Genomic DNA, 144,179 nt, shown 5'->3' with positions numbered 1-144,179 from the left:
AAATAAATAAATAAAACTTTAAGACAAAAAAAAAAGTGTCCAGGGATGCCTGGGTGGCTCAGTCAGTTAAGCATCTGACTTCAGCTCAGGTCATGATCTCAGGGTCCTGGGACTGTGCCTGTGCTCAGCCAGGAGTATGCTGGTCCCTCCCCCTCTCCCTCTGCCCATCCCTGCCTCATGCTCTCCCTGTCTCTCGCAAATAAATATGTAAAATCTTAAAAAAAAAAAAAAAAAAAAAAAAAGAGAGAGAGAGTCCAAAACACAAGGCTAATTTTCCTGAGGCATTTGCTAAGTTCTGGGACAGGGCTGGGGGTGGTGGGGGATGGGTGGATCCAAAAGGCTGGGACTGGGCTAGAAAGGCAGAGAGAAATATTCTGCAGTCTTGTAGGTGCTTAGGAAACAGTCCCATTGAGTGGAAAGACCTGCCAGACATGTGATCCGTCTTTCCCTCAAGATATTTGCCAAATTTTAATGTGCTTGGAGTGGCTGCTTAGCTCAAGCCTCCAAAAGGCAGGACTTCCAGGGCAAACCAGAGGCAGAATGCATCTTACTGAACTGGAATCTAGCCCCAACTCAGCTCAGTCTCTGATCAGACTACAGCAATCTGCTTTTCACCTCATTCACCTATGAGAAGGAAAAGGCAACTCTCACTGGTGAAGATACCATCTGCAGCCTCTATGCTTCTAAAATAAATGATAAATGTGTTAAAGGAAATAATGGAATCCATGAAGACAATCAGGTGGGCATTCTACAAATGAAATATAGCTGAAATTAAGAACTTGGTTTTAAAAGAAGGCTGTCTACAGCAGAAGACAGGACTGGTAAACTGAAAAATAGATCAACACAGAAATCCAATATAAAGCACAGAGAGAATAGAGCACAATTGATACATGAGACATAGTCTAAAGGTCTAATGTGTGTATAATTGGAGTCAAGAGAGGAAAGAAACCAGGACAGAAGCAAAGTTTGAAGAGACAATGGCCACGAATTTTATAATATTGATGAAAGATGTCAACTCATTGATCCAGAGTCTCAGTGAATCCCACGGAAGATAAATAAAGAGGAAAATGCATCTAGACATATCTGAGTAAAGCAATGAAGATCAATGACAAAGAGAAAATCTTAAAGGCATCCAGAAAAAAAAAAATGCACATGACTTTCAATGAAGCAACAGTAAAACTGATGATTGGCTTTTTCAACAGAAATTGTGAAAGCCCACAAGACAATGAATGGAATGATAAATTTAAAGCACTGAAAGAAAAAAAAAATATCAAAGTAGCATTCTATAACCAGCAAAAGTCCTTCAGATAAAGGCAAAATCAAAATTTTTCAGGCATCAAATAAACAAACAAACCTGGAAATAATTCATCCCCTGTGGAAAAGCACTACTTGAAATACTAAAGGACATTTCTTTTTGAGTAAAGGAAAAATGTTCCCAGATGGAAGCACAGAACTTCAGAAAGGAACAAAGAACAATGGAAACAATAAATACATGGGGAAAGAGAAAAGAATATTTTCTGATTTGAAACCAGAATAATAAAAAGAATGTCTTGTGAGCTTTACAACATATGTAGAACGTAAAATTATACAACAATACCCCTAAGTGTGGGATGGAGCAAATGGGCTTAAACTGTTGTAAGATTATTGCATTATTAATTAAGAGATAAAAGTGCCAATTTAGGGGCGCCTGGGTGGCTCAGTGGGTTAAGCCGCTGCCTTCGGCTCAGGTCATGATCTCAGGGTCCTGGGATCGAGTCCCGCATCGGGCTCTCTGCTCAGCGGCGAGCCTGCTTCCCTCTCTCTCTCTCTGGCTGCCTCTCTGTCTGTTTGTGATCTCTCTCTGTCAAATAAATAAATAAAATCTTAAAAAAAAAAAAAGTGCCAATTTAGGGCCCTTGAGTGGCTCAGTCTCTTAAGCGTCTGACTCTCAATTTTGGCTCAGGTCATGACCTCAGGGTCATGAGATGGAGCCCCACATAGGGCTCCATGCTGGGCCCCTCTTTGTTCCTCCTTCTGCCCATACCTCCCTCTCATAAAAAAAGTATCAATTTAAGGTCAAAGATAATAAGTCAGAGATGCATAATGAAATCTTTAGGGTAATCACCCCCCTCAAAGAAGTATAATTAAAAAGCTAATGGACCATGGGGTGCCTGGCTGGCTCGGTTGGAAGAGCATGTGTCTCTTGATCTCAGGGGCTGTGAGCTGAAGCTTCACATTGGGCATAGAGATTATATAAGTGAATAAATAAAAACATAAATTTAAAAAAGCTAATGGATGCAAAAATAGATTAGAAAAATATATGATTAATTCTCAGCTCTGGTTGTTGATTTATTTCTTTAATTCTGTTCATTTCTATTTTGAAATCGTGTTATCAAGAACATACAAAGTTCAGATTCTTGGGTTTTCTTGTTGAATTGACCCTTTTATCATAAGGAAACACTTCTTTTACACTCTAGGAATACTTCTTGCCTTAAAGTACAGTTAGTCTGTCATTAAGTCAGCCAAATTTCCTTTTGCTAGTACTCTGTCATATAACTTCGTCACCCTCTACTTTCATCCTTAACCTGGCCCTTATATTTGATTTGTGCTCACCGTAAACAGTCTATGCCTGGGTCTCAACTTTAAATTTAGTCGGACTGCTTTATTCTTCTATTTGGAAAGTTTTACATTTACATTTCAACTAATTACCAATATAGTTGCATGACATCCTACCATGTTGCTATTTGTTTTATATTTGTTCCATCTGTTCTGTTCCTTTGTTCCTCATTTTTTGCCTTTTTTGAGGATTAATCATGTATTTTTCTATTCCATTAGCTTTTCATACCTTCATGTGCAGATTCTTATGCAAATATTGCTTACATACAAATATTCCCACACACATAAGCACATGCATAAACTCATTTACTTATATACCTAAGTTTTGTGCACTTAACAAAATGTTAACCAATATACTACCAAACAGGGTTTATCAGCAAGTGAAGATAATAATGCACACCAGGACCAAACGTGGCTTATTCAAGAGTGAAAAGATGATTCAGTATTAGGAAATCCACTTAATTCTAAGGAGAAAATTAGATAGTCACCTTCATACATGTTCAAATAGAATTTGACAAAATTTGACAATTCATTCTTTATTTTTCATAGGCAACAACATGGGAATAAATAGATACCTTTTAAGTATATATCTGAACCTCAAAACCAAAAACATACTCAATCAAGAAATATTAGAAGCTTTTCCCTTTAAGTCAGGAATAAGATAAGTGTTTGCTCACTATCACACTATTATTTAATTTTGTACTAGAGGTACTAGCCAACACAACTAGAAAAAGAACACAATTGAAAGTATACAAATCATGCCAAAAGAGGTAAAACTACCACTATTTGCAGGGGATTTGTTTTATTCCTTGAAATCCTAAGAGAAATGAATGGAAACCACTACAATCAATAAGAGAATATGGTAGGATGGGAGGGTATGTAAAATTAATCTACAGAAATCAATAGTTTTTGTTTATACAAGCAAATCAGTTAGGTAATACAATGTAAGAAAATACATCATTTACGATAAAAAAGATAAAATAACTAAAAGTAAGCTTAACAAGATACTGTTAAGCAAGGCCTACATAATTTTTTAAACGTTCGTAAGTGAACAAAAAAAAAAAAAAGGAGAGAGAGAGAGAGGAAGAGATTGGGGTGCCTGGGTGGCTGAGTTGGTTAAGCATCTGCCTTCGGCTCAGGTCATGATCCCAGTGTCGTGGGATCATGTCCCACCTCGAGCTCCTTGCTCAGCAGGGAGCCTGCTTCTCCCTCTGCCTGCTACTCCCTTGCTTCTGTTCTCTCTCCCTCTGACAAATAAATAAACAAAATCTTTAAAAAAAGAGAGAGGGAGAGAAAGTACAAGACTTGAGTAGATTTAAAGACATACCATGTCCTTAGACAGGGAGACTTTGCCTCATGTCAATATCCCTCAACTTACAAGTGTTAATTTATAAATATTATTGCAATAAAATTATAAAAAGAAATTTTTATCTATTCAAGGTGATTTTAACTTCCACATGGACAAATAAACAAGAATAACCCAAGTAATTTTGAAAAAGAAAATAAATGAGGAATAGCTACATCATGTATTTAAATGCACTTAAAATCTTCAATAATTAAAACATTGTAATCGTAGAATATGACTAATCAGACTGACATATGGCACAGAATTGAAAAGCCTGAAAAATATCCAAATACATACAGAAATTTTAAGACAAAGGTAACATCTCAAATCCATAGGGGAAAGATGGACTAGCCAATAAGTGGTTTTGCTAACAAATATTTTGAATTTTTTATTCATCTGAGAGAGAGAGAGAGAGAATGAGTGGGGTTGGGGGGGGCACAGAAGGAGAGTGAGGGGGACAAGCAGACTCCCCGCTATCAGGGAGCCTGACGTGGGGCTCAAATCCAGGAGTCTAAGATCATGACCCAAGCTTAAGTCAGACACTCAACCAACTGAGCCACCCAGGTGTCCTGATTACAAATATTTTGTATATAGACTTTGCATCTATGATAGAATAAATTCCATCTGCATAAACCTTAAATATGAAAATTTAAAACATAAAAAAATAGGAGATGAAGAAAGTCTTGCTAACTATGACTCAAAATCCAAAAGCCACAAAACAAATGGTTGACAATCTCAACCACATGAAAATCAACACCTTCCGTGTGAAAGAAAGCAAACAAATTTTGAAAACCGCCCAAAGCAGGGGCACCCAGGTGGCTCAGTCGTTTAGGCGCCCGGCTCTTGTTCTTTGCTCAGGTCTTGGTCTCCAGGTCTTGAGTTCAAGCCCCGCGTTGGGCTCCACGCTGTGGCACCTTCTAAAACAGAGCAAAACAAAACAAACAAAAAACCATCCTAAGCAAAGTCAATAAGCAAATGACAAAGTGAGAAATACACGTCACTCATACCACAGGGCCTTTGCTTCCCCCACAGAGCTGCTGCACATGCATAAGTCAAAGACCAACAAACCAATAGGAAATGGACATGGATATGAACAGTTTGCAGGAAATACACTTGGTTCCTAAACATATGAAAATGGGCTCAACATCAATCATAATAAGAACTCTACATCCTAAAACCATACTGATTTAAAAATAACTTATCAGAAATGGCAAAAATCCAAAAGCTTGAAAACAAACTTGGTTGGAGAGCTCTCTCCTCGGGTGGTTACCAGACGGACTTTGGCATAGGCCCTGCAGAGGGCAATTTGGCAACATCTGTCCACATTAGAGATTCATTTACCTTTGACTCAGCCATTTTACTTCTAGGAATTTACCTTCTGCATAAACATAATCACACACTACATGAGTTGCAAAGTTATCCATGGCAGCTGTGTTTGAAAGCAAAAGATTGCGAGCAACTTAAATATCTTTATACAGGAGACTGTTTAGGCAACTTTTGCATAGTAAGTAAGCATCAGTGAAGGAGGAAAATGACATGCTTTATGTACCATGATGGAAAGATCTCCAAGACACAGTTAACTGAAAAGAACAAGGTACAGAACAGCAAGTGGGAGTTGGAAGTGGGAGAAGAATATATAGTCAATTTTCTTGTATGTGCAATAAAGAAAGGGAGGAGGGAGGTAGGGAGGAGGGGAAGAAGGGGGAGAGAGAAGGAGAGAGAGAGAAGGAAGGAAGAAAGAGGAAGGAAGGAAGGAAGGAAGGAAGGAAGGAAGGAAGGAAGGAAGATTTATCTAGACATAAATTAATAACAGTGGCTACTTTTTGGGGTGAGGGTTGAGAAATGAGCTGATGAGAAAAGGTGTTTTCCACTATGTAATGTTTTATAACAGTTGGTTTTTTGAATCCTATGCTATAGTACTTACTCAACACGTGAAATCAATAACTGTTTGGCTATGAGAAGGAAGCACAGGACAATGCCCCCTCTCCCTCCCTCCCTTGTCCCCAGAGCAACCTGGCGCCCACGGGGCTGAGCTGAGGGACAAGCACGTGGCAATTGTGGTTTCACAGAGCCAGGATGGGTATAGCTGAAGCCCGGAAGGGTTTAGGACGTGCTCAGGCCTGTCCAGGGAGGTCAAGGGTGCTTCTCGAGCTGGAAGCCTGGGGCTGGGAGACTGTGGTGAAGAGTCCCAAGATTTCAGAATGGAGACCCCCCCCCATGTGACGAGGAGGTGCCTGGGGGCTTCTAAGGGTCGACCACTGCTGCGTTCTAGCGCTAAGAAATAAGAGCCAGCCCTGGGCCAGCCGGCCAACTCTGCAAAAGGCTCTGAGTGGCACGGCATTGTGCCGTTTCTGAACCAGCTTCAGCCAACTTCTCCATCCCTGATCACCCTCCTTGCCTGGAGAGATGCCTCAGACAGGATTACAAAAGCAAAGAAGGGTCAGAAACGTGGAGAGGAGGCTGGCCTGTTAGAGGAAGCCACTTCTCCGCCGGCGCTGACCCCAGGACCCTGGTGGACTGGCCCAGTGAGGAAGTGAGGCTGAGGCCCAGACACCTGACTGCTTATGCGACTTCTCCAGGGGAAACATTCCATCCAGCAACTGGCATGGTCATTTCCTTCTTCATGAGGCCCTTTATCACCGTGTGGCTGGAGGGCCACCCGCAGTAGCCCCAGCGGTGGTCTGGCAAGGCCGGCCTGCGTGCCTGGGTGTGGCTGCCTGCAGCTGCCGGCCACCCCAACCCAAGAGGAGACAGGTGAGCCGCAGAGCTCTCCTTGCTTCTCAATGTCAGGCACGCCCTGGGTTCACAAGCACCTGCTATGACCCCCCACAGTCCTGGGGTACCTCTGGGGTTCCTTCCCAAAGCCCCTGGTCTCTTCGCCCCTTCAGGGCCCATCTGCACAATTCAGCAAGTGTTAGAAACTGCTTTGTGTCAGTCACGAATTGCTTTTGCAGCTCAAGACCGTGGCCCCTATCAGAGCAAGGGTCTGTGTTATCCTTCCTCTGTTCTCTGGAGCCGCCCTCTCCCCCACAGGCTCGAACACACAGGGAGGCTTCCAGTGAATGCTCGCTGGTTGCCCGCCAGTCTCCAAGCTAGGGATGGAGTTAGAGTACAGTCAGTGAAGCCCCAAGGGGGACTCGTCGGCACCGCTGTCCACTGGCTGTCCCAAGGTTCACCTCGTCCCCATCGCCCACTCCCCCTCCAGGGACAGCACCTGCCTTCGGTTTCCTCCAGCTGGGAGGGCCACGTCCCACCTCAGGTCCATTGCACTGACCGGCTCCCCCCCAACCCCCACCCCTGGAAGGTTCTTCCCCCAGAAATCCATAGGGCTCAGCCCCTCACCTCTTAGTCAGGTCTCTGCTCAAAGATGGTCTTTTCAATGAGCCCTTCCTACTCACCCTATTCACTAATCCCTCCTTGGGGTGCCTGGGTGGCTCAGTGGGTTAAGCATCTGACTCTGGATTTTGGGTCGGGTCATGATCCCGGGGTCACGAGAGCCCAGCCATGGAACTCTGAGCTCAGCGGGCGAGTCTGCTTAAGATTATCTCTCCCTCTCCCTCTCCCCAGCCCTCCCCGCAATATGCGTGGGCACACAGGCACTCTTTCTCAAAAAAATAAAATAAAATAAAATAAAATAAAATAAAATAAAATCATCCCCCTACCTTCCAAGTCCCTACCCCGCTTTCCTGCTAGCCACTGATGGTCACCTCGAATATTCTATAGCTCTATCTGTTTTATGCCCTGTGTTTCCCATGACAATATGGGCTTCCCAAGAGCAGAGATTGCTGTTTTTGTTCACTGCTGTCTCGTCAGGCATACAAGAATGTCTGGAACATATTAGGTGCTCAGTTAATATGTGCTGAAAACATTAATATATGCACAATCTATTAATTCAGCCATGGCTCTTTGTCAAAGTTAATTCAACTGAGAAGATGCAGTTTATATATTGTTTGCATATGCAAGTAAAAATCCTTCCATATATTTCCTTACGAGCAGTTTCATAGATACCCTTTCATTTCATTTTAGTTTCAGGAACTGTTATAATCCTGATTTTGCAGAGGTGAAAACTAAGACACAGAAAAGTTAGATTTTCCAGGACCTTTAGCTGGTCCCTAGCAAAACTGGGGCATCCAGCTTTTCTGTCTCCCCGTGCTTGGCTTGGTTCAGCCACTTCAGGCTTTTGGAATGGGGATGGCCCCTTCTTTCTGTATCATGGTGCTTCCCGAAGATCCATCCTCTCTTTAAGAAGAAAAACCTATATTTTCCCTTTTCCTTCTCCTTTCTTCCTCCCAGATAGCTCGTGGCCCATTGTCCCCCTCCTCCCTTCCACGTCAAAAAGAAGCCATTGTGGTTGCCTGCTGGCAGAACCAGCTCTTGGGCAAGATTGCATTCTCATTTTCGGACTCTCTTCCCTAGGATCTTTCACATTGCAAGGAGCAGACACAGGCCCGGATCCCCCTGAATAACGTGGATTTATTGCAATAATTCACGTGGAGTTAAGAAAGATAGGAATCTCTAACACAGCCCAGCTTCATGGAAATGCAGCCGCCTCACTCCAGGGCTGGAACACAGGCTCCCCCTCGCCTCCCCCTTCTCTGTCTGGCTAGCTCCTCTCCTTGTATCTGGGATCTGCATCCCCTCCTCCTCCGCACTGGCCGACTGAGCAAGATGTCCCTTCTTTGTGGCCCTGGAAATTTCTGTGCTGTCTCTGGATTATGGCACTGATCCATTGCACGGGGTTTGGTCTGCTCTCCATCTCCCTCCTTACCTTCCTAGTAAATCTACCTTTGCTAACTCCCAATCTTTTGCTCTCTCGAGGACCCACCGGCCACTTCTAAAAGGTCTCCGCAGTCCTCGGATGGATAAATCTCGAAAGATGCCCGATTCATTCATTCTCCCTACACGTACTGAGATGCAAAGCCCAACGGAGGAACTTGGGGGACAATTCCAGACTGGACTTACAGCTTGCTTGGGCAAGAGGGGGGCTGAGGACTGTGCTTTCTGTGTGTGTGTGTGTGTGTGTGTGTGTGTGTGTGTGTGTGTGTGTCTCTCTCTCTCTCTCTCTCTCTCTCTCACACACACACACACACACACACACACACAAGCGCGGGTGCCCGCGCGCGCTCGCGCGGGACCTTAGTTACATCTCCGCCTCCCCCCCACCCCCACCATGATACAGGCATCGCCAGCTTTTCTTGCATAAAACAACAACAACAACAACAACAAAACCAGCTTCTCGCACGGCGACTCGGGAAAAGCGCCTGGAAGCCGAGCGCACCGGCTTGGGGACCGGCCAGGGGACCCGCTAGAGGGTGGGCTCGGGGACCGGCTCGGGGACCGGCTCGGGGACCGCGGCGGAATGCGGAGCGCGCGACGCCGCCAGGGGCCGCCGCGGCCGCCGGCGCATGGAATTTTCCACCGGCCGGCCGAGCTTGCACAATCGCGTCTCATTGGCCGAGCGGGGGTGTGCGTCCCGCGTGGGGACGGAGATTAGATTAGCCAGGGAGCCCTCCTCAGTGGGCTTGGCAGGGTTCTGATTAATCAGGCCATTGGGGCCAGGGACGGGAGGCCAGGGAGGGTGGGAGCCTGGAGGAGCCCAAGCCTGTTATCAAAGCCAGCTCGGCTGAAGCCTTTGAATGTCACCTTTCTGCACAGAAAATGCGCCAGTGAGCCGGAAACAGTCAGGGGGAGACCTGAGGATTTGCCTCTTTATAGTAAAATTCCCCTGGAAACCGCAGGAAAATAAGATTCCCAATGCTAAAACCTGCTGCTTTCCCCATCCTCTCTGCCCCCCTCCTCAGGCCCATTTAAAGTCTTTCTCCCAGACCCTGGTATTTAACCCTTTGAGCATGCAATGGCCCATCCCCGGGGTCAATCAAGAAATGCAGACAGTGAAAGACAATTAGAAACAGAGAGGGCAGGACCTGTTGGGTCTGTCGGAGAATCAGCATGAACTCCCTACGCAGGAATTAAAATATGCAGCAAGACGTGTGAGAGAACATCACTGTGCTCAAATAGATTGTTGGCTTAATGGAATTTATGTGTGAGCCGGTCATGTTGATTTATGATTAAAAATACTATGCTTGTTTTGTTTGCTCCTGAAGTTTCTGGCATTAGGAAGCTCCTTTCTGGAACTTACTGTTAAATCTGCCACAAAGCCGAGCTCAGGCTCCGGAGGAATGTTTGGTGAGTGAGTGAATGATGTCCCCTGCAGTCTTCAGGTCCCTCCTCAGAATGACAACAGAGTGAGCTCCTGGGTCCTAGTGCTGGTTCTGTCATTTCTACTCACAGGACCTTGGGCAACTCCTTTCTCTCAATCTCTGATTCTTCACATTTTTAAAATGGTATGGATTTGGGATGCCTCCGTGGCTCAGTCGGTTAAGCATCTGCCTTCAGCTCAAGTCATGATCCCAGAGGTGTGGGATCAAGTCCCACGTGGGGTTCCCTGCTCAGGGAAACTGCTTCTCCTTCTTCTGCGTGCTGCTCCCCTGGCTTGTGTTCTTGCTCAATCTCTCTGATAAATAAAATATTTTTTTAAAAATGCCACGGATAGTTTCCTCAAGAAGTTAAGTAACAAAATTACCGTGTGATCCTGCTTTCCCCACTCCCACGTACACATGGAAGAGAACTGAAAACAGGTACTCAAAACAGATACTCCTACACAACTGTCCACAGCAGCACTATTCACAAGAGCCCAATGGCACAGCCCAGGCGTCCATCAGCAGATGAACCCACATAAACAAAAGGTGGGTAGGTGTACCACGGACTGCTGCTCAGCTATAAAAAGGAAGACATACCAACACACCCTGCAGCACGGGTGAACCCCGAAAACGTGAGGCTAAGGGAAAGAAGACACAGAAGGCCACATGCCTTAGGACTGCATTTATGGGACGCGTCCAGTAGAGGTGACTCTAGAGAGACAGGAAGTAGCTGGTGGTTGCCCAGGGCTGGGGTATCTCTTGCTTCAATGAGCCTGTGCTTTCTTTTAGGGGTGATGAAAATGTTTCGGAAAGGAGGAGAGAGGGTGGTTACATAACACCAGACGTACTGAGACGTTCTCTCCCAAATGGCTAATTTTACGTCGTATGAGTTTCGCTCCAATTAAAAAAATGTAATGGGACTAATAATAAAGTTACCCGACTGAGGATTAAATGCGACATCGATGCGGAAATGTCTGAGCAAGTGAAACATCTTATTCTTTGATTCTGTGTTATTCCTCGGGCCACGTACTGGTGAGAACTGGGGCTTCATGAAGTTGACCCAAAGCCCAGCACATGGGAGCTCCTTAGTGGTCTGTCCCAAAGGCAGAAGGGCCTTGAGGGATGGCGAAAACTACCCGAAATGCTGAATGGTAGGATTGGAATTTTTAAAAAATTTTGATGCAGGTTCCTCAGAGGACCCACGCCCAGCACCGGCACTGGGACTTGCCACACAAACCGGGGAGGCAGGAGGTCTGGGCTGCTGGCAACTCTGCCTTCCTTCCACCTGGGACCTCAGGCTTAAGGCTCTTGCCAGGAGTCATTGATCTCAGCAGCTGGGTTTATGAAGCACCTACTGCACTGGGCTACTCTCAGAATTAAGCAAAGTCACGCATGCGCTAGAAACCAAGTCCAAGCTCAACAAATTTTAGCCGGTGTCATTAAGCCAAAGGTAAATGACGAATGACAAACACTGGTTGGGGGCACCTGGGTGGCTCCGTGGAGCCTCTGCCTTCGGCTCAGGGCATGATCTTGGGGTCCTGGGATCGAGCCCCCACGGGGCTCCCTGCTCAGCAGGGAGTCTGCCTCTCCCTCTCCTTCTGTGTGTGCACTCTCTCTCTCCCAAGCAAAATATATAAAGTCTTTAGAAAACAACCCTGGGTGGTTTGGGCTCTGCTGGGGGCAGGCAAGGTGAGGAAGACAAGGGGCCGGTTTGAACATTGAAAACAAAAAGGGAGTCACCTTGAAGTGTTCTTGCCTTGGCTTTAAGCAAGGTGCATTACTGCAGGGTTGGGGATGGGGGAAGCTGGGAGACAGATAACAAGGAGGAGAAGGGACAGAACTTCAAAGGGGATGTTCTGAAAATAAAGGAAAGCAAATGTGTCAGGTAGCAGGAGTGGCTCAGATGGGAAATGACACAAATTTGGGAGTCTCCACAGGGCATGGGATAAGCCTTCTTTTGTTGTTGCAGTGAAAGGCGAACTGAAATTTTGTCCCCTGCAACAGGGCACTTGGAAAGTCCAGCTCTCAAAGCAGAATCCACTGCGCCTGGGGACTCCCTCAGAGGAAAACCGCTAATGAACTAAAGTCAGTGGAGAACCACCGCGCAGGCGCCCTTGAACCCCTCGTCTTGTTCCCACCTGAGTTGAAAGTCCCATCATAAGAGGAAGCTTTCTGCAAATCATCCTGGAGCCAACAGTCTTTAGCAGCAAAAGGGAGGGCTACACCGTGCCGCATTTAATGGGAACAAGGATGGTTTATGGTTTCCTATGGCGACTTGACTCACCTTCTGTAATAACCAGCTTTAGCAATGGTCCCCCTTTCCATGCTGTAACTGGAGCCCCCCATTCCCTAGCCACATGCCAGTGTTAATGCTGGGTTACCCCCAAGTGAAGCGCAGGCCTCTGAAACACTCCCTGTATTGTCAGCCTGTGTCCCCAAAGCCTTGCTCCCACCGGCTGCAGGGCACGGAGCCCAGTGAATGGGCATTCTAGAAAGAGCAGGTCACACCCCCCAGAAGTGTGGGATGTTTGGGCTTTGTTGGAAAGCAGGGTCTTCAGATCTACATAATCAAAGATAGAGATGGAGATAACAAGGGTATCAGATCAATACCTTGTACATGCTAAACTTACGCAGTGTTATATGTGAATTAAATCCCCCCAAAGCTGCAAAAAGACACAGACACACAGTGTTAACTATTATTAACTGTATATAGATATTGAGATTTTATGAAAAATTGAATATAAAAAGGGAGAAGTGTCTTCTACTAGAAATAACCTGAAACCACAGTTCTACGTGATTTTTATGCTTATGGTCTATCTCCCTTTCCCACTACCTGCCTCCCCTGCCTCCCCCCCCCTTCTAAAACTGACACAGGGAAAATACTTTGCCTTGGATGGCAAGAAATTCACAAAAAACATACTAAGCAATTATGTTAAGTGTATTCAGTGACTAGCATCATAACTGATTTCAAGAGGTTCTTTACTTTTTAAATACAAGTAACCCATGTTTCTTGTAGATATTTTAAAAACACAAGAAAAATATTAGAAAACTCAGGCACCCCAATCTTGCCATTCAGAATGACTATAGAAATTTTTAATTCTGGGGCGCCTGGGTGGCTCAGTCGTTAAGTGTCGTTAAGTGTCATTAAGTGTCTGTCTTCGGCCCAGGTCCTGCCATGGAGCCTCAAGCAGGGCTCAGCGGTGAGTCACCTTGCCCTCTCCCTCTGCCCCTCCCACACTCATGTTCCCTGGCACTCTCTCTCTCAAATGAATAAAATCTTTAAAAAAAAATTTTTTTTTAATTTTCTTTATTTATTTGACAGACAGAGATCACAAGTAGGCAGAGAGGCAGGCAGGAGGGGCGGGAAGCAGGCTCCCCGCCGAGCAGAGAGCCTGATGCGGGGCTCGATCCCAGAACCCTGGGATCACGACCTGAGCCAAAGGCAGAGGCTTTAACCCACTGAGCCACCCAAGTGCCCCTAAAAAATTTTTTTTAATTCCGATTTACATTGCTTTAACAATACCCATGTGTACAGATGTATACACACACATGCACACACATGGACCTGGCTCAAGCTGATGAGCATGGGGGGCCCCAGTGAGCTCATGTGTGGGGGGCAGAGAGAACTGGGAAGTCAGTGATAAATGCATGGAGGCATAGAGGCAGGCAGAAGATGAGGAGGTCCGCATGACTGCTGACATGGCCTCTGGTTCCCTGCCTGCCCCTGAGCCAAGGCTCAGCCCCCTGGAACAGCCCAGGTTCATCTTCTTCATCCTTTGCAGAAAACAGCATGGGACCAAGACAGATGTCTGCAGCAAAGTGGGTGTGGTGGACATCTGGGGCAGACGTCCCCAGGGCACTAGCAGCAAAAGCAGGGCTGGGACTGTGCCCACACACCTCTACAGGTGATGGAAACCAGGGGGCCAGAAGGAGACTATGGGCTGATTATGGTCCTAAAAGGAGGGCTTGGAGGCTCCTTGGAGATAGCTGGGGGGGCTGTGGGGGCAGGTGCTACCTCCTGGAGACTGAGGACCACCAGCTAGGGGAATTTGAGTAATTATGATTAAAGTGACTTTCATTTTTCCCCAAAACCAGTGAAGCCTTGGAAAATGAGTGATCGCTATATATTTATATTTTATCTTAATATAAAATTGGATCATACCATAATTTGATTAGTAAACGGTTTTCTTTGCTAAACAAGATCTCATGAGTATATTTTTCATGTGGGTAAAAAGATAACTACAATCAGTTTCAAACTGTGCTCTAGAGTTTTATCAAATTCTAGAGACCACAGAGGATGCTTCAATATCCCCCCAGCGGGGAGAGGGGGTGGAAGCTGGAAGTTCCCACATTCAGCAAACTGACGATGGTCTACTTTTAACAGTTCTTTTTTTTTTTTTTAAAGATTTTATTTACTTATTTGACAGTGAGAGGGAGATCTCAAGTAGGCAGAAAGGCAGGCAGAGAGAGGGGGGAAGCAGGCTCCCCACTGAGCAGAGAGCCCGAGGCAGGGCTCCAACCCAGGACCCGGAGATCATGACCTGAGCTGAAGGCAGAGGCTTAACCCACTGAGCCACCCAGGCACCCCTACTTTTAACAGTTCTATGTGCTAAGGTTCTATGAAAGGCTGAGGATTAATAAGGGGAGGTGCCCACCACTAGAACTAATTTGGAACCACAGTTCTACACAATTTTTTTAAAAGCTTTTTTTCTGTGTTCATTGGAAAGAGTGCGAGTGAGAACGTAAGGCGGGGGAGGGTCAGAGAGAGAGGGAAAAGCAGATTCCCCACCGAGCAGGGTGCCCAACGTGGAGTTCAATCCCAGGACCCCAGGATCACGACCTAAGCTTGAGCAGAAGGCAGATGTTCAACCAGCTGCAAGGTGCCCCTTTATGCAATTTTTAAAATGTCTTTTAGCATTTCATCTTGGGGGGAGATGATAACATATTGATCAAGCTTCTAGTTTTGGACATTTAGATGCACAGAAGTGGGGAGTTGTGTTCAAATACAAATATCACCCTCCTGAGAGACAGTGATTGCAATTAGGATTTTGTTTTTCTTATAAAATGAAAAGTCTGGAAGGAGGCAGAGCTGACATCGGGTTAGTAAATAATGGATCGCCAACACCCCATCTGAGTTCCAGGCAGAATAAAGGGGAGAGAGGAACAGGTTCATAGGTCAGAAGGGGCTGGTAACTGAGTGGATTCACTTCATAAACATTTCACCTGGAGATGTCGCCCAACAACAAATCCGCCCCTCTGAGCAAACAGTCCAGAAAATGTGTTCGGCTGAATTGCTCCCCTCTGTCCCTGCCCCCCCCCCACAAAACTGGGGTTCTGTTAATAAGAAAGACGCTTCAAAAAACTTAGCCATCGTCTTAAATTCCTTTCACCCTCTTTGAAGCTACAGCACCACCTAAATTTTAACTTGAGGTCGAGTCATAGCAATGAAAATTATTCCTTCAAGACCTGTACCACTTCACTAATTCCCACAGCAGTACCCAACAAAAAAGTATCCCTTTAACAAAATTATTACCAGAATCTCTTTTTATTTTAACTCTGCTACTTTAATCAGAAAATTTTTTCATGATTGTTTTTTCCTGTTTGAAAATATCTTTAAAATATGGAAGTCTTATTTTGATTTGTATCAGTGTGACATGAATGCTCTGAGCGGGGTTTCTGAAATTTTAATACCTGCATAAATAACCTGGGATCTTATGAAAATGCGGATTCTGATGCCACAGTCCTGGAGTCAGCTGAGAATCTGCATTTCTTTTTGTTTTTTATTTTTTAATTTCTTTTTTAAAAGATTTTATTTATTTATTTGACAGGCATAGATCACAAGCGGGCGGGGGGCGGGAAGCAGGCTCCCGCTGAGCAGAGAGCCCGATGCAGGGCTCTATCCCAGGACCCTGAGACCATGACCTGAGTGGAAGGCAGAGGCTTTAACCCACTGAGCCTTCCAGGCGCCCCTATTTTTTATTTTTTTTAAAAGATTTTTATTTATTTATTTGACAGACAGAGATCATAAGTAGGCAGAGAGGCAAACAGAGAGAGAGGGAAGCAGGCTCCCCGCCGAGCAGAGAGCCCGATGCAGGGCTCAATCCCAGGACCCTGGGATCAGGACCTGAGCCAAAGGCAGAGGCTTAACCCACTGAGCCACCTACGTGCCCCTATTTTTTAATTTTTAATTTTATTCGTTTTACCTTTTTTTTTTTTTTTGAGAGAGAGAATCTGCATTTCTAAGAAGCTCTCCAAATGATGCAGGTGCTTGTGTCCACAGACCTCCTTTGATCGTGAGTTTGCCCAGCGCCCTACCAGAGCAATTTCTTGTAAGACAGAATATGTGGGGTGCCTGGGTGGCTCAGTCGGTTAAGTGTCTGCCTTTAGCTCAGGCCATGATCCCAAGGTCCTGGGATCAAGACTCGCATCAGGCTCCCTGCTCAGTGGGGAGCCTGCTTTTCCCTCTCCCTCTGCCTCCCTCTCCCTCTGCCTGCCACTCCCCCTGCTTGTGCTCTCTTGCTCTGTCAAATAAAATCTTTAAAAACAACAACAACAAAAAGACAGAACACGCCTGGATCAGTGAGTGAGAACAGCTCTCTCTTCCCGAAGAGGACCTCTGCACAGAGAGCAGGGTCAGACCAGCAACCACCCCGAGCGAGGATTTGGTCCAGAAGATAAATCTCCCATCCACATGCCCTTGGCTGGGGGAATAACTTCGTTCTGCTCAATTCAACCAGGGCTTTTGAGGGAGCCAAGCGGCTCCTGCAAAAAAAATGAGAGCAGCTTTACCCAGGTTGAAGTCGGGGGGTCAGGAAGGGAAAAGATAGGAAAGTCAAGCACGTCTGTAGCTCTTGTCCAAACAAGAGACCAAGAGCCTGGGGAGGCCCGTGAGCCCCTGGGAGAGGTGGCAGGTATTTGGGCAGGATCAGTGGCTGAAGTATTAATTCGTCTTTGGCTCCCTTATTCCCCACCCACACCAATTTCCATCCAGCAGCCAAGTTTCACACTTCCTTGCCTTAGGGATCTGAGCCAGCTGTAAGGATTCCTGCTTTTGTAAATGCTAAATCCCTGTATGAGATTATGCCAAGGACCTGGAAGATGGGAGAAGAAGGGAAAAGAAAGGGAGGCAGTGAGAGCCCAGAGAAGTACCCAGAGAAGGGCCTCCAGGCACCCCTACCCAGTTCCCCATTCCCTCGGAGGCAGAGTCTGAGGGCTGGGCGCCCAGACAGTGGGAGTTGGGGAGAAGGGGGACTGCCTTCTGGGGTTGGGGGAGTACCTCTGTTGATACTCCTTATCTTAAAGCCGACTTTTTCTGATCTTAAGGTCACCACACCAGCTTTTTAGGCTTTGACGTGGCACAGTCCATCTTCTCCCAACCTTTTCCTTTTCCTTTTCTGACTACGCCCTTATATTTAAAGTCTGTCTCCTGAAAGCCTTTTTGTCATCATTGGAGAGGGCTGGGGGAACTTACCAACAACTAGGGGGTGCAGGCTTTATGGGGTTTAGAAAGTCTCCACGGGTCATAAGAAGGAAAGGTTTCTAACGCTACTAGTAGAAATTAAGCACCTTTTTAAACAATGGGAAACCAGAATGCGGGCGAGCGCAGTTCTGCAGACGAGAAGTGGAGAAGTTGAGGTCATGGGACAGCAGCTCCCGTGGTTACTGGATCTCCCCCCCCCCCCCCCCGCCACCCCGCACACCCAGCCCTGTGACCAGGATGAGGGCCTCTCCATCTGGGAAGAGGGCTTGAGAGCACACGTGTGTGTGTGTGTGTGTGTGTGTGTGTGTGTGTGTGTCCTCCTGCCCAGTGCACTTGGCCTGTGCGGCGTCTGTTTCCCTATCAACAGGGCTCACAACAGTGAAACCGTCCCCCTCCAGGAGCATGAGCACGCTCGGCTGCCCTTAGCTCATACCTATGAACCGCGCAGCACCGGCCACAGAGCCGGACAACCCAGAAACCCCAGAAACACGGCCAAGAGACAGCTTTCCTTCCTTTAGTTCAGGAGATTCAGCCTCGGCTTTCCCTAGAATGACCCGCCTGAGATTTCTGTGAAATGTTGGCCATGCCCAGGCTCCAACCCCGTGTGATTCTACAACCTTGACCTGGGGTCGGGCGAGGCATCTGTTATTATTATTATTATTATTATTATTATTATCATTATTACTATTATTATTTTGGAGTGGGGAGATTTCAACTTGAATCAATATTTGTAAAGGCTACCTTAAGTAAATCTAACAGGCAATCAGATCCTTGGGCAGGCTAGAAGTACTTTGGGGGGGGCGGGGGTAGAACCCACCAGCCAGGTAGAAAGCCAGCAGCATCATACGGGCAGGTCTGTGTTACTCTGTGGCTTCACCAATGACACTGGGCTGGCTGGCCGCTAAGGATGGCTCTGTCGAGATGGAATGTGACCAGGCAGTGCCAGGACCCATCAAACGCACCCGGCCCACGGGGGAGCAGCATCTGATACGGGGGCTCCCCGCGGGGGGAGGACGACGGCTACAAAACGTGGAACAGGAGCCCTGCCTGCTCCTCAGCAAATAATTAGGCCTGAACTGTAGCATTACTTGATATCTATGTCCAAGATCAGTGCGAATGAATGGATCTCTTTGCCTGGTTTCGTCCCTCAAAGCAAATGTTTCAACCATCTCGCTTTTCCTCCTCAATTCAGAGTACGGTGTCCAGCACCTCTGAGCCGCTCTGAAAACAAGCCTGTGTGGGTATAATGGAAATAAAGCCATTTCCATAAGAAATGGCTTTTCTCGTCTAACCCCTACTCGCAAGAGTAATCGCAAGAGCTTACTCAACCGGAGAGGAAAAAAAAGCAGTGCTTTTCAAAGTATGAAAAACTACCCATTATCCATCAGAGAGAAGCCAGTGGAAATCAGGAGCTTTTGGCTTCAGGAAGAATAAGTGAATTTGAGGCTCATTTTCTTAAATGGAAAACTTTTTTTTTTTTTCTTTGCCTGCTCACAGCAACTCGTGCACAGCGTGAAGCCCAAACCAGATCTTTTGAAAATCATATTGTTCTAGGGCTGGGGGGTTGAGAGAGACAGAGAAGGTTTTCAGCTAAAGAAGGAGAATGTTTTCCCCGCCTTGGCCAGACTGAATCCCATCCACTTACCCCAGTCCAAGGATCCCATGCCTGTCCCCACTGTCCCCAGGTGGCAACTGGCTAGATTTCATTAATTAAAACCAAAGCTCCCTGCCAGCAAGCACCAGGTCCCACCTGCTGCCCCATCTTCGCAGGATCAGTCCCGACCTTTCAGTCTCACCATCCTTCTCTGCCCCTGGCTTCTCAGCTCCTGCAGAAACAGAGGGAGGTGTGTGCACATGCAGGCGTGGGGTGGGGTGCGTGCCCCAAGGGGTCCCGTGGTTGCTGACACCAGCACAGGACTCCCCTCTGCTGCTTGGACAGAGCAGTAGAAGGCCACAGCCACCTCTGCCTGAGCTTCTGACCACTTGGCAAGAGCAAGCGAAGATGCAAGTGGATAGAAGCGTTCCCTCACCAACCCCCTTGGCTTTCAGGAGACAGTCAGGACAGCGGTTCCTGGCTCCGCGGTTGCCCTGGACTGCCACCGGTGGATACCCTCAAAGCAAGAGGCAGGGGGTAGGGTAGGAGTAGAGAACGGGATTTCTTCTTAACCCCGAGGCTGGGGTGGCTTGAGCCAGGAGAAAGCCTTGCAAAGTGAACACCCAGGATAGGTGTCAGTAGTCTCGACCCACGGAATGGCCTTGGCGTTTCCATGAGCTAACAAAGATCATCCGAGTTTTGCCCTTGCTTGCTCACAAATTCCACCAGCCAGCTATTCCTGTGGCGTGCTCAGCACCCAATTGTTCAGAGGTAATTCTACCCTCGAGAATCGGATATTCCCTGTTTCCAGGTGGGAACTTGTAAGGCTGATTCCTTCCTCACCGCATGGTTTTCTGTAGCCGGCATTTACAAGGCGGAATTTGAAAAACAAACAAAACAGCAGCGGGCCTCTCTGTCACCTGATCCGCAGGCAGATTTGCCTGCAAGAAGGTCTGGAGATGAATGACTCTGGAAGTAACCTAACGAGGCCATCTGTGGCTGCTTTACCGAAGACTTGGGGAAGAGGACAGAGTGAGGAATGGGTGCCCCTGGATTCTGCTCTTAGTCCTGATGTCAGGGGTCTATGCGGGTCCAGGTGAGTGGAGAAAATGAGCATGTTCTAGGTTTTTCCTCCTCTGGCAAGCAGCGATGCTCCTTCACCTTCGCAGGACTGCCTAGCAGATTAAGTAAGAAGTGGTTGTATCAGGGCTCTCCAGGGAAGCAGAACCCATAGGATAAATGGAGATAGAGACAGACAGACAGACAGAGACGGGGCATTATAAGGAACTTGCTCATGCCATTGCGTAAGCTGGCGAGTCCCAAGATCTTCAGGGTAAGGAGGCCAGAGAGACCCTCAAGGGAGCCAGGGGTATATTTCCAGTCCAGTCCCGAGGTCCAGGACAGCCAGTCATGAAGTTCTAACCCAAGGCCAGGAGGCTCCACACCCCAGAAGAGCTGACATTTCGGCTCAAGCCCAAGCAGGGGAAAGCCAGTGTCCCAGCTCAATGGGACAGGCAAGAGAAGTATCCCTTACTCAAGGGAGAATCAGTCTTTTTGTTCTATCCAGGCCTTCAACTGATGGGATGAGGTCCCTACACACTGCAAGAAGGGGGGACCTGCTTTACCCAGTCTACTCATGTAAGTATTATTCTCCTCCCCAAACACTCTCCCCGAAAACACTCGGAATAACGTTGGACCAAATATCTGGGCAGACAAGTTGATACATAAAATGAACCATCATGGCGGGGTAGGAGGCAGCAGCATGTACTGGAAAGAACACCGTTTCTGGATCTCAGCAGCCCAAGGTCAAGGCGCGGCTGTCACTGACTAGTTGTGTGATGTGTAGGTTACTCTGTCTCTGGGGCTGCCTCAGTGGCCTCTTCGGGAAGATGAGGAGAACAAGAGTCAGCATGTGTACATATGTGACATACAGGCACCAAAGCCTTAGTTGTTTCAAGTGCGAGAAGTACTTTTTAAAGGTTCAGTGTGTCCTTTGCATTAAGGGTACATTGTTATTTAAGGTAAAAGAGATACCAGACATGGAAAATAGAGGCATGAATATCCAGAAAGAAAAACAATGGACCAGGGAACGACACCGACCCATCGGCACATCCTTACTCTTCAATTAGAGTAGACCAGGAGCTCAGGGGTTTGGAGAGGCATAATGACTACCCGCCGGTGGGGTTCCTCTCCTTTAAGGAAACCTCTTCTCTATTTCCCCAGGAGGTCTGTGGGCCCGTATTTACCTTGGAACCTAATGGTGCAGTGGCTGTGGTCTTTGCAGAGTATGGACCTGTTTCACATTATATGCATGAGAGTTGGATGGTCGTGAAACCTAATATATTTGGGGCCTGATACCATCATCTCCCATAAAAGCCAAATATTTTCCCATCTAGAAGTCAAGTTGGAAAAAGCTCTCTCGCAGTGGGTTGGGGTTTTAAAGACACGGTTATGGCTGCAAAGATGGTCTGCTTGTCCAGATAAGACCAGAGCCAACCTGACACCTCATTGCAGCCTGGCCCTCTTCCAAGGCTCTGTTATGCATGTGGGTGGTGTTAACAGCGTCCTTCTGGCAGCTGAGTGGACCAAGAGAACAGCCTAATGGTTAGAGTAAACCTAGCGGGGACAGCAAGAAATGTGGTGGCTGGACTGGCCAGATAAGACTGCGGGGGGCCGGCAGGATGGTGCTTACTGAGTGTGAGATATTTGGGGTTTGGCAAACCCAAAGAAGCTGGTTGCCAAGCCCCATTGCCCCTCGTTCCCCTGGTGTATTTCAAAGAAAATTAAATCCACATGTTTCTGATTTGCTGACACTTACAGCTCATCCAAAGGTGGTTTTGCAAGAGTGGTTTGGACACAAGAAGGCTAGAGAAACTTTAATTATTATTGTTATTTTTCATTTTGAAATGCAGACCTGTACGCTTACATAATGAATGCCATGCCTAAAAAACCAGAGCCCAATTTTGCCTGACCAAAACTTTTTGTGCTGGGCCCCCCAGAGACAGATAATTAAAGTCAACTCAAGAAGACAAACATCCAACCTAGAAATTCATCTCGCAAATGGCACTGTTAACGGCCCTTCTGATTGGATAGCACCTAAGAACCCCCAAACCTAGAGTTCAAAGCCCTCTCCACAGTATGGATTGAGTCTACCAATTTCCTATTTCCCCCAGACTCTGGCCAAAGAGATAGAAACCTAAATCCAAGATGGCGTCATCTTGGTAGGTCCCAAGAACCAAGACCCGAGGATGTGGGGCATTGGCACCTCCAAGGCAAGAGGGCATCACAAAGGTTTTCTGTAGAATGTTCTGAAATGTCTTGCCAGGTCCCTAAATGAAACCTAGACAAGGAGAAAACCCAAATTCTGCTTTAGGGAAATAAAATCACATTAGACACTTAGAAAGAATCAGTGCTTCTGGACAGAGCACGTGCTCTCTCCGAGGCTAGTCACATGAAAACTATTGGCCAGAAAGCTCAGGGACCAATGGGTCCCCTTCTTCTGAACCAAGGATAAACACTTTCGGTTTCTCCTATCCCCTCTATAGCCACTACATATAGCTTTTCCTCAAGACTCACCTCAGAGGAATTCTCCAGACAGAAGAGGTGGATTTGTTCCCTCTGGCTGTTCCCACCTGTTTTCCCAGTGCTGGGCCATCAACTGCTTGATTGGCCGCTTGCTTGTTAGTCTCCACCACTTGTGTCCCCCAGCCCCTAGCACAGGGTCTGGGACATGATGTGTCTTTAAACCTCTCACCAGTGAGGTGATGAGGGCTGAGATGAAGACCTGCGACTTCACCTGGAACTCGGCCCTCTCCAGTTTCTCTCTCTGCTCCTGCAGTTTCTCTGGGTTTCTCTGGGTATGCAGCATACACTTCCGGCTCCCTCTTGCCCTAGACACTCCACACATCCTTCTTATTTCTTTTTTCATTTCCACAAATCCCTTATTTCTTTTCATCCAGGTAACCCTTTGCTTATCAGGTCAGCTTAGAAGTCCCTTTCTCTAGGACATGTTTTCTTTCCAGCCTGGGATGTGCTTCCCTCCCTCCTCTGCATAGTTGATACACATTCATATCTAACTAATTAAATATAAGGTCATATGCACTGCCTCCCTTCCCACCAAACTGCTGCTCCTGGACACTAGGAACCATGTCTGTCTCCCTCATCCCATCCCCAGCACTGGCACTGAGAAATCGGTGTCGGTTCACTGACTGATGACTTCTCACACCAGCCTTGTACTGGTCTTTGCCACCAACAGAGCTCATTTCTGTGAACTGCACAAACTAAGAGCAATGAGAATGTTTTCAGACACTTGGAAACCAGCACCCATTTGAATGAGTTTGCTAGGGGGACCATAACAAACGTCACCAATGGGCGGCTTCAAGAACAGAAACGTTCTGGTTCGAAGTTCTAGAAGTGGGAGACTTGAGATCAAGGAGTTCACAGGTTTGGCTCCTTCTGAGGGCTGTGAGGAGGGGTCAACTCTGGGGCTCTCTTTTAGCATTTCCTGGTTTTCTGGCAATCTTTGGCACCCCTGGGCTTGGGGAAGCGCCCTGTCCATCTCTGCCCACATCGTCACATGGCATTCTCCCTCTGTACACGTGTGCCACTATGTCCAAATATCCCAAGATCCCTTTTTATAAGCACATCAGTCATATTGGATCAGAGGTCCCTCTAATAACCTCATCTTAATCATCTGCAAACACCCAAATTTCCAAATAAGTTCACTTTCATAGGTATTGAGGGTTAGGACTTTGATATCTTTTGGGGGAAACAGTTCAACCTATAATACCACTCTTCTGGCAAAGAAAAAAAAAGTAGCTTAAAATTGGCATTAAAATACTGTAACCATTTGATTTATTGTCCATGCAGGGACATTTTATTTTGAGAATGAACGGGAGCCCTATTAATGATTTTTCAGGGACAACGGGCGTAAACCAGTCCCATCCCAGGCAGACAGTCTCTGATGTGTGGCCTCCCTCGGGGGCTAGGCTCACTGCCCAGGCTTTCCCATGCAAGTATGCATCGTACCTGCACTTCAAATCCCTCTGTGTTTGTGTTCCCAGCAAGTTCAGTCTGTTTTATACACAGTCGCGGTGAGACCGAGGGATTAGCTGTATTCCGGTGATAGTTAATTCACTGTTTCCAGTTACCAAATGCAAGCCCAATCTCTGCAATTAATTTGACCAGATCAAATCAGGCCCTCTTACACCTGTTCCCCTGTTTTAATTAGGCTCTAATCTCCCCGGGGGAGTTGGAGGCACCAAGCACCATTACCTAAGCCTTAGATTAGGAAGGTAATGTCAGATACCCCATGTCGCCATAAAGCACAGGCACCGTCCCTGAAACGGGTCCCGCCCTTCGGTCTCAAAATTTGCCTTGACAACCGTGATTCCCCCAGCATGGCTGGGGGAACGATCCCTTTTTTTTGTTACAGACTTCCTTTCATCTCCTCCCAAGGGAAGGCAATGTTCCCAGTGGTGCTTCTTTCTGAGGTAATTGTTGGACAGGAGTCAGCCAGTTAAGACCGCCCATCTAATTAACAGAGTCTGTTATGATTTATCAGGATAATGAGATGGGGAACAAAGACATCGATTTTTTTTTCCCCTTCCTGATATTTTGGCCTCTTTTCTTCCTTTTGGAAAATGACCCAACGTTAATGAGAAAGGAGTTGCTTATTGTTGGGGTGCAAATAGAGAGATAAATGACATCGGTAATTAAGTCTCAAGCCCTCTTTGGTATACAGAGTCATTTGTCAGGCAATATTATTCAATTAATTAATTCCATTAGGGCTACCACATTTCTCTAACTCCAGCCATTCAACTATCAGTGATAATAATTCATATGATACAAAAATAGAATGGTTAGTAAATGCATCCTGAGTCCAGGAAGAAAGGATTTTAGCCACCCCAGGAAGCCTAGCTAGAAGCATTTGATTTGAAAACATGTAAAATGATCATAGTTAGCCATGTACTTCTTCCCAACGCATACCAAACGAATGCTCTGGGCATTCCCTACTTCGAATGCCTGGGAGGAGGAAGGGGGACGTCAACATGGTCCAGATCACCTTCTCACACCAAATCAGTGGACAATGTCAAGGCCTCTGGTCAGCTGCCCATCTGTTGTCAGAGAAGGGACAAGGAACAGGAAATGTGATTGTCTCAAGGCAATACAATGAGAGAGAAGGTTCTCGAACCATGTGGTCCAGTGTTTTTTTCATGTAAAACTAATCATTCATAGATATTTATCAAAATGAAAATTGGTTTACCAACAGTGCGGTCAGTTTTTGTCTGCTTCCTGTCCTCTTTTGTCAGGGGGAGAATCCTGACCCATCCCTCTCTCACTGCTCACTCCTCAAGGTAATTCTGTCTTTGTTGATGATCGAGTTAACAGAAAACACACCACATTCTCTTTAATCCCCTTACTCTTTCCACTCTCCTTCTTGCCGACTTTCTCAGAATTCTTTACACCCTCCTAGTGTGAAACTTGCCTTCAAAAAAAGCCGGGGGGAAAGGAACAGTCCAGAATCACATTTAAGAAATTAGAACTAAAGGAATTAGTATCATGACATTCTAAAGAGAAAGGCCAGCAACTCCTTCAGTCTTGACAAATCCCCTTTTATACCTTGTCGTCTGCCTCCAAATCCACCTTTCCTTAACCCCCCAATGTGAGCCAAAATAAAATACTATCTCTGTGTTTCATTTATCACTTTCTTCTGCGTTGAGTGGTTGCTAATACTACGGGAGCATTGTGATCTGCTCTTTTTCATTGTGACACAGCAGTATTTCAGCTAGATTCAGGATTAAATATGCCCTGTGTGCTGGCGTGGGAACCTTTCTACCATTCCTAGGAAAACAGCTCACATTCCAAACAGCTGACTTCCAAAGTCCAGAATATGATCTGCTTATAAGCTGGGTAGCTGCCTACACAGTTCTAGCCTCTTTTCTCCTCCTGACTAATCAAGGCGTCTTTTGTTTCCTGAGCTCATTCTTTGGGAAGGAGTGTGAAGGCCCCTAAAGCCCACAAGCCCCAGTGAGAAGGAAAAAGCCCAGGGAGGTGGTTCTCAAACTTAAGCAAGCATCAGAGTCACCTGGAAGTCTCTCAGAACAACTGTGGGAGATCTGGGGAGGGACCCAGAATTGGCATTTCTACCCCCATCCCCCACCCTACCCCTAGTGGAAAATTTGCCTTCAGAAAAAGATGGTCTCGTCCAGAGATCACATTTTGAGAACCACTGGCCTAGACACTATAGGTACAAAAAGGCTACGGGGCTGGGGGATAAGTAGATTTCAGAATCCAGAGCATCTAGCCAATAACCTGGCTGAGGCAAAGGCCACCCTTCCCTGGGAGGCATCAGGACAAAAGCCCTCCCTGGGTCTCCTCCACCTTTCCCTGTAGGCAGAGACCATGCCCTAAAGTCAGGCCACCAATTTCCTTGGAAGAAGCCAGAATCACTTGCAGTTTCAGAATTAGATCCAGAAATAGTGCAGAAGACTCCCAAGATTGGGGGATCTCTGAAAGTTGGTGAAAACATTGTTTCATTTTGTTCTCTGTTTCCCTTGGATGTCATACATACTCACAGGTGTTGAACAGGCTTGACAAGGCTTGGGGATCTTCTACTGTTCTTCGTGGTAGACTCAGATACCCACAAGCCTGTTAGAGCAGAAGGGGACCTAACAATTCTCATTTGACATGCTGTGAGTCCAGCAGACACCTGGTCCAGTGTTTCCCAAGCTTCTCTTTGAATGCCATTCATAGAGATATACAACCCAACCAATGCCTGAGCAATCCATGATCATATCTTAATTCTAGCACATTATTCTAGTGTCTAGCCCAGATTCCTCACAGAAAGCAGAGCTGGGGACAAGGGCTTTTGTACAGGAAGCTTATTTTGGAGAGTGATCCCAGCAAACAGGAGTCAAGACAGGAGGGAGGGAAGCAAAGAAGGAAGGAGAGAAGGTGGCCATGTGGTCCATCTCGTCTCCTGTGAGGACCCTTCTAAGAAGCTGTGTAGAAGGCACATTGGAATTTTCAGCCTGAGGGAAGAAAAAGGAAAGCATTATCCCATGGACTTCCATTCCCTTTTGGAAGGTGGTCTTATGGGGCATCGACCCCCTTACAACTTCTACATTGTACAGGCATGTTCAGGAGACCAGGAGACAGTCCCTGAAGAGCCCAAGGCTAAAAGGGAGACATATGGTGCAGCTGAAACAAGGCACAGTCTGGGTCCACCTGCCAGCAATGGCTGGCATCAAAGGTGGGCCAGGAGGTGAGAGACACACACAGATGTCCAATACAGTGTATTATGAAAAGAAGAGATTGGGAGTAAAAGATATTTTCTATTTTCTCCACATACATTGTAAATTTCATGTTGGTATAATCTTTAATATTCAACATATTTTAAAATTTAATTGAATGTGAGGATGAACACAGAATTTCTGGAGTGTGTGTATAAAACCCATAAACTTTACAAGGTGCCCTAATGCCCTATTTCTAGAAAATTCTACCACTTTTTTTTTTTTTTAAGATTCTATTTATTCATTTGGCAGAGAAAGAGAGAGAGGGCACACAAGCAGCGGGAGCGGCAAGCAGAGGGAGAAGCAGGCTCTTCTGAGCAAGGAGCCCAATGCAGGACCCAACCCCAGAACTCCGGGATTATGACCTGAGCCAAGGCAGATGCTTAACCAACTGAGCCACATAGGCATCCCAAATTCTACCATTTCTGAGCCCAAAAGTCACTAGGAAACAGTGACAAGACAATAAATTTCATGATACCAATTGCAAGGCCACCAGATACGAGAAGGAAGTCAATAAAACAATTATTTTGTATTAGCTGTTTGGTGCTTATATTAAAACACAGGTTGAAATTAATTAGGAAAATCACCTTCATGACCTCATGTCTGAAATTCCTATATTTTGTGCTTAGAAAATCAGCTTGCTGCTAGTTGTAATCACTTCTATGCAATCGTTGGTTCTTTATCAATGAAAACCAAAAGTAGACATAATTGTCACTGTCTTTTCTTTCTGTAATATTTAGTTTCTGAAGTCCAAGGGCATCTTCAGAGGGATAGATTTTGATGAGAAAAAGATCATTTTCAGATAAAGAAGATTAGCATCAGGTGATTTACTGCATCAACAACATGAATTTCAGCATCTGTGTTGCTAACGCTTCTAGTCTCTAACAAAGGATCCACTCAAGATATGAACCAAAGAACATATGGCTAAGAATAAGGGCCATTTGAAACTGTACCACAGGTTAGAACCTTTGGGGGTTCACCTCAGTTAAACTGACTGAGGCCAACTCTACGAGCATGCTCAGTTAAGCCACCATCCCTACCATGCATGGGAACACGATACCCACTAAGGGGTTCTGGGATCATTCTGGGATGCGAGATAGAAATATTTAAATACTTTCTAAAAAAACTTCCTATCATTAAAATGTTGAAAAACATGCTAAAGTACAGAAACAAGAATGATGAGCCTTTAAACACTTCTCCAACTGTTATCATGGCCAAACTTAAATTCGTTTAAAAAAAATTTTTTTTTAATCTAAACACGCATCATTTTTGCTCTTAAAGGCAAGAAACCTGGAAAGATTTTCATGACCCCCTGAGGTTTGTGACCTGTTGGTTCTTTGGTTCACTGACCTTGTTCAATCCTCTCTTTATACAAGGGAATGCTATGCTTCTCCCATTCTCTCTGGCTCTCTCTCAGGCTTGCAGCAAATTAAGTGAACTCTGTCTATCATTTCAGCAACGGTGACATACAATCCCAGTGCTAAAGGATGGAATTTTCCAATGTAAGAAACAGCAGAAAGCGAACAGAGGAAACGTTGCCATGAGCAAAGGCTCCTCAACACAGTATCTCCAACTGTGCTACAAAGCAGTCCAGCGTTTGGATGAAAAGTGGGGAAAAAAAAATCTGACAATGGAATGATTGTTCTCCCTCCACAAGCAATGCTACTATTTCTAACCCCTCGATGGGCTGTGCTGGCACCAGACACACAGCGTCTAGGTCTTCCTCCCACTGGAGGGCAAGCCTAAACGCAAAGGGGAAAGGTCCCGTTGTTTTCCAAGAGACCAAGAGCCACACGCTAGGGCTGCAGCCACCAGAACCTTTCCTCATGGAGCAAGGGCAGGAAGATCAGAGCAGTCACTCACCTTGTCTCATTTGTTCATGAAGAACCCAAAGCCAGCAGCGTGGATCGGCTCCTTGCTTTTTGTCCAACTACTTGCCTATTACTCTAGAAAAACAACCAAGGTTTGCCAAGAATCTGCAATCTCCTAAATCTTAAAATAATGACTAGCCTATCCAGAGTTTCCATCCAAGGCATTGTTGGTTCCTATACAAGAAAACCCTCTGGGGTGAGAGTCGGGAGGCCAAGAAAGGCATGTGGTTATTTTTGCCACACTTTGGAAAGAATGGGAAGTCTATTTTTGACATCAGCTCTTCAGCTTTCAAATAACTTCGACCCGTAAAACATACCTCATTTAAAAATTGATTACCAATCTCACTTAACTTTAAGTCTTTTCGGTTTTGTACACTTTCAGATGCGTGCACACACGCGCACATGAGCGTGCCCGACCACACACGTTCTCATACCTACATTCTATTTCCTGGCCATGTGTGAGCTAAATAAAGTTTTGACATAGGTTAAAGAGTCAAGGCCCCCATTTTCATATGACAACTTCCATCTTTAAAAATAATAGTAATAATAAACAACAGTGATCAGGTGGAGAGTTGGCGGCTTGGTTCAGATGGTTCTTAGTGCTTCCAAGACTGACCACAGCATTCAGTGCAATGAGCCATTAAAGAAGGAACTAATTGTTTAAGAGATAGAGGAGGGATATGGAATGGAGAGGGACAAGGGGCAAGAAAAGGAATCACACAGTAGTTGTTGACTGTTGCCGCAGTCGGGCGGGTCATTACTGGTCAACCTTGAGCTGTTCCCTGAGGGCTCGTGAACCCTAATAAGGACGGCAATGTCACTGAGCACCAACCACTGCATTTGCTCACAGAAGTGGAAATGGCTTCTCCACGGGGGGCCCCTTTCTTGAAGGAAAAGCCAAGAATACGCGTTCCATTGGTTTGAAGAGAAAAAAGTATGTATTTCATATAGTCATGAAAGCATTTGCAGTCCAGAGTTCAGCCAGTCTTTTAGTTACAAAACAGAGAGCCACACCGTGTTACCAAAATGATTCCTAACATGAAAGCATGACGTTGTTTTTGCTCTTACCTCATTTCAAAGGCAAAGAAAATTGCTGTTCTTTGAAGCCTGTGGTTCGTATTGTGCATCTAAAGTGAAAGAAAATTACAAACAGAAGGCAGCTTCCCCTGCCTTCCTCACCTCTGCATCATCAGACGCCCACCTCCTGGCAACTCCTGGAGTACTTGGTGGACAGTCCCTGTCTTCCTCCAGCCTCTGAGACAGGTGCCCCTCCCCCTCGTGACCACCCCACCCCACCACTACAGCCCCCCCCATCAAGGATGTGACGTAGGAGCTTAATCAGTGCTGCTCACCAACTGAATGCATTTGGGGATTATAAGATTTTACTCCTATCTATCAAATTAACCTCTTTTTATGAAAATAGAAGAGATGGAAGTGGAAGAAAATAAGTCACAGTTTTAAGTTTAGCATCAAACTTCACTCCATATGGCAAGAGTAATGCAAATATTAAACCAAAAGGAAACTGAGCTGGAACGCTGCAGGGAGACCAATTGTGCCAGTGTGGCTAGGACTGCCCGTCTCTGGATTGCCATTCCCACATCCCAGGAAACCCCTCCGTCCTGGGCAACCCTTGGCAGGCGATCACCCTGCAGGCCCTCAGTGACTCTCAGAGACTGAAATCGAAATGTCCACTCAGTTGGAAATCAGCAAGATTGGAGAGGACTTAGCATAAATGTTTGACACACTCTGGACCCTCCTCTCTGTGAGGCTCTATCCCCGCCCCATTGGCTTCTTTCACTGCACTCAAAACAACGTGATTACTTCTCTGGTTATTCATTTATCCCATGTTTTCCCTACTCAGTGTGAGTGAGCTCCACGTGGTCAAGGAAATCATCGAGCTGGCTTCCCACCGTGGGCCCAGAACATTCCCCAGCAAACAGAGGACGTTCGAGAAACACATCTTAGGTGCAGAACTCTCTCCCAGATCATGGAATCTGACAGAACCATTATATTCTACTGTTCCAAGATGCAGTTTTTCACAATCTAACACTCTAGAATCCAGATGCATCCCAGTCAGCCGTGCCTTAGCTGTTGTTCTAAGTGGTGGGGGTCATGACATCACTGCCTTTGCCTCTGTTTGTGTATCCACTTGGCTCCTCACACAGTCCTCACTTCGGTTGTGAGCCATGTGCATCTGTTAGTTCAACCCGAGAGCTTAACTGCCATTTAGAAATGTTCTCAAAAAAAAAAAAAAAAAAAAAAAATTCCACCGTGATTCAGCATTGAAATGACAAGCTATTTTGTACTCAGAAAGGCACAGAAGCCAAACAGTAGGATGTAAATGTGGTATTAGTAACGAATATTTGTCACAGAGGAATGATCATTAAGTCCATGTTTTCTTGCAAAGGAACAACCAAGTGCCTCAGAAACCTCAGAAAGGGAGAGACCAACAAGGACAGATAAGCTGTGTTACTTTCTGTCATTGAGGTATCTGTTTCATTGCTAAAATTTCTCAGAAGACATGAAGATTAACTTCAAAAACTCTGCTGTGATTGATTCCTAGGTCAGTCAGGATGGTTGTTAAAGGCCCCCCCTCAGTCTACTGACAGTGTTTTTCCCTTCTTATATAAAATAATGGTGGATCTTACATCCAAAGGTATCTTTGACTTGACTTAATGAAATAAGGTAATAGCCTTTTCCAATCTTTTATTCAGGTCTGGAAAGCCCTGCCAGGGACCATCAAGGAGACTGCCAGTACATGACAGGGTCAGGAAAGTGTAGCCACTCATTAGGCTTGTGCAACTCTTCCAGAACCTTCTGGTGATTGTTCTCACTGGCCCTTACTACTGGCTGGGCATGTGGAGGGCTCTCTGGTTCTAACACCAGGTTTAGTTTTCGGGTACCCATCAATGTCCCAAGGGTGCCCTCTCATGCAGAGTGCCCTCCTGTGCTTGCCCACTTCTGCTTCTCACCCCGGACTCCTTGCTAAGCTTGAATAATGTCCATTGACAGAATCTCGTTATAGCCTCAGCATTGCACCTACCAAGTCCTGTCCTGCAGGGCCTGAGAAATCTCAAACACTAATTGCAATGTGTACCTTGAGGACAGTTATTGACCATCTTTGGTGACAGCAAGCTGAATAATTCTGAGAAAGGACTTGTGTTCCCTCTATGGGATGGAAACAAGAGATGCTCAGGAACAGTGCAGGTACCACACCAGACAAAACTTGGTAAGTGGCCCAACCAGAAAAGTACAGTTAGAGGAGTTATCAGAGACAGTCCAATTCATAATTATGAACAGTGATCATACGTTGGGTTAAACATTTTTCTAAAAGTCTCTAGAGTCTCCCAATATATTGTTATATGTTCGTCCTTAAGTAGTTTGTTCATTCATTTATTCTCTTTTATTAAAGACTTTATTTGAGAGATGGAGGGAGAGCACAGACGGAGAGTGAGAGGAAGAAGCTGACTCCCTGCTGAGCAGAGAACCCGAAGTAGGGCTCGATCCCAGGACCCTGAAATCATGACCTGAGCCAAAGGCAGATGCTTAACTGACTGAGCCACCCAGGTGCCCTCATTTATTCTTCTATTAACCAGACAAGTGAGTGCCTGCCATATGTCGGTCCACTCCTCTAGGCACAGGACATAGAAGAAAAAAAAAAAGATAATTTCTATATAATGTATAGCATAGGATGGGTTTTTAACCTGAGGTCCACAGACCCTCTCCCCAGGTGGTGTGTGAACTTGGGTGAGGAAAAAAACAAAACATTGACTCCACTAACCTCTCACCCCTGGAAAAGACTGATTTGTCTGTCATTATAGTTTCATTTTTTCAAAAAGTTCATATAAATGGAATTATGCAGTATACAGAATTTCCAAGATTGATGTGTCTCACACAGCATAACCCTTTAAGATCCTTCCAAGTTATGTGTGTCAATAGTTCATCCCTTTTATTGCTAAACAGCTGTATTCCACTGTAGGGATGCACCCCTGTTTATTTACACATTCTGCTACTGAAAGACATTTGGATTGTTTCTAGATATTGATGAGTATCAACAGAGCTGTTCTAAACATTCAGGTAGATTTTTGTGGAACCTAAGTTTTCAGTTCACTTGGGAAAATACCCAGGAGTAGGACTGCTGGATCATAGGCAAGTCTTTGTTTGGCTTTAGAAGAAACCACCAAGTGGTTTTCCAGAGGGACTGCCATTTGGCATTCCCACTGGGAATGTATGAATTCCAATTGCTCTGCATTGTCATGAGTGCTCAGTACGATCAGTATTTTTTAATTTTCAGTATCCTATTTTGCCATTCTGGGATGTAGTTATATCTCATCAGGGTTTAACTTGTATTGCTTTTAATGGTCATTGATATTGAACAGTTCTTCATGTGCTTATGTATGCAAGATATCTGCCAATATTTTGTTGAGAATTTTTGCAACTGTGTTCCTGGAGGGTACTGTTCTGTACTCTGCTTTTGTTGTACCATCTTTGTTTGGCTTCAGTATCAGGCTAATGCTGGCCTTATTATTTGAGAAGTGTTCCTCTTACATGAGAAGTGTTACCTCTCCTTCTATGTTCTGGAAAAGACTGTGTAGAATTTGTTGTATTTTTTCTTTAACTATTTGGTAGAATTTGCTAGTGTGAACCATCACTAGCAGTATTTTGTAGAACCTGCTAGAATGATCTGAGCCTGGAGGTTTCAGAAAATAGGTTTCTAACTACAAATTCCTTTTTAAAAACAGTTATAGGGCTACTCAACTTACCTATATTTCATCTCAGGGGAATTTGGGTAGTTTGTGTTTTTTGCAGAATTCATCCATTTTATCTCAATTGTTGAATTTATGAACAGAGTTTGTAGTGGTAACACATTTCTTATCCTTCATATTGGTTATTTGTGTTCTCTCTTTTCCTAGAATTCTCATTTGAGATTTATCAATTTCATTAATCTTCTCAAAGAACCAAGTTTTGGTTTCACTGCTTTTCTCTGTTGATTTTGAAATTGTTTTCAATTTGATTAATTTATGTTCTTATTTCTATTATTCCTTTTCTTTTGCTTGTTTTGGGTTTATTTTGCTCTTCTTTTTCTAATTTCTTAAGATAGCATCTGGGATTATTGGTTTGATAGCTTTCTCATTCCAAATATGAGCATTTTAATTGTGTAAATTTCCTTTAAGCTCTGCTTTACCTGCATCCCATAAGTTTTGATATATATTTTCATAATCATTCAATTCAAAATATTTTCTAATTTCCCTGGGAATTCCTTTTTGACTCATGGATCATTTAGGTATTGTTTAATTTCCAAGGGTCTGGAATTTTTCCTGTTATCATCCTGTTATGGACTTCCAGTCTAATTCCATTATAGTCAGAGAACATACTTTACATGATTCCAATTCTCTAAATTTGTTAAAAAAATTTTATTATGACACAGGATATGATTTATCTGGTGACAGTTCCATGTATACCTGAGAAGAAAATGTACTGTGCTGTTTGGGGGTGTAGTATTCTATAAGTGTCAATTAATACCAGTAATTTATAGTACATGACCTTTTTAGCTTTCTATCCCCTGGTTCTACTTATGACCAAGAGAGGACTATTGAGGCATGTAGCTATTATTGTGGATTTGTCTATCTCTTCTTTTGGTTTTAGTTTTTGCTTCATGTATTTTCAAGCTCTTATTTAGTAAACAAATTTAGGATTATGCATCTTGATAAATTGCTCCTTTTATCATTATGTATTGCCTTTTTATTCTTTGTTCTAAAGTCTTTGTCTGATACTACTGCAGCCACTACAGCTTTCTTTTGATTAATGACATGTACTTTCCATCTTTTATGTTTATACTACACAGATCATTATATTTGAAGTGAGTTTTTCTTATAGACAATATAATTGAGTCATTTTAAAAATCTGTTCTGACAACCTGTGCTTTAATTAGTGTGTTTAGTCCATTTACATTTAATGTAATTACTTACATCTTTGGACTTAAGTCTATCATTTCATTATTTGTTTTCTGCTTGTCTATTTTTAGTTTCTAGCTTTCCCCTTTCCTTGTAGTTTCTTTTCTCTTTTAAACATTTTTTTTAAGTTTCTATTTTATCTATTGCATCTTTACTGTGTATCTCTTTGTGTAATGTTTAAGTTGTTCTATGGATTATAATAGACATATTTAACTTTTCATAGTCTATATAGAATTGGTATCTACCACTTCAAGTGATATAGTAACACTACATACATTCCCTTACGCTCCCTCCCTCTTGGGTTACCACATTTGTCACATCAACATACACTGAAAATCCCACTAAACAATGTTATAATTTTTGTTTTTAACCAAACTATATCTTTAAAAACTTAAAAGATGAAGAGTATTACATTTACCCAGGTATTCACCATTTCCGTTGTTTTTTCTTAATTCTTCTGGTCTCAGCTTGCCTTCTGGTGTCATTTACCATCTGTCTGAAGAAATTCCTTTAGTAATACAGCTGATGATACCAAAGTCTCTTAGTTTCCCTTCACCTGAGAATGTCTTTATTTCATCTTCATTCCTGAAGGGAATTTCTATGGGATACAGAATTATGGGTTGACAGTTCTTTTAAAATGTTCTTCAAAAACATTTCATTTCTTTCTGGAGAAATCTGTGGCTATTTAAATTACACTCCCCTGTAACTTAATGTGTAATTTTTCTCTGGCTGCTTTAAAGAGGGTGCCTGGGTGGTTCAGTCAGTTAAGCGGCTGCCTTTGGCTCAAGTCATGAACCTGGGTCCTGGGTTCAAGTCCCACATCAGGCTCCCAGCTCAGTGGAGAGTCTGCCTCTCCCTCTACATTTCCCTCCCAACTCATGCTCGCTCTCTCTCACAAAAATAAAGAAATAAATAAAAATCTTCAAATATATTTTTTCTTTAGTTTTCAGCAGTTTGTGTCTGGGCATGGATTTCTTTGGTTTATCTTGTTTGGAGCTTCCTAGACTTCTTGAGTCTGTGGGTTTATGTCTTTCTCCAAATTTGGCAAGTTTTCAGCCATTGTTTCTTCAAACATTTTCTGTACACACATCTTTTATTTCTAGGACTCCGATGAAAAGAGACATTTTGGTGTTTTCTACTAATGAGCCTATCCAGTGAGAGTTTTATTTTAGTTATAGTGTTTTTCCATTCTAAAGTCTCCTTTCAGCTCTTCTTTATATCTTACATTTCTTTTTTGAGACTTTTTGTCTTTATTCATTTTACATGTTATAGTATTTTAGAACAGCTGCTTTAAATTCTGTGTCATCTAAGCATTGGCTTCTGTTGACTATCTTTTCCCATGCAAACTGAGATTCCTCCCAATTCTTCATATGTGCTGAGTAATTTTTTAACTGTATCCTGGATATTTGATGATTATGTTACAAGACTACAGGACTCTAGACTGTGACAAAATCCTATGGAGAATGTTGATTTTTTTTTTTTTTTAACAAAGAATCTTCGAGGTTCAATTCAGGTCACAAGTTCCAACCAGTCTTCTATGGGTTGTAGTTCTAATATACGTTCTGTTTTCCATGACTTCAGATCTGTCCCTGGGTACATTATTAGGTGGCAGTCCAAAATCTGGGCAATGATCTTATTTGTAGTTCAGTTCTCAAAAGCCATGGTATACTATTTAGGATCAGTCTATTCTTGTGAATCTCAAGGGTGAACCCAGAAATTCATTAACAACTTCATGAGGTTGCTTTCTCTAGCTCTTCCCTCTCTCTGGTACTTTCCAGTTTCCAGGGGCTCAACTTTTTGGTCCTCTGGCCAGAGATCTGGGGCTTTACTTAGCCTGTTCTTTTACACACTTCCCCTAACTGTATCTGCACCCAGGACAAATGGTGGGAAGACACAGAAAAAAAAAAGCTCTGGAGGTTTACTCCCCGTGCTCTTGGGGCCACAGCTCCTCTGATCAGAGGGAAGACTTTCCTCCTTCAGTTTTAGCCTTCTGAGAGCTCTCATGCTCCTGAGTCCACAGGATTGCTTGGAAGGCTGAGTCACAAGAGAATAGAGAAGAACAAACAAAACTATACAGGGGATTTCTTCACTCCTTCTAAATATTAGGAGACCTCCTTTCTGCTCACTGTAGTGCTTCCCCTGGGGTTTTCTCTATTGGCGCCAGTGCCTACTTTGGGGATTTGGGCTTTACTGAATCCCAGCTAGATGGTTTTAGAAAGGGAAAATGATATCTCACAGCTAGTTCAGGGGTACTTCAGATTCTGTCTTCACCACGCTACCAACTCCTAGAGCAGCATTTGCCTGGAGACAGAGTGGGATGTGCTTATTCCATCTCACCCTGAGGCAGAACTCAATGTGTTTTATTTTATACATTTAAAAAATGATTCTAAGATACGATTCATAGGCTTCATTAGCGTCCAAAGACATCCATGGCACAGAAAGGAACTTTAGACAAGAAGGAGGGACAGACATATCAACAGTCACTTGCAAATCAGCATATATATGCTCAGGAGGAACAGCTAGGATCTACGGAAGCCCTGAGAGAACACCTAAGCTAGTTTGAGATCAGCGGTGGCTTCCCAGTGGTCAAGAGAGGAAGAGTATTCTCAGCAGATGGAAAGTCATGCTCATGAGCAAGAAAAGAACCAGTGTGGAAAGTGTAGGTCACAGCAAATAGTTCAGAGTGGCCAAGACATGAACTTCTCTTGGCTCTTTAGACCATGCACAGAAGAGAATCAATTGCTTTATTGATAGCATTGATGGATTGCTAAATTCAATGAAATCCTAAGTCCACTGGAAGCTGTCATCCTGATGATATCCATTGTGGAATCCAATTCCAGATCTCGATCTCAGTTCTATACATAGACTCTGTATGTAGGCATTTAACATTTGAATAAGGAACCCATTCATTTTGTATGCTTGGCAACAAACTCTGTTGTGGATACATATACCATTGGATAGCTATTTTAAATTGCTATTTTGGAGATCAAAAATTCAATAAGAGACTGAAAGCAAAATATAAAAATGAAGACAGCAAAAGAGTAAAATAGCCAAATGAAAAAAATTTTAATTCCAGCTTTTCATTATTATAAACCAGAAAGACCACAAATAACAGACATAATCAGTACAATGCATATCTCTGTGTTTTTTGAAAAATTCAAATTTGTCAGAGCTTGGGGCAGAGTGTGGAAATAAATATGATGAAACAGAGAAAGTGTGCTAAGAAAGAAAAAAAAAACTGAATTCCCAAGGCAGGTAAATCCAGAACACAGTAACAGATTCAAATCCCCACAAACACACGTAGGCCAATTGCAAGAAATCCAGTGGCTCTGACACAGAGATTGTGAATTGAATCTGCCCTAAGGCACTGAACTCATTTCCTTACCAAGCAATAGAAGAATATTTTGGAGGGGGGAAAAAAGAAGGACCATGTATTTACACTACTGAAGAGTTACTTACACAAAATATTCTGGCTAAGGATAAGAAAAAAATAAAAAGACAATAAAGAGCTAGTTAGTTCACTTATTTATCTTAAAAGAACATATGGTACCATCCCATTTAACATAACTTGCTTGAAAGTCAAAATGACTGAAGAACAAATTAGGGGACTTCCATTCAGCCTCTCAACTAACCTTTCTACCAACAACAAAGCCTGCACCAAGGTAGTGCGTTACAGACTAAACTGTGTTCCCCAAATTCATAGGTTGAACCCTTAATCTTTGGTACCTCAGAATGTGACTAAATTTGAAGATAAGACCTTAAAAAGTTAACTGAGGTTAAATGAGGTCATTAGGGTGGGCCCTGATCCAGTCTGATGGGTGTCCTTAGAAGAAGAGAAAATTTGGACATACAGAAAGACGCCAGGAATGTGCACACACAAAGGAAAGACCACGTGGGAACACAGCAAAGAGATGGCTACCTGCAAGTCAAGGAGAGAGGCCTCAAAAGATACCAAACCTAGTGACACCTTGATCTTAGACTTCCAGTTTCCAGAATGGAGACATAAATTTCTGTTGTTAAAGCTCCCCAGCATGTGGTCCTCTATTATAGCAGCCTGAGCTGACTGAGGGAGGAAGGTAAATGGAACTCACAGGCTCGTGAGGAAGCTGACCCAGGGACAAATGATAACAATACCCAGGACCCACATCAGGGTGATGAAAGCAAGCGGGTGGGCCCATAAACAGGGCACAAAGGGAAAAAAGAAGTGATTCCAGTAAATACCCAATTGGGTCAAAGAATAAACTCAACTTCAAAAACTATCAGCACTGGTACTTCCTCTAGAAGCTGGAATCATCCCGGGATCTGGCAGACTGAAATGCCATCTGGGATCAGCCTGGAAACCTGAAACTGCCTCCTGACTGAGGTAGTCTCTCCATCAAGAGGTTTGGAATCCTATTACTTTAAAGGTGTAAACCAGCCCCAAGCAAACCAGCATAAAAAGTTTAGCGTGCTAACAGTATACATCCATTCCTCCCTCCTGAACTTTCTTATGATGGTGCACAGGTTTATCTGAATGACCAATGACTGGACTGATCTCAGAGCATAGCTCAAAAACTCAGTGAAATGAAAATCATAAAGAAAACAGAAGAGATAGGGAGTACATATTCAAGAATACTGCATACTGGGCAAATATTGGCTACTGAATATTGAGAAAAATGACATGGAGATAAAAACTTGAAAAACAAGCAGAATACTCCTTACTCCTTAAAGAATAATTTGGGACCAGAAATAAACTCAAATACCAAGCAGGATTAATAACAATTTGAAAAGCAAAAAAATAATCATGCCTAGACGTAATCTGGTAAATTCCCAAATGCCAGCTACCAGGGAATGAAAACAAATTATTTACACAGGGAAGAGAATTCGAATGTCACCAGATTCCTCACTGGGAGCACCTGGAACACTGAGGCAGTAGAGCCAGGCTTAAGAGGTAAGGTCTCTGATCCAAGATCCCCCTGACTGGTCAATATCATGCATTTAAAAAAAAAAAAATGAAAAAGAAAAAAGAAGACCAAAGACATCAGACATCTCAATAAATAGGACTTGATTAAATTCGTCCACTAAACGACACACAATCTGAAATAGAGTTTTAAAGAACTATTTGTTCCATGCTATTTATGAAAAACAGCCAAGTGAAATGACAAAGAAAGCTTGGAAAGAAAGAGATGGAAAAATATATCAGGCAAGAATAAACAAAATGAGAGTGGGGGCAGGGCCGAGATCAGACAAAGTGGAATTTAAGACCAGTAGCTTTAAATAGCATGAAGATTAGGAGAAGGCTCCACCCTAATGAACCCCACCCCAAACGCCACCTCCAAAGCCCCACCTCCTCACATCACCACCTTGGGGATGAGGCTTCCACATCTGCATTTGGGTGGCAGGGAGAGGGGAAGCAAACATTCAGTCCATAACAATTAGGCCACAAAAGAAACAGTAAAAATATAGACATCCTGGTCAACATGGAAGACTGAGACGATGAGGAAGGATGTCCTGCTCCGAACAAATGGAAATGTTGAATAAAATACAACAACAGAAATTTGTTGAACAGCTGAGCTCAAAAGCCAACAGACCAGGGGAAAAAAAGGTGGCACAGAGCACTTGGGTTATTGCTAAAGTGTCAATACCAGTGCAAAGTCTGGTTGTTTCTATGTTTTGACTAATAGGAATAGTGCTACCACCAAGCCACAGATGGGAAAATAGTGCTACAACGGACCTTCACGTGTCAGTGTTGTGTAGACAAACATTCTCCAGTTTTCCTGGGTTTACATAGATATATAGGAGTGGGAATCCTGGGTCCCATATAACTCTATGTCTAACTTTTTTGAGGAATGGCCAGATTGTTTTCCAAAACAGACGCACCATTTCACATCCCCACCAGCAGTATGTGAAGGTTCTGATTTCTCTATCAGTAGGATGATTTTCAGAGCAACTGAAGGGCCACTAAAAACAGAAAATTGGGATATTCAGCATCACCGCCTCTTTCTTGGAGAGCATCACACATTGTTAAAAATTCACTTCCCTTTCATTGGTCCAAACTGAGACAGAACAATAGGGTTTGATCAGTCTTTCTCCTGATTTGTGGGGATTTCCAGCACAGCAAACACCTCCCCCTCTGATTCCATGTTCTCTCCGGGAACGAAACGACAGAGGCAGAAGCATCTCATTCAAGTACCTACTCGGTCCAACATGCTAGAAAACACAGTCGGAGAACCTGGTCAAAAATGGGAAGAAAAAAAAAAATGGGAAGAAATGTGGATTCAAACCTATGACTTTAGAACATGTGAAAAGCTTCATGTGAAATACAACCGTAGCTTTCACAGGCCTATTTGAGCAATTAAGAAACCTCCTTAGTTCCAAAGAGAGAGATTTCCCTTGTCCTTTTTCCAGGCTGAAGAGAGCAGAGACCAGAGTGACAAAGAAATAAGCCAAGGGGCCACGGTGAGTATAACCAAATGCTGTCTCCAAATGCCTGGAGTTCAGTGATCTTTTCAAATGATCTGAACAGAAAAATAGAAGGAAAAATAAATACCATGCTCAAACTTCTCGCCAGAAGCCCAAACCATCGTGCTCTGCAGCAGTGGCATTCCTGGAGAGAACCATCCCCCACGGCCGAAATGGACTTTGGGTATGATGTGTGGGGTTGGCCATACTTTGACTCTTAGTCTTAACTCTTACTCCATATAGGTTGAATAGAAGGGATCATTCGGAGAGTTCCTTCAAGTGTCAAATGTAATTTTGTTGGTCACAGGCAAAAAAAATCATCATGGTACAGAATGACTAAGAGGATGCTACATCCTTTTTTCCACAATCAACTACACGAGGGGGGGGGAAACCAATGGAATATTCTTTTATGTGTTGCTTCCCCTATGTAATTCCAAAGCACAAGGCAGTAGGGTAATAAAATTTAATATGCTATAATGGAAAAAAACAGTTCCACTATAAATAAGCTTTATGACTCCCTCTGAGAAAGAAAACAGGGAGCTGGATTGTGTGCGACTCTTCCCTTTCAAAACCAAACCACAATCAAAAGCAAAACAGGTTCAAAAACACAAGAGAGATCTATCTGGGATTTGCAGCTGTGATAGAGACCCACAGAGTGAGACCACGCCACACGAGTGTACCCCAGGGTGGTGCCGGGTTTTATTTGGGAGATGCCTCGAGGGGCTCCTGAGTGGGGGGACACCCCCGAGCTGGGATCAGCAGCATGAGGTGGCATTTGAGCCTTGAACAGAGGCAGAAGAGCAGCCCTGGGGTCGGGGGTGGGGAGTGAGTTTAAGAATCTGCAGACTGTCGTCCCAGAGTGACACAGCCCTGCACGTCCAAAGGCTCCGGGGCTCGGTATTGCTTTCTATGGCTTGGGAAGGTGTCCTTAGCCTTCCCCATCAGTGGATCCTTTTGAGACAGAAGGGGATACTTTCTGAGAAAGGCCTTGGACACGATGTCAACCCAGATAGGCTGGCATCCGAGGTTTACCTCTGTGTCTAAGGTCAGGGTAGGCACCCACCTCAGGTTGACACTATGCCCATGTGTCACCCAATTAATTTTTATGAGATTGGACCTCCAATGACTGACCTCCCCATTTGTGCTTCTTACTCCCAAAATGGTCTAAACTTTTGGATCCTCTGGTCATTGCTGGGCATCACTGGGCATCGCTGGGCAGGTAGCGCCGCTGCCAGCACCAGAGTCTGTCACCACGGGAAAGGGGTTCCATGTTCCCACAGGTGACTCCTTTGGCTCCCAGCCACTGCCTTTACTCTTATGCTCTGGGGAGTTTCAGCCACCTTCTCCCATGACGGTGTCAGGGCCTGGGCTTCCCCTGAATCCCTCTGCCTCTGAACTCTTGCTCTCCAGTGCGACAGGTGCATCCATCAGAGTCCTAAACGTTCTGTCACTCAGAATCCCTTCCCTTCTATTCTGGCCACACTGGCTTCACCCACAGCTCTCAGCAAAACCAAAACCAAAACCAAACAAACAAAAACTAAAAAACCACAAACAAAACAAAACAAAACAAAAAAAAACCCAACACCTCCTTAAGGTTAGGAAAAAATTCAATTACCTTTTGCTCACCAAGGGGCTGGTTAATCATGGACTAATCATGGTTAATCATGGATTGCATGAGAATTAATGAAGGCTTCTCTTTCAAAGAATGACCATATAAACCTCTATCCAGATGAGAATCAATGTCATGCTCTTTCAAGCTGTTGTCATGTTAACTCATCTCTTTCCCGTCACAATTTCCAATAAATCAAACTCATGACTCACATACAAATATATACCTGTGTCCAAAATGTATTTCACTTATTAATGAGCAAACCAGTACGATAGCAAAGATGGTTCCAAGAGCATTTGCAGAACCTACGACCTTTGAACACAAAACAGAATGGTAGAATCACTGCTTAGTGAGGTACAAAACTGGTTAACGCTTTACATGGGAATAAAACCATAACCCTTGTGGTTATTTTTCCAAGGGACAGAAATCAACAAGTTAACATGTAACTCTACTGTGTTTGGGGTTATCAACCAGTAAACAGTGAAGTCAAACATAAGTATATTCTCCTCAAGAATTAAATAATCCTTGGGTGAGAGTGTCAAACAGTGCCTCAGTATGACATCGAGAGGACGTGCCCCTTTGCCTTATTTCTAAGTTTTGGATAATTTTTCTTAACAATCCCTAAAGAGAGAACATTCTAAACTAGTTATCTCAAAATCTCCACACGTATTCCCTCCTGAACTTAAGAAAGAAAAAAAGAAAACCATAAGGGCATCACTCACACTCCATTGGGCCCTTGATGACCAAAGAATGATTGTCACCTGGTAGGATCTCAGACAGCATGACTCAGCGATAGGAACGGTATTTTGGCAGGTGGCCCTCCCATCACACAGATGGCTACCAGTTCTTCCAAGACCAGTCCTGGCCAAGAATACAGACACTTCGAGTTCCAGGATAGCTCATTCAGGAACGGATTAGGTGAGTTTGTACCTTCATCGAGACATCACAGCCTGGAACTTCAAGGAACCTTCTGGAAAGTCTTCCTGGATATTCTAGAACAGATGGTGTTTCTTCTATACAGTCCTCCCAGCACTGAGCAAGCCCACCATCAGCCCATGCCAAGCTATCATCAGCCTCCCTGGCCAGGATCTCTTCTTCAAGCTCTCTTAATCAATTTAAGTCCATTTCTTCTATTCTCTGTGAAATTGGTTTGCAATTGATCAGTGTTTTCATCTAGAACCTCTTGATTAAAGCCAATTTTTAAACCCTAATTTCTTTTAGGCTAAATAATCCAAATGGCTATCATCTTTTTAATTCTATTATTAGCTGTGCTTCGCTGAGCCCTCTTGGGTCTCTCCTAAGACCAGGAAGAGGACGACAAAGCCCCTGGGGATGATTTCACAAACCAGGTCTGCTGTCTTCCGCACCACTGGAGCTCTCTCTACACAAAAGCCTGGCCTCACTCACACGTTTGCTATGATGACCCATTAGGCTGTGTCCCCTGTTGTTTTACAGGCTCCCTCCTCCCTCCCTCTCTCTCCTTTTCTCTTTCCTTCTTTCCCTCTTCCCTTCCTCCCTTCCTCTCTCCCTCACTCTCTCATTCTTTCCTTCTTTTTTTCCCTTCTTTTTTCCACTATAATACTTTAGCTTTTAGGCTTTTTTCTTTTTTTAATTGAGTACCATTAACATACAGGGTTATATTAGCTTTAGATACTGCTCAGTCTCTCTTATTGGTCTTAGAAATATTTCTATTATGTTCTTCAGCACATGGTCGTTGTTTTGTTTTGTTTTTAAATTAGTCATTACAGTTAACAAAAAGAAGAAAATAAAAGTTACCCATCATCACACTCCTCAGAGACAGCGTCTGCTCATAAGTTGGTGTTTCACATCTCAGGGCTTCTTCTTGATATATGGATTTTTAAGAAGCAACCACACTGCACTGTACTGCTGTTCAGCTCCAGGACCGGGGTCCCACCCTGTCCCCTGCTCAGGGCTGCCTCCCCCCTCAGGCTGCTGGTCACTGCATTAGACCGTCCCCATTGCTACAACTCAGTTCAAGGCAAGGCAGCTCCTGGTCTCAGAAGCAGTCCTAGCAGCAGCTCAGATCAGTTTAGGTAGCAAAATAAAATGAACCCACCAACACTGACGCATTTAAGCAGAGAAAGTAGTGGGTAGGAGAACACACTGGAAAGCCCTCGGGAGGTGCTCAGAAGAAAGGCAAAGCCAATGTTCATTCAAAACAAAACCTCTCCTTTGTCTATCTAGGTTTCCACCAGGGACCTTCTCCAGTGTGCCTTGGGGCCCCCACAATGGCCTTACCAGGCTGCCTCCATCAGGGCCCTAACGTAAGCATGGGCACACCAGTGCAGCTAAAGCAGGGCTTGTGATGCCAGGTGAGTTGCTTAGTGTCTAACCCAGTCACTGGCAATGACCCTTAGGCTAGGTGGTTTTCTTCCCAACTGGTGCCTACCTAATGATATTTCTGTCTCAAGATTATGCTAACATCCAATCGCTGGTTTTCTGGTGTATTTTATGAACTCCCACTGATCCTACTAATCAGACCCATCTGGGTTTTTTTTACTGTTTTGTAAAGCTAGTTCTCTTTTTTGATGCACGTTCTGTTTTATTTTCATATTAAGTTTATTATCTAAAATGCCATCAGGCATTGTTTGAATTTCATTTTACTCCCATCGATAGGTCATAAATATTTTCTCACACTCTTCTACGTGGATTTTTACAGGAGGCATAGCAAATCCATTTACAATTTATTTCAGTGATCTCCTATTATAGAACTTTTAGGTGGTTTTCAACTTTTTGGTTTTAATAAAGAACAATCTGGTGAACATCCCGGTACCATATGCAGAGCTCTGTATGTCATCATGACTCAAGGTGAAGGCCCGGAAGTAGAACTTGAGTCATAAGACACGCATGCGTTTTTTTATGACTTTTGCTACTTATAGCCAACTTAGCCTTGGTAATTCATGTTTTACATCTACAGGTGTTTTGCTGTCCTTTTTCTTACTGATCTTTATCCAGTTTTTGACCCATCCATTCTCCACTTAGGATGTCTTGAAGGGCTGTTGGAGCTGGCACCCTTGGAACGAGAGGTTTCACCACCCAGGGCAGCTCTAATTCAAGATAAACTGCTTCAGCTTGACGGATTCTTCATTCATCCCATCCAACCTGCTGCAATGTGTCAGGCACCATTACAGGCAGAATAAGTGCAGTGGGGGACAATCCGGCCAGGAAGCAAGGGGCAAAGTAGGGGTGTGGGCCTGGTAGATCATAAATTGCTCTGTGTGTGTCTGGCCAACATGAAGATTCAAGGAAGTGTTCAGGAAGACGGCACTGCCAGAACCCAAGTGGTGAGAGCCAGAGATGGGGAGGGGCTAGGGTGGGAGAAAAGATGAGGGCTAGTGAGAGGACCAGATAGAGTTAGGTTGCCCAGACCATTAGGACCTTGGCCTTCACTCTGAGTGAAACAGAAACCTTCACAGGGTTTACACAGACAACTGATGTGCTCAAGCTGCTGGGCTGAAGTCAGACCAGAGGGTGCCAGGACCAAATCAGGGAGCCCCGTGAGGAGAAACAGGTGGGTTGAACAGTGTCCCAGAAAATCACATCCCCACAGAACCTCAGAATGTGACCTTAATTGGAAATAGAGTCTTTGCAGATTGAAGCAGCTAGGGATCTGGAGGTGAAATCATCCTGGACGTATGGTGGGCTCGAGATCAAAATCTGTAAGGCCAAGAAGAGGAGAGGAGACACAGGCAGAAGCCATGTGAAGACAGATGAAGCGACCGGTACGATGTGGCCACAAGCAAAGGAAATGTCAGAAGTCACTTGAAGCTGGAAGAAACAAGGAAGAATCCCACTCAAGAGCCTAGGGAAGGAATGCAGGCCTGCGGACACCTTGATTTCATACTTCTGGCCTCCAAAACTGGGAGAGAGTAAATTTGTTGTTTTAAATGTCTTTGTCCTTCGTACTTTGCTAGGACAGCCCCAGGAAACTCACCCAGGAGGTTCTTGTGCTCTAGGAGATGATGTGGTTTGGGGACAGTGGTAAACAGTGCAGGAGATGAGAATCTGGTAGATTTCAGGTACGTTCCAAAGCTGAGAAAATGGGATCTGCTGAGGGGACAGGACAGGGGATGTGAAGGGAAGTGAGGAGTCCGGAGTGATTCTAGGATTTGGGGCTTGAGGCAGTGGAAGGTGAGAAAGACTCAGAAGATTGGGCTTGGGGGCTGGGGAGGGAAGCAGGAGCTCAGTGTTGATGCGAGAAGCCTGAGGTGCCTGTCCGCTTCCAAAGATGGGGTGTAGGTCACTGGAAATACCAGCATGGTGCCCAGGACAGAAATCCATGTGGCAGACACAAGCTAGGGGTATATACACATGCAAAACCAGAACAGGGGATGTGACAGGAGACACAGAGGAGGTGGGGCCTCGAGCACCCAAACACTAAGAGTCTGGGAAATGAGAAGGAACCAACCCAGGAGCCCACGGAGGACACTGGTGGGACGAGCAGAGCCATGATGCCCTAAAAACTGAGTGAAATGCCATTTCTAGCAACTGTAGCTGGGCCAGTAGGACAGTGAATTGAGTGCCAAGTGGGCACTGGGCTTGGAGACCTTGACCTAAGATATGAGCAAGCCCAAGGAGGTGTGTGCGGAACACACCCCAATACAAAGGGTTCTTTCGTTTCTTTCACCACTATGTTCATGAAAGAGACTCAGAGGAGAGGAAATGATGACCACAGATAACTCCTGAAAAGTTTTTCTCTGCAAGAAATCATAGCCTGTTTTTTGGCTGATGGGAATGCCCAGAAGACAGGGGAAGTCTGGTGAGGCAGGAGGAAGGGGGCAGATTTGCTGGAGTGATGCCCCCAGCAGGTGTGAGGGGACAGGTACCCAGGCCCAGGGGAGACCTGACCCCTCCAGCATCATGGGCAGTGCATCCAGGAGGGAACGTGGGATGCAGTTACATGAAGGAGAACAGGAGTTGCGGTCTGAGCATTTGTGGAACTTTTTTCTGATTGCCTTCATTTTTTTGGGAAAAAGGGGAGCAAGATCATGTATCAGCTGAGAGTGAAATGGAGGCAAAGATGTACTAGAAGACTGAGGAGAAAGGAAGGAAGGAAATAGCTACCTGGGAAAGATGGGAGTCAACAGACGGGAGAAGTCTTGCTGTGCCGACAAGCACCAAAGGCCCACGTGTGCTCTTGAAGAGACCAGTCAACAGAAAGGTGTTCTTCTCCTGGTGAAACACAGGCCAGAACAATGAAAATGGTCCCCTACTTCACACGGTTCACAAAAATTAACTTGAAATGCAACAAAGACTTAAACATAAGACCTGATATGATAAAACTCCTTGAAAAAAAATATAGGGAATTAATATCGATCTTGGTCGAGGCAATCAATTTTGGGGGCATGATACCAAAAGCACAAACAACAAAAGGAAAAAGGTCAACAAATGGAACATCACACTCAGGAGCTTCTGCACGGGAAAAGAAACGATTAAAAAAGACAACCTATGGAAGGGGACAAAATTTTTGCAAACCCATATACCAGATAAGGGGTTCATATCGAGTATCTATAAAGAGCTCAACAACTCAACAAAACAAATGATTTGATTTAAAAATGGGCAAAAGCACTAAATAGACTTTTCTCCAACCAGGACATGAAAATGGCCAACAGGTACATGAAAAGATGCTCAACTTTGTTCATCAGCAGGGAACTGCCAACCAAAACCACAATGGGATATCATCTCACACCTGTTAGAGTGGCCATCATCAAGAAGACGAGAGACAACAGGAGCCAGCGAGGAAATGGCGAAAAGAAAACCTTTATACCCTGTTCACGGGAATTGGTCCAGCCATGAAGGAAAACAACATGGAGGTCGCTCAAAAAAATAAAAATGGACCTACCATACAATCCTGCAGTTCCAAGGGTGATCCCAGTTGCACAGTCAAAAGATGGAATAGACTGAGCAAAATGGAGATTGGGTTGCTGAGGGTGAGGAATGACCCGGAAATCCCAGCCTTCTTGTGGTGACTCTCACAAATGAGAACGAAGGGCATCACTGTATTAGTCCCGAAGTTCTCGAGGGAGTTAGCAGAGCCTGATTCTGTGTGTGTGACAGGTGTGCATGCGTAGGGAACGTCAAGTGGGGAAAGCAAAAATGAGGGGCGGTATCTCCAGAAGCACATAGAATCTGGGCCCCCCTCTTCACTCCTGCCAGTGCCAGGGTGAGACCAGAGTGGTGGTCTTAGGCCTTCATGAACCACGCTTGTATAGAAAGCATTGCCTTCCTGTTTTCTTGGGTTAGAAAAAAATGACAATCCAGGAAGGAAATTAGCAAAGTATATATAGAGACAATTAATGGGAAAAAAGCCTAAATGACCATCACCACGAAAATAAACTCATGCCTGGGGGCCCTGGGTGGCTCAGTCGGTTGGGCATCGGCCTTCAGCTCAGGTTAGGATCCCAGGGTCCTGGGGTGGAGTCCTGTATCAGGTTTCCTGCTCAGTGGGGTGTCTGCTTCTCCCTCTCCCTCTACCCCTCCTCCCAGTTCGTGTTCTCTCTCTCTCTCTCACATAAATAAAATCTTTTTAAAAAAGATAAGCTCATGCCTATTAATAATAGAGAAAATGCAAGTTTAAAAAAAGAGGTAGATCTTGTCACTCATTAGACTGGCAAAGTTTGCTTTTTTAATTTTTTCATTTTTTTTATTTTTTAACATAATACCACGTACTGGGAGGTGTTTGAAACAGGAAATCTCAAATCTTGCCATTGGGTATGTAAGTTGGTATGACAACTTTGAGAGAAATCTGGCATTAACCAATAAAAGTGAAAATGAAAATATCCAATGAGCCAGCAATTCAATGTCTAGTGAAATACCCATATGCCCCAGGAGTAATCTGCCAGGAAGGGCCCTGTGGCGTTGCTTGCAACACTGCCCACCAAACCGGGGCTTGCCTGTTATGAGGCCAGTGGCCACAGTGATGGAGTCACATGCGGCATCTTATGGGACAAGGGGATCCAAGAACTAGATCCAGACCTCAAAATGATAGTGTTTAATAAAAATTAAAATGGTGCTGAAGAGCTGGAGCTTCCATACCATGAATCCATTTAGTTCGTTGAAGTCCACGAAGCAGTATTATAAATTCTAACTCCATATATATGTAGCGGGACGTACATATAAACGAGACCTATGATGCACACTGACTTCAGAATGATGGTCACCTCTTGGAAGAAGAGATACGTGGAAGGATTTCAACCATATCTAACATTTTATTTCTTTAAGAGATCTGGAATAGAGCAAAAATACAGTATCAGTTCAATCTAAGTGGTGAAGTTCCTCACGTCTGTTCTAGTATCTTCTGTACTTTTATGTGTGTTTAAATATTTTTTTAAAGGAGAATGTTTCTAGTTTACCAACCCTCATGCACGTTTAAGCAAGCAAAGTATGAAGAGTGCTGTCAGGTGAGGATGATCACTGTTAGGGCATCACATTCGACCAGAGCAGAGACTGGACCCAAAACCGTTTCATTACGATTAGGAGGGATGAGGAATTAATTTCCTTAATATTTGGCTGAACCACATTAAATATCTTATGCCGTATTATTATATTTAGATCTGGTAAGAGGTATATGGAAAAAAAAACAAGCGTTCAAAGTGCTAGTTATAACTATTAGCTCTAAAATCAGCACCTTTAAAATTCCTTGTGATTTTTGCCTTGTGACCAAACTTTTGCTCTTGTTTTAAGGTAATTAAAATGTATTGGATTTGGAGAATGCTGTGAGAATCACTAAGCTATCATGGAGCCGTGCCAGGGGTGGCGGTGGGGGATTGCTAGATGACTTACCTAATGACCCCTTCCCATGGCCTTAGCTAAACCCCATAGGAATCTGCTCACTCCTAAAGCTGGACTGTAATGGAGCACTGTGTCCAGGCTCTTGTCTTCTTAGTCTTGGCTCTTTCTGGCCACAACCCTAAACCCCTCTCCTGAGGTACTTTCTAAAAGAAGGGTTCATGTAGACAGAGAGCTCTCTAGTGGAGGAGACTGTGGAGAATGAAAATACGGCAGACGAGAAGGGGAGGCAGGATGGTGGAAGACAACCCGTCAAGCAAAGTCAAGAACGAGGGTGGGAATTAAAGTTTCCTTTGTTGCAGATAAAAGTCAGAGAATTATAGAAATATGCCAAAGGAGTCCTCAGCAGAAAGACAAAGAATGAACCCCAGGGTCTTGTTACTGGAGACACTGTGTCCTCTTGATGAGGGAGCAGGAGGGTGGCTGAGGACAAAGCAAAAGCTGGCACCTTGCACCCCCTCTCCACCCGCTCCCCTCGGTAATATGTGTAGCATTCCTCAGGCACCCCTGACCGCCATAAATGAGAAACAAATAGTTCCCCTTGGTTTACAAATGTCCTAGAGATCTACAAACAAAGAAGTTACCTTGTGCTACTGATAATTTCCAGAGGCAAATAACTCTTCTGAACCTAAATCTCACTAAAAAAGATGCTTGATAGCAGGATTGTGACATCGCACCAGGAATCTCCCAACTATCTTGATGTTAATAGCTTGCCAAAAGACAACATTGATCAAGCCAGAAGACCTCCAGGATACTCCGGCACCAGGTAGGCCCTCTTAGCATATGAAAACTCCTTTGAAACCTCCCTTCCTTCCGCTCACCTTCCTCTTCCCCTCACCTTCCCCCAACTGCAGGGTACATAACCTGCCATCCCTCACAACCCCGGGCAGCAGCTCTTTCTGCCCACAGGTCCTGTCGCTGTGCTTTAATAAACCACCATTTTGCACCAAAGATGTCTCAAGAATTCTTTCTTGGTCACTGGCTCCGGACCTCAGCCCACGGAACCTCACCTAGGTTCTAGAACATCATCACTATAAAGTGGGGCTGCAAACACTCTAGAGAATACGGATGCACTGCTCCCAGGAGAAACGGAGGGTTAGGTTCCTGCGAGCCTCTGATCACCTCTAGGACAACCCATCAACATGCAGTCTTGCTTCATGCTTATTTCTTTTTAAAGACACCTTATTTAATTTATATTGATTCATTAACACTGAACAAGGCTGACGGCATGGTAACTCACGCCTCAACAAAGCTAATCTAACACACATATTTTCTCCTTAAGGCACGTCACAGCCTTCTCGTGCTTGGGAACACCAGACAACCCTTCAGCGCTATGCTTGGGCCATTTTAAACACCGGGATCACCAACAAAGAGCACACAGAGGCAAACAACATGACATGAGACAATATGATGGCACACTTGACAACAGATGGCAAAACAAAAACAAACAAACAAACACTTGTTCTTGGTAGGAGAGCTGAAATAAGGCAGAGCGTCACCTTGTACAACCCCAGCTGGGAAAGGACTCCATGGAGGCTCAAATGTTTGCCTCCCCACCCAGGAATGACTGTGAAAATACTGTATTGATTCGGGGGGCTTAAATAAATTTTTTGCAAGTAGGCAATTTAGAAATACAGAATCTTTGAATAATGGGAACTGACAGGTAACAGAGTCAGACATCTAACAAAAGAAGAGCAGGGGCGTCTGGGTGGCTCAGTCGGTTAAGTGTCTGCCTTCAGGTCAGGTCATGATCTCGGGGTCCTGGGATGGAGCCCCAAGTTGGCTCCCTGTTCTGGGGGGACCTGCTCCCTCTCCCTCTGCTGCTCCTCCCCTTACTCCTGTGCACTCTCTCTCAAATAAATAAAATCTTTAAAACAAAACCAAACCAAAAAAACCAGCAGTATCTAGTCCTCCATAAAGAGGTACTTACATTTGGGGATTCCTTTGGACAAAGAATATTACATTCAAGCCATTTAGCTTAACAGGAGCTTTAAGGAAACAATGGTCTCCCACTTACTCGGAATGGAGAGGTCCAGTCCATTTTGCATATTCCTTACTTCTGGCATTGTCCACTCAACAATGCATCCTTGTCTTTCCCAGTCACAATGGAATCATCTCAGGCAAATCTTCATCCCATTTCCTTCCCCAGAGGAGGCACAGCTCAGCTTGTTCTGGAGGGAAGGGGTGCAGACAGAACACACAGACGCCAATCTGGCAGCACCAGACGCCACCAGCAATAACCCAGAAGTCCCCAGCACTGTGGAGACACGGTCTGGTTTCAGACATCTTTTGCTAATTGCCCCACTGGGCTTGGGGGATCTGGGAAGGCGCAAGGTTATTTAGGAACTGCTGATGTCATTATACTTAGGGGTTGACTTTTGGGGATCAATTTCCCCCCCCCAAAAACAAGACTTAGCCACTATCCAGGGAATTCTTGGCCACCACACCACGTCTTCCTCCTATGGAATCACAGAGTGCCTTGGGCCTGTATTTGGTTTTAACTCCATGTGCCCTAACACTGTGTTTCCAGAGTAAAAAGTATGTTGGCAATTTGAGCCCAGCGTATATTTGCGCTGGCCTCCCGGGTCCCTTTGCTATTCTCTCATGATCAGGTACGGCACCTGTTCTGTTTAGAGTAACAGCCCCATGGAACCCACTGGCAGGCCATGGAAACAACAGCTAGACTAAAAGAAGTGTGCAAAGAATAAGCCTCTGAGAAAGAATTTTAACCCTTCCCCGTCTCCCTGCCAGGTTCCCAAATCACTGAAGGAATAACCCTTCAGTAAACCAGGCAGTGGGACCTGATCTAGGGCCTTGTAGGCTTGGAAGGCTCTGTAAATCCTGCTGGTTCACTGGCCACATTTTCCATTTAAAGACTGAAGCCCAGGCCTGAGGAAGAAACATGCAAGATCCTGTGGCTGGAGGGTGGCAAAGCAGGGCCACTGAGCAGGTCTCTGACCCAGAGTTCTACGTTCGTCACACTACATTCTCTTCTAGGTGACCGAAGATCCCACAAATTGCTCTGCGAACTTCCCACCACCGACACCATTCTGGCCTGCTCCCAGGGACAGAGACAGGGCACTCCAGGTCCACCTCAGGTGCATCACCTCTCTCTCCCGAGGCCCCCCAACGAGAAGTGGCCATAGCCCAGGCCACAAAAAGGAGCCTGGGTTCTACTTTCAAGATGCTCCCACACGCAGCATTTCCGAGCACACCCAGTTCAGCCGGGGGTCACTGGGCACGCACGCTGTCTGGGCAGCCCACTGTCCGTCAGCTGGGGGGCATCTGGAAACCGCACCTCAACCGCCCCCCAATCCCGTCCTTCTCCACGGTGAATTTGTATCATCATTTCCTTCTGACAAATACTCGGGCAGGGTAGAGAGTTGGTCAATCAGGATGCCAGGTGCTCCCAAAACCCACCACCTGGTTTTGCCGCCTCTCGCCGCCTGCCACCCACGCTCCAACACACGTTCCCATGCCTGTTTAAACACTCTCTCTGCTGGAAAACTCCCCCCACCCTGTTCCAAGTGCTAATGAATCCAGTTCTGTTTCCACAACACTTAGTTTGAATCCTAATTTTTATCATAGCCTGTTTTCAGATAGCGGAGTATTTCCACCTCCCCTATCTATGAGGGCCCCAAGGTCCGGGTCATTGCCCATTCATCTTTGCATCCTGCCCCAGGGCATCACCTGCCATGTGTGTGCTTTATAAACATACCCCTGGAGTATGGAGGGGAGAAAAAAGCTCTGTGGGAAATTACAGGGCAGAGGAAAATACGTGCAGCAAGGAGGCCTGGTCTCCAGGGTACACGAACATTCTATTCTGTCATTCTCATGACTTCTCTTTGAAGACCTGAGATTAAAAACACGCCCAGGAAGTCCCAGATCCGCGCTCTCCCCTCCTTCCATGATAAAGCCGGGGTCCTTGGTCCAGGTGTGAGGTAGGACGGGCCCGGGCAGCACCTTCCTCGGAAGCAGCTCCTGGGAAAACGGCCTACGAGGCGCCCACTTGCGGAAGGATGCTGAGCCCAAAGTGGGCTTTCCAAATCGCCAATCCAGCTCCTCCCTTGGCAGCCTTGGACAAGCCACTTATTTTCTCTAAGCCGCGGTGCCCCATCTGCAGAATGGGTGTAATACTCAGGGAGCTGTAAGGAAAGGAAAGGAATACTGTTCATCTCGAGCTCTTGCTGAAGGTATCCGCCAGCGGTGTTGGGGTAGACAATGACCTCCCTGGACTCGACCAGGAGGGGAGCCCGGCTCCTGCTTTCAATCCTCCCGCAATCAAGTGTTTCACCTCCGTCAGCACACGTGTGCTCTTTCAGCAAAGGACCTCAGAGCCTCATCTGGGCCTCCTGGGCCTTTCCTTATTGACATTCCCTGGTACAGGACGTAGGCATCTCCCATCCAGATGCCTGCTGAATGCTTCCATGACTCGTCAGCGTCTCCAGGAAGCAGCCTCCGAGACACACCTGAGACTGGCTTCTCGGGTCCACGACTTCCATCGCACTCTCCACCTCCCTCCGGAGCCCACCGCGTGCAAGCAACAAAGCACTTCTAGAAGCTCGCTCCTGTCCGAAGCAAGCCACAAGGAGTCAAGGTAACAAATCCAAAGTGTCTTTTCGAGGAAGGGAGCCCAAAGCTCTGGAATTCTTGCTTCACCCTTGGCACCTGGCCTCCTAGGCTTCTCCGGCTCAGTGCACTTGGGCAGACTCCGACTCTCCGGCTTTAGCCCTGGGGGGTCTTGTCTCCCAGTTCTGCCTGGATTCTTCATCAGGCCCCACCCCTCTCTCCAGCTCCGGCTCTTAGGGCATCCGCGTGCGCAGGGCGGGCTCACCTTCCAGGCTTCAGCTCAGCCGCACCTCCTCTGCAGGACTCCCCTCCCAGGCACACACGCTTCCCTGCCTTCTCCCCACTAGCCCACGAGACAGGGGCTGCCCTCGTGGCCCGCTCTGCTTCGGCACCTCGCCCCAAGACTCCTGTTGCAGGCCCAGACCAGCAGAACGGTGCCACAGGCCACTGGCAGGCGGGCCGGGAGGAGCCAACACTTGGCCTCTGACAGCAAATATACAGCCTGGAAAAGACCTCCGCACCTGCCCTGCTCCAAGACCAGGTGTTGTGCGAGGGGGGTAGGCGGGGTGGGGATGGAGGGACGACTAAGTGGCTGAGGCTCCAGCTGTGAATCAGCAGCTCAGAGGGAGGGGCCGTGGCTTCGCTTTGGAGCTTCCAAGGCAGGCAAGTGGCACACAGCAAGGCTGCCCTACTTAGCCAGTCCCCTTCCGAGCTCTCTCTAAACTGTGCCACGGGATGCTGAACACTAGCATGACCTGGAATGCTCAAGAATGTCCGTCAACTTCCCAGGGACTAGCAAGTGCAGGAAGAGAACGTGCCAGCACCACACTCGGGCCATGAGGACAACTGCTACCAGCTGAGCGGTAAGAACTCGCCCCAGACATCCAGGGGCCTTGTGTAACCTGAGAGGACGAGGACAAGCTCACCGTTACTGTAGGGAAAAGACCAGGTGGCTTCAGGGTCCCCACCTCAGGATCCCAGCTGTCATTTGGCAGTTGTGGGGTCAAGGCCAAATCACTGTGTTTCCTCATCCGAACACCAGGGATGACACAGTGCTTCCTCACAAGGCACCTGAAAGGGCTAGAGAAGGTCCTGGAAACACGTGTGCGGCAGAGGACACAGCACGCAGACAGCACACACGCAGCCTCAAGGAGATGGGCAACGTACCTCGGGTAGCGCCTGAGTCCAAGTACACGCGACCCGGCCGGGACAAGTTCACACTCTCCCAGGCCCTGGCCGCACGCCCGCGCTTTCAGGAAATTCCTAATGAAGCCGGAAATAGCGTATTTTCCCAGATAACCTCCACTTCATCCCTTTTATTTCCAGCCTACAGTTTTTAATGACCCTCTTTACCGAACGACTGCTCTTCAAAGAGAGTTTATTTTATAGTATTTTGCCTCTGGAGGAAGTTGAACCCCCGTGCTCTCTGGGCTCTTAAGAAAAAGAATGCCATCGGGCCATGTTCAACAACATGGACGGCCCCGGGGGGATGGGGCAAAGTGGAGCAGCTCAGACAGAGAAACAATTACCGTGCGATGTCCCATCTCTGTGTAGTCTAGAAAGCAAAACAAAACAGAAACAGACTCAAACACAGAGACCAAACCGGCGGTTGTCAGAGAGGAGGAGGAGGATGGGCGTGGGACGGGCAATGCAGGGGATGAAGAAGTACGACCCAGGGTCTGCAGTCAGTCACGGGATGTCACGGTGGTGCGGAGGGAAGAGAGTCACTCACTGACACTGTGACAACCGTGGATGGTGACAGCGGGTAACTAGACCTATCAGAGTGATCATTCTGTACATCTGTAATGTACAAAAATATCAGAACGCTATGCTGTATACCGGAAACTAATGTAACATTACAGGTCAGTTACATGTCGATTAAAAACAAACGAAAAAGAATTCAGCACAGTGACAAGGCAGAGATGGGCAGCACGACAGAGGGAGGAAGCCCGGGCTGTCAGGAGCCGGGCTCCTCCCGGTGCTTGGGACCCCTGTCTTGCACATCTGTGTCTGTCTTGTCATGGTTTAAAAGAGGCAGAAACCAAACCAAATCTCGGGGCCCCTTCCTGCTCTAACACGCTCTGACTGTATGAATTACCGTAACTGGAGGTTCTGCTTAGCAGTCGGCAGCGGCCCCAACAATGTGTGTAGCAGCTGTCACTGGGCTGCCGATGGACACCCCAGGCGCAGCATCCCTTCTGGAAGGCAGAAAGGCTCATCAACTTCTTCCGTTTCACTGGCTCTGAGGAGACCGAAGAGGAGATGCCATTGACCGTGCCAGGAGAAAGCCTCCTCCTTACACACCTCAGAAGCCATCTGGCTGCCAGAGATGCTGGGTCCTCAGCCCGGGGCAGAGCCCACACGTGGACGTCTTTTTTAAGGCCGTAGCACTTACGGATTCTAAGACTGCTGTGTAAATCAAGGCTCACAGAACAGATTATCTGGAACTGACCAGGAACGAAATTTCAGTCAGTTTCTCGATCAGTTCTCTGGCGGGCCGAGGGAGGAGTTGGAGGAGTTCGCCAGCCGCAGTCTCTTCTATTAACTCTCCAAGCTCTTCACACCCGCCTCAGGGCGATGCAGTCCCCTGAAAAGTCAGGATGCAGGAGGATGCTGGCTTCCCTTCCCTGCAGCTTTGGGGGAGCAGAGCACACCCTGTCTCTGGCTTAGGTATTACACCAAGATTACCACAAAATACGGAACACCCAGGTCCATTTGAATTTCAAATAAACACATCGTTTTTTGCTCTATGTTCCACGCAATATTTGGAGCATACTTATGGGAAAAAAATGCCTCGTTGTTTATCTGAAATTCCAATTTAACTGGGCACCCTGCATTTCTATTTGCTAAATATGGTAACCTTAATTACACCCATTTCAAACAAAGACTAGTTGGTTCTTAGTCTCCAAAGTATAACAACATTCCCAAACCAACCTCTCCCCCTGCCAAAACAACAACAAAAAAACCCTTCAAAACAAAATTTGTCTTTTTACTTCCAGGACATGTTTTTAAAAAGTAGGTCCGTAAGTATCTAATAAAAAAACAAAAAAAGGAGACATACCTTCTTGTAAGTTTCCCTATTTAAGAGCTCGGCCTGCCTCTGGCCACAGGCTTTGGCACCAGCAGACTGGAAAGAAACTGGCTTCCAGGGTGGGGCGGGGGTAGGGGAAGGAAGAGCAGAAATCAAAGGTGGCTACTTTCTCGAAGAGGCCCACTGGGGCCGAGGGACAGGGAAGAAGGCAGGTGCTGGGGCAGGAGAATGAGAGGAAGTGGCTCCAGCGCTCCGGCCGTGGAACACCCGTGTCCCTCTGTGACCACCACCCACCCGGTGACAAGTTAACTGTGAGATGCAAGAGAAAGTTCCTGCTCTTACAAAAGGCCTCATAGTTGGGAGAGAGACACGTCCCTGCCCCCCAACTTCTCCCCAGTCTCTGCACCTGGGCTGGGCGCCCACGGTTAGCTTATGGGGTGGACACGAACTGCAGGACCACGGGTTGTTTGCTGCTGGGGTAGGTGAAGATACAATGCACCTCCCTGAGGTTTTTTTGAAATTATGTTTATTATTCTGTTCAAAAGTTACTCATATAATGCAGCGGTCTTAAATTTTTGTTCTGTATGGTTATATATTCTGAACGGACTAGCTTGCAATCCAAGGCCGTTTTTATAAGCTTTGCTCTGCAAAATGGTGTCCACATTGTTAGAGGGCAAAGCCCTCCTCGATAAAGAAATTACATTAATGAAAGTAAATCAAGAATGGTGTCCTGCACCTCAGATGACAAAGTGGCTCTAAGCAAGCCATTTCCCCAACTTCACACTGCAAAGGCGTTCGAGAGCTAGAAATTCCTTAGAAAAATCAAATGGCACCCATAACACTCAGATAAGCGTCAAGTTTGTAAATTTTTAATCCATGGTACTCAAAAGTGAGAGAATTAAATACAAAGCTAAAATGTGGTAAATCTTCTCACTTCCTCTTCTTTGTGGAATACAGTTTTTCTTCGAGTGGGACCGGGACAATCCCCTCACACTCTTTCACTTCCTGGGTCAGAGGGTGTTTTATAACATTCGGTCTAATCACATCAATGTCTCGGGACAAATGTTCCATTATGCTCTGGACAGCTGTGGCTGGTGCATAAAAGTCCACCAAGAAATACCTGCAACAAAATAGAGGTCTGTGAGTTCCTGCGCGCTGCAGCGCAACACCCCCGCTGCTGGGTCAATGCTTGCACTCCTCTGCGCGCCAGATAAAATCAGCTCCGTGAAAACACGCGCACGCCGGTGTCAAAACAGAAACGACCAGCTGACCAGGTGACCAGAAGTATTTGCCCAGCTTCCCTCTTCCCTACGGCCGGTCCCCTTCCAATCTTGGGAGAATCTGAATCCAAACGAACCCCATGGTAGCTGGAAGCGTGTGACCTTACAGTGCGGAGAACAGAAGGTACAGTAAGATTATGTGTCTAAGGAACAAGAGTGCTCTGGTCAACCAGGCTGATTTCTCAAACCATTTTTGAGAAAGCATTAGGTTACTCTTCTCATTTCCTAAAGGATTTTGCAAGTAACTCAATGCACCTGAGAGGCACAGGACCCACCAACAGCCACATTTCACAAACAAGGGAAAAGGTTCTGAAAGGCCTGGGATTTAAGACTGTCCTGCACATTTGAGAGCTGACAACAGAAGCAACGTGCGGGAATCCTGGGTAAGGCGAAGAACCCAGCATGCCTCCGCTCGCAGCAGACCGATCTAGAAGGCCGTCTCATCCAGCCCACCGTTCTCACCACATCGACAACTTCTTCGGCTCGTCTGGATGGTGTTACAAAGGAAGAAACAGCCTTCCTCCCTGCCCGCGCCCGCCTCTCCATTCTAAAGTCGAAGCCTCCCTTGCACTGTTTGGTTTGAACCACAGGGCTTCGAAAGGGCAGTTTTCTGTGCTGTAGTTCAGAATTCTACAACGTTCCAGCTGGCTGCGGTGACCTCTGACATCGTGTACTTTGTTCTAGCCGCACTCTCCTCCCCAAGCATGTTCCCATCCTAGGTCTTTGCACTCACTGTTCCTTCTGCCGGAAATGTTCTTCGCCCGAGTTTCCACAGAACTCAGGCCTCACTTCCATCACATCTGTGTCCAAATGTCACTTTGTCAGAGAGGTCCCCTCTGATCACATCTGAAGCAGCCCCCCTTGCCTGCCCAGCCAGCCGCCTTACTCCCTCCGCCCTACGCAGTGCCTCACTGCATCCCACGGCGCTCAGCACCACGCTGCAGGACACAGCTGTTCACTGTCTTATCTCTTCCCACTAAAAGGTAACTGCCCTAGGAAGGACTCTGCTGCTCCATCCCAGCACCCTGAACAGAGGCTAACACACACCAGGTCCCCAGTAAATCCTGACAGTGGTAGTATTAGCACAAAAGGTGGGATTCTCACAGAAAGCAGAAGAGACCAAACTGAAAATGGACAGATTCGACAAGGGAGTTAGGAGAAAAGGGATGACATTTTGTATAATTCCGTAACAAAGAGAGTTCAAAACATGTCAAACCACTTCCCAGGTGAACATTCACCCTTAGCTGAGCCTAGTGGCAAAGTTATTCAAGTCAACAATTATTACAAGTGAAAGGACAGAAAACCATACACCGTGCAAAAACACTAATCAAAAGGAAGCTCGAGTGGCTACAGTAATACCAATGCAGACTGCAGATCAAAGAAAATTACCAGGGATAAAAACAGGTAATATATAATGATTAGCTCACCAAGAAGACACAACAACCTAAATGTGCAAGTACTGGACAACAGAGCTTCATCATACAGGAAGTAAAAATGAACAGAACTGAAAAGAGAAATAAACAAGTCCATAATTATGGTTGGAGACTTAAAACTTCTCAGTAATCGATAAAAGCAGTATACCGAAAATCAGCCAGGATATCGAAAGAGCGAGCAGCACCATCAACCAACTGGATCTGACCTTTATAAAACCCTCCGAACAAGGAGAGCAGGAGGCACACTGTTCACCATGGCAAACAGAACAGTTACCAAAGTCAACCATATTCTGGGCCACAAAATGAGTCTCAATAAATCGCAAGGATTCGAATCTCAACAGAAGACACTTGGGGAAATCCCCAAATACTCGGAAACTACACATAAATCTAAATAGCCTATGGGTCAAAGAAAAAAATCAAAAGGGAATGTCAACTGAATGAAAATGAAAACAACAAATCAAAGTTTGGAGAATGCCACTAAAGCAGGAAATTCATAGCACTAAACACCTATGTAAGTAAGGAAAAGCCTCAAAACTTCCACCTTAAGAAACTACAAGAAAGAACAGAGCCCCTGGGGGCTCAGTCGTTAAGCCTCTGCCTTCAGCTGAGGTCATGATCCCAAGGTCCTGGGATCTGAGCCCAGAGCTCTGCATCAGGCTCCCTGCTCAGTGGGAAACCTGATTCTCCCTCTCCCACTCCCCCTACCCATGTTCCCTTTCTTGCTGTCTCTGTCAAATAAATAAATAAAATCTTTAAAAAAAAAAAACAAAAACAAATTACAAACACAAATAAGACCAAGGGGGAAAAAAGAGAGAGAGAGAAAAAAAGGAAAAGAAAAAAAAAGAGTAAAGATCAGAGCAGAAATCTCTGAAGCAGAAAACAGAAAAACAATAGAGACCATCAATGAAACCAAAACCAAAACTAGTTCACTAAAACCAATAAAACTGATCCACCTCTAGTCAGACCGATCCGTAGAAAAAGGTAAGAGACAAATTACTAATATTCAGGAAAGACAGAGGTGAAATGGATACAAATTTTACAGATAATAAAAGAATGGAAAAGACTTATAAACAAATTTTGCAGTAAATTTGACAACTTAAAATTCCTTGAAAAATATAAACTACCAAAACTTATTCCAAAACGTAGGTAACTTGAATAGCCCTGTATCTATTAAAGAAATCAAATGTGTAGTTAAAAACCTTTCCACAGGGGCGCCTGGGAGGGTCAGTGGGTTAAGTCTCTGCCTTTGGCTCAGGTCATGATCTCAGGGTCCTGGAATGGAGCCCTGCATCTGGCTCTCTGCTCAGCAGGGAGCCTGCTTCCCCCTCTCTCTTTGCCTGTTGCTCTGCCTACTTGTGCTCTCTCTCTGTCAAATAAATAAATAAAATCTTTAAAAGAAAAAACAACAAAACAACAACAACAAAAAACTTTCCACAAAGAAAACCAAAGCCCTAAATGGCTTCACCAGTGAATTCTGCCAAACGTTTGCGGAAAAACACACCAATTTTGATACAAACTGGTTCAGAAAATAGGACACTTCCCAATTTGTTCTATGAGGCCAGCATTACCCTGATGCCAAAATCAGACAAAGACATTACAAGAAAAGAAAAAATCTGATCAATATCTCTCACAAACATAAATGAAAAAAATTTTTTTTTGCAAATGGACCACTGAAATATATGCAAAGAATAATACATCATGGTCAAGCAGAGTTTATCATAGAAAGCAAGACCGGTTTAACACCTGAAATCAATTAATGTAAATCACCATATTAACAAACTAAAAAAGAAAAACTTTAATATGGGTATTAAGGAGGGCACATATTATGATGAGCACTGGGTGTTATACACAACTAATGAATCATTGAACATTACATCAGAAACTAATGACGTACTATATGCTGGCTAACAGAACATAATAAAAAGAAAAGAAAAACTGTATCATGTGATCGTTCCAACAGAAGCAAAAAAAAAAAAAAAAGCTTTAACAAAATTCCATATCCAATTCCTGATAAACTCTCAGCAAAGTAGGGCTACAGGGGAACTTCTTCAACCTTTTATTACAAAGGATATCTTTGCAAAACATGTAACTAACATTATACCAACTGGTCAAAGTCCTAATGCTTTTCCAAGAGTGAGAATAAACAAGGGTGTCTACTCTCACCATTTCTAGTCCACATTTTACTGGAGGTTTTTGCCAGTGCAATAAGGCAAGTAAAAAGTAAAGGCATCCAGATTGATAAGGAAGTAGCTAAAATTATCTGTATTTACAGATGAAATGATTGTGTATATAGAACCTAAGAAATTTACAAAAAAGATTCTAGAAATAATATGTGAGTTTAGCAAGGTTGCAGTCTACACAAATCAACTGCATTTCCTATATACTAGCAACAAATAATCACACCTTGAAATTAAATGTGAAATACTTAAGGATAAATCTGACAAAAGGTGTGCAAGACCTGTACACTAAAAACCATAAAACATTACTAAAAGAAATTAAAGAAAAATGACATAAATGGAGATACACCTTGTTCATGGGTAGGAAGATTCAAATTTATTTAGATGCCAGTTCTCCAAAACTGATCTATAAATTCCCAGGAATCCCAATCAAAATCCTAAGACATTTTTGTTAGAAGCTGATGAACTGATTCTAAGCTACACAGGGAAATTCAAAGGACCCACAACAACCAAAACAACTTTGATATCAAGAATAAAGTTGAAGGATTAACACTACCTGATTTTAAGACTTTATAAGGAAAGTTATGGTAATCAAGGCAGTATGGTATTTGTATAAAGATACACAAACAGCTCAACAGAACAGAGTCCAGAAATAGATCCATACATATATGCACCAAATACATATATGCACAACTGATTTTTGACAAAGGCGCAAAGGCAATTCAAAGAGAAAGAGGACAGTCTTTTCAACAAATGGTGCTGAACGATTCCATATCTGTATGCAAAAAAAATGAACTTTGATCCATATTTGTATCATAAACAAAAATTGACTCAAACTTTAACACTGATCTAAATATAAAATGTAAAGCTGTAAAACCAGAAAAAAACACAGGAGAAAACTTTTATGACCTTCAGTTAAGCAAAGAAACTTTAGACAGCGGGGGCGCCTGGGTGGCTCAGTGGGTTAAAGCCTCTGCCTTCGGCTCAGGTCATGATCCCAGGGTTCTGGGATCGAGCCCCGCATCGGGCTCTCTGCTCTGCGGACAGCCTGCTTCCTCCTCTCTCTCTCTGCCTGCCTCTCTGCCTACTTGTGATCTCTGTCTGTCAAATAAATAAATAAAATCTTAAAAAAAAAAAAAGAAACTTTAGACAGCACTAAAAGCAAAAGCCATAAACAAAAATTTGATAAAATAGACTTCATCAAAACTAAACTAAAACTGTTCTCTGAAAGATACTATTAAGATAATAAAAAGACAAGCCACAGACTGGGATTTGCAAATCACATGTCTGATAAAGGACTTGTTATAAAAAACTCAAAATTTACTTTAAAAATCCCAATTTTTAAAAAATGCACATAAAATTTGAACAGGCGTTTCACCAAAGATATATTATGGCAAAGAAGCACCTGCCAAAGATGCTTAATACATCAGAGACATTCAAATTAAAACCACGAGGAGATGCCTACTAGAACGGCTAAAATCAAAAAGACCCACCAAACCAAGTGTTAGTGAGGATACAGAGCAACTGGCATTCTCATACACTGCTAGTGGGAATGCGAAATGATACAACTGTTTCAGCATTTTTTTAAAAGTTCACACACTTGCCACTGTGATCAAGCCCTTCTACTACTCCTAGGTATTCATCCAAGAAAATTAAAGCATTAGTCCACACAACAACTTGTATGTGAATGTTCACTGTGGCTCTACTTACAATCCCAAACTGGCAACGACACAAATACTCATCAACACGTCAACTGGGGTCACCTGGGAGGCTCAGTGGGTTAAGACTCTCCCTTTGGCTCTGGTCATGATCTCAGGGTCCTGGGATCAAGCCCCACATCGGGCTCTCTGCTCAGCAGGGAGCCTGCTTTCCCCTCTCTCTCTGCCTGCCTCTCTGCCTACTTGTGATCTCTGTCTGTCAAATAAACAGTCTTTAAAAAAAAAACGAAACGTGTCAACTGATAAACTGTGGTATGTCCAAACAACAGCATACTACTCAGCCATAAAAAGGAATAAGCTACCGATATAAATGAATCTCATAACACTTTTGCTGGTGCAAAGAAACCAGTATAAAAAAGGGCACATGCTGTCTGATTTTATTTAAGTAAGATTCTATGAACTATAAGCTAATCTACAAGGAAAGAAAGCAGACCTCTGGTTGTTAGAGATGGGAACAAGTGGAGGGAATGATCACAGGACACGGGACGGAAATTACAGGGTGACCAATTTATTTATTATCTTGATTGTAGTGATTTCACAGAGATATATATGTGTGTGTGAAGCCTTATTAAAGTGTACGCTTCATGTGCAGTTTATTGTGTTGTTAATTATATAATCTATATAAATCAAAGCTGTTGATTTAATAACGGTGCATAAAAAGCTGAATGGGCAGGACTTGCTGAATGATTTGATATGGGTAATGGTGATGAGGGAGCAACTACAGATAACAAAGACTCCCAGAGTTTCCCAAGAAATTAAATAAAAATAGCATAAAAACTGGGGTGCCTGGGTGGTTCAGCCAGTTAAGCAACCAACTCTTGGTTTGAGCTCAGGTCATGATCTCAGGGTCGTGGGAGCGAGTTCCATGTCGGGCTCTGCACTGAGCAGGGGAGTCTGTATGAGGATTCTCTCTCTCCCTCAGGCTTCTGCCCCTTCCCTGCCACACTCTCTCTAAAATAAATAAATTAATCTTATTTTAAAAATAGTGTACGGGTGCCTAGGTGTCTCAGTTGGCTAAGCAACTGCCTTCGGCTTAGGTCATGGTCCCAGAGTCCCAGAATCGAGCCCCACGCTGGCTCCCTGCTTAGTGGGGAGTCTGCTTCTCTCCTGCCTCTGCCCCCTCCCCCTGCTCCTTCTCTCTCTCTCTCTCAAATAAAATCTTTTTTTTTAAAAATGGTATGAACTCTTCCATCATCAGGCAAACTTCTCGAGGAAGTAACTCATACGTTTGCTCACTGATGAGATTACCATTTGGGCTTACTCTGAAAACTACACACCAAATGGCCAAATTTTCCAAAACACAATTCCACTTGCTTATTTCTACTCCATATAAAAGGGACTAGGTTTGCAATCACCCAACTTAAGAACTGCTCATTTGTTCAACATTTAATTACTGATTACTTACCTTGAGTAAGGCTCTGCAACAGAGCCGAAAAGTCAGTGTGATCAATCTTAAATTTCTCTTTGCCAGTCCCCAGCCCTCCATCTAACCACCAGCCTGCAGTAACTATGGCCGCCTCGTGGCCAGGGCAGGGAACTCTCGCACTCAGCACAGCCCCGGCATTTCTTCCTTCGATTGTATTCATTTGTTCTTTCATTTCATATTCATCAAAGTGTCCCTCCAAACTATCCCTGACAAGTTATGACCTCCACCCCTGTGCACCAACATTCCCACCATAGTTGACTCTATAGCTCCTTCCTCTTCCCTTGCCCTTTGTCTGGGTTCCCTAAAATGGTCTTCCTCTTTTAGTACACTAAAGCCCTGCGCCGACGGCCTGAGGCAGTGCACTGGTGAAATGCCACGTGTTACAGAAGGGGTAATATGCAGGCGAGTGCTTAGCAAGGGCCTGACATGCTCTGGGCACTCAATAACCCGGGCAATCACCACCGCCAGTCCTGGGAAGTACCCGCCTCCTTCCAGAAAGTCTGCAGGGGGCTCCTGCTCTCCAGTTAAGCCTGCCCCAGCAGTCAAGTATTCAAGTTATTCGATACCCTACCTGGGGTTCAGCAACCATTGTTTTCTCCCATTTTCCATTCCACTGTACCAGAAGCATTTTTGTGGGCTAGCGTCGGTGTCTAAACATGTTTTTAAGAGAAAGTGGGTGTGCAGTTGCCAACAACCACTCGACTGCCCACAATCAAGTCTCACGCAGTCTTCCTGAACAACAATGTCCACACACGAGCACTCACCAAGTCATCCTAAGAAAGACCCCCAAAGCTTCTGGATACCATTTCGTGCTAAGGGTAAAAGACTACCCAAAGATGGAAGCTAGAGGCCAGCTACTATCAGAAACCTCTTATTTCTGGGGTGCCTGGGTGGCTCAGTGGGTTAAGCCTCTGCCTTTGGCTCAGGTCATGATCCCAGAGTCCTGGGATCGAGCCCCGCATCGGGCTCGCTGCTCAGCGGGGAGCCTGCTTCTCCTCTCTTTCTGCGTACTTGTGATCTCTGTCAAATAAATAAATAAATAAATAAATAAATAAATATCTTAAAGAAAAAGAAAAGAAACCTCTTATTTCAGGAATTAAAAGGAAAGTGTCTTACATAGAGAGAACTTTCTAGTTTTCAAAGTGCTTACACAATTTTTAAACAGCTTCTGAGGAAGAGGACGAACAGGAAGTAGACGCTCCACTCCGTGTGGCAATTCAGAAAATGGAAGAGGAGGAAATGGCGCTGCGTGCGGTTTCGGTCCAGGAGCCCTCTCCTAGCAACGTGACTGCTCTAGTAGTTTTTAAAGTGGTCCTCCCACACAGGGCCTCCTTTGAGTTTTATAAGGATTAAGTCATTAGCTCAAGGTCACTCAGCTACTAAGTGGCAGCGGCCAGGATTCTAACAAAGCAGGTCTTTTCACTCCAGGAAAGAAGCCACACATAGCTTTGGGACCAGTGGGTTACAGAATCACAGAATGTAAGTGGTGGAGAGGACCAGAGACAATGCGGTCCAACCCGACTGTGTTGCTTACAAGGGAACGGGGGAACCGATCTGCTCTAGCACACAGGGTAAAAAGCACAGTTCCCCACTCTGTCAACCACATCTCTTGGTACCTGCAGCCTCTAGAGGCTTCTCAAGGATAAGAAATCCTACCCAGAAAAAGGCCTAAACATCCTAAGATTAGGCTATAACTGGGCTTCTGGAAGATCCCTGTTACTATAAAAGCGTTTCTGGCCTTTACCTTCTACACAGTGTGCTTTCCCTCCCCCAGGCATGATACTCCTGCTAGCAACCAAACCTAAACAAGAGCAAGGCCAAAATGCAGATAGGTTTGTGCCCACAACCAGAGCAGTGACAGTCATTTCATGCTTATCACCCCGCTGACCTGTGCCTAGGGCTCGTGTGGGCAAAGACTGTTTCTACTCCCATGCTCCTTTTTATACTGTGGAAATTTCCACAAAAATGAACCACCAGCAAAATAGAGAAGAGGGCAAGTAGCTTCAGAGATGGGCAGATCTTATTGTACTCACCGCTCCTGGTTGAAAGCTGAAGCTCTTAGCCTCCAGCTTCCCACCCAGAGCATGAAGTGGTCTCTCCCCGCCACAGGGGAGCCAAGCAGAAATCGAGGACAAACTCAATCTCCGCCTGGCTTAGTGGCCCAAGCACACAGGTCTACAGCCCATGATGGCTTTCCCATACAGAAAAGGCCATGACCAATTCCTGGGCATTGCCAATATATTTATATTTATATATATGTATATTTTGTTTGTTTTCAGGTAAGCGGACAAGCCTAACTGGTCAGTGAACATCTATTACGGGCAGACCTCAACAAGCGGCTATAAAGGAGGTACGTATGGCCTTGGCCTCGCAAAACATTGAGTCCAACTGGAGAGAGTGGTCACAGGCCTACCGTGCTATCAGACCAGGGTCCCACTATTTATACAGGTCCCCCAGTCCTGCAGGAGACTCTGGAGATGGAAGTAATGGACATCCGACTCCCGCCTGCTGGGCTTTTCTAACTACAGAAGGATGGCCCGAGGAATGACGGTGACATGACAGGGTACAGAGTGCAGCCTGCCTTTTTCCATTTTGGCATCTGAAGAAAGTAAGGCCTACAAACAGCCTGTTTAGAGTAGTGGGTTCGGCAGCTTCTGATGCCTGCAAGGATCCCCATCCTGTGACCACACAGTTCCATAACTATTAAATTGAAAAAAATGACCTTGAACTCTCCTGACCCCTACTCTTTACATCCTGAAGGCTACCACGGAGAAGCCATTCTGAAACTCACATGAGTGGCTGTTCAGGGAAGGGGGCAAAAGAGGAATGTCTCAGTCTCCACGGAAATCCGAGAGCCCTCTGCCCCACCGTCAGCCTGGCCCTAAGAGGGGAGGATGGAGAGGATTCAAGAACCATAAGTAAATACCCATCTTTACTTCTACCCTAACCAAGCTAGGCAGAACCAAACCCAAGACTAACGCCACAACACATGTGGACTCTTTCTTATCTCCATCCTCACAATTTAGAGAATAGTTGAGAATTTTGACTACAACTGCCTTGACATACCTCAAAGCTGGCTTTCTGAAAAAGGAAGAAAGTTCTCCAAACAGTTTTCCATTCTCTAATCAACAATTAAATCAGTGCGTGGACAAATCATTCTGGAAAGCCCCGTTTAGCCATCTACAGTCTAATTATAATTAGATCATTCGAACAGCTGCTCGGCGGCACCGTGAAGTGGTCCTGCACGTCGGGCCACCCGGGCTGATGTCAGTATCACCCCTGCCTTACACGCAAAGCCCGGCAGTGTTTACATTGAAAGGTGTGGTTTCCCATGTGTGGTTCTAATTATAGAATCACACTTAATCTACGAGGTAGAAATCAGCTTTACCCAAGCCTCTCTTTCACCTACAGAAAAGCACTTAACATTTACGCAGCACCAACTCCAACGAAGTGGAAGTAGAGAGATGGCAGCTAGAGGCAGGGAGACAAAGTACAAACAGAGGTTCCATACACTGATGCAAAAAAAACCCAGCACAGAGTCCCGGGTTCTAAAGGTGGAGGGAACGGTTTCCCAGCTAGAACCTGCCCACGTGGTATTCAAGGTGCTAACTGACCCTCCTTTTTATTTTATTTTTTTATTTTTTTAAAGATTTTATTTATTTATTTGACAGAGAGAGATCACAAGTAGACAGAGAGGTAGGCAGAGAGAGAGAGAGAGAGGAAGGGAAGCAGGCTCCCCGCTGAGCAGAGAGCCCGATGCGGGACTCGATCCCAGGACCCTGAGATCATGACCTGAGCTGAAGGCAGCGGCTTAACCCACTGAGCCACCCAGGCACCCAACATTCCCAATTTCTCTGCCACCGTGACTGAAACCCCAGGGATCGAAGAAGACCCAGAGAAAGGCCCCCCCAGGACAGACGGCCCAATCCCGGAAAACGACACCCCCAAGAACACTGCACGCACAGCACTGGCTTGCCGAGGGCGCCCGCGGCTCTCCGTGGCCTTTCACTCCTCCTCTCTGGGGTCCCAGCCCTAGTCTCCCTCAGTCACCTTCTGCCTAAGCTGTCACCACCCAGCCCCCCGCCTGCCCCCAGGTTGTTGAGGGAAGATATGTGTCTTCGTGCAGTGTTCCTCCACTTAAAGGTCATTATTTGCTTTTTATTTCACTTTTGTCTTAACCCTGTTATTTACAAGTTTGGCGTAAAAGCGCTTGCCTGAATTTGAGTGATAGTCTTTGTTTCTGTTTCTCTCAGACACAGTCGCACACTCACAGCCTCCCCTTCCCCCTAGCAGACAAGTGGAAATTTCCACTGAAGCGCTCAGTGGCTCACGGTGGGTGGGGGGTGGAAGAGGGGGATGGGAGGGATCTGACGCCGTGAAGCATCTTCCAGCATCTTCCAGCCTTTCCGAGGGGAGGAAACAGAGCCGTCTGAATGCCCGTTTCCAGACCGTATCAGTTAAACCTTGCTGGCTTCAGACTTCACCGAGACAGTGAATTCTTCACCTTCAAACCAAGGAACCCTCTGCATGGAGAAGCCCTATTTCTTTTTATATCTGTTGGGTCTCATACATTTTTAAAAGCACTAACCCTAGTGGAGAACTCTTACAAATCTCGAGACGCTGCCAGTAAAAAAGAACCGTTCCAAGGCCACAGCAGCTCTGCCTTGAAACCCAGCCGTGGAGCACCTTCGCACAGGAACGGGGTCAGGAGGCTGGCCTGGGCCTACTGCTGCCAGGAAAGCACGAGAACATGGAAACGTCAGCTAACAGGAAAACTACAGAGAAGCTTCAATCCCCTCTAGAGCGGGTGCCAGAAGCTCTCTTGGAGTAAAGCTGCAGACACGTTTGGGGAGCGAGTCGGTAAAATTCCATGATTCACCACAGAGCTGGTTATTTTTACCGTTCTGCTTACCCGTAAATAGACGGGCATCTTATATGTAGGCCAGCAGATCTTATAAGCACCTATTCACATTTCAAAACAGACGAGAATGGAGAAAGGGACAAAACAGGCAAGAAAAACCTCCTTTAGCACGTAAGAAAGAGTTCCTTCACACACGCCTTCTGCGCTAAGTCCCATCTCCATGCAGTAAAATCGGACCTGCCAGGAACGGCCAAAGCCCGTCGGGGGCATCCTTTTCCAAACAAGCACAAGCCCAGCACGGACCTACGGACGGACCTACGGCCCACAGTCTGTACTCCGGCTGTCTCTCCTCCACCAGAAAGCCCGCGGAGTCTCAGCCCAGCCCCATCTAGTGGAGAGAGAGCCTCACACTAGTCCGGGCAGCCCTGGAGTCTGACACGGGGGCGCTTCTGGCAGCCAGCGCCTGACACCACGACTCAGAAAATGCCTGTCCCTTTTTAGCCAGCCCACCACTGCTCCCCTCTGCCCAAGTCACATTGTCACCTTTCAGACTCTGAGGTCTACAGTAAGCATCTTCCACACCGACGCTCCCCTGCTCAGAGCCGATAAAGGTGAGCATCTGCATCCGAAGGTACCAAGTGGGGGAATCAACGGGTCCCCAGGAGACCAAAGCAAATCCAGAGCTGAGAATGAATCTCGGAAACGTGTGAGACCCACCCCGCACTTTCCTCCCCACAACCTGCGTCAGGCTCCCATCATTTCCAGACACTGCCTGGAGACAACAGGTGGTTAGTAAGGCCAAATCCTCCATCTAGAATCTGGTCCAGAAGACCCAAACCTCCCAACCACCCCAACGTGCCCAAAGAGCAAAGGGGACATCTGGTTAACTCCTTCCTGGTCTAATTCACATCACCTGGGGCACAACTTCACTAATATGTGGAATATCACACGTGTACCTGATTTTTTGGCATATACCAGTCAGAGACCTGATACAGCAATAAACACCAGGTACCACCTCCTCCCCCGGGGAGACCCCCCACATAACCCTGAGGCAGCAGTGTCTCTCCTACCTATGCACTTTTCTACCCACCCGGGCAAGGATGGAGAGCGACAGAGGCAATCCCCCAACAACACGGGAAGTAACCGTGGCAGAGACGGGCTGTCAGCCAGGCCGGGTGGTCGCTGCTGTGCCAGGCCCCTGCCCGGGTATCTCTCTGGCCAGTGCCTAGCTCAGCAATGTGCAAGCACGTCCCTGACTCAACGGAAAACTCCTTGTGACCAGGAACCACAAGGATCACAAGAACCATCCAGAGACCTAGGAATACCACCAGGATAGACATTTCCTCCCATAAAATGTAAGAACAAACACACAATACCAACAGTACCACAGTGTGATGTGCATTCTTGGAGGACATCTAGGCTCACTCGTTAGTCAGCTAAAAAAAACTGGCTCTCACATACCAACCCCAGGACTCAAACCAGTGCCTCACCGAAATTATAGATATATGCCATGCCTCCAGGGATGTTCCAAGAGTTAAAAACTTTCGAATGCTAAGTTTGTAACAAACAAGTCCGCTGTTTCTTCTTAATCACTTCGAAAAATTGAGCCTTTTCAGCACCCAGCACATAATCCTGGCATATAATCCACCTAACACATGTTTGTGACCCCCGATGTGGCTGTGTGCAAGGCACACACAGGCCTTACCAAATGCACAAAAAGCCTGGTACAAACATCACTGCGGGGAGTGACCCGAGGGGAGGGCTGGCAGAAGTCAGGAGAATATCAGACTACCCGTAAGCTCCACGCTACAGACATGTGACACACCACTCAAGTTCAAATCTTTACCCCCCGGTAACTCCACAATACGTTAGCCCCTCATCTCTCATCTCCTCTTTAATCAAAAGTCACTATGAAGAATAGTAATGAGTGTTATAAAAATAAAAGGTAACAGTCAAAGTTGATCAATGAAGGCAACTTGCCGAAGGGCTTCTCACCATTATTATAACCACATACACTGTGCATCTCCAGAAGGGATCAGACTGTCCAAAGGATCCCATATCTAATTGCTTATGCTCACTCACTCGCTCTTTCTCACTCACACACTCACACCCCATTTTTTGGTAGAGTATATCTGTCTAACTAGTATTTCAGAGACCACACTTTGGAAAATGCTACCTTCAACAAATACATACCAGACATTGATTAATACCAGAAAAACAAGCTTACACCATGAACCTCCCCAACTGAAGGGAGGTCCCGTGTCTATATACAATATACATATATATTACACTTTACGAATGTTACTCCTCCTTTGTTGAGGAGTCTGAGAGTAAAAGGACCAGAGATAAAATCGTTAAATGTGAACGAACAAAGTGACAGCAAGAGTCCTCGGTAGGGCACATGCCCCTTGTCAGGAATCCGGAACGTGGGGCTAAGTGTTTCAGCAGTTCGGGCTTAGTTCCAGGGGGGTTATTCCAGGATCTGAATTTATTCCATCCACAAAAGAAAAACCGCACCACCCAATCCAGCACTGCACACAGAGGCCTGACAACTAATGAGTTAACACAGCAGTTCTCAAAGTGCGGTCCTCAGGCAGCAGCACTAACCAAGCACTTGCAAGAAGTGCAAATTCTGGAATGCTGGTCACACCGACCCTCAACAAATTCTCCTTGGACAAGGGGCAGAAGAAAGCACTCCTAGTGCACATCCCTGAAAGCCCATGAATGAGGGAAGGGGCTTCTCTTCCTGCTCAGTGCTTTCCAACCAAGAACCTGGCTGATAATCCTTGGCTAAATTCTACATGCTCCTCTCTGAACAAAAAGGCAAAAGGATTCATGGCTTTGCTGTTAAAATGAAACCCTTTTGTGGTTAAGTTAAAAAAAAAAAAATGTTACACACGCAATCTCCATCCTCTCTCTTCCAATCGTGGAAGAGGAATGGCCACTGTGCATTTCAAGTTGCCTAGCAACGCCGCGGGCACTCTCTTCAGAGGTGTTCTCGAGAAGCCGAACGCTAGCACAGAATGAGGTGAAGCAATCCGAAGAGGAGATCTGCAGTATGTGCCGCACGTTGGCAGACGCTTAACCGCAGTGTGAGGCGGGACCGCACGCAGGCCTCTCCCCTGGCCGGCACTGGCAAAGACCCCCCGCTCCGCGTGGACAGCAGCGGCACCATCCCTACAGCACGTCGAGCAGTGATCTCATTTGATCCCCACGACAACGAGGATGGGAGAATGACCACCTGAGTTCAGTATCCAAGGAAACAGGAATCAGAGAAGCTGAAGACTTGGTGAAGGCCTCACGGCTGGCAAGCACCAGTGGGAGAACGGAGTCTTCAGCTCCTGGACTTCCCCACTACTGAACACTGATTTCCATCTTCTCTATCAGTACTTCTAGGAAACACAACAGTATCAGAAGGTTTCTCCTCCGAACCAGAAATTATGAGTGTAAAAATAACATCATGAGGAGTCAGAGAAGCTTCAGATCAACTCAACAAGCAAACTGGTATCAAAGAATTTCTACCGGGACCGTTACTGCTACAGAGTCAAATCTTCGACATGTTTGAGGAAGGTGCTACACACTTTGGGGAGATAAAAATTTCATAACAGAGAATTGTGATTATTGTTTGGCAAACATAAAGCCATTTCTCCACTGTGGGTCAGGTGCTGATTAAACGCATTGCTCCCACTACCTTGTGCTCGTTACCTGCAACCCGCATTATTTACAAAGGACTCACCGAGTGTGAGGACAGCACATTGCTCCCTGAGGCGCTGTAAAGGCAAAGCTGAAGAAATGTCAGGGGGAAACAGTGCGTAGGTTGACAAGAAAAGTTTCCCGCCATCAAAAGCTTATACACCTGTTGCTCCCCGCATGACCTGTTTCTGTACTCTGATTATGGTTTATTATGGACCAGCTTTACTGGCGCCCATTTCAATCACAACGCCACTAGAGTACGAACCCGCAGGCCACCTGGTGCAACAGAGATCTCCTGAGAAATTATCATCATTTCCAACATGAACTAAACGGCATTCTTAACAGCCTGCCAAAGCCATTTGTTGAGATTCATGAAGAAACTTACCCTCCTCTACTGTGCTGCTGGCTGTGGGCGGAAATCTTATAAGGCAGCGCTCGGTCACCCAGATTTTCCAAGTTCCTCACTATCGCCCCTCTGTCCATCAGGGCTTCTAGCGTACGTTTCAAAGCAGCAGCAGTCTCTGGCTGTTTTTTTGTTTTCATTTTTAAAGAGAAGAAAAAAACATGTCAGAATCAATATATGAACTAGAATGATTAAGTCTGGTCAGTTCCAATCACAACAGCTCTACTGGCAGGGAAAAAAAGCAACAGAAACTGTCTAGCTATCTTAAAATTTAAAGAGAGAGACATTTAGTGTAAGGATACGAGATAGCTCACAGATACGAAGGAAAATCTGAAGAACCAGGCCTCGGAGAGTTCTGGAACCAGGGCAGCTGCAGGGATCTGGGAAGCAGGAACTAAGAAATGGCTTCTTCAGAGCACCTTGGCCAGGATGAATCCACGCCAATCATTGTCAGTCCTTGTATCCCATGACTCAAAATCCAAATTCCAGGGGAAGAACATCCCATTCTCTTGGCAGGACGCTTTGACTGACCATCCCACCAGAACCAGAGCCAGTGGGAAAAGGGGTTGTCCCCAAAGAAAAACAGGGAGATTATAACCAAACATGGAAAAGGATGAGGAAGACCCATTCTCTGCTCTCTTGGAGCTTACAATCTAATAAAGGAATTAACACAAAAAGCCACCGCAAAGAAAGCTTGTGAAGGGCGGCATATTCGGTTGGGAAAATGAATGCACTAAAGCAAAGCTTGTTTGGGAGAAGCCCTGAAAAGTGACACTGGGAGATGCAAAGAACCAACGGAACAGGCTCTGAGTACAGGAGCAAAGGCAGGGAAGTGTGAATGTAACTAGGACGGGTCCCGCCGGATGATGATCAGAACGCAGGAGGGCTGAGAGGGAGAAGACAGCGCGCAAGCACGTAAATCCTAATGCCCCTTAAAAACAACAAAATCCAAACAGTATAAAATCCCCACCACCCAGAGATCAAAGACTTTAAACACTTGGGTGAACTTTCCAGATCTCTCTCTTTACGTATGTATATACAAAAGAACTTTGAAAGCAAAGATACTTTACAGGATGAACCTGAGAAGATGCAGCTATGGCAATGGGGGAACGAGGCAGAGACATGGCAGAGGAGGAGCCCCAAAATATGGAGGCTGGGGAAACGGTATTGTTACTAACAGCTCACGGGAAACCTGCAGACGCTCGCTGGACACAATAAAAAGATGAATTTGATATGCTGAGTTTGAGTTGCCCACCGCTCTCCTCCAAGATGACCTCTCAAGATGTAAACCTTAAGCTCGAAACAACAGGGCAGGTTAGAATTACCCATTTAAGAATCATCTGCATAGGAGGGCTTCTGAAGCCCCAGGAGTAGGGGACATCATGGAGGGAGGGTGCAGGGGGAGAAGGGAGCAACAGACCCTTGGGGAACACACCCATGTGGGCTGACAAGGGAACCTGAAGTCAGAGAAGCAAACAGAAAAGGTAGTCAAACAGTCAAGGAAAATCAGGCCCACCTTGTGACAGAAACTCGGGGAACACACGGACTCCAGAGAAGGAAGCGAAGGCCACGGTATGGTGGCTGCACCGTCACACGGAATGGGGCCAGGAGCTAGATGGCAAGTTTCTGTGGTGCAGGTGTGACAGCAATGAAGGGAAAGAGAAAGCACAGGAGGCTGAGGGATGAGCAAGTTTGAGCAGGATGTCTTAGGAGGCAGAGAACGGGAGCAGTTAATAGTTAAAGGGGAATGAACCAGTCAAGAGGACAAAACGGAAGGTGTTTTAAATAACAACAACGGTAAGGCTGATTTATTGAGTAAATGCTGTGAGCCCAGCACTGGTCTAGTGTTTTACTGTTACATATTTACTCTTCACTGAAATAAAGGGAAAAAAAGAGCAAAGACAGTTTACCAATTTGGAAATTGGGAGTCTCAGAGAGATGCCACGACTCTGAGAGGACACGGTAGCTGGTAAGCGGAAGAGCCTGGTGCAAGGGAAGGAACACCGGCGAAAGAAATCGGGGGACGGGCAGAGGATGCCAGAGGGACGGCTCATCAAGGAAAAGGGATGCTTCTCCTCAAAGACATGATTGAAGGGATGCAGGCAGAGAGATCACGAAGTGCAGGAGTGAACTTAAGACGACTACTTTCCAATGGCTCATTTCAGATCAAGTGAAAAGAATAATGGAGAATCATTTTCAGTGTGCACTCCACTAACCAAAGAAAATCCACCATTCCTGTAAATTTTCATTCAACAAATTCTGTTAAAATGCTGTGAATGCACAAAGTCCTAGTTTAAGGTTGAGAAATTAAACTTTTACTTTCATCTCACACTGTAGCCCACCAGGAATTTTTTTAGATTCCTACTAAAAATTATATTTATGTATTTAACCAGCTTTATGATAAAACAAATTTCCTACCAACAATAAAAACAGGGGCCCAAATCACTTCACATTAACACTAAATTTGTTAGTGTTAGATAAGTAGAAAGTCTGGCAATTTCTCCTCACAATTGTATACAAACGTGTTTTTATACAGTTCTAATCAACAGGGAGACTAAATTCTCACATTTCATTAGTTAGACATTTCCATATTTCTGCACAAGCCCCATTAATAACAGCAGGGTAATATTTCATTCCATTAACAATGCCACTTCTTGACCTGGTGCTGCACCAATTAACTTATGATAAGGCAGACAAATAGTCTCCCCAAATAAAGATGTGGCTAAGTTTGAAAAAAAACCGAACTTTGATGGATTACAGTCTTCTGATTATCTACCCAAATCGTAAAGTTTAATTTCAGTTTTGGTTGACTAAAAAAAGAATGTATCTCAATAACTTGTCTTGTTTAAATTCCAACTGAAGCGCTTACAGTATGAAACATGGAGCAACCCATCTAAGAACTTCTGAAATAAGAAATTTTCTTCTGTCCTAAAACAGGGTAAAGCTACCTAACAAGAATATAACTCTAGGGAAATATCAAAATACATTTTGTTTGACTTTTGTATGTCAAGGTCAAATTGCAGACTGCTGCAACGGCCACACTTGTTTCATGGTAATTTCACAGAACCCAAGAGTTTTAAAAGAAAAACGGAAGAACAAAAATATTTCTTGTTGAGGCATCTGAGTGGCTCAGTCTTCTAAGTGTCTGCCTTCGACTGGGGTCATGATCTCAGGGTCCTGGGAGGCTCTTTTTGGGCTCTCTGCTCAGCTGGGGGTCTGCTTCTCCCTCTCTCCCTCTGCCCCCACCTTGCTTGTGCACCTGTACATGCACACTCTCCCCCTCTCTTTCTCTCTGATAAATAAAATCTTTAACAACAACAACATATTTCTTTTTTATTAGGGGAGTTCAACTCGTCCCATCTACCTTACCTCATCATTCTACAGCAGGGGTCTAGCACACAAGGGCTCCGGAGCCATCTGCCTCATTACCTGTTTGTGCAAATAAAGTTTTATTGGAACACAGCCAGCTCATGCATGTGCACAGTGCCCATGGCTCCTTTCACGCTAGAGGTAGATCTGAAATTATATCAGAAACTGTATGTCCTGCAAAGACTAAGTTATTTACTATATGTCCAACCTCTGCTCTCCATTGCAATGGGCTGGGGGATACAGGCAAGGCCTCAACCCACTAACCCTAAAATGCACCACAAATAAAAACCATGAGCCTGGGCCACTGAGGTATGCAGACAGAATGCCCCCTGGGATGGGTCATCAGGTAGACACACACGGCACCAATCTAAGTGAACAACACCAGCCTGGATGTTCCAGTCATCACAGGACTCACAGAAGTGACTACAGATTCGCCACTCCAACCACCAAGCTCATCTCCTCACCAACCCAGGGTGCCAACTGCAACCTTCCTCATTCAGTGAAACCTACAGCTCTATTAAAATAAAATTCTTAGGCTTCAAAACCAAACCAAACCAAACAAAAAGTTCTCCTCAATCCAATCCAGCACAATGTTCAATTTGTAAGAACATATGGTCTACAGGAAAGGAAATGATCTTGCTGCCATAATTCTCATTCACAAGGTCTCTGAACCATTTAATTCCAACTATTCTAAGAAAGGTTGTATGTGCTTCTCTCATAGGCTTCTCCCATCCCAACTGAAAGCAGCTCCTTAAGACTTTCCTCCAATCTACCATATGGCAATGCAACACAATTTTGGCAAGGCACAGACTGAGGGGCTAAAAACGTTCACTTGAAAAAAAAACTATGGAAAGGAAACAATGAATGAATGTGAATGGGAACTAGGAAAACTGGATTCCAGTCCCGGCTCATTCACAAATGAGTTACAACCTTGCATGAATTGTTAAAATTTATCCATTTTTAAACCTGTGCCTCAGTTTTCTCGTGTGAAAATCAGCGGTTCCCAACAAATTTTCTGCCTCTACAATCTTCACACAAACAACATTTATACTGTAATTCTCAAAATATCCCAGGGGCATACAAAGGTTGAAAATCATCTTCCTCTCTTTTCTCCTGTGCCCCTCATCCTGATACCCTCATCACCCAAACTACCCTGCCTCCCCCACGTACTCTGTCATTCCTGTTTCTTTCTACACAGCACTTGTGGCAATCCGTAAATATCCTTTCATCGCTAGAATATCCTTTCATCGCTAGAATAGAAGTTGCAAGAAAGCAAGGACTTTTGTCCATCATGGACTCCTCTGTACTCCCAAAGTCTAAAGCACGTCATGTTATCAGGGGGCAGGCACTAGAAAATGGTGGTTAAATAAATAAATGTATCAATTCCATCCTTTGCTTGCTTACTCCCTTTCTTCCTTGAGGAACCCTACCTAAGTTTCCTCCAATCTCTACTACAATTTGAAGCTGCTTTTCATATACAAGGTAACTCATTGTCACTTAGTAACTGCAATATTCAAGCAAGCAAAATGGCAATACTAGTTTTTTCTATTTATTTCATATAGTGCCAAAACGCTGTTAATACTAATATTGTAGTTTAAAAGAATCCAGAATTCATGTAATAGAAGTAAAACTAAATATGCATTTTAGATAACAAGTCCTAGTATATATACAAATATAAATATTAAACTTAGACAGTTCTAATTATTTGCTGTTAAGATAAAGTACTATCCAAAAAATTTACAGTAAACAATACTTTAAAAAATTCACACTGGAGAGGTACCTGGGTGGCTCAGTGGGTTAAAGCCTCTGCCTTCCACTCAGGTCATGATCCCAGGATCCTGGGATCAAGCCCCGCATCCGGCTCTCTGCTCAGCAGGGAGCCTGCTTTCCTCTCTCTCTCTCTGCCTGCTTGTGATCTCTCTGTCAAATAAATAAATAAAATCTTTTTTAGAAAAAAATTCACATTGGACAAAATGACCAGTTTTGGTCTTATTATTATGAATTACTAAAACTACTGATATTCAGGCTGCAAAAGACAACTCAGGGAAAATCCAAAACTTCATATATTTGCATGGCTACTCTGAAAAAAAATAGGTATGTCATATTTCCATCAGACCCGAAGGTTTAGACAGGAACTAAAGGGTAAAAATTATAGAGAAACAGTGTGTAAACCACACATTTCTGAAAATTCCAGCCACGTGAACGAGATGGGCTGCCATGTGAAGCAGCGAGCCTCCCCCCATCACTGGATACAGGAGGACCACCGAATCGGTCTCTGGATTGGATGGGAAGCTGGACTGGCCCACTTCCGAAGCCCCTGCCAAGATTAAATTCCAGCACTATTCTGGCAACAGCCCTGATTCTGAAGGACATCCCGAAGTGAAAATGGGTTTTTAAAAAGCTACAAGTTTAGAAGTGAGGAACACGCTCACGACTAGTAAGGCTTGGTGCTGTGTCTGGACTCGCATCAAGGTACAAGCTCTTTTACCCGCTACTGCTTTTGTAACGGTTTCCTGCGGGCATCCCTGGAAGGCCAAGCTGCTCAGGCTACATTTTGAAAACCTCTAGAGAGTCTAATGGACAAAGTTTCTATGATAAAGACGAGAGCAAACAGGAAAAAGAAAAAGAAGGACATCTCTACTTGCGGCAAAATAAAATCCCCCTTCAGTAAGGTTACTTAAGCTAAGAAGTCAAGGGAGTACTAGGAATACCACCAGTCCACAAGCAGTGTTTTATCTCATTAAATGAGGATTAAAGAGAGGCTTGTCAACAAAACCCTCTTGTAAATTAGACTCCCTGGCCCTCGGATGCACTCGACTTTCACCACAACACCCTCACAGGCCAGCACACCCTCACAGTGTGCAGAATGCACACCGGCCCGCATTGCAGCGCCCACCGACACCTCGCCGTCCTCACGCGCAACGCGGTGTGCAGCTGCCGGGAGCAGGAGGATTTATGGAATGCGGAGCCAGGTCAGAAAACCGTCAAAACCTGGGAAAATGTATATGTGAAAGCCTCTCTCGTTCTCTGCTGCATCTTAATTCTGGGATTTATCTCCTCAAAAGAAATTTCCTTGAAATTCTGCATTGAGCTTCTGACGGCGATTGAAAAAAGAAAATCTGTGAGCACCTTTCAACAGCAGAACAGGCTTTAAGGGAAGTTCTGTCACTAACAGACCCGGACGAACCATCTATCTTAAAACGTGTAAAGTGTCAGCCCTGTCTCACCACATCTGCAAAGGCCAACCCTGAAAATGGTTCCAGGGGAACTCTTTTTCAAAATATTTTTATGTTCAGAGAACCCCTTTTTTGCCCCACAATTTGAATCAACAGTTGCAACCCCCCAGGTAATTAAGGATTAAAAATTACTAAGCACAGAGCTACTCTACTCTAAAAATGAGTGTAAGATTCAGTGAGGACAAATCTAGAACACTAAAAAAAAAAAGTAAAGCTACATCAATGCATGTTCAAACATGACTACACACTGTGTACTGTTATACACTGCATAACTTAGGGGTTAAGTGACCAGAATAGTACATTTTATAGGCTTTTTCAAAGGTCGAAGATAGACAAGGCTTCTAGAAGTAGAACTACACCACTCTACTACTTTGCCTGGGAATCATATTTACGAGACCGTTTATAACAAAGACGGACTAACTACTGAACAAAGACTTAACAGGCTTTCAAAAATGGGGACGGATGGGAAAAGAGACGAGGACCAACATCCATATAGTGAAAGTAACAAAAGTAAAATGCACTGGAAAAACTTCTTTTTATAAGCAACTGTCATGTCCTCTGCATAAAGTACCTCAAATTCTAAAAATAATTTTAGATTAGAAACTACATTCACAGTTCAGACATTTCACGTGACCATTTAACAAGATTACAGAGTAGGGGCGCCTGGGTGGCTCAGTGGGTTAAGTCTCTGCCTTCGGCTCACGTCATGATCTCAGGGTCCTGGGATCGAGCCCCGCATCGGGCTCTCTGCTAAGTGGGGAGCCTGCTTCCCCACCCCGCCCCCCCGCCTGCCTCTCTCTGCCTGCCTCTCTGCCTACTTGTGATCTCTGTCTGTCAAATAAATAAAATCTTTAAAAAAAAGGAAAAAAGTTACAGAGCCCTAAAAGTGCGCTAAAACATAGAGCAAGTGAAAAGCACCTATGAATATGGTATTTAATTTACATGATCATCTTTGTGAGACCACCTAGCAATCTTTACTGAGGAACAATTTTTAAATAATCTTAACAACACAAATCAGTTGTAAAGAGGAAGCATACTCCTTATGTCTGGAAAAGGAAGGAGAAAAAACTGAATGTGCATACCACATTCTATGGGTGTCAGAAACACAGGTTGAACCTGATGAAACTGTCATTTGAGGGGATCAAGTATAGTTATGGACACTGACCATTTCATAAGGCTCTACTTAATTTTTTTTAAATCTGGAAACCATCCTCTCAAAGGCCTCTTCCAGCCAAGTACTTCCGGGTTGCCTACAGTGAAATCCACATCCAAAAGGGCAGACACAGGGATGTGAAAGGCAAAATCCCAGCCACAAAAGTTAGTGATACAGACATGAAGACAGACACATGTAGGCAAACTAATTAAAAAGCAAGTTAAACACAGACAACACCGAAGCAAAACCCATCAATGTTCCAAGAACTCCAAGGGAGCAGCTACTTGTGACTGATGGGTTAGACAGGAACTGCAGCCCGACCCCAACAGCAGAACACCTCTTCTAGAAGCAGAAAGAGGGTCGGTTAGAGCTCTCTCAGAGCAGGTCTGGACTAACAGTGGAACAGAAGAATGGGAAGGTGCGGGTGGCATTTTTATCTGGGGCAGAATCAACACGGGCTCTGTGTTGGTACTCACACAAGCCATCGCTTTTGTCCACTCAAGGCAAGTTTCTTCCTTAGCACATTGAGTTGTTTCCTCAAACCTTCACCTACACTACTGGTAAAAATGTAAACTTTCTGGAGGGCAAATGGCAGGATATATGAGTTTCAAATGTGTATACCTTCAATCCCACAGCCACTTCTAAGAATTTACTCTGAGAAAACTACCATACCCCTGCACAAGAACTTAGCTATGAAAATCTCACCATAAAGTTATTAGGACAGTGAACAGAAAGGTAGTTGTCCATTAATAAAAGACTGGTTTATTAAATTATTTTCACTGAATCAATCAGTAAGATATAAACATTTAGTAAAAGGATGCTGATTCCTATATGACATAAAAATATTTTAACAAAACTAAAAATCAGCGTGTAAGGTCAATCCATGTGCACTTATGTATACATACATGGAGAAAAGGTCTGCATGAATATACAGCTAAATGTTAAACTCTTCTTCTCTAGCAGTGAAGATGAGAGGACTATTCTGCTTTTTCTTTTTTTACACTTTGCTTTATTATCTGGTTTTTTTACAATGAGCAATAAAAGGTGTTTTAGAAACAAACTTCTGTTGAGAAAAATTCATTTTGTTTTCTTTTGATTTTAAAAGTATTTCTTCTGAGGGAAATAAAAAAATAAAACAAGACGAAATCAGAGAGGGGAAACAAACCATAAGAGATTCTTGATGATAGGATACAAACTGAGGGTTGCTAGAGAGGAGATGGTGGGGGATGGGGTAACTGGGTGCTGGACAATAAGGAGGGCATGCGATGAAATGAACATTGGGTATCATATAAGACTGACCTCTACCTCTGAAATTAATAATGCATTATATGCTAATTAATTGAATTTTAAAAACAAACAAATGGATTTCCTCCCCTAAATCTATGCCAACTGTTTGCTATCTTACTATGGATGCCATAATTTGCTAATACCGTGTTGAAGATATAAACCTATGCCTCATTTGGAACTCATTTGCTGACTCCACACCCACAGATTCTTAATAATGTAATAAACCAGAGAGGTATCATTGGATCACTCAGTGATCACTGGAAGAGCCTTGCAAGCTATACTTTCAGCACCACGAGCTGTTACACTGGCTGCTTCATTTCTTGGTAATCAAAGAAATACCAGAAATCTGTAAGTCAGGGGCCTCTAGATCACCGGTTCTAGAATCAGAGTCAACAAAGGGGATGTGACAGGACAAGGCTGAGTCTGGCCCTGAGAATACAGTGGCCGATGAAATCAAGGGGATGAGAAACATCAGGGGAACTTGACCATATTTTACAGCCATGTAGCTTGGACTGAGATTCTTGAGACCTGGGAAATCAGACATAAAAATGTATTCTTTGGGGCATGTGATGCAAACAAAAAGAACCCCGGGAAGAATGGAAGAAAAAAAAAAAATCAGAGGAGCAAAACTCTTGAGTTCAGCACAAGATTAATGTGTGCCAGTAACAAAGCACAAATAAGAAAGCAGAGAATCACACGTCATAGCACGGCTGATTCCGCCAATGTGAAGGTACCAGGAGGACCAGTGAAATAACTTCGGCTGCAAAATGCACCAGGCATCCACGGGATACCTGCAGCTAGCCCACAGGGAGACACTGATACGAGCCTTGGTATCGAAGTTAGAGATGAATAAATTTAAAGAACTAACTCACAAGGCAAGAAGAAAGTCATGACTACCTGAGCTCTAACTTCATATGAATTGACGAGCTGTCAGTTTCTTATGGGCCTAGGTTAATCGCAACTCTGTGTAGTTCAACTACAATGCAGTTTTGTTCCTTAAATATAATCCACTTATTTCCTAGGTCTGAAAAAAAGTTATCAATCACATGTTATTTCGGACCAAATTTGGAGGCTTAACTGCATATAACCAACCACCCCTTTCACAATCTGGCTAAATCGAAGGAAAAGGGCAGCATCACCAAGGCCTTCCTCTAGGGCACGCTGGAATCACCTGAGGAACTTCAAAAATGAGAGGCCTATGTCTCACCGCAGATACTTCGATTCAAGTGGCCTGGGAATTTAAGAATCCTGGGCACTAGCCCTCCAGGTGCAGACAAAGGGAAGAACCACATTCTAGTACGAAGCTGGCTGGCTTCTCATTATCTCAAAAATGAGTGATTTGGCTGAACTGCAGTTTAGAAAGGTTTTCCAGCAATGATCTCCTACAACTCTAATGAACATAAAAGCTCCGCTTCTTCCACAGTAATAATGGAGCTCTCCCTGAATGTGAAATGGAGAAATGACAAGCCCAACGGGCGACTACTTGTGGTTAATACTACTTCAACAGCTGGCAACTGCCAAAATGAAGATATCCACACTCGCAGTTCTTCAGAGCTTCCGAAATCCACACCCTTTTACGGGGAGATTTCCACTTCTATCTTCCCCATCCCCCCTCCAGATGCCACCTACAGATGAATAAAAAATGGGAAACAGGAAGATTGGCAGGAGTCCTGGTTACTATGGCAGCCAGTAAATGAAATGCCAAAGCTCCTGAAACTGATAGTGAGAGCAGGAATCAGGTATACAGCATCAAGCTACCTGTCTTGAATGCTCTCCTTCGTGCGCAATTCCGTTCCCTGCCTGCGCCTTACAGCAGCCTCTTGAGAGAGGAGGAGGAGGAGGGCAGCACCACAATGGCATGGACACTTGGGGAGGGAAGAACCGGCAGATTTAGTGAGCGGAGATAAAAGGGTTGTAAAGAAATCATATTTATATCCCGTGAATCTACTAAACATCAGTGCACAGTTTTAGTAAAAAATGTGTTCGTTGACTGGGTGAAAAGAAATGTTTTCTAAAATATGTACTGATCGACTCAGAAATTGGGCTTCAGCAGGAGTCAGATGTGCACACTCTAGGGAACAACAGACCAACAGTGTGTCCACCAACCAGGCCTCTGCAGCGGTGGTTAATTCAAGTGGTGAGAGGAAGGCACTTGAGGGATCACGCCGGGAGGAGCAGGGTATAAAAGCACAGTGGAATTAAAGGAATAAAAACATTCTTCCCGATTCAGCTGCCTCCCAGAAGTGTGCATTTCCTCTGCGAACCCATGTGTCATCCCTCTCACTCCACACACATCTTGCAAGTGTAATTGTGTAGGAGGGTGTCCCCTTCCTTAACTAAGCTTCTTCAAGGCTGCATCCTACTCATCTTTACTAGGTGCTGGAGATGCAAAGAACCTGGCATGCAGAACGTGTTCGACAAAGGTGTGATGAACACGTAAGTCAAAGAATAAATGGAAAGATGAGGGGTGAAAGTTGCTAACTGCACTTAATTCACTGAAAAGGAAGAAAAGGTTAAGTCTTTAAGTCGTAAAATTCAAGGGGAAGTAAGATCTTCAACTGCAAAGAGGAAAACAGTACCATTTTGTTTTCAAAAGACAGAGATGCATTAATAAAGCTAAAGCACATCCGGTTGGCTAAAAACAGGTGCACAGTCAAGGAACAAGGAATAAATAGGTGAAAAATGGAAACGAAAAAAGACACAGCCAGGCTCATAAAGGTGCCTCCAAACTTCTCAAGATTCTTGGACATAATCAAGAATCAGTGCACATTCTATGCTAGAGTGCACAGTGAATATTATACATCCAAACTCAGACTTTGAAAAGCTTTGAAAATTTCTGGAAACGGAGTCAGCAAGTCATGCTGTCTCTATACACTATGTAGAGACAATAGGATTATACAGAGTCTGCCAGAGGATGTAACAATGAAATTTCATATTATAACTGGAAGGAGAGTGAAGGCAAGGAAATGGTAGCCCTCATTTTGTTGTGTTTACTTCCCACCCCACAATCTTATAATAACCTCAGGGTGTACCCTGGAGTACTGGATTAAACCTGGAGGCCACATATAGAAAGGGATATCAATGGCCTCGAAGTTGTGCAGAAGAAAGTAAAGACTGACAGGTAAAGAGTCTGAAGCCGAGGTCCTGTGCTGTACACCCAAGAGAATGGAGAAGATGAAGCCTGGTTTTGAGACTTAAGGGTTTATGTATCTTGAATATTTATTTTCAAATACTCCAAGCGAAGAAAAGATAACACTTCAGAGGCAGAACGTGAATTATCAAATTAAAGAGGCAAACTGGAGATGGGAAACCTCTTAAAATTCAGGACTTTCTGAAAGCAAAATGCACATTCTGGGAGAGGGGACGGATCAAGTTCTAGTGTCTGTGGGTGGTGCTTACACAGGTGTTTGCTTCACACGTACAGCTGATCCCCATCATTTGTGGAACACAGATATGCCAGTTCATCTACTAGCTCAGTTCGTTTGTCACCCCCAGATCAACACTCCCACCGCTTTCACAGTCATCTGAGGACATGCGTGTGTGGAGACTGGTGGAAAATCTGCCACCCAACACGCACATTCCCAGCTGAGGTCCAACAACCGAGGCTTTGCCTTGTTTCAGATCTCCCATGATAAAGTGGGTGCCTCTTTTGCGGCCTACGTAGTGCCAGGTTTTTCACAATTTTGTGCTTTTTATTGATGCTATTGAAAATGCCCCTGAGTTGGGGCACATGGGTGGCTCAGTTGGTTAGGCGGCTGCCTTCGGCTCAGGTCATGATCCCAGGGTCCTGAGATCAAGTCCTGCATTGGGCTCCATGATCAGTGAGGAGTCTTGCTTCTCACTCTGTCTCTGCCTACTGCTCTGCCTACTTGTGCTCTCTGTCATATAAATAAAATCTTAAAAAAAAAAAATGTCCCTGAGTGAGGTGAAGTGCTGACTTAGTGTCCCTAAGTGCAAGAAGGATGTGTTGTGCCTATGGGAAAAAATGTATTAGATAAACTTCGTTCAGGGCATAAGTTGTTACTATAGGCTTTGAGCTCAATGATTACAAATCAAAAATACATATTAAATATGATGCCTTTATGAGAAACACACATAAAATGACATTATGTATCGATCAGTTAATTAAAATGTGGTGACCAGCCATTGGCTCACAGGAACCTAACCATGTGCTTCTTCAAGGGGCAGGGACTCAGTATTGACTGACGAGGCGTCAGAGGCAACTTTACAAAATGTAACTACCACAAGTAACAGTAACTAGCCATGTTCACTAAGCTGTACACCTATTCATGTTTCCTGGACTGAGTATGTATGCTCAATTTCACACACACACAAAAAATGTTCGGAGAGGTGGGCTTCATGCATTATACACAAGAATCAAATATGCAATCTCTCAGGCTCCTGCAAAATGTAATCATTAGCTTTGCACTTACAGAGATAAGCAGAATTTTAAGACTCCCACTGTGCTTCTTATCTGGTTGTCAACATGTTCTTTTTGGGAAGGGCAGAAATGGGCTGAGGCTCTGAAATTTCAACTTTCAAATACTAGGTGAGGAGGACCAGGACTTCCCAGGATGCTGGAAGATTCAACACAAGCATTTAATGATGCTCCCTCCTGAAAACCTACTAGAACTATAGCAAAGGGATTTTTTTTAAAGGTATAGTTCTGCAAGAACGAGGAAAATAGGAAAACAGCAATTCAATTTCAAGAGAAAACAAGCGGATGGAAGAGAGCAGCAATGTGGAAAACAAAATCAACCACACTTACACTGGAGAATTCCTGGAAAGATCTGAGAACGGGCAACAATGGATATACCTCTGAAAGTGGGGGTGAAGAGAGAGACTAAAATAAGGTTTGTCAAAAGTATAAGAAAATTGGATCCTTAGGTGCGTGTTTGGAAGTCTACTGTCTGGAGTGGACAAAACAGAGAGAAACCTGTGGATCGGAAGACACACACACAGATGGAAGTGGGGGTTCCACACCAAGAAGAGATTGAGAAAAAAAACGCATCCTGAATGAGACAAGACCCCGGAGCTCTTTCCCCACTTAGCTCCCAGAATAATGGCCCAAGGTCTTTTATCCTTCAGGCAAAACCTCAAATATTCTTTGGGGAATCTAATCCGTTCAAAAGCTACCTCAGGAGCATCCAACAGATAGCAGGCCACAAGACCAAACAACAAAGCTGACGAGCTCCGCCCACATGGTCGGTAGTGGTAGTCCGTCCAGCTCCATATAAGCCCACGACCAAAGATCAGCATATATTTGAGAAAAGCCTTTTACATGAGAACCCAACACGGGAAAAACTGGAGTAAACAAACAGCACAGGAGGAGAAAACAGCATCTTCAGAGAGAAGATGCAGCATCCACGAAACAAAAGATGATAAAAGAGAAAGATTCAGGGAACAAAGGAGCACTGAAAAATTAAATATCTGAGAAATTTTTCAACAGCAAGGTCGGAAAATAAAGTTTAGGAACACCCTTAGCACAAAAAGACAAAGACAATTAAGAAAATTTAAAAACAAAAGACTGTAAGAAATTAAGTGGACCAATACGTGTGGTCCAAGAGTTAAAATGGGTTCCAGAAAGGAGAGAACAGGGAGAATCATCATCCTAGAAATGAAAGACACAGGACTGTCGGACTGAGAGAGCCTACTGCGGGCCAGGACAATGAATGGAAAACTTTCAAGGCATATAATAATGAAACTTCAGAGCACTGAGACTAGAAGCTAAGGGAAAAAAATGGTCTTATGCTTACAATCTCTAAAGAAAAATATTTTCCAATCTACAACTCCATATTCACCAAAACGTTTAAAGATATTTATTGACATGCAAAAACTTTAATTTTAAGGATTTGTAGAATTGAAAAAAAAAATGAGTTAATGTGTCAATATTACTCGATTTCTTGCAATTGGAAAAGGGAGATAAATAGAAGGGGGAAAGCTAAAAAGAATCCTCTAGTGCTCGTTTAGAACTGGGAGGTATCAGTAGGTATATATGAATTTCCTACCTCAGTATACTGAAAAGAGCCAGGAAGAATGGCCATGTTTATGCCTGTAAGAATGAGCACACCCAGACCTTGGTTTCTAAATCCTATTCCCTACCAAATGCCTGATCCTGATGGGGGCAAGGAAAGCACAAGGTAACCATGAAAACACCTGCTCTGGGGAATAAGGAAGTGCGTGTGATGAACATGTGTCATGAAGGACACAGAAACTGGCCTGCACAGTGTCACAGGCTAAATCTGGAGACATGTGAACAAAATAGTGACAGTAATGTATTATAACCCAGTAAACAGGTTCATACTGATAAATAAATGGGGAAAGAGGGAAACTCTTCATTTTAGTAGAGCAAAACAAAACAAAAACATCACTGCTTTGCATCATCACAGTGATAACTTTGCTCAGGCCAGAACTACATATGGATGCTGAAATCAGGGGTGCAAGCTCGATGAGGAATAAGTTATTTACATAATCTCTAATTATCTCCCCACAAATTACTTATTGGCAAAAGGAAAATCAGTAACTTGACAGTAGAGAAACCTGGCAGACACCATTTTAATCAAGTGTCAGAGTTAGTGTCAATAAGAACGGGACAATACAACATCACACACCTCCCAAGGTGAAGTTCTGAGGGCATATTACTGCTTATGCCGTATACCTGCCAAAATGCACAGCGTGAATCTCATCATCAGAAAACAAACCCAGATCGGGTGGGCGTGTTCTCAAAATGGGCTCTAAACCTCAGTAATGTCAATACCATGAAAGACAAAAAAACTGAGGAACTGTTGCTAATTGAAGGGGAGAGACAGAAAAGCTTCTGAACTTTAAAAAAAAATGCTATGAAAGGACATTATTGGAATAGCAACATTTGAATCAAGACTTCCAATTAAAATATTGTATCACTGTTACTTTCCAGATTTTGATAATTATATTGTGATTTTATGAGTGACTGTCTCTATCTTAATTATACTCTAAGTACTTAAGGGGTAGAGGGGAACAGTGTCTGCAACTTGACACTCGAATGGTTCAGAAAAGTGTGTATGCTTAAGAGAGAACGGCAAAGTGAATGTGGCGAAATGTGAACTACCGGCAAATCTGGATGAAAATGACTGGAATTCTTCATACTATTCTCTTAGTTTTCATGTAATCTGAAATTACTTCAAAACAGAAGCAGTACGAGAAAAGAGAAAAGGCAGTGAAAGACAACCTCTTCAACTCTAGCACAGAACCCTGTACATTTTTGAGGGCAGACGTGTTCACACTGAAAATACTCAAGTCACAGAAATGTAAATTTTTCATTTTATTCAAAGTTGGTACAGAAGTGCTAATAACATTTCCATAAAATAATTACTATACTTCAGTTACAGGACAAGATACCACAGAAAGGAATATACTTTGCAAGAAATGTAGGTTCATCTGAAGTTTCCAAATACTTTTGAAGGCTAATGCAGCAGCTGGCAAAGTAACACACAGTACACAAAGAACAGTGTATTTTACAGAGTCAGTAATGAAAACTGACAGCTCCTTAGCAGATTTGCTTCATTGTTTTTCCATTTTTTTCAACAATAACACTTTTAAAAAAACACATTAAACCAAGATCATACATGTCTACAATTTTAAAAATCAGATTGTTTACAGTAGGTTAGAATAATAGTCAAGTTAGAATTGTCATGTATGGTTAACAATCCTAAATCTACAATTTCAATTGTATTCCTTTCGATACGGAAATAACCTGGTTAATACCAAATTCTACTTTCTCCTTGCAACTAAAATATTGTACAATGTGAAGATGGACCCTATCAATAAAACCTTAAAAACAAAACAGAACAAAAAAACTGTGGACAATAAAGGGTACACTGGAAATCAGTTTACAATTCCAAAAACTCACCAATAACTCAACAGCTTCATTTATAATCACATTTGGTCTACAATGCATAATTGACGAAATGATACATGTAACGATACACACCCCCAGTGCACAGACTGATCTCTAACAGAAAATATGAACAAAGCATAATAGGGAGGACACTGGGAAAAACAATTTTCAACGAAGACATCTTTTCAAAATGCAATACTTACATATCAAAAGTACTAGATAAAAGCAGCAGTACTCTGCTGACATTTGGCTTAAAAATAAAGGAATGAAGCGATTTCACAGGATATTAGAAAAGGAATTGGTTTTCTTCTTGAAGAAGACTACTAACTTTTGCACAGCAACTATTTTTGATATCCACCTTATCAAAAAAAAAAAAAGCACTGAGAAGCATAACGTAGTTCATATGTGATTGCCAACATAGGTCTGGGCAACAGAAAATGGGATGTCCAAGCAAAGAATGGGTAGATCCCCGCTGTACCTCTGAACTCTGTTGGCAATCTATCAACCGAGCAGTATTGGAGGGGAAAAGCAGGGAACAGATTCCATATCATCATCTGACACGAATGTAGTATGTCATTATTAACAAAAATAAAGCTTTTGCATTTTAACAACGCCACAGAAAAGTCCATGAGCAAAAGACCTGTTGATCTGTTTCTGCCACTCAAAAGTTAGAGATCTCAAAGTGAAATTAGAAAATTCTAATTATACATATTTACACTGCTAGGACGACTTTCACCTAGGCTAATTAAAGCAATTTTCCATGGAATTATAAATGAAAGATATTCTGCCAAAGGGATCTTCAAAAGCATTAAGTTCTTACAAAGGATTTTAAATTTAAAAACAACACTTAAAGGTACAGACACATACTATACAGGACTAACAGGTTGTAACTGCTTTGCCTTATCACACATTGCTAAGCCAAAGACGTTCCTCAAACCCTTCTCTTTTTTTCCTGCATTTCTGGCACTCCTCTGCCCTCATTCCCCCCAAACCTGAGGTTTTACATTCTAAAATACTGAGGGAACACACCTGTTTTTTGCTAGAGGAGCAATCTCTCCCTAAAGGTGTTTCGGCTAACCCTTCTAAAACATGTGACATTAGGTTACACCAGCTTTAATCTTCAGCCATGTATTACCAAAGGTGACCAACTCTTTCCTTAAGAAGATAAGTACACAAAATAGAGGAGAGTGGGAACAAACACAGTCACTTCTCTCCCATTCTGAGAGTCACAGCTTTTGACCTATGGGCAAAATCCAAGACAAAGGACTATCTATTCATTCTTGATAAACTGGGACTATTCAGATAAAGAAAGCAAGGGGTAAGACCAGGGCAATTCCGAGTGCGAGAAAACACATTTTCTTCTGCACGCACATTCTGATTTCACCTAATCTAACCATGAAGCAGGGAATGGGACAGGTAAAAGAATCCTTTGGACTCTCATAACCACTGTGACAAGCAAAGTAGCTCATTTGGCAGATACGTCTCAGATTTAGTTTGATGCTCAGAACACTTGGATTGAATTCTGTTCTACTGAAATGAAGTGCAGTAAAGCACATGAAAAAATAAAGATACATTCACCTCTTACAAACCTACACAAAGATTAAAGACAAGTAGTATTTGCCCTGTTAAAATGTGAAATTTCTCCATGCTTTCAGGGAACTACTGAGAGCAGGTAAAATCTAAAGATTTAAGATAAAATAATAATAATAATAATAATAATAATAATAACACCAATGGCTCCACAGCTTAAAGCAAAAGTTTGTCAAACTCTTCCACCCACCAAAAGCCTAGAAGTCTGTCCCTGTTTTAGTTCCAGATTGTAGGAAAGAACCCATAGGCCCCATTTTTGCTAGTAACCCCGAAATATAATTGCAACATTCTTGATATTTGTCTCTTCTCCCTCTACCAAAGTAGTACAAACTTACTCAGATTATTCTATTTTAAATCACTTATCATTTAGGACCACAACTCAGGATACCTCATTCATTGTCTAGGGCTTTCAATACTGTGGTACTCCACAACTCCCGAGACAAACACGTGGTGGGCTGTACAACTGGCACTTGCGGGATACTGAGAAATACTGTCAGTCTTGTGCTTTCTACGTGTGGAGAGACACACCTGCGTGAACATGATTTGTGCTTTCTATGGACTGTTACTGTAAGCTTTTCGCCTACTGTGGAATGTGAAACTGCTGTCACACGTATGTTCTCAGACATGCCTATCAAACCTACACTGGAAAAACAATAGTTAAAATATATTCAGAGAATTAATAAGTAACCGTATAGTTTCAATTAAGGATATAAAACAAATACAGATGAATAAATAACATTTAAACTGCAACAGGAATTAGAGCTACCTGGTTTCCTTGAACCTAAACAAAGGCTGCATATAAAGTATGTAAATATAAATGTATTTTTTTTTGTATTTCCTCAACTAGTTGTAACAAAATTTAAAAAGAGGAATTGTAACAAATAAGCATATTCTATCAAGAAAGGGAAATGTGTAAACTAGCAGAGTCAATATTGGCAACCAGAAGGCACTAATCAAAACACATAAATTTCAGAAGCTGATTATATTACGAAATACCCTATATACTGGCCTTCGCCAGCTTGGGATTTCAGTAAGAGCAATGAGCTTAATTTCAGTTTCCAACTATTATAACAAAAAAAATGAGTTATTAAGGAACATTCATTCCACTTACAGAAGTCTAAGCTACTATGATATATTGAAAAATTATCCAGACGAGTTTATCCAAAGGCAACTAAAAAAAAAGTAAACGCTCCTTCCTCCAGCAGTAGAAGGTGAATTTACCAAGATAAATCTAAGTCTCCAATAAGGTTGTGATTATCTACTGTCGACTTGTGCTGTTGCGGAAATCACTGAAATAATGGATTTCCCTTATGGACAGAGTTCACAGACTGTAAACTATCTTAAACTTGGGGCAGGGGTCGGAGAGGATGGAGTGGCTTCATTATCATGGGCAACAACTGTGATACAGTGCTTTTCTGAGAGCAAAGCCACTGCTCCCCCACTAGGAAAAATCTGAGACCGCTGTGCTTTTGTCCTGACTTACTCTTCATTTGCTTACATGTTCTAGCATCCCTCTCTTCAAACATAGTGTGAATCCGGGTAACCAAGCCACACTGGAAAGTCATTACATAAAGTAAGGTTATTGGTTTAAAATCAAAAGCTTCAGATTATGGTCCTCCCCTAAAAAGTAAAGTATGTAGTAAAGTGAAATAAGTAACAATGCAGACATCTCAAACCTTTTTTATTTCTGAGTAAGACAGTATATCCATGGTTAAGGCTGTTAGTTACCAGATAAATGGGGTGCTTAACTCAAAACAAAAAAACTAAATCCTATCTGTTATAAAGGATCTGAGATGGAAAACAGAAACATAAATTATATCAATTTTCACAACATTCCTTTAAAGGTGAATCAGTAGTTTAAAGCCTTATTCCCAACACTGGAAAGAAGTTTAAATAAACACATTTACAGGACTCCAAGAATAACTGTGTGGGTCTCAGTGCTGGCAAAGCCTGTAAGTAGTTTGTATCTTAGCTAAATTCAATTCTAAGAGTGAAAGAAGTTGAATACCTAGTCTTCCAACAGAGGGGAGAGTTTGATAAAAAGCATTCCAATTAAGAGAAGTGACTTAATGCAGGAAAAGGGGTCTGCAGCCCTGAGTTAAGCCAACCAAGTCTAACCAAGTGTAGTAATCAAAGCTTCTTATATAATCCAGCTTCCTACCTAACGAGCACAGAAGGGCTTCTCTATATGCCAACTGACTAGTTCCAACTTTATACCCTTAAGCACTGTGAGAACAAGGCTTTCTGGCCATCCAGACAAACTCCACTTCTCTCTGTATTGAGATACCACCCTTTCAAAGGGACTGGTATGAATTTTAACTATTGCTGCCTCCCTCATTTTTGAAGAAAAAAGAGTTTTCAGAATACAATAATGATGTATTACCAGGGCTTTTAGGATTAGTGAACACTAGTGAACATTAGTCTGAGAAAATCATTCTTGAGAATTTAACAGTTTAAGCTAATAGAAATTCAGTATATTTAAACACAACTATAGTTAATGAATCATTATTTGGATCCACGCCTTCAAAACTGGGGCAAAGCAGCATTTTGCACATCATCGCCATAAGCTTGAACATGAATTAAGCTGAGAAAAGATCAAAATAGGAATCTGAGGAGTGTTAAAAGAAAGAACAGATGAAAAATCACAGCAATGTGAGGGAAGACAAACGGGGGAAAGACTAGTCTCTCGGAATGGTAGGTGGGTACACCATGAAGAGGAAAACACCCTATCTGTAAAGTCTGCTCAAGCTAAAGTCAACATCAAGATGTCTTAATGCAACTCAACACTTCGTTAATGAGAAATCTTATGAATACGAGCCTAAAAGCATTTTTTCTACTAAAGTATCACTATCAAGTATCGGTCCTTTTAATTTCAAATATGTTTTTAAAACTCCTGTATCACAATAGTTAACATCAAACCAGGGTTTAAAGGCTGGATCTTATTCATTGGTATCCTAATCTACATGGGGAGAGGTTTAAACTAGCCGATAGCCAAGATGCTTCAAGTTCTAGAATTCACTGAAGAGAATTCTATGTCTGCACATTTTAAGTTCATGTTTGTCCTTTGCCTAACTTGTTAAGTCTGTATCACCAGGTATTTTTCAGCACCTCATTTAATAATTTTTGTGTTTGGTTTTGTTTTGTTTTGTTTTGTTTTGTTTTTAAATGTTTATTTGACAGAGAGAGATCACAAGTAGGCAGAGAGGCAGGCAGAGAGAGAGGAAAGCAGGCTGCTTGCTGAGCAGAGAGCCCGATGCGGGGCTCGATCCCAGGACCCTGGGATCATGACCCGAGCCGAAGGCAGAGGCTTTAACCCACTGAGCCACCCAGGCGCCCCTTGTTTTGTTTTGTTTTACTTCTTCGGAAAACTCTGTTCTGAAAAGGCTTAGTGGTCACATAATGTAACAGGAATGGTCTACACATATCTCTTAACCCAAAACAGGGGAATGGTGGTGAGGCGGTCACTACTCCATACCCGTGTGGTCCCTTCTAGCCATCACAGCACAGATGAAAACAACACAGCGGAGTAAAAACCATAAGGAAAGTAAGTAAGCCAAATACTGCCAAGTGGGAACACTGACGGGTCTAACCTTTTAACAGCTATTGATACAGACAGTCTGGAGGATCGTAAAGAATAAGAGTAACCCATAGGCTGCACTAAGTGATATTTGAAGAGGAAGGGGAAGACCCATGCACCCTGTAAGTACAGGGAAGAAAAAGCAATGGGCTGAGAAATGGAGACACTGAGACGAGACTTTTCAGTACCCCCACTCCCAATCAGCCTCAGGTTAAAGAACTGAATGACAACCTCCCAATCAATTCTTAAAACGTGAAGTTTCACATGTGGTAGGTCTCTGCTAACTACCTGACGTGCTAAGAACTAGGGTCCTGGCCAGCCTCTTTGTGCAAAAAGACAATGGATCCTCTGAGCCAAGTGAGAGGAAGCCTTGCGAGAGATCTGCGGAATATAGGCCACAGGACACAGGACTGCCACTACTGCTTGCTGCTTCCCTAACCTAAAGAGAAGAGTGATAACCTCACAAGGAAAAGAAAGGCCCTGGAAAAAGACTGGCCCAGCTTATTCACTGAAAACCCACTTTCTACCTTGGGGCAAAAGAACATAATCTTTTTGGACCCAGTAATTGTTCTGCATGCCAGAGTACTAAGCTCTGCTCATCAAATCTCAAGACTGAGATTGCTTGCAAGGACAAAACTCTAAGGACTGGGGATACTACTAAGAGCAGATCAGAGAGTACTTTTCTCTACCTTTGAAGACCAATGTCCTCACTTCATTTTGACTCTTAGGTAACTATTTTAGTCAATTTCACGCTTATTCAATTCTGAACCTTAGCTTGAGCCAGTATAAAAATATATACATATTAATGTCTACAGATGAAATGTCATCATTTAGGACCCACTTAGTGTAAAGTACGAACATTTTGCTAGCTTAACACAGACCAGGTATCACTCCATGAACAATCATTCTAACGAAACATACTGAACAGTGGTCCCTGAATGAAGCTGCAACCAGCAATTCACATACTTATTCAAGCACATTATCTACTACTGGAGAGCAATAATAAGGGCAAGCTTCAGGGACTTCAGTCTCAACAGACTGATGTTTACACTGCCAAGAATAAACATCCTAATGGATATGCTAATAGTCATTCCTTATTTACAGACATTAGTACTCTAAACTTGACCTACTGCTATATATACACAAACAGACACAAGATGATGTATTTCATGTATCGTACTAAGACAGCAGCAAAGAGAAGGTGGGGGAGGGGATCCTAATACTTCAAACTATTAGGGCTCAACATTAAATAAAGGAGGGGGGGACTCACATAAACACCACCTATTAATTTATGCTATAAGAAGGGGTAAGAAGGCTGCCCAGCCAGTGTGTTGATCCTCTTTGCTGACTTACACAGCAATGTGTTCAAAGTCAAAGAAAATTTTAATTCCTACGACTTAATACCAATTTGAAAAATCTAAGGTCCTATTATTTTCCCAAATACCAAACTGTTGTCTCAAAGGAAAAAAACAGTTCCTCTGAAAAGGGGACACACCATGAGCCCAGCTTTGGATACATGGTTTTTCTTTTCTTCCCAACAGACTTTTTGTAACCTTGGACACGTCAGAGCCACAGCCTCCTCCATACAAGAAAAGGATGGTCCCTATTTATTTGGCCCCCAGCTTATAAACTGTAAGAATGAAATTGAGAGAAAAAAACTCTACAAGGCACTCTAAGCTCTCAGAAATCATGCTATTCATACATGAATTATTTTTTCATCTACAGACTCAGTCCGTCAGAAAGCCTCCTGGACATGGGAAGACATTATGCTACCTGATAAATTTCTAAAATCAACTTCGGACTAATCAAGTCCATCAGAATGAAACTCGTTTATAGAATACAAAAAATTTAAAGTCATTAGGACTGAGTTTTGATTCAAAATCTACAAAAGTATCTAAAAAAGTAATACTTTTCTCTAAAGAATACAAGCTTAATAAAATCATGCAATTTAAAAAGTATCAGATTACAGGAAAGTCAAAGAAAGTAGATACACAATTGATTTCCTTCATATGTCATGGAGGAAAAAGGACCATGTTGAGCGCACAGACACAGAACTTTGTAATCTGTAGAGCTTTTCTCTAACATCTTTTGTATCCTGTCCTCAAAGCAGGGGAATCAGCCTGTGAAAAAGATTCCCGTCCAAGAAGGTTGCAAGGGAGTGTCATGCCATGTGAAGACAGAGGGTCCTATAAGTACACAGGTCATAGCATATCCTCCACAAGACATACTACTAAATCCAGAAGTTCTTATTCATGACACCTCTTTACCATGCTGTCCACGCTACAGAAAGACCACACTGACAATGTACCAATGGCAAAGAATGCACTCAGTTTTGTTACTGATGCCGAGTTTGCACTGGAACCTCCTCATGCTCTAAGTCAAGGTAACTTTTTAAAAATGTTGAGGCGGTGTACAGATGGCAAGTCTTTAAAAAAAAAAAAAAAAAGTAAATCAGGGGAAAAAAAAGTTATCAAGGATACAATATGATCTCAGAATTATATTTTCCCTCCAAAAGCTCAGCTTCACTATATCATGATCTAATCAAGCAGGGCAACCCAGCACAAACACAGTGACAGTTTTCTTCAAATTTCTGGACATATCTTCCAACTGAATCCACTTGGAAAAGTGTGTGACTAAGAAAAAATGTTACCAAATGACAAGAAGAACAAAGCTAGAGAATTAGTGGAGTATGAATAGTCAGTCGCCTGTCGAGCATAAATTGCTCAAACACTGCTTGAGGACTGCTAATTCCCAAACTATATAAACAACTTTAACTTGGTCCATAAATTTGGGGATCATCAGCAATGTTTACTTCATTTTCTCCCCTAATCATCTGACAATACAATCATGACATAACTTTTTATCAAGACAGAGTTGGTGGTCATTTGAGTATGGTTCACTTAAACTTCAGTGGAAGTAGAAAACAAAAAACAAAAAACAAAACAAAACAGGAACCAGAACAAACTTTTTACCAACATTCCACATGCTGGTGGTACAAGAACAGCTACAGGCAAACATTCTTCCTCCTTTCTTCTGGCAATCAGAATCCACAGGCTCCTAGCTAGCAAAATGAACCTGGCAAACAAACTAACCTGTCCTGATACAAGGACCCCCCCACAAGCACATCAGTTAGGTTTTCGGTACACAACCGATTACACAATGTCCACGAATTAGTTTTAAACGGTAGTAGGGATTACAGAGACAGAGGAAAAACTCTGAAATGAGCAAGTCTTCTACTTCAGGATAAGAAGGCCTACCAAGATGTGGCAGTGCAGAAAGTATACCTTATTCATAATAACCTTAGCATCTATTCTGCTCTACGTGTTCTAGGAGAATAATTGGTCTCTCCTTACTTTGGTATGGAAAATTTTAAACCACATTTGCACAATTCAGTCTGTCAAACAAGTTTCACTTCATTTAGGTTGAAAATTTACTTTCATCCATCTCTGGGAAAATAAAGTCTTGCAAATAGATGATTTTCTGCTAAGTAAAATTTGGCTAAAACCTATAGCGTAAACAATGCCTGAGAGATGCAACAGTTACATAAGTTTTGTTTTTGTTTTTTCAAAGACCAGTATTTTCTTAAGTTAGTGTCTCATCATATCCTTAAAAAGTTCATAAGGAGAAATAAACAAACATGAAAATTCCAAGTGAACACACAGCAAAAAGTCCGATATTTAGTATTAGTTTAACTTGTGGAGGCTCTTCCAACATTTGTAAACAAACAGCCTCCTCCTCCATCAGGTCTCTGAGACTCCTCTTGCTGAGGCTCTTACTTTTAAAGCCACAGAACCAATCTATGAACTTCCAGTACCGGCCTCCATCCTCTGTTTCCTTCTTTCTCTCTTTCTCACCCATAAGAGCTGCTTGCCCATTGGAATAAGCATCTACTGGTGTTTCTGCCTCTGAATGTCCTAACGAAGCCACTGGATTGCCCTCTTCTCTGCAGGTCACCAAGAGATTAACATCTTCCGGCTGAAGGCCCTTGATGCTATCTTCGGATTTCCCATTGGGAATGATGTGGTTGATGGCCTCACTGTTCTCACTGCACCTCAGAATGCTCTTCTCTTGCATTTTGTACGGTTCATCTTTTGGGGAGCAGCTTTCCTTCACCACCAAGCTCTTCTTAGACCAAAAGGTGGTGGTACGAATCTGTTCCTTTGTGGGAGGTGGTGTGAGGAGGCTAACAATGACAGTAATGAGTCCTGTGACCCAAAACAGTGCTGTGGCCACATACATGTAATGGATGTCTTTGATGAAGCCTGGCCTGTTATCAGGTTGGTCACATTCTGGGGCACGGTATGCAAAGGCCAGTGTCAAACGGACTGCTCCAAGAACAAAGCCAGCCATTCCACCATAGAAAGCCCCTTGCTCATTGCACCGCTTCCAGAAAATCGCCAGAAGGAACAGGGCCGCAACTGGGGGTGTCAGGTAGTCCGCTACCTCCTGAATGTAAAGGTACATCTGGCCTCCTTGCATCTCCACGATGATGGGCACCCACGCAATGCTGATCACCACCATAAAAGCCACAAATATCCTCCCCACAATCATTAGTTCCCGGGAGCTTGCACTCCTGCGCATGAGTTTGTACACATCGAGGGTGAATATGGTGCTGGCACTGTTAAAGATGGAGTCCAAGTCGCTCATCAGAGCCGCAATCATCACTGCCATCATTAAGCCACGGAGTCCCACGGGAACCAGCTTCATCACCAGGCGCGGGTAAGCAATGTTAGAGCACCCAGCTCTACTTCCACACACGTGCATGCAGTGCTCTGGGTTGATGCAAGCTATATCATCAGCAAACAGTATTCTGGATATCATTCCTGGGACAACTATGATAAACATGGGCAGAAGCTTCAAGAAGCCAGCCATCAGAGTAGAGCCTTTGGCATGAGCAATGTTTTTAGCTGCTAAGACTCTCTGCACGATGACTTGGTCGGCACACCAGTACCATACTGAAGCTGGGGTCTGCCCAAGAACGAATCCAGGCCAAGGAACATCTTCGTCTGTCGGATTCCGTAACATTTTCAGTGCATCTTTCTTAGGGTGGACATTACAAGAGTTTGTGTTGGAAAGGTTGTATGTCAACAAGATGGAAGTAACATTGGGTGAGGCCAACATGTACCTTCTCTTAACTTCCTCAAACCCGCCAATCTCCATCATGCTAATAATCATAAGCGTGAGTGCCCCAACGATCATAAGCAGAGCCTGTAGCGTGTCTGTGTAGATCACTGCAACAAGGCCTCCGGTGACAGTCAGCAAAGCAGTCATGCCAATGAGCAGGATGACAGACACATAGAGGTTCCAACCCAAAGACTCCTGGATAAAGAGGGCACCCGAATACAGATCCACTGAGAGCTTGGTGAAGATATAGAGAATCAGAGACAAGGCTGCAAAATAGACCTGAATCCTATGGCCACCAAATCGCTTGGACAAGTATTCAGGCATGGTGTATACCCCTGACCGGATGTAAATCGGGATGAAAACCCATCCCAGAAGTTGCAAAAGCAGTAAGGCATTGAACTCCCATGCGCCCACTGCAAATCCACTTGCAGCTCCAGATCCTGCCAGCCCAATGAAGTGCTCACTCCCAATATTGCTCACAAACAGAGAGGCACCAATCGCTACCCAGGTCATAGAGCGCCCCGCCAGGAAGTATCCACTCACGGTGCTTCTATTAGATTTCCACATGGCAAAAAAACCAATGCACATGACCAGGATAAAATACAGGGCCACTATGGCAATGTCTGCTGTCTCCAGTACAGCCCTCATTTTGGTAACTTTGTGAATAAAAGTGTCCAATAACAGAGGTGTCCAACTTTTTATTTACTCATTAGTAACCCCAGCCAAGTCTGTAAACCATACGTGAACTGGACTACACAGAGCAACACAGCAGGTCAAAGTCTTTGTCCTTTGGTTTGCTGTCTTGATGGTGGTGGTTGTGATAAACTCTGAAGGAGACAGTTTAAATTTTCCTCCGCTTCTTAATTGGGATTGAGAACTTAGCTCGTACTCTTAATCCACTCTCCACAAGACCATCAGCATTTACTCAGGTGCTGGAGGAGAAATTCTGAGTTGCAGCTAAGTTAGTGAAGCCTACTGTACCAACCCTGCAAGGCAGCAAAGACAAAAGACAAAGATTGAATTAGAGGAGGGTCTCACCAAGTGATGAGGAAACTTTCAGTCTAGCAAAAACGGCGCAATAAGACATTCTTTATAAAAAGAAAAAAAAACTTTAATATACTTCAGTTCCACAGGAAAGAGCAATCTAAACTAGCACATCGAGTACTTAAAGTCATGAGAATACTTATCATTTTGAACTAAGAACAAAAATGCATTGACCTCATAACTAAGTGACCTAACTTCTCTAGCAACTAAGAACTGTCTACCATGACATTGCCCTTTCTTGCTGCAGTCGGCGGCTCAGATTGGAACAGACGCCAAGATCTTAAAGCACCTTAAGGGAAAAAGGTGGGGAAAAAAACACTAATTATTCAAAAGGGTACCATAATGAATATTCAAATGCTATGAATCTGAATAATGCACTTTATAGCCGGTTACGGTCCTGGATGGAATCGGCTCAGTTCAGTGTTATCACCTACCCCCCCAACACAAAATCAAGTATCACTTAGTCTATGCAAATTTATTAATATAAAATTTTCCTAAATTCCGACTACAAATATGTATGTGGTAGTTATCATACAGTAACAGAAATTATGAGATGACTCCTGCCCTAAAGGAAAACAAAACGTGCCACAGACAAAAAAAAAAAAAAAAAAAAATCAAAAAAAAATTAGGAACACACAATTTATAAAATCCTAAAATTTTTTATTTCTTCTAGCTAGAGGAAGATCTCAGAAGATTTTTGAAAAATGTTCAAAAAGGTAATTTCCTTCCCTTCCTTTTCATCAGGTAATAATTCCAAGAGAATCTCTGAGAGGATAAAGGCACAATGACACTAAGTTTGATTTTGTTGAGTAGTTTTTCCTTTCAGTCATGCTTTCTTATTAAAGGGTATAGAAAGCAAGGACAATAAGGAGGAGGAGAACAAACTTTCTGAAAGACCGAAAAATAATGTATTATATCTTCCAAACCTCAATGAAACAAACATTTATCAGCCATTAGATAACAAGTTATCTTTAATTAAGTCAGTCAGGCATTTTTCAGTCCTGGTTTAAGGAAAAAAAATCCCTCTGCAAAACAGACATTTAAATCCATCTAAAATCAAGTTTGTGAATCTGATGATTTTTCTCCTGAAAAAGAGACAAATTCTAAATCTACCAAGTTAATTATAATTGTTGCAGACAGATCAATATGAAGAACATTTGTTATTCCTCCTAATGACTGCCACACATCGACGCTGAATGTGAGTTTTACTTGTGATAAAGCTACCTCAAAGTGAAATGTTTTTCTATACCTGACAAAGTAGACGCTTTTCAATGAATCTACATATTTTCCTTTAAAAATCAGTACCAAGCTTAAGACCTATAAATGAGACTAAAGCCACTGCTTTCCAAAACTGCTCAAAATAGACCACGGTATTAAAAAAAACTTAAACTGTACACACCTCTCAGTGACCAGGAAAGGAGGTGGAAACAATGGCTAAAGATAAACGTTCTACTGAATTAGGTTATTAGGTCTAATTCATAATGCTGCCTAGATGGAAATGTCTTAAACCCATCTTGATGCCTTTTTTAAGCATATAGCACTATAATAATTATACTAAGAAAACAGATTACTACCCTTCCTCCTGAGAGCCTGTGTCAATAATGACTGACATGAATAAAACTCCTACACATAAAAGCATCAAATATACTAACAGTTGGGATTTGTATCACTTCAGACTTGCCAAATCTTGAAAGCTGGTAATATTTCTGCAACCACTTTCCTCAAGCCAAAAACTTTCTAAAGAAACACGTGGACATAATCTAGAAGGATCATCTCAATTTTTAATAAAATGTAATCAGATGACTAATAAACATTAACTACTTAAACATGCCTTTAATGGTTCAGTATAAGCGGCAGGTCCTTGGATACAAAGAAAACAGCGGATGGCAGTCGTGAAATCCTGCCTTGGACAAAGTGCCCTGCCATTCATAGTCGAAGCCACTTGTTCCAACTCACACAGAAAAGCAGCTCACCGACCCTGTCTGTGTCTCCCTCAAGAAGGGACAGCGAAACCCTCTGTGTGTCTGCTGGGAGGGCAGGAGGGGAAGGGGCCCATTGCAGCAGCCCCCACCGGTGGCTTGTGTGTTCAGAGAACCAAGTGCTTAGAAACAGAACAAGCATCTTCTTCCTCAACCACTGGTAAGCACTGCTAACATCAGTAACATTGTTCTTGTCAAATACAATCTATGCAAGTCGAATCTCTGAGCCATATTCTGTTCCCTCACAAACCAAGTCCAGACTGGTCTAACCCCTAACTTCTCTAGAACAGCAGGTAAGATGGAGAGAAAAAGACACTGTGCCCTCACTCCCTGAGCTAGCAGGCGTGGCCAAACACAAGCTCAAGGCTGACTTTTCTCAATTCTGTCTGCCTATGCTTCCTCTGACCATTCAGAAGCCATCGCTGGCAGTCCCCATCTTACTGGATACCATACCAGTCTGTGGACAGGTTTAAGATTTTCCAATTTAAACAAAAAACATCCAGAGACCAGCACCTGCTAAAGACTGGAAAAAGAAAAACAAAACCACAAATAGGTCAATTTAGAGAAAGAGATACTATAGTACAATGCAGCTAAATTTCACATTCTAGTCATAAACAGATTGTCACAGCCTTGAACGTTACTCTGTTAGGAAATAAAGTATGCATTCCTTAAAAATGGTTCCAAATAAAATACACAATGTGAGTTCTGCATATTTTTTCTTTCCTTTAAATAAGTATTTCTAGAACAAAAATACAATGAACACTAGCCAGAATTCCTTTATTTTCAGGAAAAACATACATGGAAAAAATTTTTCTATCAGCTAAAATGAAACTTTTTAATTTATGTTTTTACATTACTAGGACTAATCTGCTACACAAGTCAGGTAAATCCTGTTAAGGGAGAAATATGAGACAAGTAATAAAATAGGTACAGGAATGATAAAATATATGGGTTGGTTCCTTGGTAATACATTTTTAAGAAAACAAGTATTTCCATAATAAGAGTATTATCTGTGGAATATATAAAGTGGTCCCCTAGTGGTGATGGGCAGTATAATAAATTTTTGCCAAATCAAAAAACATAAGGGCATTCACGGTGAAACAGAGCAGAAGCCCCCCCCCCCCCCCCCCCCCCGCCAAGGAGAGGGTTTTCTTCTCAGAGAGTGTTCTCTTGACAGTTTTGCACAAAATTAGAATACAATTTTGGTACTGTTTCATGTACCTGGATGAATTAAATTACAACTGAAGAATTAATCTGAATAGAAAAGTATACCTAAGAATTTGCTGTGTTTGAACTAGAAAGAGGGAAATAGGTAACACCAAATTAAATCAGCTATTAACCCCCCTTTAGGTAATATAATCAAAATACAATTAGTTATAATAACCAAATCCAACATCTCTTTTCTATTATCTAGGGTGACCATATAATTTATCTTCCAAACTAGGAAATTATTCTGGGACAATCTGTAAAATCCAGGACATATATGGTCACTCCAGAAAGTCACCATCATAAAAACCCAACCTAGAACAAGAAAAACAATTCCTAAAGCCATCAGTCCTCCAAGTCACAACAAATTCAGTGAGACAAGGAGATTAACAAAGGGCAGAAAAGTGGCATGAAAAATAACCAATCTTTTTGGGTTTTTGAGTCACTTTAAAAACCACATACTCCATGGACAATCTGAACAGTAGGCTTGCCAGGTCTTGCTTCTATTCTGATCCAGTGAAAAATGCTCACTGTACCAGCTAGTAATAATTTAAGAATCATGAAACATGCAGACACCTGCGAAAACGTACATATATGGGTGGCATGATCAAGAAAGCAGACAAGCTTTGAAGGCCTAGAACCCAAGCTGTTACTTCCTAAATGCAGGATCTAAGCAAGTAACAATCTATGAGCCTCAACTGTCTCATCCGGCTACTACTGGCTTAGTAAGGAACAAACGACATACAGAAAACACCTAAGATTGTCCAGTGCAATGAGCAGGCACTCAGCAAAGGCTGCTTTACCTTCTGCAACTTGTACGGACTGAAAGTTTTAACACCAGCTCCTTTAAAATTAATTTGTCAACTATATGCCAGACGTATTAGGTTCCTTACCAAAGTTATTTATAGATAAAATATTAAACATTCAGTTCCCTCACAAATACTTTGAAGAGGCTCTCAACCACCTCAGAACAATTAGCTCCTACTGACGTCACTTCCAGTAAAATTAAAAAAAAAAAAACACCCTAAATTCATACAAAATTCTACTTAAGGACTTTTCATACACATTTTTACTTTTGTCATCTTGATTCAAGGTTCAGTAAAGCAAATTCCACTAGCAGAGTAGATTAACGGTGCATGGTACAGAGGACCCACGTATATATACGTATAAGACCTTCCTCAACCCATTGTTACTCTAAAAACATAAAAACTGATATTGGTAGCAGTTTATCAGTGACACTTAAAAGTGAAATGAGTGTTTCTAATACAATTCATATGAATTTCAGTCAGTTTTAAATTATAAGTGGAGCTAAAGTAACACTGTATACAACAGTCCCTGAAACATGTAAGGAGTTTGCCCTTAATCCTTTTTAGCTAAACATTTCTATTATACCTACAACCTCAGCTATTCAAATTTCTGAAAGTATGTAAGTGATGCATGAAACCCTGGTTGAACTCAGATGGCATTTAAACCATATTCTGGGAGTTTCTAGCCCCCGTGTATTTTCACAAGGGTGGGAAGCAAGGCAGAGTGGGCACGGATTTGAGCCTCCCTCCAGCAACCCTCTACCAACCAGACCAGCTCTACTTTTAGCAAAGTATTGGGGAGAGAAAGGGTTTAGGAGGATGGTTTTCCATGTAAGTAAACCATGTCTTCAGATACAATTTTATTTATTCACCTAGGAAAAATCACAAACTACCAGATTTATCATTTCACCCACATACACACATCCCCTGAGATAATTCATTTTAACCCGCTTCTGTAGTTACAAAGTTCTGTGGTTGGTTTGTTTTTTAAGTCTCAGAGAATGAAAACCTTTTGGGTATCAGGACAACTTTCAAACATAAGGCTTGTGCCTTCATTCTCTGATGAGTTAATTAGTTCTTTCACCAGAGAATGAACAATTAAATCTAGTGCCTTCTACACCTGACTTTGTTACCATGGACCATATGAATCCACCCAAGCCAGTCTTCCTTCACTTGCTAACTCCTCCATCCTTAAGACACTAAGTTACAAGAATCAGCAATGTATGACCTTCAGATCAAAGAGTTCTTACAGCAAAATCTATGGACCATGGTTTTTATTGTTTGTGACCACTTACCATTGCTTGGGTGTGTGAATAACTTGGCTCATATCCCTTCAACCTGTCTCACTCTCAGTCTTCCCCATCTCAAGGAAAGGCAACTCTGTCCTTACTATTGCTAAATTCCTAGCATATCAGTAACATCGGTCATCCTTGACTGCTTGCTCATGGTTTGTTTCTCTTAAGCCACACATAATCAATCCATTAATCTGCTGGATCTACCTCAAAAAATATACCTAGAATCGGACCACTTGTCATTTCAACCGCTAGAACTCTGGTCCCAATCACCATCCCATCTCATCTAGTTAACCGACTGCCCTCACCTCTTAACCTGTCTGCAAGCTTTGGCTCTTGGCCCACTGCAGGGCACTTACCAACCCAGGACATTTGCTGTTCCTAATGCAAGGTACACTCAGCACTCCCAGATTTTCACAAAACTTGCTCTCCTCTCATGTACAGTTTTGCTCAAAAGTAACTCCCTTAACCATCTCAGTCCTTCATCCTGCTTTATTTTTTTTTTAATTTATTTTAAAAAGTAATCTCTACACCCAACGTGGGGCTTGAACTCACAACCCCAAGATCAAGAGTTGGATGCTCTATCAACTGAGTCAGCCAGGAGCCCCACTCTGCTTTATTTTTTCCTCATAGCACTCAATACCTTCTAACCTACTACAGGACTTATTTATGTTTATTCTTCCCTCATTACCAGAATATAACCTCCATAAAGGTAGAGATTCTTGTCTGCGCTGTTCAGTGATATGATGTGTCTCAAACAGGGTGGCACACAGTGTAGGCAAATGTTTGTTAAATAAAATGTTAATGATAAAGTACCCAACTGAGAGTGTTAAGCTTTCAATATCCTACACAATCTTCAAGAGCGGGTTTTTCTTTTCTTTTTTTTTTTTAAGCAATAAATGATCCAGAGTAAAAGGCCAAAGGGGAGTACAGCATTTCCTCCCCTACCAAAGTGATCAGCTATCTAAAACAGTTTGGAGGGGGTGTGTGTAGATTGACAAGGCAAAGCAAACTCCGCAAGAAGCCCTTTGTTCAGATAAAAATCTCAATGGGCCATGACATAGTGAAAATTTGTTATTTGGAGCCACTATCTCATCCAACCCGCCCACCGTTAGTGGTCTACTGACTTCACTGCACTAACTCCCTGTCAGAGCATGCCCTAGATATTACCCCTGCAATTATCCACACCCCTCCCAGTGGGCCAGGATAGCCAAGCACTTCTTGTACTATAATTGTTTCCATATAAAAAATGGCAGGTCAGGGTGGACAAGCAGTCCATCCTATACAAGCCCAGCCCTCTTGCTGGTCTCAGCTTATGAAGACTCTCTTCTTCCTCCTCCTCCCCATTACACTTGAAGTATTAAATGTTTCCACAAAACTGAGCAAGTTACTTTAAGAACTACCATTTACCCACACTAGTGCAGGGCACCATTTCCACACTGCATGAACTAGCTCACCCAATTTCCGCAAAAACTCCAAGAGGTAGGCCTGATAATTATTCCCAATTTATTGATCAGAAAACTGAGGACATATTAGATAATCATCAAGTCCAGAAACATCCTCTGTGAAGATAAAGAATGTATTCTTTTAAAAATACTCCCCAGGGAGATATACATTAAGAAGTAGGAATGTACACAAGTCCAAAAAAACTCATTGATAAAGCAATAATAACACGATTAGAAAAATCACTCCTAGCAGTCCCTAACAGATTAAGAAAGTTTAACCTTATCCCTAATTATGAGAAAGCAATTACACAAATCCTAGGCAATGATTACAATGGATGCGAGAATCCTTCGCTGAAAGACTGATGGGGAACTTTAAAATGGATGGATGAGGCTGTGGGTATCTGCACCCACCAAGAATGAATCTTCTCTAAAAGACAGACGTGCAGCCTGATAGGACGCTACATCCAGAATACCTATGTGCTCTGGCTAAAGAAGATCTGAGAACTACTCAAATTTCTACCTGTTCGGTGACAGAAAATACCTGGGTTAGACGAACACACAAAACACCAGGAAATGATCAACCAAATTTGGAAAGGAAGAAAGGGTGGCGAATCAGTTATGGTAGAGACTCAAGGAGCCATCAAGTAAATGGAACCTGTGGACCTTGTCTAGTTTCGTATTCAAGCAAACCAACTGGGGAGAAACTTCTAAGACAATTCAGGGATTTGAACACGGAGCTGTTAAGGAATTCATGCGGTGTCACAGAGGCACCGTGGCTGGGTTTTGTTTTTCCTTTAAAGCCCTTATCTTTTGGTTACATACTAAATATTCACAGGTAAAATTTTTTTATCTGTACACTTTGCTTTAAAGACCTCCAGGAATAACTGATTCAGAATCATCAACAGATGCTAAAGACAGCTGAAGACTGAAAAGAATACTCAGCCTCGACTTTGTCACTCTATAAATCACTGATTACAAAAGGGAAAAAGACACTTTATAATGGAGAAATCTGGTAGATCTCACCTGAACCAAACAACTACTTAACATCAATAGTGAGACAAACTGATGTGCCTCCTGATACAATACACGGACATCCCTATTTAAAAATTATGACAAGTGTTTAACCTATCTCTAATCACGAGAAAATCAAGCAGACAAATCCAAATTGAGGGATTCTGCAGACTACTGTGCCTGGACTCTTCAAAGTGCTACTATCGTTAATGACAAAGACCAGGGAATTGTTCTTGATCAAGGAGACTGAACAACTAAATGCATGATCCTTGACTGAATTCTGGATTACAAAGCTAAAGATTTATGGGGTAAATATTAATGGAGTAACAGGATAAATTTGAACATGTATGTACTGAACATTTTATAACAGCGCTGTATCAATATCAGAACCGGGTAATGGTTATGTTGTAGTTAGGAAGAAAACCACCCTTATTCCTAAAAAAGGCATGTCAAGATGTCTGCATCTCTCAAAACAGTGCAGATTACAAAAAAAAAAAAAAAAAAAAAAAGCAAATACAGCAAATTCTAACAATAGGTGATCTAGGTGAAAAGCATGCAGGTGTTAACTGAACTGGTCTTGTAACTTTTCTAAAGAAAATACAAAATACTCCAGGAAGAACACCAAGGGCAGGGGTGGGAGTGTGGATGAAGCAAGCTTGGAAAATGTCGATTGGTTGTTGAAGCTGGGTGACAGGCACAATACATAGATTCATTAAACTATTTCCTTTTACGTGTGCCCAAGTCTGCTCCAAATTCTCAGTTCTAGAAAATGGGGAAAACAGGTATCTCAAGGCAACAACTAGATTACTAAATAAAAAAGCCCTCTGGGAAAAAAAAAAATGAAGCATTCAACAATTGTTATGCATTGTCAATTCTTTCAGGAAAGGCTCAAAGATGACCTACAAAACAAAAGCCAGCTGAACTGCATTCAAGCTAACCTAACTCCAAGGTCTCTGCGCTTGTCTTCTGCTCTTCTGCCCCAAGTTCATGGCAATGGCCTCACTTAAGTCTCTGCCTCACCTAAGCACTCTAACAAAAATGAAATTTGCTACATTTGTCTCTCTTGCGCCTTCTCCAGCATTTGCTAGTTTGTCTCCCTTACTAGAATGGAAGCTCCGGGAAAGCTGGAACTTTGTCTTAGAGTTTACCACTACATTCCCCCCAACCATGGTAATGCTGGTGGTACTTGGAGGCACTCAAAATAGATGCAAAATACTTCTCTCAATCTAAAGGGCCTTTAACTCTACTACACCATCGTGCTGGACACTCTTTTTACGGATACAGTGATGAAAAGTAGAGCTTCTAGGTGGAGACTGTCCTTGGAATACTGGCCCAGCCATTTACTGAGTTGTGTGACCCTGGACACCTTTCTGCTTCAGCTTTTTCACTTGTAAAATGGAGATCACACTACCTAAACCTTAAGGTGGCTGAGTATTCAAGGGGAAAATACATACACACACACCCTGCTTCAACGACCCACTAAGCGTTAGAGTATAACTTCCAACCATGTCAATTTTGTGGTTCACCTTCATGTTTTCTATACTCCTCCTACTTGGTTCCAGTCTTAAGTTCCTGGAGAAATCATTCCTAGAAAAACAGATGCCAAAAAGTTTCTTGTCTTTCCATGTGACTGGGGCCAGAAATTGTAAACATAAGACTTTTCGTAGATCAGATTCGAATTCTCCCAAGAGGCCAAGTCATAAATAGAAGATCCTGAAAGTGGGATGTTTCCTCAGATATATTTGGTTGGAAAATTTTTAAACTTTCTGATTTTCCTCAATGTTTAGGGAATAGAAGATTTTTAAGAAGTAAAAAATAAGACCAAACAGGATAACTTCACCAATATTTGGAAAGACTGGGAGAAATATGGCCTGAATTAAACATAAAAAATAAACAAAAAACTGAGGTATGATGTTACAGATTATGAATGCAGCTAGATTCTCATCTCTCATTTCAACAAAAAGACAAATAGACTGGCCTAAAAATACAGAGAAACAAGATCACAACTGCTTTCCATGAACGTAAGATAGGAAAATCCTGACATTACAGGTTCCAATTATTTCATCCAAATCAGATAAAATATTTAACACAGAAAATTTTGTTAGGACTCTTTCTCCACCTCAACTTTCTTCTGAATTTGTGACAGCTCCTGGCCCTCAGTCCACACCTGATAATGGCTTTCCTGCAACCAACAGTGCTACTATGGACTCAAGATCCTCACTGGTGGAAACTTGGTACCTCAGGTTTTCAAAATAGTATGCTTCACACAACTGCTTTCTCATTTAACTGCTAACAAAACAGAAGGCAAACAGTACGCCAACAAAAGAATGAAAACCAAAACAACATACTCCTGGGTCATATATTTACTTAACAGATTCAACCTAATTTTTTTAAAGGACACTTAAATACATCTTTTCTATATGTAACATATGTGTGGCAAAGACCCTACCCTCAAATTTAGCTTTTCATTCAGCAACAGAAGCTCACCTTGTGTTTGAATTTAACCCAGAACTGAATATTTTATACTCCTAATTTATCCATCTAACCAAAGCGAAGACTGCACATGGGTTTACACACAAGTACCTTCCCAGTACCTGAAGTCCAAGTGCAGCCAAGGTCTTGAACACACTTTCCCATACTGGACTACATCCACAGCAATCGGATCATGATAACTACACTCGGGTTTCTTCACTTGAGAAAATTCAAGCATTTTAACAGTAAGGGTAGCTGTCCACAAGAATGTTATAAAAAGTAAAATCTAAACAAAGACAATACCAGCATTTCTTGATTCTGGGGCAGAAGCAAGCAAATACCAGTTTACAAGCACGGAGGGCTCCGGGTTAAGGTTTAAGGTGTTGTTAAGTCCAAACTTTCACTTGCAATTCCATTTTTAAGCTCTCACCCACACCAGCCACTCCTGAAGTGTTCCCAAAACCGGTAGGGATTCCTTTAACTAGGATGCAGCAATCAGAGTAAAGATGCTGGGGTGGGGGGGGGGGGGAGCACAATCAATTATAACCTGGACCTGAAAGGCAGGAAAGAACTGAACCTGAGTTTGTTTTTCTCACTGTGATTGCTGTTACATATATCAAGTGAGAATGGGGACATGAGAAAGACAAAAAAGGAATCCTCACTGGTGGAAACTTGGTTTCCACTCTATGGAAACACTAAGCCTAGTCAAAAATAAAAATATTCTATCACCCCCTTGTTCAACACTCTGACTCGAGGAGCACCTACTTCTTTTTCATGGCAACACTATGTTCTCCAAGGATCATGGGTCATATAATTTAATGTGAACTTCAAAAAATTTCATGTTCTAGACAAGCAGTCTGCTCAGAACAGTATTTCAAACCCCTAAGAGGTTAGTACATTAGGTATAAACCAAATTGCACTAATGCATGCTTAAAATAAGCACTCACTCAAAAAAAAAAAAAAAAAAGGTGGACTAGGAATACCAATTTGTGACAGGTTATATTAAGTCATACTTCAGTTCTTCCACTACTCTGAGTCTGTACATACATACACGTTAGCCAATATGGACATACATTATCCAATAGCCTGTAACTAGAAACCAGTATTACTTTTAAGAATGGACCATGTTTGCCATTTACTAATTAACTATCAGTCCTATTGTAAACCAATGACCAATTAGTAACAAAGTGGGTTTTATCAGCATGTGAGCAGCAGTTTCTGAAACCTAAATGCTAAAGGGGTCCAAAAGCAGTCACGGACATCTTTAAAAAATGTCTAAAGCTAATTATCTAAATCAGAAATTATAAGGTGAAAGCATAACTGACCAACAGATATATTTCATTTGGTCCATGATGTTTAAGCATTTTTTAGTTAGCTGCCAACATCTTAAAATCAATTTCCTGAAAAACCTGAATTTCGGGCTACAAACAGCGGGAGAGTGAAGGACAAGCTGGTGAACCAGGCTCACAGTCCCAGGGAGCACCAGCACAGGCGTGCTCCCCGCCCGCGAGCTCTTCTGTCTCGCCCCTGGCCCACCCACCCCCTCACAGTCATGAATTAAAACACTCCAAACTGTGACAAGGTATAATCAGAACTGAGGACAACCCTTCATACTTACCCAGTTTTTAAAACACAGTAGTTAAAAGAATTCAACACACATCCTGGCTATTTCTCAAGCAACTTTGTTAAATCACTTTTATTAACTCATGAATACATTTACAATTCACATTGCCATCTCCCAAACAGAATGAAAAGGACTTAAGTTACCAGCATTACTATCCTCTTGGTCACATTCTTGTTTCTTCCTTTATACACTCAAACACACACATCTCAAGTCTGCTCCAAGAGGTGCCCAACACCTTATACCATCCCCGAGCCCATTATGCAACTTCAGGTGAAATAAAGTAAGCAGGTACCAAGTCACAAATTAAGCCTGAAATAAAGTTGGATTTAGAAGAATGACAATTAAGGCAACATCAAAAAATTAAAAAAAAAGTATATTCTCTTGTAGAAGGTCTTATCTTGGACTTGTTAGATCATAAGTATTTCTGGCTTACAAAACAATTACTAAAAAAAATTAAGTGTATTAATGAAATATATACACTCCAGAAACGTGCCATAAAACAGTTTTAATTCCTTCATAAAAATAAAATGTAATAGGAATGGAACAAGTTCTTAAAATCACCAATTAAAATAAAATATGTAGTTTTATAATACACTGCTGTATCAAATGAAAAGCAGACTACTAACTGAAAATACTATGTAGTGGCAGAAATCGACAGGCTACCAACTATCTGCTACAACTGTTTTCCCTACTGAAGAGAGGTTCTCCTTACAGCTTTAGCAATTTGTCCATTAGCAATCAAACATTTGCTAAATAAAATACTAACTACTAAACACTAACTACATACTAAACACTAACTACACTTGCCTCAAATCACCTTACTAATTAACAGCCTATCTTAAGTAATTCTTCTCTTTAGATTTTCCCTATTCTTTACTTTTCCCAATTTCTCACCTAAAACATACATTAAGTCTTACTGAAGTACTAGTTATAATCAAGTTGGATGGGAGAGAGAAACACAAAGACCAGCCGCAAACAGTTCAGCTCTTGATGAGGAGTCCCAGTGCACAGCGCCTGGCAAAGGCCAGCAACTGTTACTAAATAATAGCCATCAGTCTAACAAAGAGGTTGTTCTAAGCTGGTGGAGCCCACAGGAACCCTCATACACACACTATACATCTTCTAGATGCAAAAGTTTGCCTTGCTTCATTAGTACACAAGCTATTATGTAGTATGACTCATGTTCACAGCGTCAAATACTTACTGAGCAACTACTATACTCCAGGCTTGACTAACCCTCAGATTCTGATTAAACAACTTACATATCAAAAAATTTACCTTTTGTAGTCTCTTCATCATTAAGGTGGTAATAATGGAAAACTAGGCAATTAAAGTTCCATAACTTGCCTGATATCACAAAGCTACTTTAGTGACATACTGAACACCTATTACATCCAAGGTCATGTTACCACTTTATCTTCAGACTCTCCATCTTAGAGATCACTCCCATTTTACAGCGAGGAAATGAAGATCCAAAACAGTTAAGATCCCTAGGAGGCAGGTGCCAGGAACCAAAACCAGTCGATCTGTCTCTAGCTTTCTAGTTTCCCAGTGCCAGTTCTTTTGTTTATTCCGACATAACATAACCAGTATCTTCATTGAGGATCTTACGTTCTTCTATTCATTTAGAAAACAAAAATCAGAGCACTTACTAAAGCAGAAGCTTTCATAACCAAAACAATCATACCCAAAAATAACAGGCAAAAAAAATGGATTAAAGCTAAAGTAGGAAATCAAAATATCATACATACGTACCTTAAACATTTTATTTAAGTTTAACACATAAATGTACATTCATTTGCCAATCTTAACATGGGGTGAAAGCACTTGGAGAATGGGATCGATGATGAGGAGCTCCTTGCTGATTGAAGTTCCTTCTGCTTGATCTAAACCACACCTATAAATGCATCATCTACAAATTTTCCATTTTCAGTTTCATTAAAGTGGAAAGCTTTAAGAAATCCTTGTAAAGCAGTCTACATACAGAATCCTTTGGGACTAGGGCTCTTCTTCCTCCCAAACTTTTGGATATTACAGCCATGTCTAATTCTACAAGCATTATTTTAGTAACTCACCTTTATCAAGTCTTTCCAAAGAATCCAACTTGGTTTTCAGGGGAAAAAAAGGTCTTTGCACTCATTTCATCAGTTTACATGATATTTAAATTATTATTTACATATTACCTGCCATGAAATAGTGTTGGAAACCAGCACAACTGCTGGTAAACATACACCTTGCCCAGTGCAAGCCAAGTGCACAGACTTGAAAACAACTTACTAACACAAGAGGTCAGCATGCTATCACCCACAACGTTTCAGAGATGAGAGCAGGAATCCTCCTAAGGCAGCTAAGTGAACATGGACATGTGCAATGCAGAGCAGAGGACAGAAATGAAACAGGCTGAACCCTCAAGAATTTGTAATCTAGCAAAGGAGATCAACTATAATAAGAAAGTGATCCATGTGCTAAGACACAGGAAAACACCATGCAAATACAAAGGAAAGGCTACAGTCTATACTCCTAACAGTGTAGGTCCTCAATATTTTTTTTTTTAATGTACTAAATGAAATAAAATGGACTTGAGGCAAGTAATCACATGGACCATAGGTAATTTCGAGAGGAAGGGCATTCTAAGAAAAGCAGTATGACACAGGCACCGAAGAAAATGGTATTTATGGGGATTTGCAAACAGGTTGTTTACTCGATATACAGAAAGGAGAATGAAAGAAACAGATGAAGTTTAAAAAAAAGAGGGGGTCCCATCAGAGGTGGCCTTACATGCCAGATTTCAGTCTGAATGTCTTTGTGAAAACCAGGGGTGCTGGAATTTGGCAGCAGTGTTGACACACTGAACTATTACAGAAGGGTATTAAAGTAATCAGAAAGCCACCACTACACAATGCTTTGTATTATTTCCTTGCTAAAAATGAATCTCAAATGAAATCTCAATTTAACTGTCTTAAAGTGTCTCCACAAGAGCTATTTTTGCACTCCAAGAAGCGCATTCACTACAGGCATTAGCCATCCTCCCCTCGGCTCTGCGTTAAAGAGACCGACTAAGAAACTGCAAGAGTCAAACTAGAAATATTAGTGGTTCAACTAGAGCAGAGAAGACTACTGGATTGGGATTGGGATTACAGGAATATAAAGAGTTGAATTTGATCAGCCACAGGTGACAGAAGACAGAGAAGTCATGAACAGTAAGACAAGTTTTAGGGCAGGCAACTCAATTTTGAACCATACTGAGTTTGCAGTGCCAAGGGAACATCCAGGAGGTTATGACCAGCACACAAGAGAGTACAAAATGCCAGCGTTCTTAGCTTGTTACGAAAAAAAAAAAAGAAAGAGAAGGCAAATCATCCACATGAAGGTGAAAGGTATAGTAATACAAGGAAGGAAAGGAAGGAATCAAAGCAGAAATGTCAGAAAATAGCACCATAAGAAGCTTAGAGAAATACTGAACCTATGAAATTATTTGTATATTCTTAATCAAAGGTCAGCAAATTCTTCTCTAAAGGACAAGAGGACAAATATAAACAAATGAACAGGGTTATGTTCCAATACACCTACATTTATGGACTCTGCAACTTGAATCTCCTAAGAGTTTTCATGTCATAAATTATCGTTTTGAATTTTTTTCTCCTACTACTTAAAACTGAAAAATCCTTTCTTAGCTCACAAGCCGTAAAATACAGGTGGCAGGTTTAAACTGGCCTGTGAGCCACCATTTGCCAACTCCTGCTCTGACAGAACAACGAAGAGAAGAGAACTGGCTTAACTGTCCTTTTCCAAACTCCCGAGGGCAGTTTTTCCTTTAAACATATTAATAACTTACCAGACGTTCATTAAATTTGAATGATTTCCTTAAATTTGACTAATTCCTTAAATGTGATTCTGCTGAGAGATAACTACGTGTGTTGACAATAATCCCTGTTGGTTAAGAATACTGCCTTCCACTAAAAAGAGGTCATCTTTATCTTGAACAGAAAAATTAACACCTGTACTACAATACAGCAAGGCACTAGACGAAAATTATTACCTTAGAGTTTGTCCCTCCCTGCTTTCAAGCTGTTTTTTTTTCAAGTGATTTTGTAATCTAAAGGTAAGATTCAACAGCAGTCTGCACATAAATTGCTAGATTTTAAAAAACCTATAAACATCAGTAATGAATGTATGAGAGTCATGAATAACAATTAAGGGGGGAAAAATCAGTGCAGAATGTCAACTTCTGACAAGCAGTCTTAATAAATACAAACCACGTCTGGTGAGGAAGGACTCCTTACCCCCAAGCCACTCCTTGTACCTTAGCGGTAGCTCAGGGGCAGGAACAGGACTCCTTCTTCAATCACTTGCTGCGGCAATGAGCTGTAACCCAAGAAAACTGTAATACCAAATGAGAGTATAACATTGCCCACAAGGCTCAAGTCTTTCATTACTGGATAACTATTTTAAGTTGTCTGGTTTCAAGCAGACAAAACACAAAGGGTGATTATTATTAAGCTGTTCAAAGAGGGCCCATTAGAAGAAAAAGACTAACTTAGCCACCTGACAGCTAGGACAAAGACATTTCCTTTTGGACTTTGGTCTGCTACCATCTGAGAGCAGAAATGTCACTATTTCCTCGTTACCAAATGTTGCCACCAAGCAAAGCTACAGTGACCTGTGTTTGGCTAGTCCCATACTTGAGTTTATCTACGTCTCCAAAAGTTATCTAAAACTGTAAACATTTTGCAGGTATTTTCTTTCACAAGATCCTACCTTGGATACAACTCTGGAGCAAATACAAATCTTCTCCAGTCTTTCTAATCAGAAAGGCTTGACTGAAGAAAAACAGAAGACTCTTACCACAGAGTCAGAAAACCTACTGCTTTCCATGTATCAAGAACTGGAATATCACTACACTTGTATTTCTCAATTTACAAAATCCAGGTTATAAAGTAAACTCAGATTACAACATAAAACGCTTCACCTACAAAGAACTACTTCGATGAGTGATTTTAAAATTTAAAATATAATCTGCTTCTCAATGAAATTTAAAATAAGGAGTATTAAACATAAAGTAACTGGTGAACTCTGTTTTAAAGAAAAAGAACTCAAGATCTCCAAAGTACCTATCTGCTTTTTTTATTCCTCTTAGGAAAATACATACAAGAAGATACATAATGCTATTTTACCAAACACATAAGGATTCATTTAGCAATTAAACTAGTTATTACTGAAACCATTAATCTTTAATTCCTCACGTAAAAATTCCTGAGTAGCAACTGTGAAAACTTCAGGAAAAATATGTGTCCAGGGCTTTCAGAACTCTAAATATGCCAACTCTGGGTAAACATACTGAGACATGATAATTAAAATGCTCCTAAACTTAAAAAGTTCCTAAACTAAGTAACCACAGAATGTAAATGTTCTGCACAGATCCTTTTTTTTTTTTTTAAACCTCAAAATTCCTCTTCCTGAACCCATCCTGAGAGTAAAAATTTTATACAGTTCACACAGCTTTTCCTGGGCTTCTCTACACAGTACGGGGCTTTATCATTCGTGTATCGGCAGTTCTGTCTTCTACCTAACTGAAATTAAATACCAGTCTTTAAAGTCTAATTTCAAGGTGAAATGAAGGGACATCAGCCACTTCCTCAGCCTCTCCAGAGACGGGTCCTCAGAAAGCAGCATCAGACCTTGCCCACCAATGCATAACCTCTTTTCTTCACTTGAACGTTCCCACTGCAAGAGGACAAGGCAGAGGTGAACAGAGAACTCCTCACAGGCAGTTCATTTCTTTTTTAGCTGTTAGAAAACTCCTCTGATGTTATCTTGATATAAGTAATAGGACTCAAATCTTTTTATTCTAGAGACCTTTCTACAAATGTGGCCTAAGACTGGTCTAAGCAACAACCTTTTCAAATGGCTTTAATCATCACCTCTGAAGGCCTCATTTCGCAACACCCATTACTTTACCACATCCAATTGCAGAATTTAGCCACACTTTTACCTACTTTTCATACTACAAGTTAGGGAGAAAGAAGAATGAGACAACTTTTTTCATAGTTAAAATTAGGGAGAAACAAAACAGACAACATTCCAGCTAAAGGGCACCTGCAAATAAATTTCTTCTTGGGAGGATTGGTAACTATATTCAGAAATGCATAAAGCTGGACGTGTGACAAAAGCAGACTCATTTAACTCCCAGTTGCAAACTGAGAAAAAGAGCACTGGAAATTCTAAGTGACTGATCAACACAAAATTGTACGGTTCAAGGAGGACTCATTCTGCATATTATACCCTGAAACCTTTCAAGGGGAATCCCCACACCTGACTGTGCTACAACGCAAGGGGTCTCCCATACAAGACATGCTGAGAGCCTCAATAGAGTTTCTGCATTTTCAATTTAAAAATTCTTGTATGCTCATTTTTAAGGAGCCCAGCTAGGGGTGGAAGGAAATAAAATAGGGGAGAAGGGAGTAACGCACTCCAAAGAGACCAGGAATGCTCTTCAGGCTTCTAGAGCACTACAAAAAAGAAACAGAAAGGAAGACACCTCAGGGAATCTAAACAAAAAATGCTGGGGAAACTACATCAATCTCAACTTCCATGCCTGCTCTAAGAGCCCATTTCCTCAATCCCAAGACACATCAGTGAGTGGATGGGGGTTAAACCATCCCGTGAAAGGGGATGTACACTTCAGGATCTAAAAATATGAAAAACATGCCACTCTCAACTGAGGCGTCACTACATGCCTCCAGCAGACGAAACAAACTGCCACAGACTAGAACTGGGGTTCTCCGGGCCTGCCAAAGGTGTAGGAGCTCACAAGTGGCATTTTGCATCACATAAACCTAATGTGAACATTTTCATTCACCCCCCCACCCCCCCGCCAAGTACTGATCTTATTTTAGAATCCCAGTTTCCTAAGTTGAAATCAAAATTGTTCAAAACCAGGAAATGTCTGTTACACAGTTACAACCTACTCCAAAACTAGTTTTATGAACAGAAAAAAAGAGAGAGGTTTTGTTGTTGTTTAATCTGACTTTATTCGGGTCACTTCAGACACAACTTCACCGATGTTACACTGTCCTATCCTCACCCACGGAGGCCTCCTCCTCCAAGGAGTTGTTCACCTTGATTATCCGCTAATGGGCTGCCCCCACCACCACCACCTCAGAGACTTCAGGGAAAGTATTCAATTATCATTTTCACCAAACTGCACTGTGTGTCTTACCTGAACTAAAGAAATGCACCACATACAGGAGCACACAAAAAAACAGGATACAAAGAAATACAAGTACATGGTAAAGCAAATGCATTTAAACTAATCTGCTTGGAACCCCGTTAACTAACAGATGTACCTGACAGCTATGCGAAAACCAAAGCGTGTGGAGTTTTCACTTTCCAGGCTTATGGAATAAACAAATATTATGCCTGGACTCTGACTAATGCTACCCGTTTGGTCCCTAAAACAAGGTAAGATAAACTGCAATAACCACATTTTCCAGGCTTTACGGTATATTGCCTAAAAAGCACAGGTTAAAGGGAGGGGCTTAACCAATTTCTACATAATTAAAAATGTTTTAATTTTAAAAATTTTTAAAAATATGCGTCTGGTTTTTCCTTGTTCCTATTCTCCTCAAGCAGTAACATCTCAGCGTGGAGGGAGAAGAGCCAGGAAAGGGGAACATTCCAGAGGCTAAACAATACAACCTTATCTTCTCCCAAATTCTGGGAGAACAAACCTGGGGACACAATGGCACGTCTGACCAATCTCTCTCGACCTCGTCAAGAGGCACTAGTGTCCTCTCCCGCTTTGGGGTATGTGGTGACTAACCATCTCCTAATGCTCCGTGACCCCCAGCTTTTCTATAGAAGTTGTACCCTGATGCCAGGCCTAAATTTAAGTTCAACCAAACTTCACTGAATAGCTACTCCTCCAAATGGACCCAAAGCATGATTCTAGCGCTGTCGAAAGTTCCGCTTGCAAAGTTCAGACACAGTAGAGTTTTCATTAATTATCGGATCTGGGCGAAGGGTGGGGGAGGTGGAGGGGGGCACACACCACACTCTACGTTACCGAATTCACGGGAAGGATGGGGATTTCGGCGAAGGCTTGTGGAGTACCTGACCCAGCACAGAGGACGAAGAGCTGCCTCCGGGCCGCGGGGCCCTGTCCTCGGCCACACCATCACTTGCAACGAAGGGGCCGCAGGCTCGCTTAGCATCCCTCCAAACCTGAAATCCCCCACCTCAAGATCAATCAAAAGCAGGGGGGAGAAAAGTTTCTTCCGGAAGGCGCAAAAAAGGCCACAACTCGGATGAATGAAACTGGGCTAAGGGCACCCGGAGCAGGATTTTCGCTGAAGTCAGAAAAAGAGAAGTCAAAGATTTTTTTAACGTGAGATCGGTCGGAAGCGCCCGTGGTCTAGAAAACTGCACAAACCACGCTGTGGAGAACGTTTTATTGAGCGCGGACGGCTCCGGGGCGGCCGGCGGGCGCTAGTGTGGAGGCGGAGCGGGCGGCGGCGACGGCGGCGGCGGGGCCGGCGACGAGGCAGCTTGGCGACGGCGGGCGCGGGGCCGGGCGCTCGCGCGTGTCCTCCCGCGGACCTTCCAGGGTCTCCCGCGCCCGCCCCGCCCCCCGCCCGCCCCGCCGGCCGGCCGCGTGCGAGGCACACCCTCCCGCGGCCGCGCTCCCGCGCGGGCACACCCCCGCCTCCCGCGCGCACGCGGCCTCGCCGCGCCGGCCGGCCCACGCGCGCCCCCTCAGCGCGGACGCCCGCCGCCCGCCCGCCCGCGGCCCGGACCTCCCCCCGACCCCGGCCGCGCGGGGAGGGCGGGGAGCGACGGCCTAGCGGCTGGGGGTGAGGGGCGCCCGCGCGGGAAGGCGGGCTCTGGGGGGAAGGTCACTTACCCGCTGCATGGCTTTCAGGATCAAAGCCAGCTCGTAGCGGGGCATGCCCGGTCGCACCGCGCGCGGCTCCAGAGCGAGCCGACTCCCGGGACGCAGGAGGGGCGGGGACCGCGGGGACCGGAGGGACCGCTGAGCCAGAAAGCTCCCGGGCGGCGAAAGCACGCTCCGGCCGAGCGAGCCCGGGCTTTAAGGCTCTGGCAGCTGCGCAGACGGCCCGCCACGCCCCCCTCAGCGCGCCCCGCCTCCTGCGCGCCCCGCCCAGCTCCCTCCTTAAGGCGGCCGCGCCGCGCCCCCTCGACAGTCCTTCTCCCTCAGGCGTGCCACCCCCGCCGGGACCCCTGGCCCCACAGCCGCTGCGCGGGGGCGGCGCCGGGGGTTCGGCCAGGAGGGGCCAGCGCGGGCCGCACTCCGCCTCCGACCCTGCCGCCGCCGTTCCAGCTACCTACGGTTCTCGAACCAGCTGGAACTTTCCATGCCTCCGTCTCATCCTGGGCGGCGGGCGAGCGTGCGCCTTCGTGTGCGCGTGCGCTAAACAGTGCGGTCCTGTCCGTGCGCGCGCCCCTCGTCCGCGACTAGTCGGCGCGGGGGACCTTCTAAGGCGGCCACGCTCTTCCGGGTGGGGTCTCCGCCGGACCTGGGCTTTCCCCGCCCATGGTTGCGCAGGGGAGTTCCAGAACGTTCCGGCTAAGGACTGCGCTTCCGCGTGCAGGGGATGCCCGGGGCAGCCTGTCCCTTCGCGCCCCCTGCCCACAGCCGTCCTCGCGTGGCTGCAGGCACCGGATTCCCGGGGCCCCCTTCCCTGGAGAGGTGGGCGCAAGGCGCAGGCTGTGGCCCCATCCCTCGCCGGCTGCCTGACCTTGGCAGGCTCCTGCAGAAGGGGGATGTGAAGGGCACCTACTTCCCAGGGCCGCGATGCCTTTGAGTGAGCTGATGCACGTAAACCGCTGAGAACGATGCCTGCACATAGGCTTGACACAAGCATCTGTTGTTGTATGAGCCCGGCCTGCCCCACGTGTAGTTGCCAAGGGCAGGCTAATACTTTGGCTCAAACGGATATTCTTTAAATGTTTGCTCAGATTTCATTTAGAGGACCAGCTGAGAACTTGGAAAGCCGTTTAGTAACCGTCTGGGAGCATGAGCGTGCCCTGGAGAGAGGAGAGGCTTGTGGTACATTCATTCCCTTTACCGCCCCCCCCCCCCCCCCACAGGCATACGGCTCACCTTTCCCTCCAGCCAATGACTACTTTTCCCGGCAGGCAGGCGTAGTACCAAATGCATTTTCTCCAGCTCCACTCCTTAGAGACTGAGCCCCCTGCAATTGTCGCCCCTGCATAGTATGCTTGTCCCGTTAAAAGGGCCTGTAGGTGAAATGTTTGTCTTTAAAGTGCTTTAATGCTAATGGATAAAACTTAGCGCTTACTGTGTATCTGGCCCAACGCTAAGGCTCTTATATGGCGCTCCTAAAATTCGTACTCTGTGAGGCACGTACTATTATGAACCCCCAATTTAGGGATTCACGCAAAGGTTATGTAACTAGACCCAGGTCAAACAGTAATAGAGATAAAATTTGGATCCAGACTATAGGAAGGCTGAGCCCATACTTAGTCCAGCTTCTGGTTCTCTCCCACCACGTAGATTGAAGTGCCAATAGTATTATTCGGTTGATGTACCATGTAGCCCATATAAACTGAGAATAGAGTCCCTGTGCCACCTTATCCGGAGAGCTTGGTATTTCTCAGATCTTACCTCCCATCCCCCATCAAAGATAAAGATGATTTTTGAACATGTCTATTCTGTGATACTTGGGTTTTAACATTTTCTATTCTTGGACTTCTGAGTTGTTTTCCAGGATGATTCCCTGCTTCAACAGTCCCTCTTGTTATCAACAACATGTCCCAGTTTGGGAATGAGAAAACATGGACCCCCCAAAGTAATATGCCAAGCCAAAGACCAGGGCAATACCACCAGCTGACTCTAACTTTTAGCATTTCCTCTTGCAAGCGCGATAATTTTTCCCTAATGGCCAGGGATGAGTGAAGGGCCTAGCTTGTTGACAATTAGTATGAGGACAATTAGTATGAGGCACTCTGCCTCAACACAGTATGCCCAGCTCACCCAATCTGGTGGCTGCCCAGGGGCTCACTCCATTTCTTCTGAAAGGGAAAGGGCAGCTACCCTGACTTTACCCCCTTCAACTTTTTTTTTTTTTTTTTAAGCACAGGATGCTCATGGGTTCATTAAAAAATGACAAAATCACAAGGAATCCTGATGCAAATGTAGTGTCCTTCTATTATAACTACAAATTTAAATGCACCAGAAAGATATTTTGAATTTTATACTATGTATATAAGTAGGCTCTTAGAATTATAAATATTACTGTAATATTTAATGTACTAAAATTATTCTGGTACTTAGGAATAAGCTTAACCCAGGGAACAAAAGATCAGTGCACTAAAAACTATAAAACAATATAAAGCAGTCACAGATGAAAAGATATCTGTGGTCATGGATTAGAAGAAGCAATGTTAAAATGCCCAGACTACCCAAAATGATTTACAGATTCAATGCAATCCCTATCAAAATCCTAATGTCAAGCTCTAAAAAAATAGGAAAAAAAATCTTAAAATTCATATGGAAACACAAAAGAATAATGAAAGCAATTTTCTGCAAGAAGAATGAAGCAGGAGACAATATACATTCTAATTTCAAACCATATTACAAAGCTATAGCAATTAAAACAGTAGGGTATTGGCACTAAAAAAGACATATAGACCCAGTGGAACAAAATAGAAAACCCAGAAATAAACGCACATATATGGTCAACCAATGGTCAACTGATATTTGACAAGGGCCTAAGAATACACAATGGGAAAAAGGTAGTCATTTTAATATATGGTGTTGGGAAAACTGGATATCCACATGAGAAAGAATGAAATAATACCCTTTTCTTACACCAAAACCAACTCAAAATTGGGTGGCTCAGTTGGTTAAGGGTCTGACTCTTGATCTCAGCTGAGGTCATGGTCTCAGGGTCGTAATAAGGAGCCCTGCACCAGGTTCCATCCTCAGCAGGGACACTGCTTGAGATCCTCTCTCTTCCTCTCCCTCTGCCCATCTTCATGCTCCTGCATTCTGTCTCTAAAATAAATATATCTTTTTAAAAAATTAACTCAAGGGGCGCCTGAGTAGCTCAGTAGGTTAAGCCTCTGCCTTCGGCTCAGGTCATGGTCTCAGGGTCCTGGGATCGAGCCCCGCATTGGGCTCTCTGCTCAGCAGGGAGCCTGCTCCCCCCTCTCTCTCTGCCTGCCTCTCTACCTACTTGTGATCTCTCTCTCTCTGTCAAATAAATAAATAAATTTTTTTTAAAAATTAAAAAATAAAAAAATTAACTCAAAATAAACTAAAGATTTAAACATAAGACCTGAAACATAAAACTCCTTGAATAAAACACAGGGAAAAAAATCTTCTTGATGTTGGCCTTGGTAATGATTTCTTGGCTATGACACTAAGGGCACAGGTGACAAATGCAAAAATAGACAAATGGGATATTGAGTCAAACTGAAAAGCTTCTGCACAGCAAGGGAAATAATGAACAAAATGAAAAGGCAAGCTATAGAATGGGAGAAATTATTTCCAAACTGTATGTCTGATAAGGTGTTGATTTACATAATATATAAAGGAACTCATACAATTGATTTTTTAAAATAGCAACAAGGGGTGCCTGGGTGGCTCAGTGAGTTAAAGCCTCTGACTTCAGCTCAGGTCATGATCTCAGGGTCCCGGGATCAAACCCCACATCGGGTTCTCTGCTCAGCAGGGAGCCTGCTTCCTCCCCTGTCCGGCCTGCCTCTCTGCCTACCCGTGATCTCTCTCTTTCTGTGAAATAAATAAATAAAAATATTGAAAAATAATAATAATAAAATAATAAAAAATAAAAAACAGCAACAAACACAAAGAATTACCTGATTTTTTTTTTAATTTTTATTTCTTTGACAGAGAGAAATCACAACTAGGCAGAGAGGCAGGCAGAGAGAGAGGAGGAAGCAGGCTCCCTGCCAAGCAGAGAGCCCCATGCGGGGCTCGATCCCAGGACCCTGGGACCATGACCTGAGCTGAAGGCAGAGGCTTTAACCCACTGAGCCACCCAGGCGCCCCAAGAATTACCTGATTTAAAAATAAGCCAAAAAAATAGACTTTTCTATAAAGAAGGCATATAGAGGACCACCAGGTGCATGAAAAGGTGCTCAATATCACTAATCATCTGGGAAATGCAAATCAAAAGTACAACGAGGAGACACTGGGTGGCTCGGTTGGTTAAGCAACTGCCTTCAGCTCAGGTCATGACCTCAGGGCCTTGGGATTGAGCCTCACGTGGGGAGTCTTTTTCTCCCTGTCCCTCTACCCCACCGCCCTGCTCATTCTTTCTCTCTTTCTCAAATAAATAAATAAATGAATAAAATTTTTTAAAAAATTTAAAAACTACAATGAGATATCACCTCACACCTGTTAGAATGGTGTCGACAATTAGCAGGTGTTGGCAGGCATGTGGAAAAAAGAAAACCCTTGTCCCTGTCGGTGGGGATATAAGTTGGTGCAGTCACTGTCAAAAACAGTATGGAGACTCCTGAAGAATTTAAAAATAGAACTACCATATGATCCAGCAATTCCTTTCATGATTCTGTATCTAAAGGAATGGAAATCAGATATTAAAGAACTATCTGCACTCCCATGTTCATTGCAACATTATTCACAACAGCCAAGACATGAAAGTAATCTCAATGTCCACGGGCAGATAAGGAAAACGTGGTGCACTAGAATACTAGTCAGACTTAAGAAAGAAGGCGATCTTGCCATCTGAGATAATGTCGGAGAAACTGGAGGACAACACGACACAACAGGACAAATACTACTTCTCACTTACGTGAGACATCTGAAATACTCAAAACCATAGAAGCAGAGAGTAGAATGGCTGTTGGCAGGATCTGGGAGAAGGGGCCATGGCATTGTATTAGTGCAAGAGTCGAAAACTTTGGTTATACAAGAAAAAAGAATATTCTGTAACTTAGGGTCTCCAAAACATTTAATGTGGTATATATTAAAGATTTGATTAACCAGCAATCTTGAAGATTTGATTAACTGGAGATCTTGACTCATTTTCAAGTAAGGTTTTATGAAAGGCAGCAGAAAAGAAAAAATAAGTTGAAATCCAATCCTATTTCAAAAAAGTAACATCACTGTATGCCTTGGGCCAGCTTAATCATCTTTACCTTCTTATTTTATATCACTGTATAATAAGGCTTTACCTTGAGCTCACAGAAGGTTGTTAATTTTGAAAGATATGTCACAGACAGGACTTGTGTGTCTAAAGACAACTCAAAGAAGTGAAGAAATGGGAATGTTTTCAATGACAATCGAACCAAGTCATATTTTTCAACACTGTCAATCAATACTGTCCTCAGCCCATCATCGTCCCCCTGAGGAAAGTACACCGTCATTTCTTGGCCTGACTGCTCAGCCCATGGCCCCGACCCAAGTCACAACATTTCAAATTCACTCTGTTTTTCAACGTTTTACCACTGAACCTGCTGGTGTTTCTAAACCCCCTTGCTCACGCCGTCACCCACCTTTGCAGAGACTCAGAGGGTCATCTCACAGAGCTGTTGGCTGTGTGCCTTGCCAAATGAAATACAGTGTACAAAATACATACATTATTAGGTCAGGCATTTGGGGAGCTCTTTTAATCCACTAATTTCCAAATCATTTTTCTAATTTTGATCGAGTATGTTTTCTTGGAGGAGAGGGAGCTCAAATTTGGGTTCCACTGTATAAGAAAAAATAAATAAATAAATAAATAAATAAAGGAAAGCAAAGTTCGCCTAAATGAAATGTTTCCTTTCACCTCTGCCTACCCTCCCCTGCAATAATTAATTAATTAATTAATTATGGGATGTTTGTGGGAAATGCTACCTTTACCATAATACTTTTTCAGGAAAAAAAAAGTGCTTAATATAATTTTTAACTTTAAGAAAAGGGGGGCACCTGGGTGGCTCCGTGGGTTAAGCCTCTGCCTTAGGCTCAGATCATGATCTCAGGGTCCTGGGATCGAGCCCCACATCGGGCTCTCTGCTGAGCAGAGAGCCTGCTTCCCCTTTTCTCTGCCTGACTCTCTGCCTATTGTGATCTCTGTCTGTCAAATAAATAAATAAATAAATAAATAAATAAACAAATCTTTAAAAAATAAAAACAATTATTAAAAAAAAAAAAGACCAACAACAAAATCCTCCCTACACCTTCACTTATCAAAGGACTTAGCTTTCCTCCTGACGTTGTTAGAAAGTGTCCAGGTGCCTGGGTGGCTCAGTCAGTTAAGCATCTGCCCTTGGCTCAGATCAGGATCCCGGAGTCCTAGGATCAAGTCCTAGGATCGAGTCCTGCATCAGCCCCTGCTCAGCGGGGAGCCTGCTTCTCCCCCTCTCTCTCTTTCTGCTGCCCCCGCCCCCGCACTTGTGCTCTCTCTTTGTCGAATGAATAAATAAAATCTTTAAAAAAGAAAAGCAAGTGTCTCCAGCAGCCTATGGTGGGACATTCATGTTAAATGTCAATAATGTTGGAGGTTTAAACAGCTTTATGGTCTTCCTCCGCAAGTGCAAAATCCAGAACAGACGTGGAAGGATTTTAGATTTAGTCAAAGGAGCGAAGTTCATGGTCAGAAGAGGGTGCAGGAAGATGAAGCCGTGTCTGAAGGGGTCTTCACGGGGCAAGGCACGAAACAAAAGTCAGTAGGAATGCCAGGCAAAATAAACTAAATGGCCCTCACTCAGGGCCCTGAGAGGTACACAAGCCAGGCCTGCTCCGCACAGAGCAGTGTTCCTGCTGGACGTGAAAGCGCAGAATGTGACAGGCCTGAATGGATTCAGAGGGGGTAAGGGCACCGGCTGGGGCAAGCTCAGAGGGCATGGCGCGGGTGCTCAGGTCATGATCCCAGGGTCCTGGGATCGAGTCCCGCATCGGGCTCTCTGCTTGGCGGGGAGCCTGCTTCCTCCTCTCTCTCTCTCTCTGCCTGCCTCTCTGCCTACTTGTGATCTCTCTCTGTCAAAGAAATAAATAAAATCTTAAAAAAAAAAAAAAAAAAAAAAGCCTGCACAGGAATGTTGAAAGTTGGGGGTCATGACATCACCAGTCCACACTTCCTGGTAAGAAGGTCAATATGCCAGTATCATTTCCAAGTCCACACCCTCTGTGAGGATCATCTCGCCCGTGTTGTTAGGGCTCTGTTGATTCATGTTGGGGAGAATGCCCTCATTATAACAAGAAGGGGTTGCATAGATTTGGTACAAGGAACAAAGACCGTAGGCACTAGACTACATCCAGTGGTTAGGCAGCCCCCATTGCTTCAAGGTCAAATCGAAATTGTGCCCTTTATCTGACCTTCATTGGACTTTCCTTTTACAAAGGCAGATGACATGCAGGTAAAGAGCCTGTGGGAGGGAGGCAGAGGGGATTCCAAAGGAGCCCATATTCAGGGAAAAAGTGATCTTTTGCAACGGAGAACATACCTAGTAGGAAGTCAAACCCCCAAATGCAGCCGTGAGGAAGATCTTACACTTGAGAGTGTATCACCAATCAAGATATAATGCTTTAGTATTAGATAATATCTCTTTTTTCCAAATTGCCCATAGTTTTCAAAAAAAATCAACTTCCTGGCAACAAGAACAGCAGCTGTTTGTTCTGCCAAAAAGAAAAAAAAAATCTTCATGTGCAATTAAAATTACAAGATAATTGGGAGCTATCAGGTGATACCTCCTACAATAAATCATGAACTTTCAGCCTCCAGTTATCGAGACCTTAGGAGAATAGAATATGCAGGAAATATCTTGGGATTTAGCTCCCAAATTGCATAAAGAAGTCCACAACTGACCTTAACACTAAACACAGAGTTACTAAGAAAATTTTAAATAACCATGTTAATCAACTGCTCCCCTACATTATTGCAAATGGAACAAGTCACTTAAGCAATGAAAGAATCATTACATATAGTGCTATCCTTAAAGGACTCCTACTAAGGAATTCCCAAGGGGTTAACCTTTGCAATGATCAGCTATTTACAAGTCCTTTTTTTTTTTCTTTCCCCAAAGTGTTCAGAATCCAGAAGGCAGGGCCTTTGGGAGCAAGGACAACACTTTATCTTCCATCAATAATATGGGTGGTTGACATTAGAGAGCAGCCAGGTTGGCAAACCTCCTCCTGCTGTTAATGATTCAGTGATTAAGACATGACCAAGTGGAACACATGCCACTCCCTTGCCCTAGCCTACTTCTATTTGCCCCCCCATCTTTTTTTTTTAAATTATGAGATGTTTCATGGGATCGCATGAAACACATGTGGAGAATTACAAAGATTATTTTACAAGGGGTGCCCACGTGGCTCCATCAGTTAAGTGTTTGACTTTTGATCTCAGCTCAGGTCTTGATCTCAGGGTCATGAGTTCCAGTTCATGCTGGGCATGGAGCTGACTTTAAAAAAAAAGAATTATTTCACAAGCATCACAGAAGCCCACATCCAGAATCTTCTTCCGTACCTCTCTAGAAGCACAACCCTTCTCCTCCCCACTTTTCCTTGGCTTCCTTTCTGGCTTTACCATCTTTGGATGCATTCCCCAAGCAGCAGTCTGTTTCTGCCCACTTCCTGAATGTCCTGTGAGTGCCTTGCCTTTCCGCCTCTCAAAATGTATTTAAGAGATTCATCCAATCATAGAGTGTAGTTGTTGCTCTCTTATTTTCATCACTGAAACTATTCTACTGTACAGCTAAACCACTGTCTATCTGTTCTGCTAGGAGGGCATGATTGTTTCCTTTGTGGATGGCTATTTCAAAGAACAGCGGTGGGAACATCTTACACACAGAAACCAATGCATATATGTACACATGCAAAGAGTGGCATGCTCTCTCCCAGGGTGTGCAAACCCCGAACTGTTCTACATGATGCCAAACTGTTCCTCAAAGGCTGGTACCAGTGGGCATTTCTCCAATGGTATACGTCAGTTTGCTTCCCTCTGTTCATGTCTCACTTTTGAAGACTGCCAGGCAGAAAGCCTACCCTGAACTTGAAAGTCTGGATCAGGTGCACCTCCTTTGGACTCTTTCAGCACCTAAGCTTACTCCATAATCCCATGAACCATCCCTTGTTGCATGCGCAGGACAGAAATGCAAAGATACTGCTCAGATCCCTAGCTGCCGGCCCTCTGGGTCCATTGCTTTATTAGCACTGAGGTCACGTGTCCCCAGGCTGCTCCCCATCAAGGATGGAGCACAGTGAAGTGAAGAACAAATTCAGGTTCATTTCTATTACACCCAGGACTCCTCTGATGGGTGACTTGGGCTCAAGGACTTCCCAGTGACTGACCAAGCCTTTCTTGGAATTGTCCTGTGGTGTGAGACTCTCTCTCCCCTCCCCATCTCCAGGATAGATGTCAGACCTGCGATGCATGCCTCTCCCCACCTTCCCTGCTTCCCTCCTTTTGTCCTTCATGGGTATTTCCTCCAAGAAATCTCTTACATGTCTGATCTTGTCTTGGTGTCTGCTTCTTAGAGAGCCAGAACTAACAAAGTGTCATCTCTTCTTTACTTTGTGACCTTAGCAATGAGTACATAAATTCTCAGAAAAAGAAACCCTTGTGCCCGCCAACAGTGGGACAGATACATGACAGACTGGTGTCATCTTGAAGGCAGAAGAAAACTGCTTGCCCCAACTCTGATACCCCTCTTCTTTCCATGGGCCTAGCCACAGGCTCCACTTCCTACTTAAAAAATGGCCAGAGAGGGGGCCTATAGTAAGTGGCCTCCAAGAGGGTCTTCTACGATCCCTACCTGTTGGCATTACACTTTATATAATTCCCTGTCCTCCAGTGTGAACCAGATTTAGAGACCTCTAAGGAATTGAATACAGCAGAAGTGATAGGGTATAACTTCTGAGTTGACATAAAAAGATGGGGCTTCCATTTTATAGTCTCAGTGGTAGAGTGAAGACACAGGGTTGAGAGTCAGAAGACCTAAGTAATCTTTGTCTTGAGGGTCCTCGTCAAGTCATTTTAATTTCTTCATGTTTTAGGTTCTTTATCTATTAAATGGGTGAGGCAATTCCTAATGACCATGCCTGCTTTGTGTAGGAAATAAAAGCCAACTTTTAGCAAGTGTTGGTCTACGTATCTTTTTTGTATCAATGCACTTAATGCTCACAGCAGTCCTGGGGGTGAATCCTCTTATTATCCTCATTTCATACAATGGAATACTACTCAATAATACAAAGAAGTCAACTATAGACATGTTCAGCAACATGGATGAACATTATGAACATTAATTATGCAAAGTGAAAGAAGTCAGATCCCCCCACCACACACACTCTCAAAAACATGCTGAATGATTCCATCCCTATGAAATTCTAGAAAATTCAAACTATGGTGACACAAAACAAATCAGTGGTTGCTTGAGGTAGAAGTGAAGAAGAGGGATTATAAAGGAACGTGTGGAAACAGAGATGATGGATATCTTTATTATCTTGATCAGAGCAATAATTTCATGGTTGCATACAATGTCAAAACTTATCAAATTATATACTTGAAGTATGTGCAATTTATTAGGTATCAATTATAGCCTAACAAAGCTGTAAAAAATATAAATCACATCATTATTATACTCAGAAAAATCGTTTTCAGTCATTGTTCTATTGTTCTAATATACCTCTACTCACATCTTTTCCTCTTTTCCCTTCCCCAAATTCCTAAATAAGAGGTCAAACCATCCTCACCTCTGGTATTCATATCAATTAAGAAAAAAATGTCCATGTGGAAAGAATTTTAAGTTCTTCAGGAGATGCAAAGATGGATAAGAAATGTCTATGTCTTTAAGAAGTTATAATCTACATAGGCAGAGATGATATGTTTATTTTTCAATTTTTTTAATATAAGTATATTTAAAACTAAATCATTTAACAGGATTTAAGTATCAATTCTAAGAAATAGAAAGTATATAAAAGGAGAGTGATTAGCTCTCTAACGAAGAGTACAAGCAAAAATTTCCAAAGCCACATGACTTTGGGCTGGGATGGCTTGGGAATGTTTCATGTAGGATGTGGGATTTGAGTTGGAATGTGAAGAATGGATAACATTTAGATAGATGGGAGCAGAAAAGAGGATAAACATAAGATGTTTTGGTGGGGTCAGGGGATGGTGACATTGAGTGTATAAGTTTGACAGTGGAAAGGTGTCTGTAGAAGACTTACAGGAACTTAACTCTATAAAATTGGGACCAAAGTTTGAGGGCCTTGAGTACCAGGTAGAGAGTCTAAACTCTTGGCCTTTATTTTATTTCAACAATAAGAAGGTAGGGAAGCTTTCACTGTTGGAATCATTCAGCAAAGAGTATACGAGCGTATACGAGGAATGTAGAAAGGAGAAGACTTTGCTGAATGGACAAATCCCTCCCAGTCCTGAGACACTGGTCACAGAATGATGGGCTTTCAAAGCATCATGAGAGGTAAGACTGGAAATTTGTCCCATTGTATCTTGGGCTCTTCTTGGAGGTGGTGCCTGACGTCCATGCTACAATCAACAGAGACAGATTTTCCACTCTTCTACCATGTGAAGCCAGCAAATGGAAAATGATCCCATGTGCAACCATCAGACTCTCTCTCATGTTTTTGAGTCCAGAGTGAATGACTCAGTGACATGAGGAACAGCTAGGGGTCATTCATCATGATCACCAGACTCTTTCTTCTCAATGGCTGTGGTTATACTTCCTGCTAACCAGCCCTTGAGAATACTCTTGATTCCTGGCCAGTACTCTGGACTCTGGTCAATTCTGAGATTCCCCCAAATATCATTCCAGTTAATTTCATTTTTGCCTAAGATTTTAGAGTCTGTTGACATTGCTTGACGCCAACAACCTGGACTGATGTAGAACTCGTTAGATCTTAGTGCTTCAGTTCCCTGCATAAACCTGTTGGCCTTGGTTCAGCCCCCGTGGATCCCTATGGGACAAGTTTGTCCCCTCTTCCACATGAACGCTTCCTATGTCTGAAGACAGCTCTCTGACTTAACCTAACCCTTTCTTTCCCTAGGCTAAGTGCCCCTTGTTCCTTTGGGCACTTGTCATCTCATGTGGGCTAGATTACTTTACCAACCTCAATGGTTTTTCCAAGGGCACACAGCTGTTCACATTCAGACCTTGGTGACTCGATAAACATTTGTTGAATGATGGTTACAATACCTCTTGTAGGAAACAGTCATCCATTTTTGTTTTTCCATGCAAAGTTTATGTTACAGTTAGGGTCCCGGTTCAGCTACTGAAATACAAGTCAAAACAACAGTGACTTAAATAAGATGGTTTATTACATGGAAAATTCTAAATGTAGGTAGGGCTGGGTATCCAGGCCCTTTCCAGCTTGTTGCTATCCATTTATAATTTATGGCTTCCATCTTGTGTTCTAGCATGGCCATTCCTGCTTCTAGAATCATGTTCACATGCCAGGAGAAAGGGAGAAGAGAAGTCTTATAGCATTCCTTTTAAGAAGTGTTACGGAAGTTTTACCCATCACCTCTACCTATTTTCCATGAGATGGAACTTAATCCTATAGCTTTGCCTTTCCTTCCAAGAAGGACTGGGAACTATAGGTTCAGCTGGGAGAGGATGGTGAACTACTAGTTTCTACTATAGCCCATATAACACAATTTGAGTATCTTCCAATAAAACACTCCAATACGATGATGTTACACAAGTCACAAGTAGTTTATTGGCTCTAATTTTCTTATATTCAATGTTGAATATTTTGCAAGTGATGATTAGGCTAGAGTTACATTAAGAATTGAGTTTTAGGTAAATTTAATTTCATGGATTTACCAGGGCATATGCCTTGGACTAGTCTTTATACTTAATCCCAAGAAGTCAGGTCTACAACTGAAAAGTTCTTCTGAGACAACCAAGTAGCTAATTCTTTTGAAAACAAAATATACAAGTTTGTTCCACACAATGAGCTTAGTTTATTTTCATACATATTAGACAGTATTCTTTTGATTACAAATAATAGAAACTGACTCCAGTCTGTTTATATGGGAGGGATTATTAGAAGTGTGCCAGCTGCATCCCAGGTCTCAAGGCAATGTATAGCTGACTAGGCCTTTGGAACAGACTAAAACCAGGCTGCTTTCCATCTTTTGTTCCTGTCCTGCCCATCAGCTTAATTCTTCTTTTCCAAAAGGACCCTTTTTCTCTGTTCTCTGGTCTACACTGTAGATGGTGGCTATTCCTACCTTTTTGGTCTACATAGAATCCCTCTAGCCACCCAAACATAGTCTGAGTCTCTCCCTCAATTGGCACATTTATTAGCCTTGGTTAAGTTAGCAGTCCACGATGGCCAATCAGCAAAGTCTAAAGACTAGGTCAAATCTTATCATTATGAAAGCGAGCAGCTAGCTCTGAGCCCTGCAGATCTGGGGGGTTACAGGTAGAGAGAAATAGTGTGCAGCAAAGGAGATTCTAAACAGACATCTCAGTAGGCATATCCTCCACCCATGCATACGTGGAGGGTTGTCATAAGCGGAGGAAAGTTTAAAAATGTGTCAATGAGGCTTATGAAACTCAGAGTAGAAACAGGATGCAGTGAGATTGGGGGAGAAACTATGTCTTATGTGCAGAGGATCACCTACAGTTACTCATTTTGATTACTACTCAAGTTGTTAACGTTGTCATGTTTTTTAAAATACCTTATTCTCTTAAAGCAATTTTAAGTTCACAACAAAAGTGAGCAGAAGGTACAGAGATTTCCCATAAGCCCAACTCCTGCCCCCACATTTGCATGGCGTCCACCACTATCCACATCACATGCCATAGTACATTTGTTACCATTGATAAAATCATATTAACACATCATCACCCAAAGTCCATAGTCTACATAGACATAGCTCACTCCTGCTGTTGTAAGTTCTGTGGGTTTGGACAAATGTATAATGACATGTATCTACTATCAAGTATCATACAGAGTATTCTCCCTTCCCTAAAAATCCTCTGTGCTCCACTTATTCATCCTTCCCTCCTCCCTAACTCCTGTCAATCATTGGGCTCTTTAGAGTCTCCATGAATTTGCCTTTTCCAGAATGTCATATAACTGTAAAAATACAATAGGTAGTTTTTGTAGATACAACACAAAAATCACAATCCATGAAAGAAAGAACAACCTGATTTAAAAATAGGCCAAGGACCTTATCACAACACGTTTGCCACCAGAACACAAGTGTCGTAAAAACCACCACTACACCAAACCAAAACGAGAAAGGAAAAGAATCATGTCGACATCACCATCACTGGTTATGTAGATTCAGGAAAGTCCACCACTGCTGGTCATGTGATCTACAAATATGGTGGGATGGACAAGGGAACTACCAAAAAAGTTTGAGTAGGAGGCTGCTGAAGTGGGAAAGGGCTCCTTCAAGTATGCCTGAGTCTTGGATAAACTGAAAGTTGAACATGAACATAGTATCACCATTTTTATTTCCCTGAGGAAATTTGAGAGCAGCAAGTATTATGTGACCATCATATTGAGACTTTATCAAAAACGTGATTACAGGCACATCTTAGACTGACTGTGCTGTCCCAATTGTTGCTGCTGGTGTTGGTGACTTTGAAGCAGTTTATCTCCAAGAATGGGCAGACCCATGAGCATGCCCTTCTGGCTTACACACTGGATGTGAAACAATAATTGTTGATGTTAACAAAATAGATTCTACTAAGCCATCCTATAGCCAGAAGAGAAATGAGAAATCATTAAGGAAGTCAGCACCTACATTAAGAAAATTGGCTACAACCCTGACAGAGTAGCATTTATGCCAATTGGTGGTTGAATGGTGACAACATGCTGGAGCCAAGTGCTAATGTGTCTTGGTTTGAGGGATGGAAATCCACCCATAAAGATGGCAAGGCCAGTGGAATCACATGGCTTGAAGCTCTAATGGCATTCTGCCATCAACTCATCTAACTGACAAGCCCTTGTGTCTGCCTCTTCAGGACATCTGAAAAATGGGTGGTATTGGTACTGCCCCTGTGGGCCTCGTGGAGAGTGGCATTCTTTTTTTTTTCCTCTCTTTCTGCATCTTTTTCTTTTCGTTTCTTTTTTTTTTTTTTCAGAGTGGCATTCTTAAATCTGGCATGGCGGTCACCTTTTCTCCAGTCAGTGTTACAACTGAAGTCAAGTGTGTTGAATGTCCCCAGGAGAAGTGAGGCTTCTCCTGGGGACAATGTGGGCTTCAATGTCAAAAACATATCTGTCAAAGATGGTCAGCATGGCAACGTGGCTCATGACCCCATAAATGACACACCCATGGAAGAAGCTAGTTTCATGGCTCAAGTTATTATCCTGAACCATCTAAGCCACAGAGCGGTGGCTATGCACCTTGCTGAATAGTCACACAGCTCACATTGCTTGGAAGTTTGCTGAGCTGAAGGAGATTGATTGTGGTTCTGGAAAAAGCTGGAAGATGACCTCACATTCTTGAAATCTGGTGATGCCACCATCACTAATATGGTTCCTGGCAAGCCTATGTGTGTTGAGAGCTTCTTTGACTATCCTCCTTGGGGGGCGTTCTGCGGTTCATGACATGAGATAGACAGTTCCTGTGGGTGTCATCAAAGGAGTGGACAACAAGGCAGCTGGAGCTGGCAAGGTCACCAAGTCTGCCCAGAAAGCTCAGAGGGCTAAATGAATATTATCACCACTACCTGTCATCCCAGGCTTAATCAGTGGTGGAAGAACATCAGAACTGTGTCAACTGGCCATTTAAGTTTAATAGTAAAAGACTGGCTAGTGATAACAGTGCGTCATAAAAGCTTCAGAAGGAGAGGAGAATGTTTTGTGGACCATTTGGGTGGGTGTGTGTGTGTGTGTGTGTGTGTGTGTGTGTGTGTGTGTGTGTGTGTTTTAAGTTACTAGTTTTTTTAAATGAGTACTTTTTAATGGAAACAAGTTGACCAAAATTCTGTCACCAAGTTTTGAGACCCATTAAAACAAAAGTTTAATGAGAAAACTGCGTCTTCTTTTGGCCAACACTGTAACCCCATATAGTACTCTTCAGGTAATTAAGAGTTGCCCATAACCAGGGTGCCTGGGTGGCTCAGTCAGTTAAGCATCTGCCTTCAACTCAGGTCATGATCCCACAGTCCTGGGATCGAGCTCCTCCATCATGTTCCCTGCTCAGCGGGGAGCCTGCTTCTCCCTCTGCCTCTGCCTACTGCTCTGCCTACTTGTGCTCTCTCTCTCTCTCTCGCTCTCTCTCTGTCAAGTAAATTAAAAAACAAAAAAAGAGTTGCCCATAACCTATTTCTGGTATTATCTTATGCTGAAACTCAGAATTTGGGCTAACGGTTTTTTTCCTGGTGGGAATTTTTGTGTTTTTTTCACCTTGCCTAAGGGAAAGAAATCAACTGTTTAAGTACGTAGTAAAAAGCTATGGGGATGCCTTGGTGCCTCAGTCAGTTAAGCATCTGCCTTTGACTCAGGTCATGATTTCAGGGTCCTAAGATTGAGCCCCACACCAGGCTCTGTGCTCAGCAGGGAGTCTGTTTCTCTCTCTCCCTCTACCTGCTTCTTCACTTGCTTATACTTTTTCTCTGTTGAATAAATAAATAAATATCTTTTTTAAAAAGCTATGGGGACGGGGCACCTGGGTGGCTCAGTGGATTGAGCCGCTGCCTTCGGCTCGGGTCATGATCTCGGGGTCCTGGGATCGAGCCCCGCATCGGGCTCTCTGCTCCGCGGGGAGCCTGCTTCCTCCTCTCTCTCTGCCTGCCTCTCTGCCTACTTGTGATCTCTCTCTCTGTCAATTAAATAAATAAAATCTTTAAAAAAAAAAATAAAATAAAATAAAAAGCTATGGGGAAAGGAGATCTGTTGGTGCAACACATCATAGCTTAGAACAGATAGGCAAAGAGTTAACTCCATTAGATAGATTATAAAAAGGTTAAATTCTGTAATATAAAGTCAATGTGTTGCATATAAAATTTTGTATTCTACCAATATTGAGTAAATTTGTTGATACAAAAAAAATGGGCCAAAGATTTTGACAGACACGTCACCAAAGAAGATATATACTTGGCTAAGCATATGAAATATTCTCCACATCTTGCATCATCAGGTAAATGCAAATTAAAACAACTATGAGATATTGCTACACACTTACTAGAATGGTCGAATTCCAGAACACTGACAATACCAAGTACTGGTGAGAATGTGGAGCAACAGGAATTCACTTAACACTGATGGGAATGCAAAACGGTACAGTCATTTTGAAAGACAATTTGGCAATTTGTTATAAAATTAAACGTACTTTTACCATATGATCCAGCAATCAGGCTCCTTGGTATTTACCCAGCATGCAGATGTTAATAACAGCTTTATTCATAATGGTCAAAACTTGGAAGCTATCAAGATGTTCTTCAGTAAGGAGTATATAAAGAAACTATAGTCTATCCAAAAACTGGAATATTATACAGCAATGAAAAAAGAGCTCTCAAATCATGAATAGACCTTGAAGGAAATTTAAATGCATATTACTATGAAATACTTTAAAACCTGGCTTCTTCCAAAAACTTCATGTTTAATTCACAAGTCTTGCCCTTATTTGTGTCTAGTAATTTTTATGTAAAAATAATATTAATCACTTTCATTTTTTGTCTGATTCATGTTAAATTGACAAAGTTTAAGTAGTAAGTCCTCTTAAGTAATTAGTCCTATTTAGGAAATTATTATTTAATTCTCTAAAACATTTTAAGTTTCAATTTAAAGTATTTAAAGTTAAAATACATGTTTAAAGTTAAAATACAGGGGCACCTGGGTGGCTCAGTCTGTTAAAGCCTCTGCCTTTGGCTCAGGTCATGATCCCAGGGTTCTGGGATCAAGCCCCACATCGGGCTCTCTGCTCAGCAGGGAGACTAATTCCCCCTCCCACTGCCTGCCTCTCTGCCTACTTGTGATCTCTGTCTGTCAAATAAATAAACAAAGTCTTTAAAATAAATAATAAATAAATAATTAATTAATTAAAATACATGTTTCTCTAAAACACTTCAAACATCCAGTGTGGCAAACTTACAAAACGGATAAGTGATATCTTTCTAAGCCTTTCAGCAATTGTTAAAATTTCACAAATCCAGCAAATGAGGTTTCTTAAGATTCGTGGTTGATGTACCAAATGTTTTCTAGTGTTAATTCTCCCCTCTTTGCCTTTAGTTAAAACCCCTGAGTTTTAGCTGGACATCCGTCTGCCCAGCAATAGACTACATTATGCCTCCATCTGTGGCCATGTGACCAAGCTAGGGCCAGTGGGATGTAAGTAGATAGGACGTACACTACAACCAGATGATGGCCTTTAAGACTCTTGCAGTGGACCCACTTCTTTCCCACTTCCCTTGGATGTGTGTGGTGCTGAGCTAGTTTCAATCATGTTGATGAAGGCCATGGCAGACGCAAAGGAGAGAAGGAACCCATTCCCTAGAAGACCTCACATAGCAAAGCTGCTTGGCTACGGCTCTGAGCCACTCATTACTAGACTTCTGAAGTTTAAGAAGATTATATCTTCTTAAACATTTCCAATTGAAACTGCAAGTCCAATATGCCAGTCCAATATCTAATATGTTAGATTTTCTTTAATGTTTCAAGTTCTCTATTTTTATTTATTTGAGGGGGGGCAGAGGGAAAGAGCAAGTCTTAAGCAGGCTACATGCACTGTGTGAAGCCCAAAGTGGGGCTCAATATCATAACCCTGAGATGATGACCTGAGCTGAAATTGAGTTGGATGCTTAACCGACTGAGCTACCAGCACCCCTGTTTCAAGTTCCTTAAATGATATACAGATTATAATGATGATATAACACTTGCTCCTGAAGTTACTATGAAAGGAATGCCCTATTTCATGGGATCTAAGATGCCTTCAATTATAAGATACAACATTATTTTAATGATACCACTATTCATAATTGTTTGATGCCATTGATTAGATTACAGAATGCATTCTAAATTCCAAGATGTTAAAATTGACAAAATGTAGTGATATTCTGATTTTGAGTCAGCTCACCATCTATAATGATCTGCACATTTTCCTAGGGTTGCAAAGTCAGAGGAGACGATTTACTGTCATAGACCATCTGAGTGGAGGATTCAGGATTTTAACGTAGTTAAAGATTCAAGTTCTTAGTAGGGAAGTGAAGATAGCACCTGGATGTGGGTGTTGGTATGTCCAGAATGCTTCTACCTGAACAACTGTGAATACCAGTTGGAATATTAGAGTTAGAATCTGTCTGTCCTGTCAAGAGAGAGCTCTGTATCCATACCTTTCACCTGGAATCTAGTTTCATAACATGGTCTCA

General features: G+C 43.3%; 2 protein-coding genes across 2 annotated transcripts; both read right to left on the bottom strand.

Annotated features, from left to right (window-relative positions):
* Positions 1-59,639: 59,639 nt before the first annotated feature.
* Positions 59,640-124,901, bottom strand: MRPS6 (mitochondrial ribosomal protein S6). Its single transcript, XM_046003057.1, has 3 exons — positions 124,777-124,901; positions 75,766-75,905; positions 59,640-59,912 (listed from the first exon to the last, which is right to left on the bottom strand). Exons 1-3 carry the CDS (start codon positions 124,819-124,821, stop codon positions 59,723-59,725), a joined length of 375 nt encoding a protein of 124 aa, XP_045859013.1. The 5' UTR covers positions 124,822-124,901; the 3' UTR covers positions 59,640-59,722.
* SLC5A3 (solute carrier family 5 member 3) lies at positions 99,487-124,908 on the bottom strand. Its single transcript, XM_046003056.1, has 2 exons — positions 124,777-124,908; positions 99,487-103,981 (listed from the first exon to the last, which is right to left on the bottom strand). Exon 2 carries the CDS (start codon positions 103,641-103,643, stop codon positions 101,487-101,489), a length of 2,157 nt encoding a protein of 718 aa, XP_045859012.1. The 5' UTR covers positions 103,644-103,981; positions 124,777-124,908; the 3' UTR covers positions 99,487-101,486.
* Positions 124,909-144,179: the final 19,271 nt, after the last annotated feature.

Source organism: Meles meles, chromosome 4 (assembly GCF_922984935.1).
Source record: "Meles meles chromosome 4, mMelMel3.1 paternal haplotype, whole genome shotgun sequence".
Classification (NCBI taxonomy): Eukaryota; Metazoa; Chordata; class Mammalia; order Carnivora; family Mustelidae; genus Meles; species Meles meles.
This window is presented reverse-complemented; position numbering and strand designations above follow the sequence as displayed.

Bases quoted from the DNA above. Each gene is read 5' to 3' on its own strand.
- MRPS6 (XM_046003057.1), bottom strand. From the start codon at position 124,821: ATGCCCCGCTACGAGCTGGCTTTGATCCTGAAAGCCATGCAGCGG. The intron at 75,906-124,776 runs GTAAGTGACCTT...ACAAAAAAACAG, and splicing joins TCCTGAAAGCCATGCAGCGG to CCAGAGACTGCTGCTGCTTT. The intron at 59,913-75,765 runs GTAAGTTTCTTC...ATTTTGTTGCAG, and splicing joins CAGCAGCACAGTAGAGGAGG to GTATTTCTTGGTGGACTTTT.
- SLC5A3 (XM_046003056.1), bottom strand. From the start codon at position 103,643: ATGAGGGCTGTACTGGAGACAGCAGACATTGCCATAGTGGCCCTGTAT.